We start from the raw sequence: 144,179 nt of genomic DNA, 5'->3' as shown, positions 1-144,179 counted from the left end.
TCCTTTCTTCTTCCAACTTCTCCACTTCATCTTCCTCCTCCTTCTTCTCCTTCTTGTAGTTAGCTTTTTGTCTTCCTTCTTTTCCTCCTCTTAATTGCTCAATGAGGGAACTTGGCGTTTGATGCGCAATATTACTTTTATGTAAGATTTTTCTATCGTTACTAAAAAAAAAAAATGGCAACAAGTGTGTACATAAGGGGGAAGGAGGGAGAAGAGGAAGGAGGGAGGGAGAGAGGGAGAAAAAGAAGGGATGAAGGGTGGATGGCAGGAAAAAGGGAAGGGGGAAAGAAAGGAAGGAGGGAGAAGGGAAGGAGAAGGATGGTGGAGACTTTAGGATGTGCTCTAGACTACGAAACAAAGAGGAAGCAAAGATGAGAAAGAGGAAGAACAAGAAGAATAAAAACATTAACAAAAAACAAAAATGAAAAAAATGGAGGAAGGAAGGAGGGAGAGGAGAAGGAGAGGGAGAAGGAGGAGGAGGAGGAACAGTTGAAGAAATTAAAGAGGGTATTATCAGGGGGAGGAGTCATGAGAGAAAGGGAAGGAGTAAAAGTATGGACGGAGTGACGTGTGAGGGAGGGAGAGGGAAGAGGAGGAGAGAGGAGCATGGGGCGGAGCATGTGCGTGAGTTGAGAGAGAGAGAGAGAGAGAGAGAGAGAGAGAGAGAGAGAGAGAGAGAGAGAGAGAGAGAAACGGGGCGATGAAGGACATAAGAAAAGAAGAAAATAAGAATCACAACATTAACAAAAGACAAAAAAAAAAGGATGAAATTGAGATCATATGGATGGGAATACCAATACTAAATACTTAAGTCCCCATTAGTAAGCGTCAAATATATGAATTACGAAAAAAATATAAAATCGAAAGTCAGTGAATAAAAATAATTGTTTAAAAAATGGTGTAATACTTATATTTTCTGCCTTTACTGTTTTCACTCTTTTCATTATCATTTTTCCTCCCCATTCTCTTTTTTTTCGATTATAATACTTTCTCATTTTCCCAATCCAATATTCCTACATCACTTCACTTGTCTCTACCATTTTCCTCTCTACAACGTGATCTCTTCAATCTTCAGCTATTCCTATCTTTAGTTTTTCACGGCAATCCTCTGTATCCGCTCATTCATGTCATTTATATTCACACTCATTACTTCCTTAATCTTATTCCCTTTCTCTAAGTCTTCATCCTTCTCTAACCTGTTTTCTTTCCTCCTCCCAACTCTCGCTCCATCCTTCTTCAACCCTCTTTACTTTTTCACGCCTATCTGTATCCGCTCATTCATGTCATTTATATTCAAACTCATTACTTTCTTAATCTTAACTCCCCTTCTGTAACTCTTCATCTTTCTCTAACTCATTCTCTTTCCTCCTCCCACTCTCGCTCCCTCCTTCCTCAACCCTCTTTTTAAACACTTCATCCTTCTCTTCTCTTTTTCGTCTTTCTAACTGTCATTCCTTGCTTCCTTCTTAAATCCTTACTCTCTTCAACGCTCCACTCTTCTCTAACTCGTTCTTTTTCCTCCTCCTAACTCTCGTTCCCTCCTTCCTCAACCCTCTTTTTAAACACTTCATCCTTCTCTCTCTCTATTTCCTCTTTCTAACTCCCATTCCTGTCTCCTTCTTAAATTCTTACTCTCTTCAACGTTCCACCTTTCTCTAACTCAATCTTTTACCTTCTAACTCTCGCTCCCTCCTTCCTCAACCCTCTTTTTAAACACTTCATCCTTCTCTAACTCTCTTTTTCCTCTTTCTAACTCTCATTCCTTGCTTCTGTTTTAAATCCTTACTCTCTTCAACGCTCCACTCTTCTTTAACTCGTTCTTTTTCCTCCTCCTATCTCTCGCTCTCTCCTTCCTCAATCCTCCCGCCCTTACCTGCCCGCCGTGGGACCCTCGCAGCACACCTGTACGCACATACCTGGCGCCTCATCACAGCTCCTCATATTTATCACGGGACTTCCGGGACTCGCTGCGCTCCCTCCTACTCGTCATTTACCGCATCACAATATTTATACAAACGTGCTGATGCTCAAACGTTTTTTCCCGGCGTCCCTATCACTCAAACGTTTTCTTTCTTCATTCCCCTTCACGTAGACACAATCACCCCTTCACGTTCCCTCCCTCTCGTCACTTCAGGCATCACAATATTTATCCAGAGGTACTGATGCTGCAAACGTTTTTTCCCCACGTTCCTATCACGCAGAAACGTTCACGCCCTTAGTTAACACGCCCAGCCCTCGCGTCCTCCCCCGAATTTTCCTGTCCAAGGGTTGATAAGGAGGCGAGTAAGGGCTTGGCATCCTGTGAACCCTAGTCGCAGGAAAAGATCAGGGTTCGAATCCACCTACACCGAGGGACTCCACCCACGACTCTCACCATAGCGAGGAAAAATGAGAGGTGAGAAAAAGCAGGGTTCGTTCAGATTTGGATTATGGAGTTTCGTTATGTTTCGAGGGTTGTGTGTGTGTGTATGGAGTGAAAGGAAAGGTGAGGAAAGGTGAGGAGAGGTGACAAAAAGTAACATTACCGACCTTAAAGCTACATATACATAGGAATACATAGAAAGAACACACACCAGAAGATAGGAGAGCAAATATAGAAAAAGAGAAATGAGGTTAGTTGGAGAGGGAACGAATTGAGAAAGTAGTTTGTGTATAAGTAAAAAGTGTAAAAATGGAGACCGATCGAAAGCTGAAACCAAAGTATTATGAAGAAACTCTAATTATTGGTTCCATGCACGTATATAGACGGCACAGGTAAGGAGAGGTAATGAATGAGCGTGTCCAGGTATCTTACGTTAAAGGTATGCAAAGGAGAAAGCTCGAGATAAAATGAGTGGGGAAATATTCAACACAGAGAGCAAAAAATTGGTTAATGTTTTCCCGAATTTTCTTAATCACTAAACTTAGCAAGGAAGAAAATTAAGGTGTGTATATTTACTCTTAGGGTGAAGGAAAATGTAAAGAAAAAAGAAAAAAGTAAGAAACAGCCGAAGGAAAAGTAAGAGAAAGCCAAATAATAGTATGAAACAAAATGACATAATTAAAGATGAAGACAAAATCATGAGAAACAAATAAGGAAGAAAGAGAGAAAAATAGAGATAAATAATAAAAAGAGAAATTAAGGAGAAAAAGGGGTCTTGGGCATTTAGGAGAAAGACGAAGAAAAACGAAAAAAAATAACTTAAAGGTGAAGACAAAATCATGAGAAATAAATAAAGAATAGAAAAAAATAGAGATAAATAATAATAAAAAGAAATCAAGAAGAGAAAGGCATCATGGGCGTTTAATGCTTTCCCGACGGTCGTAAAAAGAGCGCCGGCGAGGGAGGCAGCGCGTTCCCAGGTAACACAGGAAGAGGTGCGTTTAGTGGGCCCGGCCAGGTGCTCCTCCCTCCCGCCCACCTGTATTAGGAAGGGAGGACGTGAAAAGTGCAAGCGGAGGAGGGGGAGAAGGAGGAAGAAGAAGAAGAGGAGGAGGAGGAAGAAGAAGAAGAGGAGCATGCAGGAGGAGGTGGGAGAGGAGAAGGAGGAGGAAGAAGAAGAAGAAGAGGAGGAGGAGGAGGAGGAGGAGGAGGAGGTGTAATTACAAATCGTATGAGTCGGGTCAGAGATGAAGTTCACACACACAGACACACACACTCACACACACACACACACACACACACACACACACACGAGAGATAGATAGATCGATAGACAGATAGGAAGAGATAAACAGACAGACAGACAAAGTACGACAGATATTATGACAAGGAAAGAATATAAAGGAAAGGAGGAAAAGATGCAGTTTTTTTCCCGGAAGGTGATGTTGCTCTTTTTCCTTCTCTGTCTCTTATTTTCGTCCCTTCTTATCTATCTGTCTATCTATGTACTTATCTGTGTGTATCTCTTTTCTAGTTAATATGTTTTCCACTATATCCTTTTAGTCGGTTTTGTTTAAATATACTATAACACAAGAAGCCATTGGGACTACACACGGTATATGCAAACACACACACACACACACACACACACAAACACACACACAAAAAAAGCCACCCTTCTCATATACACACAATATTTCCCTTCCCCTACACAGCATCCATCACACATACAATCCTCATACCTCTCTTCTCTACCTCTCCATACCCTTCATCTCCCATCTCTATCTTCCCAGCATCCCCTTAATTCTAACCTCATACCTTTCTTCTCTATCTCTTCATCCCCTTCTCACCTCACCCCTTTCTTCTCTAAATTCGCATCCCCTTCTTCCCCACTCTTCCCATCATCCCCTTCTAACTTCACCCAACCTTCTCTATCATCCCCTTCCCCTTCTCCACCTCCCATCGAACACACAACACCACGAACCCATCAACACATTACGTCATCCACACTCCTGTTAATCATGGCCAACAAAGTGACGACCTGGGAGACACGTGGCAGAAGCGGCTCTGAGGGGAAGGTGAAAGAAGGTAAAAAGGCCAGCGGTGAGCAGCACGTGGGGAGGGTAATGCAAGAGGGGCGTGAGGCGTGTGATAGGCCACGTGTCGGGGATAAGAGTGCTGATGTTATCGGAGGAGTGTGACTGAGCCTGGAACCTGACTCTCTCCTCTCCCCTCCCTGTCCCCTCGAACACGTGTGCTGGGGGTCACTATTTTTCTCTTCTCTTCTCTTCTCTTCTCTTTTCCTTTCTTTCTTTCCTTTCCTTTCCTTTCCCTTTTTTCTTTACTTTCTTCATCTCTCTCTCTCTCTCTCTCTCTCTCTCTCAGGAAACATTTAACAGATTACCTTTAACTTCCTCACTCACCTGTGCCCTCTTCGCCCTGTTCTCACACCTGTCCAAACTAATCTCACCTGATGCACGAAGGTGAGTTACACGCCGGTTTTTTTTTCTACTCTGTTTAATTTACAATCTTCGTTATTTATGGTCGGTTTTCAATTAGCGGGGATGGAATTATATTGTACATCGGTCTGCGTGCGGTGGATAATATTGTTTTCCCGACTGATTGCTGTTTATTACTTGTGGTCTTTGCTACTTGGCCTTCAATTTTTGTTGCACTTGATGTCTGGGGATGTTCACTTTCGTTTGGTTTGATGGATTAATGATGACGGTAAATAATAATGCTAATAGTAATAATGATGATAGTAATAGTAGTGGTAGTAGTAGTAGTAGTAGTAGTTGTAGAAGTAGTAAGAGGAGCGGTAGAAGTCGTAGGAGAAATAGAAGAAATAATAAGAATAAGAAGACCAAAAATAATAATGCTAATAGTAATAATGATAATAATAATCGTGATAGAGGTAGTAGTAATAGTAGTAGTAGTAGTAGTAATAGTAGTAGTAGTAGTAGTAGTAATAGTAGTAGTAGTAGTAAGACGTGCGGAAGAAGTAGTAGAAGTAACATAAATAGTAAAAATAAGAAAGATATAAGTAGTAGTAGTAGTAGTAAACGTAATAGTAGAAGTAGTAGTAGTAAGACGAGCGGTAGAAGTGTAGGAGTAACATAAAAAATAGTAAGAATAAGCAACCAAAAATAATATAAATAAGAGTGATAAGAATATACCAACAAACTCCCCCTCTTAATTACTAGACCAAAACCTACACACTAATTACTCAACACAAATTAAAAACACAAAAAATATTCCTCGTGGACACAAAAAAACAACAACCGGGTAAAAAAAGAAAAAGACACAGGGCCAGACAGCACAATACATCCCGCCGTGTTGCCCCAAATTGAATCCACTTCCCCGGCAAGAGTTATTATACGCACAGAATAGGTCCAGTTAAGTCATTCCTCTACGGTAACCTTAATGGCCGCGCACGGGCTTGTAATTACAGCTTATATCGCGGCATAAAGTACACGGCTGACTACTCTATGTGCGCCGGAATGTAGTTTTTTAATGTCTTGTAATTAGAAAAGGAGAATTACGCGGAGTTTCTCATTTACCTGAAGATAATTACGCTTGGGATTACCTGTTCTTGGAGGCGGAGGAGAAGGAAGAGAGGAGGAGTGAGAGGAGGAGGAGGAGGAGGAGGAGGAGGAAAGGGATGAGATTTGTATGAGTAAGTTATTTGTGTGTGTGTGTGTGTGTGTGTGTGTGTGTGTGTGTGTGTGTGTGTGTGTAATTCACCACGGCCTGATCACGAGCTGGACTCATTATTGCCACTCCCAATTAGAGAAAGCTCATTATAGTCAATCCCACATCTCATCCACATAGCTCAGACACACACACACACACGGACGCCCATGTGCTTTATCCGTCCCCCCTCTCTTTCTTCCCTCCCTCATGCCATCCTTCATACCTCTCCTTCCAATAGATCTCTCCTCCCTGACCACTGACCACGCTCCTTTGGTTTCCCCCAGCCTTCAATGCCCCTACCTCCTCTCTCCATCCCTCCACCTCCTCTCCCTCTTTCCTCCATCGCTCCTTCCAAATCACCAATACACTTCTTGTCTTCTATTCACTAAACCATAAAGCCAGAAGAATTAGCATAGAAGAGGGACAGCGGCAGCGACGGAGGGAAAGAAGAGGGAGGGAAGAACATAAGAACATAAGAACATAAAGAGTGAGGAGGGGAAAGAGGGGAGGGAAAGAAGGGAAAGCAAAAAAAGATGAGGGCTGAAGGAAGGAAGGAAGGAAAGGGGGGTGGACGGAGGAAGGGAAAGGCGACAGGAGAGAGGATAATGGCATGGAGGTTGAGAGGAAGAGAGGGGTGGCAGGAGTGAGGGAAAGAAGGGAAAGAAAAAAAAGATGAGGGCTGAAGGAAGGAAGGAAGGAAAGGGGGGTAGAAGGAGTGAGAGAAAAAAATATGAGGGCTGAAGGAAGGAAGGAAGGAAAGGGGGGTAGACGGAAGAAGGGATAGGCGACAGGAGAGAGGATAATGGCATGGAGGTTGGGAGGAAGAGAGGGGTGGCAGGAGTGAGGGGCAGGGGAGGAGAGTTGGACATGGGTAAAGGAGAGATAATGAAATAGAAAAAGGGGAATGGTAGATACTTTTTGCTTTGTTTTATCCATTAACTAGGCAATGTTAACACCCATGGAACTCACGGAAAATGGCACAGGAGAGTCTACGTGCGGAGGAGGGAAGGAAGGAGAGGGAGGGAAGAACAGTCGGGAACCAAGAGATGTTATCGGAGAAAACTACAGAGTTCTCGCTTGTAATTACCTCCAGAACCCCTTTAGGACGCCCTTGACCTCGTTAGTGTGGACACCTGGGTGGACACTGGTTCCTCCCCCCTCCCTCCCCCTTCCTTCTCTTCTTCCCCCTCTTCTTCTCTCTACCTGTCCCTCCATCTCCACCTCAACCACTACCTTTGTTTTTAGGGACCCCTTCTTCTTCTTTCCTTCTGTCCCTTCTTCCTTCCTTCTTTTCTTGTTTTCTTCCATTTACATGCTACGTATTATATTTTTTGTCTTTCTTTCCTTTTTCTTCTTTTTCTTCTTCCTCAACCACTACCTTCGTTTTTAGGGACCCCTTCTTCTTCTTTCCTTCTGTTCCTTCTTCCTCCCTTCTTTTCTTGTTTTCTTCCATTCACATGCCACGTATTATTTTTTTTGTCTTCCTTTCCTTTTTCTTCTTTGTCTTCTGCTGCCTCTTCTTCTTCGTATTTTGTTTCCCTCTTTTCTATCTTCTTTTTAGTTTTCTTTCTTCCACCTTCTACGAAAAACAACTTATTCCTCTCTTTGTTTTCTTATTACAGATTTTATCCATTATTCTTAACATTTATCTCCATTTTCAATCAGTTATCTATATCTTGTTATCCGCCCCATTCCACTGACATACCCCTCCCCTTTTCTTTCTCGCCACCGTTGTCCTTTGGTTTCTCTTCTTTTTCTTCGCATTCAAAGTTCTTGCTATCTCTTTTTTTTAGGTACTTGTTCATCTTTCTTCCCCCTTGTCCCTTCTTCAGGATGACATGTAATAAAATCCTATCACGTGTGGGAGCAGAGGATCTCGGAAAAAAAGAAAATCTGTACCCACGTCAGTTCAGATATCCATTAATCATGTTGAGTGAATTTACGATAAGCAGGATCGACTCAGGTGACCCAAGATGGAATACGATTGAGGTTTCCGGTCTCCATTTTAATCATTCTTTCCCATTTTCTGCTTTTTAATATTTTTTTTTGTTAATAATTTCTTGTTTCCTCCAGTTTCATTTTATTATTTTTTTTACTTCGTATATGAAAGAAGAACTACGATGGGAGTTTCGTATTTTCCCTTCATATATATTTAAGAACGAATATAATTAGAGTTTCCTGTCTTTATATTTACCATTTTTTATCAAATATTCTGCTTCTCTCTGCTTCTTTTCTTCACCTTGTTCTTTTTTTTTTCTTTTCACTTGCCAACTGTACATTTTTCATTGTTTTCTTTACATATTATTTTTTTTCTCTGTCAGCTTTTGATTTCTTTTCTTTTTTATACATTTGAAATTTCGTTTTTTTTTTATCTATCTACAATGGCATTTTTTTGTTCTCACAGTTATACCAATTTTCTATTATTTTCTGCACCTTCTTTTGCTTCTTCACATATAATTTTAGTCTCATTTTTCAGAATCTCGTTATCGTTCACTATCTACATACCTACTGCAATTTCTTCTTTTTAGTTTTTTTTAATATCGTTTCAAGTTCATTCTCTCGTGGCCTCCACTTACTCTTAACTCTGAATTCTCTGTTTCCTCTATTTTGTCTAAGCATTCGTTCTCTGCTAATATTTTTTTCCTGGACACTGCTCTTCATTTTTTCTTATCTTTTCCTTTTTCTTCGCATTCTGCTTTGTGTTCTGGTCCTCAATCTGTTTTATTTTCTTAGTATTCCGACTTCTTGCCATCTCTTTTTTTTCCAGCTCCTGAGTCCCTTGTTTTCTTCTTTCTTAATATTCCCCTTTGTTATTCTTCCCTGTTATCTACCTTTTTCTTTGTACTCCGAATTCTTGCCATACACTTTATCCCAACTACTTATCCTGGCCTCGTCTTCCTGGTCAGTAGTCTTCCTCATTTATTCTTTCCTTTTTATCTTCCTTTCCTTGCATTCCGAATTCCTGTCATCTCCTTTTCCAGCTCCTTATCCCGGCCAGTATTTCCCTTTGATATACTTTCCTATATCTGGTCACTGTTTCCCTTTGTTATCCTTTGCTACTATTTATCTTTTTCTTCGGATTCAGAATTCTTGCAATCGCTTTTTCACAGCTCCTCGTTCTCCTCTTTTTCTCTTCCTTGCCACCGCTGTCCTCTGTTTCTCTCCTTTTTCTCCGCATTCCAAGTTCTCGCTATCTCTTTTTCTTTCCAGTTCCTTGTTCACCTCTCTTCTCCCTTGTCTGCGTTCTTTGTTATTCTCTCCTTTTTCCGCATTCCAAATTCTTGCTATCTCTTTATTTCCAGCTCTTTGTTCACCTTTCTTCCTTGTCAGTGTTATTTGTTACTCTTCCCTTTTTCTTCGCATTTCAAAATCTTGTTCTCTCTTTATTTCCAGCTCCTTGTTCACTTTTCTTCTCCCTTGTCAGTGTTCTCTATTGTTTTCTTCGCATTCCAAAATCTTGTTCTCCCTTTATTTCCAGCTCCATGTTCACTTTTTTTCTCCCTTGTCAGTGTTCTCTATTGTTTTCTTCGCATTCCAAAATCTTGTTCTCCCTTTATTTCCAGCTCCTTGTTCACTTTTCTTCTCCCTTGTCAGTGTTCTCTATTGTTTTCTTCGCATTCCAAAATCTTGTTCTCTCTTTATTTCCAGCTCCTTGTTCACTTTTCTTCTCCCTTGTCAGTGTTCTCTATTGTTTTCTTCGCATTCCAAAATCTTGTTCTCTCTTTCTTCCGCTCCCCTATTCTCCTCTTTTTCTCGTCGTGGCGTAGAGTAATGGCTCAGAGTGGCGGTCTATACGTCTTGGTGGCACTCCCAATTAATCATATTGAGCGGGTGGCGGTGCTTGTTAGGGGCAGGTAATTGAAGGTAAAGACCGCACGCGAGGCACACGGACAGGTAGGCAATCGGGCAGGTAAGAAGGCCAGCAGGCAACGACACGCACGGAGGGGCAGATGGATTGATATAAATGTACAAAAACTGACTGGCAGACCTTGGGAGACAGACTCGAGACGTGGAAATATGTCGACATAAAGCACATATTTGGGTGTAAGAGTGTGCAAAAGAGAGAAATAGGTATGAAACAAGTATGATGAGGTTTGAGCCAAAATTACGCTTCCTTATATGTGAAGAGGAAGAGAGAGAGAGGGAAAGATTTACATAGATTTACATAGAAAATCAGACCACACAGACCCCATGAGACTTACATTAGTCAAGCTAGAGATTTGGAAATATGCCGACATAAAGCACATATTTGAGTGGAAAAGAGTGTAAAGGAGAGAAAGTACAAGTATGAAGGTTAAAATAATGACAGATTGACACAGAGGTGCAAAAACGCTATTGGAAAACCTTGGAAGACAGATTAGAGATGAGGAAATACGCTGACATAGAGCACATATATGGGTTGAAAAATGTGGAAAAAAAGGTATGAAGGTAAGGTCATGAATGATTGATAGAAAGGTACAAAAAGCTAAAAAAAAAGATAGACCAAAGATGTGGGAATACGCGGACGTAAAGCACATTGATGAGCATAAAAAGCCTTAAAAATAGATACGAGAGCAGCGGGTACAGAGATTGATTGAGAAAAGTGCAAAAACTGGTTGACAGCCGATGGACTACTGATAAAAGGTGCAGAAAGGTACTGACACAGGGAAGATGAATTGGGATGTAGGGAATTATCAAACTGGATATGATAGGAAGTATAAACACGAATAGATAGTTAAATAAAAACACATTGATGAGAGGATCCGTCTGTGAACTACTAACATGAATCACGACTTATCTAGAAATATATATAAAGAGAAAAATAGGGATGACATACAAGGAACCAGACTAAGTGAGGGAAGCTTACTGATGAAAATAAATGAGCAGTTACCACAAAAAAGTACTTAGGATATATAAACATACACATATACATAAATTAATAAAAACACATTGATGAGAGGATCCGTCTGTGAACTACTAACATGAAGAGCAACTTACCTAGAAACATATATAAAAGGAAAAATAGGAATGACATACAAGGAACCAGACTAAGAGAGGGAAGCTTACTGACGAAGATGAATGACAAGATACCCCCAAAAATTACTTAGGAAATATAAACATGAAAACAAATGAAGCCTGACATGCAACTGAGACGAAAAATAAGGCAGAACATGATAGGAAGCAAACAAAATCGGGCACAGTGAGAGGGAGGGAAACGAACAAAGGGAAGCAATGCGCGGAAACCTTAAGCGGGAGGTGAACAAGCTGGGAGTGTAAGTCAAACAGAGGCAACTATGAATAACGTTAAATATATGCAAGACGACACACTAATTTTTCATCCCGTGCATGTAGACGAATAACAAATGATGCGAGCGTGCCAGAACTACAACGAGACTAAAACAAATTGACCTCGACATATATATAAAAAGCAAAAGGAGAGCGGACCGAATTGCATTGACAGGGAAGGAATCTGCGAGGAATGAGGGGCGGGGGAAGGCATGAGAGGTGCTCCGTATGAGGGGGAAAAAAAAAAAGTTAGTACGTGAAGGAATATGAAGAAAAAACTGGAGTACAAAAAAAAAAAAAACCCCACCACCGGAATGAAAAAAAAAGATAGAAAAAAATGGTTGTAAAATATATATCGAGAATCAGATGCAAAGATGAAGAATAGAGAAATACGAATAAGTGAATGTAGAATGTCCAAGATCATACGAAGGAAAGATGAAGTAAACTAGAAATATAGCTGTAGGAAAGAAGGACAAGATAAAGATGAAATACGAATAAGTGAATGTAGTGTCCAAGATCGTTTGAAGGAAGGAAGGACTATATAAAGAAGGGAAGATGTAGAGGGCAGAAAGGAGTACTGAAGAGGGGGATAGCGGCCCAGACTCAAAGCATAAAGTGAATAGTGAAAGGAACAGGTGTGAAGAGAAGTAAAAGCAGGTGCGAAGATGAAAGGTGGTAGGAAGGTGTGAAGGAGAGGTGGACGAAGAGTGCAAATGGAAAGGGTACAGGAACATAGAGATTGGAAAAGGTGAAAAGGAGAATAAAAGACATGAAACCTTAAAAACACAACTAAAGGGAAGGAATGGAATGATTAGAAGAGGAAAACGAAGGCAAATTAGAGGGAAAAAGGAAAATAGGAAGTTGAAAATATACAAATAAAAGAATGGGAGATATGAAAGAGGGAAACACATCGAGGAGAAGAAGGAAAGAATGAGAGAAAAGGAGACACGAGAGGGAGAGAGGGCGGTGTGAGGAGAAGCAAAAGAGGCGTGAAGAGGGAGGAGGAAGGAAGGAGGTGTAAAGTGGAGGAAAGGAGGCACGAAGGAGGCAGGAAGGAGGGAGGTGTGGAGTGGGGAAGCAAGGACGTGTGGAAGAGGAGAAGGGAGGGTGTGGTGTGAAGTGGAAGCATGGTAAAGAGAAGGAGGAAGATATGGGAGGTGTGAAGTGGGGGAGAGGAGATGAGGACGAAGAGGAGGAGGAGGAGGAGGAGGAGGATGTGGGAGTGTAAAATTAAGGTAAGGGCGAGGGGTAAGGGGGTGGAGGAGCAGGAGAATGGGTGGTGCAGGGAGGTAGGTAAGTTCATCTCCCACATTGAAAAGGTAATGGGGCGGAATTACCTTAATAGGCCACCAAACGATTAATCACCGCAATTGTGTTATTCACGCGTCTCTTTATGAAGACCTCACGTAATTGGCCTCCTCGGTGCCTCCTCTGGGGCTATGCGAGGAGGAGGAGGACGGGGAGGAGGAGGAGAAAGAGGATAGGAAGGATGATGCAGAATAGGATGAAGAAGCTGAAGAAAGGAGAGCGAGCGGAAAATTAGGAGGAACTAGAAGGAAGAGGAAAAGAAGAGGGATGATGAAGAATAGGAAGAAGCAGATGAAGGGAAAGCAAGCAGGAAATAAAGGGGAACAAGGAGGAGGAGCAGGAAGAGGAGGAAGAAAAGGGAAGGTGCAGGAGAAATAGGAGTAAAAAAAAAAAGACGGAGAGGACGAAGACGAAGATAGAAAATATGGTGGAGAATAAAAAAAAAAAGAATAAGCAGAAGAAAGATCAGGCGGAAGATGGGGAAGAGCAAAGAGGAGGAGGAGGAGGAGGAGGAGGAGGAAAATAAGAAGTAAATAAAATTAAGGGGAAAACAACAAAAAAAAGTAACAATAATGAACAAAATCTGAAGTAAAACGAAACAAATAAAAAAACAAACAAATCAACCAGACTTAAAAAAAAGCAGATTAAAGTAAAAGAACATAGAGGAAGAAATAAAAAAAAAAGGAGCCTGCAGGAGGAACACGGTCAAAGCAATACAAAAAAAGAAGGAAAAAGGAAGGGGGTGAAGCATTTCCCTGAGGCAGCATTAACACACTTGGCGGGGGGCGCGGACCCCTCAATACCATCACGGCGGAGAGCAGCAAGATGGAGGTGGGAGGTGGGCTAGAAGGGGACGGGAGGAAAGGAGGGGGAAGGGAGAGAAGAAAGGGGAGGGGAGAGAAAGAAGGGGAGGGGAGGAAAGGAGGGAGAGGGTAGAGAAGAAAGGGGAGGGGAGAGAAAGAAGGGGAGGGTAGAGAAGGAAGGAAGGGGAGAAAGAAGAGGAGGGGAGGAAAGGAGGAACAGGGTAGAGAAGGACGGGAGGGGAGAAAGAAAGAAGTGGAGGGTAGAGAAAGAAGGGGAGGGGAGGAAAGGAGGGAGAGGATAGAGAAGGAAAGGGAGGGGAGAGAAAGAAGGGGAGGGTAGAGAAGGAAAGGGAGGGGAGAGAAAGAATGAGAAGGTAGAGAAAGAAGGGGAGGGGAGGAAAGGAGAGGAGAAGACAAAGAGGAAGAGGGAGAAGGAAGGGGAGGGGAAAGAAAGAAGGGAAAAGTTGTTAGCTAAAACCATATGGATAAGGAAAGGAAAACAGGAGAAAAGGAGAGAGGGAAAATAAGGATGGTCGATAATATGGAACGAAGGAGGGGCAAGGAAGGAGTAAGGAGGAGTGAAGAATGGAGGAGGAGGAGAAGAGGAGGAGCCTTGAGGAGAGGAGGAAGAGGAAATGGAAGGGTTGAAGGGTGGGAAGGGTGAGGAAGGAGGATGAGGAATGAGACAAACAGGGTGTGTGTGTGTGTGTGTGTGTGTGTGTGTGTGTGTGTGTGTGTGTGTGTGTGTGTGTGTGTGTAATGGCGTGGAATGCTACCAAAACAATGCTCTTGAATATTTATCGGAGAGAGAGAGAGAGAGAGAGAGAGAGAGAGAGAGAGAGAGAGAGAGAGAGAGAGAGAGAGAGAGAGAGAGAGAGAGAGAGGAAAATAATTAAGCAGGAAAATGGGAGAAAAAGGAAAATAAAAACAACAAAAAATAACGAAGAAGACACAAGAATACAAAAACAAAGCGGGAAAACAAGTTGAAGAAAGGAGAAGAACAGAAGGAATAAATTATAAAGAGGGAAGAAGGGGAAGGGGAGGTGTAGGTGTGAGGAGGAGGAGGAGGAGGAAGAGGAGGAGGAGGAGGGAAATAGCCTGAAGGACCCACGTGTTTATAATTCATGGATACCTCACCTTCCCGTGATTGGCAGGTGACCCAGGTGAGGCCCAGGTGAGGCGAGGCCCTTCAAAACAAGTGACCATTACACCAACCATTACAGGGAGGAGGAGGAGGAGGGGGAGGAGGAGGGGGAGGGGGAAAAGAATCAGAACGGAGGAAGATGCGGAGATGAGCAAAATGAAGGATGTGAGGTGAGGGAGGTGAAGGTAAAGGAGGGAGAAGGAGGAAAACAAGAATGTAAGATGAAGGAGTAATGCAGAAGAATGATGATAAAGGAGAAGGAAGGAAGATTATGATGAATGAGAAGAAGGAACGACGACATATATTTTTTTCCTTCCATCTTTGTTTTGATACTACTACTACTACTACTACTACTACTACTACTACTACTACTACTACTACTACTACTACTACTACTACTACCTCTACCTCTGCTCCTACTTCGCTTCCTTTGTCATATTCTTTACTTTTTCCATCTCCTCCTCTTCCTCCTTCGTTCCCTTTCCCATATCCTACTCTACTCCTTCCTCTCCTCTTCTTTTCATTTCCCATATCCTCATTTATTCCCTCCATTTCCTGTTCTTCCTTCCTTTCCTCTCCCATACCCTCCTCTGTTTCCTCTATCTCCTATTCCTTCTTCGTTTCCTTTACCATATCCTCCTCTGCTCATTCCCTCTTCCTTTACTTTCCCATATCATCGTCTACTCCTTCCATCTCTCCTGTTACTCCTTCCTTCCCATACCCATATCCTTCCTTATTCCTTCTATCTCCTCTTCTTCCTCCTTCTTCTCCTATTCTCTCGAGTAAAATATATTCTCTTGGCATAAAATTGGGAAGCCTCGAGGACAGATTCCGGCTTTTTGCATAATACAGAAGAAACTTAACTTAGAGCGACCTCGTGCCGTAAAAATCCTTCTCGTGTTATCTCAGTAAACGGCGAAGATAAAACGCAGGTAAGGTAAGCACAGGTAATATTTGATATACATATTGAAAGGTTAGAATGAGCAAACCGCGCCGCTAACCCAGAGGCAGTGAGGGCGCGCTGGCTCTCTCTCTCTCTCACTCTCACTCTCTCTCTCTCTCTCTCTCTCTCTCTCTCTCTCTCTCTCTCACGCTTTCTGTTATCTTCCTCATTGTGGTTTCTTCAATTTCGTTTTTGCTCTCTTGCGTTATGTCTGGTATCCTTTAATTTATCATCCTTCTCTCTCTCTCTCTCTCTCTCTCTCTCTTGCGTTATGTCTGGTATCCTTTAATTTATCATCCTTCTCTCTCTCTCTCTCTCACGCACGTTTTTTTATTATCATCCTTTTTTGTGGTTTCTTTCGTTCACTTTTTGCCTCTCTGCGTTACGTCTGGTTTCGCTAAATTTATCCTCCTTTTTGTTATTAGTTAAGCTGCGCTCCTGTAATCTCGGCCACTTCTGTTCCCGCCATTTCCTCGCTGCTCCTTCTATTGACTCCATCTCATTTTCCCGAGTATGCAGAATTTAATATTTCACCGCAAAAGAAAACGAAAAGATATACCTGGTTTTGTTCATACTTCCCGGCACTGTTTTTTGTCTTTCTTGTAACTTAGTTGATTTAGCAGAATTAGAATAAGTAGTAACATGGGATTATTCGTTTATACATATACATCCACTACCCTTTTCATCTAGCGCGTAAGACAGCCATGGGAAGAGGAGGAGGAGGAGGAGGAGGAGACTGAAAGGGCTAACCGTACACACACGGACTAACCGGTAATTGTCCTGGAAGATAAAAACACTGACAGTCAACTTGATATAAAAATGTCTGCTTCCCCTCTCGCCTCCTCAATCCCGCCCTCTCCGCCACCCTCGCATCCCTTCACGCCCCCCCTCGCTCAGTGCCCCGGGAGCCCTGTGCGTTTTGCTAATGTTCATGTTGATGGTTGCTTGCCGGCCCCCGAGGCTCCGCGCAGCACGGCTCAGTACCAAGGGGGAAGGCGAGTTGGAAGGGTATTCACTCTCGCGGGGTTTGGGGGTTTGGGGCACATCCTGTAATTTTCAGCGTTGTGTCTTGTCTCCAGAATCCGGTTCACTGATTCCACGGTGAATTACTCCCCTTGAAAGACTCCCCTGGTGTTCCCTTGGGCGCTGAGGCGGACATAGCGTTACCTAGAGTCACCTGAAGCTGCACCGAGGCCAGGAGGAGAATAGGAGGTAAGCTGTGCGAGGATGAGGAAGGAGTTATCGAAATCGAGTGTCTGGAAACCGCGAGGGACCAAAGAAGACCCCCGACGGTACTCCGCGTCACGCCACACCGGCCAAAGGGAGGAGGAACCGAGGTGATAAGCGGGACTTCCACCTTAACAGTCAACCGAGCGCCCCCCCCTCCCCCTTAGCCGGCAGGTGAAACAGGTGCGTCGTAAGGGCGGTGCGGGGGAACTTAGGGGTCGTCAAGGCACCTGCAGGAGTGTTTTTGGGCTCGTTTTTGTTTGGTGGCGTAACGCGTAAACAAGGAGTGAGGGATGAGTCTCTCTTTCTCTGCCTCCTCCTCCTTCTCCTTTTCTTCTTCTTTTCCTTCTTTTTCTTTTTTGCTTTTTCTCCTTTCCTTCGCTCCTTTCCCTTTCCTTTTCTCTTACTTTCATTTGTTCAATCCAATTTACTCTCACTATGACTCAATATTCTTTTTCACTCACCCCCAGACAGATTCGGACTGACTCACGCACACACACACACACGCACACATACCTCTCTCACTATACGCACACACACTGGATATGTAAATCACCATCCACAAGAACTGACACATGAAGACACACGTTATTTCCTGAAGTAATAAAGAAGCCAATAATTACATCATCTGAAGAGAGGTGTTTCATCCCACCCAATGACAAAGCATGTTTCATAATTGCTTACTATTTATCACTCTTCATGTACGTTTCTTTACAATAAGCCCTGAATAACTCCCCTTGCCAAATACTATCTCCTTAAAACTTCTTCGTAACAATTCCTTTTCCTAACCAAGCCATCTAACACTTAAACGTTCTAATTGCCTTTATTCCCACAAGCATAATTCACACAGAGGCAACCCTTCACATCGTATTCTGAAAAAAATCCAACTCTATCCATTTCTAAAACAACAAACTCCATAACATTTTTTTTCTAAACCAAGCCATCTAAGACATGAAAGTCCTAAATACCTTTATTCCCACAAGTAATTTCCACGCAGAGGCAACTAACTTTTCACGTCGTACCCTTCAGAAGTTCAAATCTTTTAATTTCTACGACAAATAACTTCCTAACAATTCTTTTTCCTAACCAAGCCATCTAACACTTGAAACTTCCACATGCCTTTATTCCCACAGCAATTTCCACGTACAATCAACTAACCCTTCACGTCGTACCCTCCAGAAATCCCAGTCTTTCCATTTCTACGACAAGCAACAACTTCCTAACAATTCTTTTTCCTAACCAAGCCATCTAACACTTAAAACTTCCACATGCCTTTATTCCCACAGCAATTTCCACGTACAATCAACTAACCTTTCACGTCGTACCCTCCAGAAGCCCCACTCTTTCCCTTTCTATGACAAGCAACATTTTTCCTCTCAACAAGCCCCATCATTTCTCCTGACAAACATTTCTCAGCGGGAGCGTCCCACTAATCCCCTCCCCTTCCAAGCACTTTAGGAGTAAAAACATATAATCTCTTCCCTGTGCATGGGGCGGAGACTAATGGTGGACGGATGTGCGGCAGGTAATCAGGAGCCGTGGTGATGGTGATGACAGGTAAAGACTCACCTGGCCTACGATAAATGATTCACTAATTGGCGGAAGTTTGTTCTTAATAAGGTGTTATCACTCAGGTGTTTATGTTTCATCCGTCTTCATGTGCACGGTAATGAGAAGTATAATTTGTAACAAGTGGGTCCTTAGTGGGAATGGATGGCTCTCTTCCGTATAGTTAGAACCCCTACTTAGATTTATACTCCTAATGCACTTTCAATTACTACTACTACTACTACTACTACTGTTACTACTACTGCCGCCACTACCACAGAAATGATGTTAATAAAAAATGATAAAAATAACACAAATAACAAAACACATACCCTAAATAAAAGCACTACAACGTATTCACCTCCAAACAAAACGTAATAACACGGAGAAGAATAACACTATCACCCCCCACTTCCCCCCCCACACACACACACGCACGCACGCACCCTCCGGTCTCACACAAACCCACCGGCCAGGAGGAGAGGGACAAAAACTACCATCCCGTCCCTCTGAGGAGTCGCCGGAGCTCCCTTGATTAATCTTCCAGCGCACACAGCACCACCTCCTCGGCGACCCCCAGCAAGGATTAATTTAGATGTGGCCCACTGACTGCCCGTGCGTGTGGGAGGGGGGGTGAGGAGTGGTGGAAGAATGCTGGGAGAAGAGGTGGAGAGAGAGAGGAACAGAGAGAAGGACCGTGGAAGAGGGGGAAGTGGGAGAGAGAGGGAAGGAAGGAGGGATGCTGGGAGAGGAAGATGTGGAGGGAGGGAAAGACGGATTGGAGAGAGTGAGGAGAGAAAAGAGGCTGGAAGAAGAGAGGGAAGATGAAAGTGGGGATAGGAAAAAGAAAAAGAAGGGGAGGAAGAAAAGGGGGTGAGGTAGATACAGGCAATGAAGGAGGAAAAGAAGAAAACGAAGAGAAGAAGAAAATAAGCAAAGAAGGGGCACAGAGAGGCAGGAAGAGGAAGAAACAGACAGAGAAGGAAGAAAGGGGGAGGGGATGAACGTGGGAAACAGGTGACTCAAGAAAAAATATAAGAAAGAATAAAACATAGGAAAAGAGAATAAATGACACTGGAAAAACGCAGAAATATTTGGTAGGACGGAAGGAGAGATAAGGAGATGGAGGAGGAGAAGGAGGAGAAAGAGGAGGAAAAAGAGGAATGAAGGGAGAACAGAGGGGGTGAATGCAGGTAATAAGAGAAAGAAGATGATGATGAAGAAGGAGGAGGAGAAGGAGGGAGAGGCGAGGAGTGTGAACAGTGTAAGCGAGGAGGGAGAGATACAAGGTGCGAAAACAATATAGAATGAGGTAAACAAATGTAAAGAGCATGATATTAGGCAGACAGGAAGGAGAGAAAAGGAACAAAAGGAGAGGCGGGGAGGGTGTGAAAGAGAAGGGAGGGAGAGAGAGAGAGAGAGAGAGGGAGGGTAAGGTAGATGGAAAGAACAAACGAATGCATGGAAGGCTGATAAAGACGAACCAGAGTAAGAGAAAAGTGGTAAGGAAGGACAGAAAAATGGATGAAGGTAGGAAAAGAAGAAGAGGAAGAGAAGGAGGAGGAGGAGGGAGGAAATAGGGTAAATAGGAATGAGGGAGATAAAAAGAGGAGTTGAAGGAGGAGGAAGAAAAGTGGTAGGAGGGACATAAGAGAGAGGGTGAGAGTTTTGGAAGGTAGCGGCGAGAAAAAGAAAACAAAAGAAGGAAGATAAGAAAGAAGAATGAGAAGGAGAAGGAAGATGAAAAGGGAGGAGGGAAGGGGATAGAAAGGAGGAGGAAAGAAACAGAGGGAGATGTGAGACAGACGTAAGGAAAATAACGAAAAAGGGAAGAGAAGGCAAATCAAGAAATATGAGAAAAAGGAAGACGAGAGTGGTTAGGGGTGAGAAGGAGAGAGAGAAGGAAGAAGGAAAAGAAAGAAGAATAAAAAAAGATGAGAAAGGTGTTAAAAAAAATGAAGAAAAGAAGAATTAAGGAGGCTGAGAAGAAGGAAGATGAGAGTGGTAACGAGTGAGAGGGAGAGAGAGGGAGAAGGAAAAGAAAGAAAAATAAGATGAGGAAGGTGTTGAAAAAATAAAAAAAGGGAGAAAAGAAGAATTAAAGAGACTGAAAAGAAGGAAGATGAGAGTGGTTAGGAGTGAGACAGATAAAGAAGGGAAGAGTGAGAGACAGTGTGAGAGAGAGAGGCAGAGAAAGAGAGTGAGGGAGGTCTGTTTTTTACGTAAGCCCACCTCCTCGTTGTTACAATCAGTGTGAAGGAACAATGAGGCCCCGGGGAGTGTTGTGTTATTAGCGGGATGAGCTGTAGCAATTATACCGAGCAGTGGGGGTATTGGGAGACGAGAGAGAGAGAGAGAGAGAGAGAGAGAGAGAGAGAGAGAGAGATTTTTTATACACACATTTAAAATCCATATTAACCAACAGCCTCTAAATAATAATAAAACAGAGAAAAAGTATAAAAAAAAAAGAACCAGAAAAAACAAAGTAATATAAAAAACAAAAACAATAAAAAGCCTAAACAAAAACAACATTAAAGAAAAAAACGAAATTTACAACACATTTCCATTTATCACAATTATCAACAAACACTAAAATAAATAAATAAATAAATAAAAAAAATAAGGACAAGACAAACCAAGACAAGCACTGCATATCTTCCTCCTCCTCCTCCTCCTCCTCCTCCTCCTGCTCCTCCATGCCTCCCGATACGTTCATCCGGCGGCCCAGGGCAAGAGGCGTCCCCAGCACCGCCTTCCCTGCATTACTCACTCCTCGGCCTCTAATACGCGGCCCTCACACTCTATTTGCCTCCCTACAACGCGATAATGCCAGTGCAGATAACGCCGCTGCAGGGATCGGGCGCTACAAGACACCGAACCTGCTATAAGCTCCTGAACCTCCGTCATGGCCGATCCCCTTACTGATAGTGGTGTGGGATTGAAGTCCTTATAAGGGGGGGATAATTTTAAGTGTTATTTTTTGTTGTTGTTGCGTTAGTTGTGTTTGGAATGAGTGGATGTTTGCTTACGTCACTGGTTATGAAATGGGCTGAAAATGCTCTGAATATACTTGCTTTTCTGTTACGCAAGAAATATCCACAGAAGAATTTATATTAATGTTGTAAAAAGTAATGACTGCAACAATAACAATCACAACAACCTCCCCCACCACGATCTTGGCCACTCACCATCACATCCATCCCTGTCAACACCACACTCATCACCACCACCACCACCATCACCATTAACCACAGCATAATCACCATAAACATCAATACCATTACCACAATCACCACCATCACCACCACCACCACCCACAGCATAATCACCATAAACATCAATACCATTACCACAATCGCCACCATCACCACGAACAACAAAACCGTCAACAACATCAACACACACACACACACACACACACACACACACACACACACACACACACACACACGTCCCTTCTCCACTTCCTCCTCCTCGTCCTGAACCCCTAACGGTCAGTCCCCCAGCCAGTGCCTCGCTATGGGCCCGTGTTGCCCAAATTGAACCACAGACAGGACACGACACCCGGACTCTCCTGCATATGGCCTCCTACCAATAACGGCCTGACCTCGCCTTTCCCTCTTCTTATTTTTTTCTTGTTCATTTTGTTCTTTTTATTTTATCTTACTTCACTGTTCCTTTCAATAAATCACTCAGTGTCTTCTTCTTTTCCTTTTTCCTCTTTTTACAGCTCTTTTATTTTTCAACTTGTGTCCCATTTCTTCTTTAACTTCTTTCGATTTCTCCTTTGCATTTCTTATATTTTATCCTTCAGTTATTTTCCTGTTCTTTTCATCATTATCTATTATTCGTCTTCATATCCTTCTGCTTCTTTTAGCCTCAGTTTAACTCGCCTGACATTTTTTCGCCCACTTTTTTTTATTGTATCGTTTTAATTTTTCTTCCTTATATCTTCTACTTCATTTTTTTTAATCGAGTTTCCTTTAGTATTATCACAAGCCTCGCACTCTCCCCTACGTATTACTGGGCTATTACTTGTCCCAAACACTCCCACTGCTGGTTACTTCTTATCCTCTCAGCTCGGGAAAACACCCGGCACTGATTCGAGATCTCGCCGGCTTGCTTCACTGAACCTAGAATTGACGCAACCTCGGGGTATTGCGAGGTGACGTGCATACCTCGCCGCGCCACCCCAAGCAGTCGTCTCCCAGGTATCTGAGGTGCCTCTTCCCTCCCGAGGAATAAGGATTTATAGCAGTGGTGTCCATCTTCCTTCGTCTGTAAGCATTCTGTGCGACACTCTTGTGACCAGTGATACTCTGACTCTCATTTCTGGTGGTGAATCTCGTGTGTTTGTTATTGTGCTATGTATTTCGTGTTTTGTGCTATCTTCTTGTGTACATGTGGTTTTGTGTTAGAATTAATTTATTAGTTTACTATTGTCTTGTCTTAGAGTATTACCATTAAATATTGCATTAAGCATTATCCGTACGACAAGATCACTTCTTTTCACTTGCCACAGGTGGTGGATTTCATGATATACTTCTGTTTTGTTAATTATATTAAATTAAATTAAGGTAAAGCTAATTCACTTTCAATCACCTTTTTAAATGTTCGAGTGTTCGGTCACTTAACAAAATTCCCCTAGACAACCTACTGAGTGCTCGTAACACTTTTATCTTCTTTCTTTTCTATACCTTTCTTCATTTCCCCATCCTCTCCAGCAGGTATACTCTCACCTGCTCGCGCTGCCTACCTGCCCTTAATAATAAAACAAAGGTAAATATTCCACCTCATCTCGCTCTAGCCATTAGAATGAAGTTTCATCTTTCGTATATAGACCAACCGAGGAAACGTTTACTTTATATTTTTTCTTTGTTATCATCCTGTATTATACTTCCTTCATTACATGTCATCATTAATATTATCATCGTTACAATCTATTTTTTTTTTACGATATTTTTTTCTTGCATCGCCTTTCATCTTTCATTTTAATCTTTCTCTTCTTTTTCTTGTTCTTTATTTTTCCATTTTTCCTTTTTTCTAGTTTTCTTGTTTTCTTTATTCTTTTCTTTGTTATCGTTCATGTTCTTCTAGTTCTTGCTTTTGTTCTTGCTCATTTTCATCTTGTTCTTGTACTTCATGTTCCTCCTCTTCTCCTTTTCAACCTCCTGCTCCTAATATCGTCATACCGTGGATACACTTGTCACACTATATAATTCTAACAGTGACCTACAGTGACTCTTCTGAACGACCCCCAGGACTAATTACACCCTCACTAATCCCTTCCCAGTATACACAATGGACCACGTTTTCCAGTACGAACTAAGATGACGACACCCAATTCACGATACCCAGGACACACTAAGAACACCTTTTACAATTCCCAGTATAAGCTAAAGCAATAACATACCTTTCCCAGGACAACGTGGAGGCTATGCAATGCTCCGAACTAGATAAGACACTCAACGAAGGAGGAGGAGGAGGAGGAAGAGGAGGAGAGCATTTTATTCTTTTCACAGTGGAGAGGAGGGAAAACACGGTCCACATTTTTATTTATCTTCAAAGGTAAACACGCGATAAAAAGCGGAGGCCTATTACTTAACTGTGCTAACGCTGCTCATGTTATGTCGGCAAATACGTGTTCATTGTAAAGATCTTTTTCCTTTTTATTCCTCTTTTTGTCTCTCTCTCTCTCTCTCTCTCTCTCTCTCTCTCTCACCTGCTTACTTATTCACTTCAGTTTCTTTCCTCTTCCTCCTCCTCCTTAATTATCATGATTTTTACCTCCTATTTAGTCAGTCGTATTCCTCCATGTCTCCTTCGTTACAGTATGTCATCTCCTCCTCCTCTTCTTCCTCCTCCTCCTCTGCCTCCTCCTCCTTAGTATTCCGCTCCTCAAGCCTCTTCTTTGTCTTCGCGTTTTCTTCTTTAATTACCAAGTTTTTTTATCTAATTTCTTTTTTTTCTTTTTGTTATGTGCTTGTTTTTCTTTGTCACGTTCTTCATTCACCGTTTTTTTATTTTTTTTTATTTTCTCGGTCATACAATCTTCGTCTTTGTTAATGGTGCGCCCTTCGTCTATTTCTTATCTTATTCTGTATTCTTCTTTCCTCCTCTTCTTTTCCCTATTTTCTTTTCTTTATTATTCTTTGTTTTACATTCATAATTCTTTTCTTCGATTCGCCTTTAGTTGTCTTTTCTTTAGTTTTTTCTTCCTTTTTATTCCATTTTGACTTTTTGTCCTTTTTTTGTCATTTTCTATCTCTCAGCTGATTCCCAGAACGGACTTTTGTCATATCCTGGCAATGTTTTTTTCTCTCCACTTTTCTGAATCATTTCGCATTTTTACACTTCTGTTTTAATTTCCTTTCTGTGTGAGGCGCTTTTTATCATTTTATTTCGCCCTACTTTCACTTTTTTTTTTTTACAGGCGTCATCACTAGTTTCTCCTTTTTTTCCTGTTTTTTTTTCTTTTTTCACATTTTTTCATTACTCATTTTTTCATACACCTGATTTTCCTTTCTTTACTCTCCTTGTTTTCTTTTACTTCTACATTTTCCTTTTTTTATTGTCCCGTTCTTCTTAGCTGCGGGGATCATGTTTCTTAAAGGCCCCTCTAAGCGAATTAATGAGAAAAAAATAATCACTCACGCAAACCATTTCATAATATATATCAACGCATTTTGGGGGTCTTTATCATGGCAAAAATTTGGCCCGTCGCTGGTACACGGTAAAGCCACAAATTTGGCCCGTCGCTGGTACACGGTAAAGTCACAAATTTGGCCCGTCGCTGCTACCGGGTTTGATATAGCTTTCACCTCTTTTCTTTGTATTTCTCTAGTTACTTCTCTAGTTACACGTATGTCCATTCCCCTTCCTCATAATGTTCTAACTCTCCTTTTTCGTCTTTCTTTCTCTTTCATTAATTATCATAGTTTTTCCCAATTCCCTTCTTTCCTTCCCTCTCTCCCTTCCCTCCCATCCATCACCCTGTATCTTCTCTTGCTCAGCCATTTCTTTTCCTCTCCTTATTTATCCTAGCTTCTAGCTTTTATCTATCTCCTTCTTTCCTGTCATTTTTTTCTTCCTACTCTTTCTTCTCTCTGTTGTGTTCTTCCTCCCTTTCATCCATCATGCTGTAGCTTTCCTTTAGTTTTTTCTTTCTCCTTCCTCCGATTATCTGACTTTCCCTCTCTTCCTCATTATTCATCTCTTATCTTCTTTCTTCTTTCTTATTCGTCCATTTCTCTCAGGCATCAACATATCTTTTCACTTTTTCTCAGTTACTTCTTTTCGTTTCTTCCATTTTCATATCTTCCCCTTTTTCCTCATTATTCATCTTTCTTATCTATCTTCTCTTGTAGTTGTTCGTCTTCCCTCTCACGCATCACAATATCCTTCCCTCTTTCTTTCAGTTTCCTCCATTATCCTTCATTCCTCCACTTCCATCTTATTCCCTTCTTTTCTTCCTCTTCCGTCTTCGCCGCTCACCTTCACTGTGGGCCAAGATACCTGGGAATCCTGGGAAGAAGTTCGTCGTGTCACTGTCTTCCAAATATATTCTGCGGCTTCTAACTCGATTACTTTATTTCATTAGTATGCATAGGCTGTGTGCAGTAAGTTGTAGCCGCCCGCCTCCCTTCCCCTGGCCGCTGACTAGGACGGCAGGCGCCACATCCCTCTGCGCTCTCCGCCTCTACTCCCTCTCTGCTTCCTTATTCCCTCACGCCAATGCAACAAGGGAGTACGGGATTAGTATTCAATGACACTGTTCGCGTTCTTTCTTGTGTGGGTTCGAACTGCAGGACGCGGGACACCACCAGCCAGGGTCAAAGTAAACAAAAGCAGACACGGTTATGGGTCCAGTACGGTTTGTTTGCATGGTAATGTTTCTTTTAAGGGGAATGGAAGAAGTTTTATGAAGCATACTGAGGATACGACTTTGCATTCTCCGGGCGGCGACGCGTACTTAGACCTAATGACTCGGTCCTTGTAATATATTCCTAACCCACTGCCTGGCGAGGAAGCGTTCCAGCGCGGCGGCGGAGAAGCACTGCCGAGGAAGCCGAGGTCGTGGCCGCGGCGGGGGGTTCGTAGCCGCCAATTCTGCCTGGCAGGAGACATTTGATTACACCCTAAAGTGAGCGATCGACCTCGCGCTCACCTGAACACCGTCTAATTACACTTCTCAGGAATAATTTCCATGTGAAGACGCAACGAAGAAAAAAAAAAGGAAAAATTATAGAGACACGCGCTATGGAACTCAAGTGAAACATTAAGATCTCGGACAGAATGCAAAAAGTAGGATGAGTATTTATTCACATCCCATATACAACTTTGATGCTAAGACACGAACAGAAAAAGATGACGCGCAAAAGTGATATAAATGCAAAGTTTCCCTAAAATTTGCAGTTCTGGTATGCGGCAAAAAATGGAAAGCAGTTATTACAGGCCCGGCATACGCCCTTCGTGCAGCGGGGAGGAAAATAAAACATAACACTACGAATAAGCATCGCAAGGGCAATTTAAATACCTGAGATAATGCTGAGTCAGGTGTAAGCAAGGGGAAGAAGGGCACTCACCAGGCAGCCTTCTTCCTCACCTTACCTGTCCGAGCTCACCTGCCTGCCACCTTCACCTGCCCTCCTCGCACTCAGGTAAGTTATAAGCGCTTTACAGGTGAGTTATATTACATTTTACGATTGTCTATTGCATGTAACCTTGAACATTCGCAAGCATTCGCCACCTTCACGTATCTCACATTTTTTCGCCGCCTCGCTCTCACCTGCCTTCCTTGCACTCTCAGGTAAGTTATAAGCATGTTAATAGGGAGGTGCATTAGGGAAGAAAAATACTACCTTGAAAACTCATAAAGATTACTTGTTATATCTTCCTCACTTAACATATCTCGCATTCCTTTCCTGCCTGCTTCCCTTCCTCAAGCTCTCAGGTAAGTTATATAAAAACATTACAGGTGAGTTTAAGTAGTTATTATGATTATATATTGCCACAAACACTCCTAAGTATTATCAAAGTTCCTCCTCTTACCAATCCCACATTTGCTTCTTCCCGTTTTTCTTTTGCTTTCTTCTTTGTATGACTCTCGTCTATTTTTAATCTGCCTTCATTCTTTCTTCCTTCATTCGTCAGCAGTTTCCTAGAACGAGCTTTTGTAACTTCCTGGCTATGCTCTTTCCTCCTTTTGAATCATCTTAGTCAATCTTTTTCCATCGCCTCCCATCCTCATCTTCCTTTCTCACAGTCTATCATAAATTATCAGCATTTTAAAGATAGCTGATACATGTTTTCCTTTCTCAGTCTATCATAAATTATCAGTATTTTAAAGATAACTGATACATGTTCTTACTATTTCTTGATTCTTTCCCTCTTCTGAATCCTCTTAGTCTACCTTTTCTCCTCACTTCCTCACCCTAACCTTCCCTTCTCACACAAGTTACATCCATTCTTACACTGCATATCATCTTGCTCGCATCGCTTACCAACCTTCCTCACTTCACTTATCTCCTACTCCTCACTGTACCTGGCTCCCTCACACCCACAGGTAAGTTACAGGGAGTTACAGGTAAATTACATTCGCTGGTACAGGTGTTCATTATTGCGCGTGACGAGTGTGACGGGAAGGTCTATTGGCCACACCTGTACCGGCTCCTGGTCTTACCACCGGTAGCGACAGGTAGTGCCAAGAATTACCTGCCGTTCTAATGGTAGTGATTTTCTTTTAATGGCCGGAGATATGCAGATTTCGGTTGCCTGCTGGCCATATGTTTTTTTCCTGCTATCCTTTTTTATGTTTTTCCTCGTCGCCCTTCTCCTCCTACTCTTCCTTCCTTGATCTCTTTTCCTTCCTTGATTTCATTTTATGCGCATTCATTTTTTTTTTCTCTTGCTTCCCAGATTTTCTTCTCTGTGATACTGACAATGAATAATTTCTTAACAACTTGAGCCTTTCTTGCATGTCCCACTTCACTCATGTACGAATCAACACACACACACACACAAACACACACACACACGTACACGAACACTTTCTGATACTAAAGTTTAATATGGCATTCGTAAATTTCCGTCTCATGATTCATATGCAGGGTATTATACGATTCTGGCGGCGTGTGAGAATTTTCATTGAGGTGGCGGTGTTGAGAGGGAGTGGAGGTGTGACTTTGGTTCCGCTGAAGGTGAAAAGTGGACTAGTGAGATTTTATATGTCGTGTTTCCCACTTCCCTTTGATAGTACGGAAAGAATATATGATTTTGTGCTAACCGACAGATCTACCACTACTACTACTACTACTACTTACTATTACCACTACTATTACTACTACGTTTTGCTCATTGAACTTGGATGGTTTGAAGTGTTAAATTCAATATATCATTTTACCTTTAACTATTGATTACCTACCCGTATGTATCAGCACTGAGATGATAAACAGCCTTCTTTTAATGAGAAGAGGGAGAGAGAGGAGAGAGAGGAGAGAGAGAGAGAGAGAGAGAGGGACACACACACACACACACACATATCCACTGGCCTTTTCCTCCCTCTCCTGGCCTCGGAAATACCAGCTCGACCGCCGTGACACAGACAGGAAGGAAAATTATAGAGACATTTCATCCTCTCCCTCGCAGCGGAAACGACGGCAAAACGGGAGAGCTTAAAAATGTAGACCCCGAAGAGCTGTCAGGGAGCGTACGAATGCCATGGCTACAGAAGCTTTAAAAATGAAAGGTCCAAAAGAATTCCCTCAAAATATTGTTGAATTGCAAAGTTATGGAGGGGAGCACGGGATGAGGGTATGAATAAATATGTAAAATGGTGGCTCGTGGAATACCCGGCCAATAAGCTACCTGTCAGAGGGGACGCGGTTATTGGACAGCCCAGGTAAGAAGGATTTGCTTTTAAAGACAATATTTTGCGTCCAATGAATTCATGAAGTTTGGCAAGTCCATATTTTTGTGTCCCGTTAGCCGCTCAGCTTTCTCTGTTTTCTGTTTACGCGGCAATCATGTTAGTGCCCCGCTAGGCTGTGTTGCTGTTGGCCGCTCTGTCTGTCTGTCTGTGTGTCTGTCCGAGGCGTTTAGGATACTCAGAGGTATGATTTAGCTATATGAAGTCTGTCTCTCTCTCTCTCTCTCTCTCTCTCTCTCTCTCTCTCTCTCTCTCTCTCTCTCTCTCTCTCTCTCTCTCTCTCTCTCTCTCTCTCTCTCTCTCTCTCTCTCTCTCTCTCTCTCTCTCTCTCTCTCTCTCTCTCTCTCTCTCTCTCTCTCTCTCTCTCTCTCTCTCTCTCTCTCTCTTCTTTCCTCATTTTTTTCACTCCGCCATCTTCCAAACCTCTCACCCTTTCTCTTAATATTGACACGTAAATTGGTCCTGCGCTGGTCGGTTGGTTCCCTTCGCCTTCATCATCCTGGGACACTTTATTGTTTAAGGGTCATGATTAGGGCTATTCGTCATGATTGTGGCCCTAATAGCACATCCTGCCACCAGGGAGGGAGAGAGAAGTAGATGTATCACTCTTGTAGATTCCTTTATCCTTCCCCCCCTTCTCTTTATTTTCCTTCTATTAACTACTTTTCTTTCTCCTTTCGTCTCTTTCAATTCTGCTATCTTTCTTTTTATTTGTACGTTTCTTTTCTCTTCGTGTTCATATCCTTATTTTCTACTTTATTTTCTCCCTTATCGTCCTCCTCCTACTCCTTTTCTTCTTACGACCATCTGAGTTTTCTTCACTTTCTTTATTCACAATCTCTTCACTTTCCCCATTTTCATTCTCCTCTTCTCCTCTCCTCATTGTTTTCTTTAAGCTCTTCCACCTATTCAATCTTTCCCTTCTGCAGCTTTTCTTGGTTCTCATTACTATCCTCTTTTCTCCTCTTTCTTTCCCTCTTCGCCTTCTTCAGTCTCTATACCTCCCGTTTTATTTAACTCCTCCTCCTTGTCCTCTTCTTTTTCCTCTTCCTCCTCCTCCTCTTGGGTCTTTTCCTTGTTCCTCTCGTAACGCTTCGGCTTGTTTTCCTCAATCCCCCCTTTTCTTATTTTTCTTCTTTGTCTTGCTTCTTATTCTATTTTCTTACTGGCGTTTTCCTCCGCCCTTTCTTTACTGTTGCTTTTATTATTTTTATCTTTCTATTTATCTTCTCTTCCTCATTTTTTTCTTTGCTTTTCCATTTATTTTTATAGAAGGGTTCCTCCTCCTCCTCCTCCTCCTCCTCCTCCTCCTCCTCCTCCTCCTCCTCACTCTCTCCCTCCTCTACCTTAAGCCGCAAAGAATATCAACAGTATATCATCAGGGTGCAAAAAATACATGAATATCAATGAAGTTTTAGTGTTAGAATTTCTATATTGATGTGTGGAAGCATCTCATCAGCGGGACGGAGAGTAAAATATATGACAGGCGTAAGATGACTCTCCTCTCTTGGCTGTCTGGCGTCCTACTTTGAATACGAGGAGGAAACGGGAGCTTGATCGAGCCTCATCCCTCACTATAAAAAATAAATTACTCCACTTTTTTCATTGTCTCATGTCGTTTGGGAGACTAATATTGCATGATTTTTCAACACTGGAAGCTTGGAACTTAGGCATTGTGCATTTTTTTCCCTATCGTACATGAATTTGGCAACTACTGGACCAGGGAATCATGTATCGTATTGTACAAGTTCAAAAGTTACTATACAAAAATATGAATATTGTATTACAGACCTTTTTTTGCATAATTCTCAACACAGTAAAAAAAAAAAAGAAAAAAAGAAAAGAAAAAACGCTAGCCAGATATAACTTAAACTTGTACTAAGGAAATATGTATCGCACTGTAGCGTTCAAAATATACTATACAAAAACTCAGAATATTGTACTATGGCCTTTTTCTAACATAATTCTCAACACGGTATCAAACAGCGCAAGCCAGATAAATTTTAAAGCACCATAAAATTCGTCTCGATGTTGAATTTCTTATATAAAAAAAAAGTTTCGTACAAGGCGGGTTGAACTCTACTCTAAAGGGAATATTCTGCACTGTATCCCATAATCCGTCAGTGTTACCTCTCTTATACACGCGGTTAAGTATCGTCTAATTCGCCTCAGTGTTGAATTTCGTATCTTTAGGGAGTAAGTGTCGTACAAGGCGGGCCAAGTGTCGCACAAGGCGGGTTGAACTCTACTACTAAAGGGAATATTCTGCACCGTATCCCACAATCCGTCAGTGTTACCTCTCTTATACACGATGTTAAGTATCGTATAATTCGCCTCAGTGCTGAATCTCGTATCTTTAGGGAGTAAGTGTCGTACAAGGCGGGCCAAGTGTCGTACAAGGAGGGTCGAAGTGGCTGCGGTGTGGCCGGCAGAGACACGCTATAACTCTGGCCGTAACGAGATGCTAATGTGACCGCAACGCCTCGCCTCGGCAGGGTCATGCAGGACACCGGTGCTCGGGGCAGGTGTTGGGGAGGCCTGCAAGGTGGTTACTGCTCCCCGCGGCGTTTCAACCTACATACAAAGACCGGGCCATAAATACACTAGAAAAAGAGATAAAATACTGGTTTAGGAGGAATCTACAAGCGTGCTCTGGTGGTGGTTAGTGGATCTTGCAGCGATACACTCGACAGAATAACCCTGAGCCTTAGAGTGAATGGAAATGGATGATAATTAAGAAAAACAAAGATGATACAAGTATTATCCTGATATTGTTAATGGTCTCGTAACTTCAACGTGGATCATAGGTTACTAGTTCTTGAAGCAATACTACATACCAACCATGACCCTTAAAGTTATTAGAGAATGCTGATACTAAATGGTTACAAGGAGCATAGAAGTACATTCCCGTGGTGGTCAATGGTCTCGTAGCCTCAATGTGAATCAGAGGTTAATAGTTATAGCAGCAACATACTCTATATATCAGCCCCGAACCTTAATATCTACTGGAAAACACTGATACTAAATGGTAACAAGAAGCATACACGTACATTTCCGTGGTGGTCAATGGTCTCGAAGCGTCAATGTGAATCAGAGGTTAATAGTTATAGCAGCAACATACTCTATATATCAGCCCTGAACATTAAAATCAACTAGAAAACACGGATACTAAATGGTAACAAGAAGCATACACGTATATTTCCGTGGTGGTCAACATTCTTGCAGCGTCAATGTGAATCAAAGGTTAACGTAAGCCAGGTCGGGCAGCGGCTGACCCGGGCCCAGCAGTGACAAGTGAGCATATGTTATTACCCCATTTTCCTCGAGGTTATTATCCCATTTTCTGTCATTACGGCGGACGGGGTTGCCGCTTGTGAACCTTGTCGCCGAAGCACGCGCATTCCGGGCGATCTACAAGACAATTAGCGCTGACAAAGAGGCTACGAGGGAGGGCGAAGCGGCGCTCACTCCTTCCCCTTGTACGGAGGAGGGGAGGGGCGCGAGGGGGAGGGACGGAAGGGACGGGTTAAGGGGGACTGATGGAGTGTAAGGATGGGGTATGGGTAGAGGAGGAAGGTAGGGAAAAAGGAAGGGTAGGAAAAGGGAGGAATGAAAAATGACGAATGTAGAAGGGAATGTGAATGTCAATGTAGATGAACCGATATGCGTGTTACAAGTCCTTAGGTTTGTGGAAGAATGAAAAAAAAATAATGTAGGAAGAGGACTCGTGCAAGGCAAAGATTGTGAGCCTAATGCGGACGCTAAGGATGAAGAAGAGGGCGGTGGACGGCATTCTCTTCCCCTTCCTCCCCTTCCAGACTGTCCCTTCCACGCGGGGCCTCGGGGGAAGGGGCAAGGCATAGGGATAAACAGGGAAGCAGAGGCCCGGCTGAAAATGGTCCTCTAGCGCTTCCTCCTCGCCCTAACGCAGCGCTTCCTTGCTCTCCATTATATTCCTCCGCGACGCTCAGCTCCCTCAAAATGATTATGTTTTATTAGTGAAGATATCCACTCCTCCCTGTGATTAATTGATGGACTGGGGTTGGCTGAGTACTGAGTTTATATGCTATGATTATATGAATTTTGTGAAGAATTATGTGGAGCTTGTTTCCGCTATCACTCGCTGTGCTGTACTGTTCCTTCTTTTTTTTTTGTTCCCTATTAGTTTTTTTTTTTTTGCCTAAGACAATTGGTATCACTTCGCGTGCTCATCGCCTTCTGGATATTGTTTTCTTTCTTCCTTTTTCATCTCGTCGTCTTATTACAGCTTAGTAGTGACCGCGCCTCACCCGCCGGCCACCAGAGGGCAACGGCAGCACCGGCAGCGGGCGGGCACAGCTTCTAATCGGAGGGCGAGCCGCCGCGCCGCACCGAAGAGCCTCGCCGAGCACTAAGTGAAGGGTGTCGCCTGGACATTACTCCGATCCGATTACATGTAAGGCGGAAAAGTTTAGTATGGGATTGGATTCAGGTTTTCGTTTTAGATAATCTCGCCCCTCTTTATTAGCGTTAGTAAATTTGCAAGCCTGAACAGCGGTGCGGCGGTGGCTGTTCCGTGGGAGGCTGTGTTTTCTGCGTCTTCCTCCATGTGCAGATGATCATTACTTTTTTATTGTTTTAGATATATTTCCGCTGCAGTTTTATGTAATTCTTCCAGCGAACCTGTCTTCCATCTTTTATTACTTCAGCCTTACTTGGTTTTACTTTCAGCGGGCAACCATTTCATTTTCGGTGGCTAGTTTCCTGCTGGCTAACTCCCCTGTTTTACCTTCGCTTTTTACTCCTACAAAAACCAGCCCTCCTCCTCCTCCTCCTCTATCCCTTCTTTACAGGCGAGAAATCCACAACAGTTGAAAATGAAAACAAAGAGAAATCATGCGGGAAAATACTGAAGGAAACTAAAATAGATGAAAGCGAAACTGACAGCGGAGGAAAACAACATGAGAGGGAAGAACGCATTACGAGACTCGCATCCGCCATTAATCTTCCCTTTACACTCACGTACGAAGAGAACGACTTATCCACACCTCCAAATAAAGCTTTATGGCGCATTTCCCGCGTCCAGAAAGGAAGGTCGTAAAAATAATAATCACAAAGAAGAGGAAAAAACGAAACAAAGAAAAAAAATAAAGAAAAACATGTTCAGTACCTCTTCCTGAAATCAACTTGGAGGAGGTGGTGGTGGTGGTGGTGGTGGTGGTGGTGGTGGTGGTGGTGGTGGTGGTGGTGGTGGTGATGGTGGTGGTGGTGGTGGTGATGGTGGTGATGGTGGTGGTGGTGGTGGTGATGGTGGTGATGGTGGTGGTGGTGGTGGTGGTGGTGGTGATGGTGGTGATGGTGGTGGTGGTGGTGGTGGTGGTGATGGTGGTGATGGTGGTGATGGTGGTGATGGTGGTGGTGATGGTGGTGGTGATGGTGGTGGTGGTGGTGGTGATGGTGGTGATGGTGGTGGTGATGGTGGTGATGGTGGTGGTGGTGGTGGTGGTGGTGATGGTGATGGTATGGGCGGTGGTGGTGATGGTGGTGCTGGTTAATGATACTGGAGACGGTGGTGGTGGTGGTGACGGTAGTGGTGTTGGCGGTGGTGGGGGCGGTAGTGGTGGTAGTGGTGGTGCTGGCTAATGGTACTGGAGGCGGTGGTGGTGGTGGTGGTGGAGGTACAAGAAGGCGGGAGCATTGAAGCAGAGGCGTCGGGGAGGGGGAGGGGGAGGAGGCGAGGGAAGCGTGAAACAAAGGCTTCCTAATTTGCATACAGGGAACAGAAGCTCAATAAAGCTAATAATTACGTCATAAAGTGTTGGATTATCTTTATTACCACTCGCCGGGGGATGTTTCCTTATCGGGCACCGCGTCCTACCCTTGTCGCCGCCGCTGACCCCTACGCCCGGGCTCGATTCAGGCTGGTTGGACTTTGGCGTTCCTCTAAGCATTCTTTTACCAAACCGCCCGTTCTTGCTAGGGCGGGGAACGTTGCTTCAGGCTTGTCGAGCTTTGGCGTTCCCCTTGGCATTCTTTTACCACCACGCCCGGGCTTGCTAGGGCGGGGACGTTGCTTCAGGCTTGGCGGTCTTTGGCGTTTGTCTATGCAGTCCCTTATTCTTATGCCCAGGCTTCTTAGCGAGAGGAACGTTGCTGAAGGGTGGGTGGGCTTTGGCGTTCCTCTAGGCATTCTTTTACCACCACGCCCGGGCTTGCTAGGGCGGGGACGTTGCTTCAGGCTTGTCGGGCTTTGGCGTTTCTCTATTCAGTCCCTTATTCTTATGCCCGGGCTTCTTAGCGGGAGGAACGTTGCTGAAGGAGGGGCGGGCTATTGCGTTCCTCTAAGCATTCCTTTACTCTAACGCCCGGGCTTGTGGGTCAGGAACAATGCTTCAGGCTGGCCGGGCTTTGATGTTCCTCTAGGTATTCTTTTACTATCGCGTTTGGGCTTGTGGTGTGGGAACGTTGATTCAGGCTGGCCGGGCGTTCCTCTTTCCGCTAGGCATCCCTTTACCCTAACTCTCGGGCTTGCTAGAACGGGAATGTTCCTTTAGTTTAGACTGACCGTCAGTGGGTCTGTTGTTGTTCTTTAAAACGTTCCTTCAGGCTATTCAGGCGTTCTTCTGCGAGGTCTTTAACATTTAGTAATGGCGGAAAAGTTTCATGAGCTAGTCGAGTGTTTCTTTGGGCTTCCTGGGTAGTCCTTTACGGTTTAGGCGTTAATTAAGGAGCTTCGTTTTAAGGGCACTTACTTTATACTGGTAGTTACTTCTGTGTTTACCTCCTTTCCAGGAAACTGATAAAGCAAAGTTTTTCACGTAGTTAACTTTTTTTTCTCATAATACTTTAGTGAAACTCGTTTTGACTCGTCTATTCAGTGCTCGTATTGCAATATTTTTTTAGAATCAATATTTCTACCTTCCATTTCAATCCCATTACGGAAAAGTACAAGTAAAGTTAACACAAATATGTACGTTAATTGGACTTGATTGGAAGGTATTCACAATCATCATTCAGGCGGCGCTGCTGATTGGCTAAACGAAGATCACACAGAGAGACAGATGTTGCTGATTGGCTACTGTCTTGTTGGCGCTACCCTTATGTAAACCAATGGAAAAATGACCCTTAATACATCTCATCTAGGTAGGCGGCATTTTCAGATGTTAATTAGCTATCACTGCGAGGTCAACCCCTAGAAACACAACCTTTAATTACATAACACCCTAGTCAAGATCATAACACAGGTGAGGTGGCATCAAATCACAGGTATAACTAATTTCAATTCAAGTGTTAATGTATTTTCGGTGTCCTGAGTTCAGTGCCTCCAGAGGGTGACATGCAGCATCCTCCCCGCACGGCGCCGCATCGTCCACTGGTGAATACAGCGTTGAGAGGCGACTATAAAAGCACAACGGGGGGCGGACGGCGGGGAGTGTAGGGAGAGGCGCGGCGGAGATGAGGTAACGGTGTGCGGGTGTGTATGGGAGGTGGAGGTGGAGGTGAGGGGGTGAGGGCGTCTATGGAGGGGCCAGTGTGCAGGTTAAGCAGATGAGGTAACGGTGTAGGAATGGTGAGATGATTTATAAAGATGCAATCGTGAAGGAGATGACAGGGTGATGAGAGCGGGAGGGAGTACAATGCGAGATGGGCTGTGCGGGCGGGCAGGTGGGTGGGTGGTTGAGGGTGGGAGGTTGAGGAGAGCAGGGCGGGAGGGTAGAGCGAGCAGGGCGGTGAGAGGACTAAGGAATAGGTTGTGGGCACGTGAGGGTGAGATAGGGATGCTGTGAGAATGATGAAGAAATTACATAAGGAAGAAAAACCGCGGAAAGGAAAATAAAGTGAAAATATATATGAGATAGGGATGCTGTGACAATGATGAAGAATTACATAAAGGAAAAAAAACAGCGGAAAGGAAAAATAAAGTGAAAATATATATGAGATAGGGATGCTGTGACAATGATGAAGAAATTACATAAGGAAAAAACAACCCCATCAGCGGAAAGTAAAAATAAAGTGAAAAAATACCCACGAAAATACATACAAACTCCACCTATTTTTTTCTGATTTATTTCGAATGGATGAGAAAATAAGCTAAATGTGATAAACTATTGATTCAGAAGCTCTCAGTAGCCACAATGTTCACAAGGTTCATATTTCATCGCATCGCCTTTTTTTTTTTTACATATTGCAAGATCATTGGTTAATATGCAAAAATATCGATTTAATCCTTGCGAGATCATATCGATGTAGGCCTCCAGAGACGATATTAAATTTTCATCTTTTCTCTTCTTCATCTTCCTCTTCCTCCTATCCTCCTCCTCCTCCTCCAACCTCTCCTATTCTTCCTCATCCTTCACTTATCCTACGTGTTCTCCTTTTTTTTTTATAATTTTTTGCATAATATTTTTCCGATAGATTTTTAAGAGAATCCTATTGTCTTTCGGAGTGGTTTGGGATATGATCTATACATAAATGGAATCGTCGTTTTAAGTAATTTTCACGTTAGAAGACAAGTGCGACTGAGATCAATTACAGCAGGTGGCAAAGGAGAATGGGGATCAGGAGGAGGAGGAGAAGGAGAAGGAGGAAGAGGAGGAGGAGTAAAAATGAAGAATAAAATAAGAGAAGAAAAATAAGAAAAGAAGAGGAAGAAAAAAAATCATGAATAAGAATTAGGAGAACAAAAGAAAATATTAAAAAAAAGGTAGGTGCTGGAGGAAGAGGAATGGAGGAGGAGGAGGAGGAGGAGGAGGAGGAGGACCAGCCTAGCCGCCATCCAGGAGCACGTGACACTTCTGTTTACATTAACCTTCCGTCGCTGGCTTCCTCATCTCCCTCATCAATGCTCCTCACCTTTTTTCCTCTCTTCCTCCCCTCGCAGCAGTTTTCCGTTACCGAGATAAGATTACCGTCGCGATAAGGCGCCCGACACTAAAGGGACAGAAAGCGATGCGTCACGACTCCCTTTTAAGCGTAACCTGCCCCCAAATAAGATGCTTCCCCGCCCTGTCCCAATGGCTGACTTCTTGTTGCGATAGACTGTGATTTTCGACTCAATGGCAGGTTCTTGTTGTGCCCGTTGGATGACCGGCGAAGGTTTTTGTCCCGCGCGAGCTTCACCGGACTGTTTTTATTTAAGAATTTTGATTGGCTATTTGCCGTCGTGAATGCCCCGCCGCGTGGAGAAGTATATGATCCGAGAACACTTTCATCCCTCGCCTGCGATGCACCTGAGACCCGCCCGCTCCGCCGCCACCCGAGGGAGCGCCGCCCCTGACCACCTGTTTGCGACACTTTCACCTGGACTATTGCTAAGAGACAACGGACTGTCACCTAACAAGACAATAACATAAAAGTTGAAAAATTTGAGATACTAGAAAAAAAAGTAGATGAAATTACCACAATATGATCAGCTGCCGATACCTAGAATTTACATAAAAAGACATATTGGAATTTTGATATACAGTTTCTTACGTGTCTGTCTGTGTGTGTGTGTGTGTGTGTGTGTGTGTGTGTGTGTGTGTGTGTGTGTGTGTGTGTGTGTGTGTGTGTGTGTGTGTGTGTGTGTGAACCGCATTTGTGAGCTAGTAACTTTTCATCCCACCTTTCTTTTTATCCTCTCCTTTCCTTCCTTTCTTTTTCTCTCCAACCCTCCGCGTCCTCCCTCGTCCCTCCTTACCCCTTCCTTCCCTCTCTCGCCCCCTCACCTTACCTTTCCTCGCCACAAAAACAGGTGAGTTATTGTCTCTGATGGACGCCTTCCGCTCGGCCGTCATTATCTTCCCTTTCTCCAACAGTAACAACAACTGCAACTACTACTACTACTACTACTCTTATTAATGGTACAACTATTCCTCCTTCTCATCCTACCCCTACTACTACGACTACTCTTCATGAAATATGTACAAATAACGCGCCCTTAAAGGTACAACTAAATAAACGTAATATCCATTGTTTTACCTCTTTATTACATTATCAGTATAAATTTTCAAGGTAATCAAAACCTTCGTATAATGCATGTAATTACCACGTGGTGAGATGAGTTGTACGGGTTTAAATTCCTCTTTCCGAGTGGGCTTCTGAGTGGCAAGGTAGGTGGCCTTCCTGCCTCATCATAGTGCATGTTAGTGGGTCCATTTCTGCCTTCCTTTGGTGTAATTTCTGCATTTTTTTTTTATACGACAAAGGACACAGCTCAAGGGCACACACAAAAAAAGGAAACAATAATAAAAAAACAAGCCCGCTACTCACTGCTCCTAAAAATAATCCAAAGAGGTGGCCGAAAGTGGGGTCAATTTCGGGAGGAGAGGTGCGAAGTTATGCATTGGACTATAGTTTTCTTTCATTTAATTCTGATGGATCCTTCAAGTGAGGCAAACGTTTCATATACTCTCATTTCCCAAGCGAAGTGATATTGTTTTCTATCCTAACGTTGCCGGTACACTCAAGACAAACTGCAATGAACCGCTGACCTTCTTGGAATGTACATGAAAGGAAATGCGGCAGGTGACACAGCGCAGAGTGGAAATGAGACTCAATGCTTAGACATGTACGCTGAGAAGCACAACAAAAGAATCAAAATGTACCGAAGACGATATATCATCACCACCACCACCACCATCCTTCCCCCTCAAAGTGACACGGCGAGGATACGAGGACGGCGGGAACGTGCCAGTCACCGGGTTCAGAGTCCGCCCAGACAACCTTTCCAGCCTCTTCGTCAGCAGTCGTGAAGGTCTTAGTGTTCCCGCGCCGCATGGGAGCCCGACAGGTACAAAGACCCCCGGGTGAGGTGAGGAAAGACCCAAACAGACTCCGAGACACCAGACACCGCAGCCCGCCACTCCATCTCGCGGCCGCAACGCGTGACACAAAAGGTTCCTGTCAGGGGCGAGGGAGTCCAGGGGCGAGGGCTTTCTGGCGTGGAAGGAGTCCAACGGTGCAGCTGATGACCCGGAGGAAGAACCTGATTACGGAGGAGGGTAAGGCTTTCCCCATAGATCCACAGGTGACTCAGGTGTTATGCCTCACCTGGGGTACACTAAGGACACAACGATAACTTAGCATTTTGGAAACACTTAGATTCACCTATACTTGTGTTTTCTCAGTCCTTGGTTGATTTCCCTGGCGGATTTATATAATTTTGATGTCCTAGTCTATCTATGCGTCTATGAGGGTGTACAAATCTACCTCTCTTGTATATCCAGTGAAGACGTAACTCTGAAACCATCCCTAGCAACAATGAGAGCATCATCATCACCATCATCATCACCAAAACCAGCAACGCATTCATACCATACACCGCCCTCACAACTCCATCCCAACCAACAACAATCACATCCCTCACTCCCTCACCACCACCTCCACCACCACAACAACAAACAAACAAGCAGGCAACAACAACATCTGCTACTGGGGATCTGCATATGCAACACGCAGCGATAACTTTGCAGGCTCGGTTCCCATAATTCACACACCATTGTTCTCTCTACATGAATATTCAAACGGCAACCTGATGCGTGCACTGCCAGCTTCGGTTTGCATTCGGGGTTAAAGAAGGAGCGAAGGGGAGAGAAAAAATAAAACATGCAAAGAAAGTAATATATGTGCCCACCAAAACCGGAAAGAGGAGAAATATATGTGTGTTGAGCCTTAAGTGTTGCGTAATGTGTGTTGTTGATGGCTCTGTGTGTGTATGTGTGTGTGTGTGTGTGTGTGTGTGTGTGTGTGTGTGTGAGTGTGTGTGTGTAGGGGGGGGGGGGGACTTTTTTCTCCTTCCTTTCCTTTCCCCTATTACTATTACTACTACTACTATTACTACTACTACTATTACTACTACTACTACTACTACTACTACCGCTATTACAACCACCACCACCATCACCACCACCACCACCATCAGGAGTACCGTGTTTATCTTCTCGTAATAATTAATAAAACAAATTCCTGCAAATCATAAAACATAACTCCACCCACATTTCAGTCCTATTCCTCCCTTTTCCAGGTGTACTGAGCCACAGGTAACCCTCCCCTTAGCCACACAGGAGCCCTTCAGCCTCCACATCACAAGCCATTCACCACCTGGACTCTTTAATCTTAATGGGCCGCCTTCTTACCATGAATACAAACAGTCATTCGGTGTATAAATCAAGCAGTTCGAGGCGCCACTGAATAATGAATGGGAGGAGAAAACCGTCACAATATCCGAGCTATTCTTCTGTATCGCCGCTTAAATTCCTAATGAGCTGGTTGGCTGAGGGCTTTCGGCAAGGCTTCACGTCCGACCAATCACGAGACGCCACGAGGAAGCTTCCCTGCCCATCATCCAATCACTTATTCGGATTCGAGTCACGTATTCCATCCCCCAGCCAATCACAGGAGTAGCCATTCTCCCGGTTCTTGTAAGGCACCTAATCATACGTTGGTGTCACTCGTCAAATTCATCAGAAAAGTTGTTAGTTTTACGAGCATTTCAGACAGCCAGTAATATGCCTTTCCTCTTTTATTTTCTTCCCGGCCTATCACAGTCTCATTCAGCACCCCAGTCCAGTTATTCAATTAGACCTAGGCGCTAATCTGCAACCTACGCACTAATCACATGTATATCTATGCCTAAGGACAGACCTCACACCATTCACCGCTACCTACGCACGAAGATTCACTATTGTTTCCCTCTATTCAACCCGCGGCACTAATTTCACGTAACAATGCGAACGTACTAAAGCCAATCTTTCAATTATCATTCCAGTTATATATATCTAAGCCTGAAGGTGTAGAGGTACTTTTAATAGTCATCGTTATCTCTTCAGGACATTTACACCTTCATTCATCTTTACAATCAGCAGCATCGCACTAAACCCAATCATCTAATCACTAATCATTTAATTCTCATATACTTCAATGCCCAAGATTAATAAGACCCAAAATTCACCGTTAGCTAATCCAATCTCTTTTCTCTTTACAATCAGCAGGATCGCACTAAACCCAATCATCTAATCACTAATCATTTAATTCTAATATACTTCAATGCCCAAGATTAATAAGACCCAAAATTCACCGTTAGCTAATCCCATCTCTTTTCTCTTTACAATCGGTAGCATCGCATTATATTTCCTCATCCAATCACTAATCATTCAATCAGCTATACTTCTACGCCTTTGATTAACAAGATTCAAGATTGGATGTCACCTAATCAATTGTCCTGCTTCTTCTTTTCTTCATCTTACTCTCCTATTTATTTTCCTTTTCATTTCCTTCATCCTGGAACAAGATTTAAAATGGGCCGCCACCCTCCCCTCTCGTCCTCTCCTTCCTTCCTTTTCACAACCTCTTCATCTTTCTGTTCTTCCCTTTCCATTGTCCTTAATCCTGGTTTTGTTCTTCATTATTTTCCTCCTACTTCTACACCAGCCACTACGATATCCACTTCCTTAACAGTTAAATTCATCGATTTCACGTAGTCATCAGAATATATTACATCCAATCCTCCAATCTCTCCAATCGCGAGTCAGACAATCTCGCCATCAGTTCGCTAATCACCTGATGGATCACTTAGGCAATAATTAAATCAATCAGCGGCGGAGTGGAGTTTCTGAAGGCCCGTCCGGAAAGCCAATCCCTCGACTAATCACAAGATATATTTCTCCAATCAGTCAGTTAATCAGTCTTCATGCGGCGAGCTTAACGATTGGGTCCTTCTTGTCAACTTCTCTCTCTTCCTCATTCATCCAATTCTCCTTCTGCGTCTTCATTCTCCTTCCTCGCCATTCGTCCGCTCTTGATTGCTTCCCTTATTCTCCTTTTTCTTCACATTAGTTATCCTGCCCCTCCTCTACCACCTCCTCTTCTTGTTCTCTTTTCTCTTGCTTCATTTTCCTCTTCTATCGCGTCCTCAATCATCCAATCTCACCATTTTCTGAAGTTTCTCCTTCCTGCCTCTCCTCTTATTTTCTCCTTCGTGTTCCCTCTCGCCTTCGCCCTTAAAGAGTCTCTATTTTTCTATTTTTTTTATCTTATTTTCTATTCTTTCCTTTCCGGTATTGTTTTTATTCATTCCATCCTCCTCCTCTTTCTAAAGTTACTGCGGTATGCTACAATATCCACTTTCTTCATCTCGTCTTCTTTCTACTCCACCTTTTTTTTGCTCCTCTTCTTTCTAATACTTATTCTTTTCCTCCTCTTCGTTCCATTTCAGCAACATTCACTGCATCATCCTTCTTCCCACCATTTTCCTCTTCCTCCCTCTCCTCCTCCTCCTCCCTTTCCCTCAGCATACTCATCTCCCTTCCCTCCCTTGCGTGATTCATATTCGGTAACCCAAGAATAGACTAAAATTACTCGTGTTTCTGATTAAGTCAAGAAACTGTTTATAATCGGACATCCATCTCAATTTTGGCCGAGTGCATCTTATCCTGGTAAGTACCCGGCTATCCATCACGGGAAGGAGCGTCTATGCAAATGACCCGCTACTGCAATACATCAACACAGAGATAAACCCAGTACTAGCCCGTCTGAAGGATATATATACGTACGTTGGCGGCGGTTCAGCCTCTTGTGGCCGTGGGTATCGGGGGAGCGAGGAAGCAGGAAGCCACGACGAGGGATGAATGCAAGGTTCCCTGATGCCGAGATCTGCGGGAGACGGAGAAAAAGGAAGTTACGTGCTGATGAAAGATAAGAATTGCATGTGGATGATACAGGGAATGACAAAGTGATAAAATGATGATTGATAAGTAAGGGACAGAAGTGAAGGTGAGGATGATGAACGAATGTGAGTTAAGAAAATATGTTACTGGACCACCGTTGTCAGATTATCGTACTCAGAGCACAGTATCTACCGGTTTCTGACGCCTAACTATTGCTAAGAAACATCAGGATCTAACTCTTTTAACGATAACTACAAATGAGTTTCGTTATTGGAGCCCAGAAGAGTTTTGGGGTAGGAAGTCGGGAAATATAAGCGTCTGAGTACGACAATCTGGCACCGTTGTACTGGACGATAAGGATACGATATTTTGGGGAAAAGACCTTGATTAATATAAAGAAAATATACGATTGTGGGCATAAGAGATTAGAGCAAACTGCAAGTAGAGATTAAGAAATGACAAATGGCGTACGATAAAAAGATTGTTATGATAAATTATAGAAAAAAATAATAGGAATGTCGAGTATGAAGATAAAGATACTGATAAGCTAGACGTATATGCGAGTTTACCTCTTAAAAGAAGTGGACAATAAGATTCTTACGTAAAATAAGAAGACACATTAAAAACAAAAACAAATTCACGCCTTTAACAGAACATGAATAAAACAATCACGAACTTCAGGTGAGAAAAAGCAATCAGTAACCAGGTAACACAACACAGGTACCCCCAACACCCCTCCGGCGTCTACCATTCCCCAGGTGTGCGGGAGCCAAGCCGAGATAATGCGAGAGAATGCAGGTAAGGAGAGTGCCTGGACCGCCCAATACAGCAGCTCCGCCCTTATACAAGACTGCCGTTTACACCTGCTCTTATAAATCACCGACGAGGAGGAGCCTGAAAGTCAAATCACAAGACTCAAGCCCACGAGAGCATCCATCACCCGCCCGGGCCATCCATCCACGATAACCTGAATCAGCCCAGTCCTACAGTCTAGCCCAGCCCGACACCACCGCCCTAAGTGAGATGGATAGAGGGCGAGGCTTTACCTGAAGGAGTGTAGGGAGGGGCGTGTAGGGATGAGGAGAAGTCTGATAATGGGGGATTGTGAAGGAATGTGGCGTAGACAGGGAAGACTTGGGAGGAATTGTGTGTTAGGTGGTTTTGAGGGATAATAATGAGAAAATAAAAGAGCAGGGGAAGGGGGGAGGCAGGGTGATTTTATTTTTTGTGCGTATAACCTTTCTACTTTTCCATAATCTTTCCTTGATTTCTTGTACATCAACTTATCATTATTTTCTACTTCTCATGTATCTTTATTACCATCCCTCCTTCTCTCCACGTGTACATCAAGCCTTCCCTCTCTCTCCCTCCAGTGACTAATAGGAAAGAAGTTCTGTAAATCCCGGGGAGGAGAGGAAAGCTGTTGTTGTTATTGTGGTCAGGTGTGAGGGAGGGAAGGGAGGGAGAGAGGGAGGGAATGGGTGGGGGAGGAAGGGGAGGGAGAAGGCAGGAAAAATAATTTGGAGGGATGAGATGGTAAGGTCAGGTTAGGTGGTTCAAGTTTCTCTCTCTCTCTCTCTCTCTCTCTCTCTCTCTCTCTCTCTCTCTCTGCATCTACCTATCTACCTATTTATCTGTCTCTCATTATCAATCCTCCATAATGCATTTTACAGGCAAAAGAAATGAAGGAAGGAAAACAATCATGAAACTCCAACTCGTAATGTTGTTGTTGTTTTTTTTATCGCTAACTTCCACTTATATTTCTGTCAGTGCATTGCTATTTTTATCTTCATTATTTATAACACCAAAGACAAAGATATGAAGGTGAAAAACATACAAGAAAATGCTTTGGGGAGAGAAATATATGGTAAGTCATTTATGTAGACAGTACTTCAGATATTCATTTATATGTAAACAAGAATAAATAAAAACCGAAGCAAACGAAATTCAAATGGCACAAAAAAAGGCTAACACACACACACACACACACACACACACATACACACAGTAGTAGTAGTAGTAGTAGTAGTAGTAGTAAGGGATGGGAATGGAAGGAGAAAAAAAAGTCCACACACACACACACACACACACACTCACACACACACACACACACACACACACACACACACACACACACACACACACACACACACACACACACCTCTGCCTCGTCATCCTATTAAGTGAGTCCGTTTGAAGAGGACAAAATTAAAAGACCATTATACGATATGCCTCGCCGCCCCTCAAAGGCCGCGGGTTGACTCCTTTTGTGCTCGATTCCATTTTTCTTAAGTTGGCCGTCGCGTCGTCCTTGTGGTTAGGGGAGGAGGAGGAGGAGGAGGAGGAGGAGGAGGAGGAGGAGGGAGAGATAGGATGGTGTCTTCGTTTTCTTTTCTTATTTTGTAGAGTTTTTTTTTTTGTCTCCAGTGTGAGTTATCCTGCTGATCCTCCTTGTCCTCTTCCTTCTCTTCCTCTTCCTCTTACTCTTCCTCCTCCTCCTCTTCCTCTTCCTCTTCATTGTCTTCCTCCTCCTCCACCTCCTCCTCCTCCTAGTGCTCCTGCTTCTGCTCCTCCTCCTCTCTCCTTTCCTCCCCCTCCTCCTGTTTTTCCTCTTCCTCTTGTCCTCCTCACGCCTTACATCGCTTCTTCCATTTATATTTGTCTTCGTTACGGCGTCCATTATGTTTTTCCTCTCCTGGTTTCTTTGTGCGCGGCCGAAGGGTTCACTTTACTTTATTATCGCCTTTGTAATATTTTCGTCTTGAGTGATCCTGATTTTTTTTTTTTTTTACAGTAAGGGAATCAGCTCAAGGGCAAAAAATAAAGATAAAAGAAAACAATAATGAAAATAAAGCCTCAAATCACTGCTCACTGAATACATTTTACTTATTTGAACATCTTTTGCCCTATGTTTTTTTTATGAATTAGTGGATATTACAGAAACGAGATAAATTTCGCGACTTTCTTATTTTTAAAACATCACAGAAATCATAAAATTCCTTTTTAAACACAAGAGTATTCAACAAATTTCTTTTCACACATCATTTCTCTTTCAGTATTTTTTTTTTTATATGGACGTGTATAAGTTTCCTCTTCTTCCCTTACTCTCTGTTTCTTTATTCTCTTCCTGAAATCATCAACTTCCTTTTTAAACATAAGAGTATTCAGCAAATTTCTTCTCACACAACATTACATTGGACTCTTTAAGTATTTCTTTTATATGGACGTGTATAAGTTTCCTGATCTTCCCTTATATTCTGTTCCTTAATTCTTTTCCTAAGTTAAGAAGGAGGTTATAAGTATTCATTAACGGCAACAGATGATGGATGACTTTTACGTAACTTCGGATATGCAGGATGTCATTAATTCATCAGTGTCCCTTTTCTCGCACATTAAATCTGTTTTGGTCTCATTGGTGGGAAGTGAATGTTCTTAAGCCGCTGTGAGAAAGAGTGAGAAGGTGAGAGTGGGAAGGTGGGAAAGGCAGGTGAGTCGGAACATGAGAGTGAATGCGGCAATAACACACCTATAATGACGATGACAATGATGGTGACGATGATAGTGATGAGGATAACGAGGTATTAGCACGCGTTCCCTCACCTGTACTATCATCAGTCTTCCTAAATGAGCAACACTTTTTTTTATTCGGTGTTTATTGTTAAGGCTGAGTTTGTTATATTCCTTTGCTTTAACGTTGTATTGACCTTGAGAGAGAGAGAGAGAGAGAGAGAGAGAGAGAGAGAGAGAGAGAGAGAGAGAGAGAGAGAGAGAGAGAGAGAGAGAGAGAGAGAGAGAGAGAGAGAGAGAGAGAGAGAGAGAGAGAGAGAGAGAGAGAGAGAGAGAGAATATGCCTTACCCCTCCCACCCCAACCACACCACCACCACAACCTACCACTACCACCACACCACCACCACCACCACCTCTCATCCCTTATCAGCAAATTAACAAGGTGAGCTCTAATTAAACGCATGACAGGAGCTGGAGCGGCAGGAGGGAGGGAGAGAGCGAGGGAGAGGGAAGGAAAAGAGTCTGTGGGAGTTACTGTGGTCTTGAGAGAGAGTTCAGAGCCCCTCCCAACCTCCCCCTTTCACGCCTCCTCAAGATCCTATCACACCCGCAGCCTCGGTTCCTATAAGCCTTCCTTAATGAGTCGCCGAAGAGTTAGAAGAATCATTACGCTGGACGCTATTAAAGAAAAGGAGGTTGTGATGCTGGGAATAACTAATGATCGAGTTGGCTTTAGGATTTGTGATGTTTTGAAGGAATAAATAGGAATATACAAAAAGAAATATATGATTACTAAAGAAAGAGAGGTTATGATGCTAGGAATGAATGATGATCGAGTAGGCTTTAGGATTTCTGTATTTTTTTTTGTCTAAAGGTTATTTAGACACAAAGAAAAGGTCGAGAAGAAAGAGTCAAACTTCCCTTTTATTTTTCTTTACTTATAAGACGTTTTGATATATATTTATACACCAGAAATTTGTAGCAGAGTAATGAGGAAATAAAAGCAAGAGTGGACTTCATTCTTTTTCGTATTTAAAGAGTTAAAAAATATATATTACGTAACCCTTTTGCTTTCGTTGCTGTAAAATAAATGAACAAACGCGAATATTAAAAACAAAAACAGAAAAACAAATACAAACTTTATATAAAACACGAGAATAAAAACCGTAAACAATTAGCGAGAGAGAGAGAGAAAAAAAGACAGGGATGACACGTACACTAATAAAAACAATAAAACAAAAACAAAATAAACAGCAAAACAAAGATCGCAGCCCAAATCAAAACAACAGAAAACGAAAACAGTCACAAAGCCGAAAGAAAACGGGGTGAGGGCCAAGAGGAGGAACAATGAATTAAGTACCGAAGTAACAAAAGGAGAACAAAGAGAGAAGGAAAGAGGACAAAGACGGAATGAAAGAGGAAAAGAAAATGGAAGGAGAGAGAAAGAGAAAGGATATAGGCTAGGAGGACTTGAGGGTGGGGAGGAGAAGGGGAAGGCTAATCTAAGGGGGTGATCAGGCTGCCTCCCCACCTCGGCCCAGCGGGGGAAGCTCTCGTCAAGTGCTGCTGTGCGTGGGGAAGGCATTCAGCCCGCGTCAAAAACTACTCCACCAGTCCTCGCCCGCGGGAATGGGTTCTGATCCCCCCGTCCGAGGCGTGTGTGTTTGTGGGACTGAATGAAGGGATTAGCGGCCGTCGGGGGTTCAAGGGGATTAGCGTGGAGTGTACTTAAGGAGATGCACTTGATATATATACACACGCGATGGGTCGGATCTCTCTTAAAATGTTTACCACCGCCGAGGTTTTAAGTGGATTAGCATAAAGTGGTCTGAGAGGGAAACACGATTTATCTTTTTAGCTTACTGGATTCGTGCAGGAAACTTTGACGGAGCTTAAGTGGACGGACGTGAGGCGTGCTTAGTGTATTCTTAAGTGACAGGCGCTTAAGAGGAAAAAATCTACCGAAGTAAATGCGAACTGTGAAATAAGAAAAAATGACATGAGGGAAATTAAAGGTTTGTGGAAAAAAAATGCAACGAAGACAAAACATCACAATTAACGACACTACACTACTATAAAGAAAAGATAAAACACACATATTTATCTCGATACACATACTACTTGACTGCTAACGAGAAACACTGAACAAAATTTTCGATAACAGACAAACTTGAAACGTCCCGAAACAAAACACTGGTCCAGAAGTCTTCACCATCAGGAAATACTTGCCGCACGCACGCACACACACACACACACACACGCACACACATACAGGTGAGACGCACTTTGTTACCTGCACCTCCACTTAATGACGGTCACGCAGCGCAGACAGCTTAATGAAGGCACTAATTGGGAACAACTCCTAATTACCCCCGTGCTGACACACCTCTCGGCGATAAATTAGGGGAAATGTAAATTAACTCATTATGAAATGTATAATAATGCAACAATTTGCCTCTAAAATCAACCCACAAAAACTTGACATGCTGTTCTTATGTATTCCAATTCCTTCCTTTTTTTTCGTTGTTTTTTATATATTCCAATTCCATCATTTTTTCCTTGTTCTTATATATTCCAATTCCTTCCTTTTTTTTTTTTTACATATTCCAATGCCTTCCTTTTTTTCCTTGTTTTTATATATTCCAATTCCTTCTTTTTTTCCTTGTTTTTATATATTCCAATTCCTTCCTTTTTTTCCTTGTTTTAATATAGTCCAATTCCTTCCTTTTTTCCCTTGTTTTTATATATTCCAATTCCTTCTTTTTTTCCTTGTTTTTATATAGTCCAATTCCTTGTTAATAATCCCCTTGAGGAAAGTTTCGATTTGTTATTTATTTTCAACTAATCATTAAGACATTCATTATAAACTCACATCAACGATTTGCACAGGTTTACTTCCATACAACTTCCTATATATTACATCAAAATACTTACAAGATTATTCAACTCCCAACTTTTGAACCTATTATTGATTTACCAATGAAAAAAAAAAAAAAACATCTACTTAAGGTAATTTGCATACACTTTTCCTTTCTTTTCCTCTCCCTTTTTGTCCTGCATCCTCCATATTCCTCTATCTCCTTCCCTCCTTCCTCCCTTTCCTATTCCTTACTTCTTCTTTCTCCTCCTTACACTTTCCTCCTCATCCTCCTCATTCCTTCCCCCTCCCTCACTGTCTCCACTTCATTACCCTCTTCCTTCCTTTATCATTAAAATATTATCTCCCTCTTCTCTATCTCTTCCTCACATGCCTCTTTCTTCCCTTCCCTTCTCTCCCTCCTTGCCTCCCTCACCCTCCCTCCTTTCCCTTCCCCCCACCCCACCCCCGCGAGGAAACAAACAACGTAAGAAAGGAGTTGGGGGCAGGGGAGGGGGAAGGTCACCTGGCTGTTTGTGGTGACCTGTTCCTCCTGTTTACCTGGCGAAGGGAGGGTGATGCTATCTGTCTGTCTGTCTGTCTGTGTGTGTCTCTCTCTCTCCTTCTCCCTCTCTTTCTCTCTCTCACATGAACACAACTCATAAATAAAAACACAAAGATCACACAACACACACATCAGTTAATCCTCTTACGTATCGCATTAATATTTTTTTAATGACGCAAAGACCAACACAACGGGAGCATAATGGCGTCCGACTTTTTCCTCTCACACTTAAATAATTATCTTTTCTTTTTCGTCTCCCTGTTCTCTTCCACCTGCTTATTTTTCTTCTTAATAGCCAGTGACATCATTCTCTTCAACGTCTTCCTCTTCTAATAATTATTCTGCATTCCTGACTCGTCCAAATTCTTTATCAATAACATCTTAAATCAGACCTCCATCAGCCCTTTCCCTTTCTCTCTCCTGTCACCTGTCCACTTCTCTCCCCTGTCTAGTCTGCCCCGTCTCCTCCCTCATCACCTGCGACGTTAGCGAGTCACCTGTCGCGTCTCAATCAGGTGACAGCTAATTCGTCCCATACCTGTGACTAATAAATTGACGTTCGTGCCACTCACTCCAAGAATATCAAATTAATTGCCTCCTAAAGAGATTTATGGTTTTAATGGAGCCTAAGGCGTTTTGTGTTCTTAAGGGTGGAAACGATGGTGAATTATCAAAGGTTTACGTCTAAATGTTGAAGAGTTTGAGTGTATATTGCACTGAGAGGTATTGTATTGATTATATTGTAGCATTGGGCAGAGAAGGATGATTTGGTACTGTGTCAGATGTTTTTAGAGGCAAAGTTATATTGAGAGAAAAATTTTTATGTTTGTATCTATGACGGGGGAAGGCGTAGTAAGAAAAAAACTGAGAAGAAAGTGGAATAGAAAGATACAAAAGCAAAATAGCAACACAAAGACACACCTCCTCCCGAAATTGACCTCTGTTTTGGCCGCTCATTACTTTTGTCTTGGTGGGAACAGCGATTAGCGGGCTTCTTTTTTTTTTTTTACACCTTTTTTTGTTGCCCTTGAGCTGTTTCTTTAGCTATAAAAAAATACATATAACATTGCACCTCTCAATTTAAGCCGCCCCCCCCCCCCAACACACACACACACACACACACACACACACACACACACACACACACACTCACACACACACACACAAAAAAAAAGAATCAACACCTGTATTAATGACATGAAAAAAACAACAACAAAAAAAGAAACTCAAAACACTCACAACACAACCTTAGAGCCTTCATAAGAATACAGCAACACTAAACCTGCCACTCAGCACAACACAACACACCAGACGGAGGGGAACCGGCAGTGTGGGAAAACAGCATCACCACCACATAAGTACACACGTAATTGAACTTCCTCCCCCTCCTCCTCCTCCTCCTCCTCCTCCTAATCCTCTTCGACTTATCTATTCTATTTAATTTCTCTCTCATCTTCAGCCTCACTACTTACTGTTTTTCTTTCTTTATATATTTATTTCTTGTACTTCATTACTTCGTCTTACATCACTGCAATCTCCTCCTTCTCCTTCTCCTCTTCGATTTATCTGTTCTATTTAATTTATCTCTCATCTCCAACCTTACTACTTACTGTTTTTCTTTACATATTCTTTTTTTTTCAGTACTTCATCTTACATCGCTGCAATAATTTCCTCCTCCTCCTCCTCCTCCTTCTCTTTATTCTATTCTTTTAACTTTTTCATTTCCAGTTTACTTATTTTTGTCTAATTTTTCCATCTTCATTACCTTCTCTCCTTCAACTTCTACCTCCTTTCTTTTCCCTGCAGTTCTTTCTCTAACCTTACTCAGCTTGAACTACTTTTTGCTTTTCTTTTTTTTACTCAGTGTCATCTACTACCACAACCATTTCCTCCTCCTGATCCCCCTCCTCCTCCTCCGCATCGTAATCATTTTCATCCACATTACCCTTCCTCTGCACTTTCTCACACGCAAGGCGGCCACCGGGAAATGCCTCGCCCACTATTGGTTCTCGTATTGCATGTTGCCGTGAACACAGGTAATGGAGGTGTGCGGCATTATCGGCAGGTAGACTCATTAACCTGCCCCCACACCCTGAAGGCCGCCCACGCCCCTTATATAAGCGTAAAGTGAAGTAATTCTTAAAGGGGAAAAAAGTGTATGTGTTGAAAGGTCACTGTAGGCTGTAGGCGTCCTTGTGAGTTAGTGATATCGTCAGTAATGTTTTGTTTTCCAATTCTCATTTTTCTTTCTTGTCTTTTTTCTATTTTATGTTACTTTCATTTAACAACTTTTTCCTTTCCAATGTATCATACCCAACCTCTAAGATTTCTTTACCTCTCCCTTATACTACTTTCCTTTTGTCTTATTTTCTTCTTCCTTTTCTTCCTTGACTTCTTTCTATTTTATGTTACTTTCATTTAACAACCTTTTTCTTTCTTTCCAGTGTATCATATCCAACCTCCATGATTTCTTTACCTTTCCCCTAAACTATTTTTCTTATGTCTTATTTTCTTCTTCCTCTTCTTTCATACTTTCATTCTCTTTTCAATCAATTATACTCCATTTTCCACACACACACACACACACACACACACACACACACACACACACACTCAGTAGTTAGACAGCCAACCCCCCCATCCCTCCCTCCCCCCGGGCCGACCTCTCATTCATCGGAGGCTGGAGAGAGACTTGGGAGACAGGAAGGACGGAGGGAGGGAGGGAGGGAAGGAGAGGTATTCAGGGGAGGGAGGAGTTGCAATGGTGAGGAGTCAGATAAAGCGAGCGAAAGACAAGAAGAGGTAAAGAAAAAAATAAAGAAAAGAAGAGGAAGAAAGGGAGGAAAATGGATAGAGGAAAATGGAGTAGTGGATGATGGGAGGGAGAAAGAGAAGATAGGAAGAGGGTGAAGATGTGTTGTGGTGGGGATAAGGAAGGGAGGGAGCGAGGGAGGAAGATTGAGAAGAAGATAAGAGACGGTGAGAGTGAGGAGAGGAAGGAGGAGAGGAAGGGAAATATGGAAACGAAGAGAGGAGAGGAAGAGAAGAGTTGTGGAGAAAAAAAATCTCTCTCTCTCTCCCCTCCCCCTCTCTCTCTCTCCTCTCCTCCCCTCACACACACGCACGCACCTCATGACTCCTAAATTGCCCGCTGACGTCCACTCTCCTCTCCGCCATTTCACTTCCAGGACTTTACTGTGTTATTTCCTCCTGTCGTGCTGCATGGAGGAGAAGGAGGAGGAGGAGGAGGAGGAGGAGGGGGAAGAGGAGGTCATCGGGTTAGTAGAGAAGGAGGAATGAAAAATATGTTACACAGTTGGAAGAGACGGTTAGAGGCGAAGACAGGAAATAAAAGAAAATAAATGAACGGAAAAATAAAAGGAAAGATGGAGAATGAAGGATTAGACAAGAATGAGGGAAAATGAAAATGAGAAAAGCAAGACGGATGAAATATGGAAAAGAGAAAAGGAGAAAGGAGGGAGGGATAGAGAATTATATCGAAGAGGAAGAGGAGGATGATGTGGAAGAAATAAATGAGGAGGAAGAAGAGGGAGAAGAGGAAATGGGAGAAGCAGAATGAAGGAAAAGGAGAGGAAGAAGTGGAAGTAGACGAGGAGGAAGAAAAAGAAAAAGAGAAAGAAGTAAAGGAAGAGGAGGAGAATCAGGAACGAAGATGAAGTGGAACAAATATTCACAGAGAAGCAGAAAAAGGAGGAAGGAAAAGGGGAGGAAGAAGCAGTAGAGGAAGAGGAGGAAAAAAAGGAGAATGACGAGGCAAGGGAGGAACAAATGTAAAAATATGAGAAAGAGGAGAAAGAAAAAGAGGAGAACACGTATATAAAGAGGAGGAGGAAGAGGAGGAAAAGGGAGTAGAGGAAGAGGAGGAGAAAGAAGAGAATGACGAGGCAGGGGAGGAACAAATGTAAGAATATGAGAAAGAGGAGAAAGAAAAAGAGGAGAACACGTATATAAAGAGGAGGAGGAAGAGGAGGAAGAGGAGGAGGAGGGGAAGGAAATACCAAGACAGTGTGGCGTGCCGGTGGAGGGGGTCGGGCCGCAAGACAGGGGGTAACATCACTCTGGGTCGCCTTATTCCCCGCCCTAGAATCACCTAATTATCCCTGAATTACCGTCCATTTCCCTGGTTTACCGCTGCAGGTTGGAGGAGCCGCTGGGGCCTGCCGCGGGTGGGTGGGTAAGGGCATTGTGGGCAGGGTGTGAGGGCGGGTAAGTTATGGGACAGTGGTGGTGGTGGTGGTGGTGTCTATATGGTGGTGTGTGGGTTTGTGTGTGCAGGTTTAGTTAGGTTTTATGTCTAAGGATGTTTTGTTTTGTTACAGTAAGACGAACTAAAAATGTCACCTAAATAATGCTGCTCCTACAAAATATCAATTCATAGATAAAAAAGTAAGTATAGCAGGAGGGTTCAACAAGAGACGATATAGAACTTGAGGGAAAGGTAAAGATGTGGCTAGGCTGAATTATGTGCAAAGGTGATGTGGTATGGGAGACTAAGGGAAGTTAAGAGTGGTTGATGTGGGTAAGTCAAGATGGAGGGATGTGGTCAGGAATGATGTTCGTGCGTTGGGGATGTGGCAAGGAAGAATAAGGTAGTTATTGGTGTGGAAAAGTGAGGAAGGAAGGCTATGGTCCGGTGGAGGTGTATTGGTGGTGTGGAGTGGAATACTAAGGCAATTCAAGGCTGATTAGTGTGGGTAGGACAAGATGAAGGGATGTGGTCAGGTGGAGTTGTGTGTAGATGTGGAGGAAGAAATAAAAGGGGGGTAAGGATTGGGGTCAAAGGTGAAATGAAAAGAAGGATGGAGATAAAGAATGAGGAAGGTTGCAAATTGGGACTAGGATAAGTTTTGGATTAAAGATAAAGATGGTGTGGTTAAGAGGAAGACTGCGTACTGTGGCTAAGGCCGGTGTGGTAGTGACATAGCTCAGCGGAGGATGTGGTTAGGTCTCAGCGAAGGGTGTGGCATTGTGGAGGCTCAAATGACTAGGTGTGGGAAGGATGTGGATAAACAATGGGTGGATGTGAAAAGGTCAGGCTCACGGAGGGTCTGTCATCACGTGGAACAAGAGAGGAAAAACTGTGGCTTAGAGAGGATGTGATTAAGATATAAAGAGAAAGAGGAGAAGGGGAGGAGGAAGTATAAGAAGACTAAGAGGAAAGAGAACAAGAAAAGGAGGAAGACCTAAACGACGAGGAGAGGAAAGAGGAGAGAACAGAAGGGGAGGAGGAAGCAGAAAAGGAGAAGGAGAGGTTAGAGGAAGCAGAAACGTAAGAACAAGTATACGTATAGGAGAAAAAACAGAAGGAAGATAATAAGCATGTAGAATAAAAGTATGGCAAAAGAGAATGTAGTTAAAATGTGAAATGACACAAGAAAGAAGAGTTTGAGTACGTGTTTTGAGGCTGAAAATATATGTTGGAAAAATGATCTCCGAAAAGAAGTATTAAAGAAAGACGTAATTTAAAGAGAAGTGAATGTAAAATAAGAATGTGGAATGAAAATATGACAAAAGAGAATGCATGTAAAATGTGAAATGAGAGAAGAAAGAAGAGTTTGAGTACGCGTTTTGAGGATGAAAATATGTGTTGGAAAAATGATGTCTTAATTATGGCAAAAAGAGAATGTAGTTAAAATGTGAAATTAGAGAAGAGAGAAGAGTTTTGAGTACATGTTTTAAGGCTGAAAATATACGTTAGACAAATGATCTTCAGAAGGAAGTATTAAAGAAAGACGTAATTTAAAGAGAAGTGAATGTAAAATAAGAATGCGGAATAATAAAAAGTAAAGAGAATGTAATTAAAATGTAAAATGAGAGAAGAAGAGTTTGAGTACGTGTTTTGAGGCTGAAAATATGTGTTGAAAAAATGATGTCTTAATTAAAGGAAGTATTAGAGAAAGAAGTAATTAAGAGAGAAGTGAATAAAGTACTAAAGAAAACCATGAAATAAATTACCTCAATACTCAAAAAGAAAAAAATGAAAACACAAAAAGAAAAAAAATGCTTACAAGTTCCTAGTTACGAACCTTTCCCGTTTTCTTTATTTCGAAAATCATAATTATTTTTTTTGTGATGGGATGACTAAGAAAAAAATGAACGCATACTCAATATTCACGCTTAATAGAAAAACGCATCAGCTTACACAAACAAAAATAAATAATAAATAAATAAAAATAAATAAAAAGATGTGAAAAATGAAAGCTGGATACAAATTCACCTTCCCCGTCACTATTAAAACAATATAATCTCTCACTATCCACCACCACCACCACCACCATCACCATCACCACCCCACCTCTCCCCACACCCCCACCATCCCCCAATCAGTCAAACCATACCCCCTACACTACCCCCCACTATCAAAACCTTACCACCACCACAATCCCCCACCCCACCTCCATTCCCATCGCCACTCCCACCACCGCCGCCGCCGCCGCTGACCAGTCCCAATCAAAAGGGTACAACAGGATATAATTGGCTGTATGTGCAAGTTGTTGGCCGCATTTTTTTACTGTCGGTCGTCGAGGCAAATTTGCGTGCTCTGTAAATCATCGGAGGCCTCGGCTGGTCCGGCGCAAAACCCGATACACAAGAACCGAGCACTAGGCAATTTCGTTAGCTCCGGCCTGCACACACACACACACACACACACACACACACACACACACACACACAGGGGAAAAAGACAAACATAGATAGATAAGTAGATAGATAGAGTAAGATAAGGAGGTGAAGGATATTGATAAGTGGAAAATGATGAGAAAGGAGTAAGAAGATGGACGTAGAGAAAATATTGACCGTAAATAAGCAAATAAATGAAACTATAAGAGGGGGAAGTGTTGAATGAGAGACAAGAAGAGATGAGAAGAAAATATTTGAAGAAGGAATGAGAGAGAGAGAGAGAGAGAGAGAGAGAGAGAGAGAGAGAGAGAGAGAGAGAGAGAGAGAGAGAGAGAGAGAGAGAGAGAGAGAGAGAGAGAGAGAGAGAGAGAGAGAGAGAGAGAGAGAGAGAGAGAGAGAGAGAGAATCTAAACATTCCAAGCTAAACACACTTACCAAAAAAAAAAGAACACGTAGCACCTTCAATAACCAAAAAAAATCCCTAGAAAATAAACTAACGAGGGATAATTTACCCGAAATATCCCTAAATGGCCCTTAACAAGCCTTTACATCTCCCTAAAAATGAAGCAAAAGGCCTTTAAATTACCCTGAAGGAGGCTTAAACAGATCCTGGGTGGCGCGTTATATACTCTCTCTCTCTCTCTCTCTCTCTCTCTCTAGTGGGCAGGATCGAGGGAGCGTGAAAGGCAACACATATTCGACGTGTGTCATTAATGTCTCGTTGACTCGACTCTTTATCTCGAAGCTGACTCGACCCTGAGCTCAGTGAACCCTCGGCACCGCTCCACTTCGCGCCACTCCCGTTTAGAGAGGGATGAAAGGGATGCTTGGGAGTGAGTGGGGTGAGAGAGGGAAGTGAGATGCTGTAGATGATGATAAGCATGGTAATTAAGGACATAATGAGGGTTGAGATATAAAAAAAATAGATTGAAAAGGAAGCTAGAATGAGTATGTTCGCGGAGTGACGAGTTGATAAGTTGTAATGACCGGAAACTAATGAAAAAAGGACGTTAGATAATTAGTACTAATCAAACACTACATTTTTTACTGCGACAGGAGCTAAGCGACGGATGAAACCTGTCTTCAGTATCCATTTAGCAACAGGCAGGAGTGCAAATTCATGAAAAATATTAACATGAACGCGTGTGAGATAATGGGTCTTTACATTACACGCTTCTTAACTAAACAGTGTGAAAAAAAGTGTTACATTACTAAATGGTGGGAAATGACTTGGAATTACTATGAAGATAATATTCATGTATGCAAACTTATACACATCGAGACAAGATCGCACACATCTCTCCATCCATATATGCATGTAGATACGAACTTGATACATGCATACATAGATTTACACATGCACACATATATACAGTAAAATCCCTGCAATTCTTATGTATCGTGATTAATGAGATCGCCACACCTGCACACGAATACATACTTGCCCACATACATACCACAAACATACATACTTACAAGCATACATACTCAGAATTTCCGAGAATTCTGCAATATTTTAAGCAGTCAGTGAGGAATAAGACTTGCATATATACATACATACATACATACATTCATACATAAAAATCCGAGGTACCTGTATGCTCTTTATATAATTAGTGATGAACGAGACTTTTACATACATACACGAATTCATACATACATACAAAAATCCGAAGAACCTTAACGCACTTTATATAATTAGTGATGAACGAGACTTTTACATGCATACACAAATACATACATACATACATATATACATACATACACACGCCAAAAATCCGAGGAACCTGAACGCACTTTATATAATTAGTGATGAACGAGACTTTTCCATGCATACACAAATACATACATACATACATACACATACACACATACATACATACATACATATATACATACACACACACGCCAAAAATCCGAGGAACCTGCACGCTCTTTATGTAGTTAGTGGTGCGTGAGACCCAGTGTTTCCGGCGGGGCGTGGGACACCTGTAATTTCCTTCTCACGTTACCTGAGCACACCTGAACAGCGCCCCCCCCCAACTCTGCCCTCCCTTCGTCCCCCCAGAGCCTCCTACCTTCCCCCTTCCCTTCCTTCTCTAGCTTCTTTCATCCTCCTCCTACTCTTCATCCTGCTATTATGCTTACTTTTACTTTTCTTTATTTTCTTCCTTATCTTTTTTTTCCCTTTTTTCCTCCTCCTCCTCCTCCTCCTCCTCCTCCTCCTTCTTCTTTTCACCCTATTATTATGTTTGCATCTCTTAGTTTTTTTATTTTCTTTATCTTTTTTACCATTTTTCCTCCTCCTCCTCCTCCCAGCACACCTGTACGCATCAATACACCTGCTCACCATTAATTTGCTGCATTATCGGAAATAACCATCAATACACACGAAGCATATTGAAAGGCGAGGCGATGAATGGCAAAGGACGTCCGTGTATTACATAATCTCAGTCACGGAAAGTATTACAATTTGACGACTTAAAAAATATGGAATAAAAAAGTAAAGGGAAAAAAACGAAGATACCCCCCCCCCCCCCCTGCGACTTTTTTCGTGAGGAGATGAAGAAAAATTAGTCCTCTTTTTTAGTGTGTGCGCGCAAGGGTAACGTGACGTGGTTTGTGTCTACTAATTTGACACGTCCTGCGCCGCTGATGCAACACTGCGGTTACTCACATTTTTGCGGCCAGCGTGTGTGAGCGTGACAGTTTTGCGGTTTTCCTCTCTCTCTCTCTCTCTCTCTCTCTCTCTCTCTCTCTCTCTCTCTCTCTCTCTCTCTCTCTCTCTCTCTCGTTTACGCATTTTCACGCATTCAGGTTCCGTTTAAATCTTTTACGCTGTTTCGAATTCATAAATAAGTATAAAAATGATGTATGTTTGTGTATCAGAAAAAATAATGCAAAAAAAAAGATAAAGTATAAAGTTTTGAATGTTAAAAGTATGGTCTCTCTCTCTCTCTCTCTCTCTCTCTCTCTCTCTCCGCCACGCCCCTCCGAAACAAGGTCATGATGGCGGTAATTGGACCTTATAAACTGACGGAATCCACGGGTGAAATACCACTCGAAGGGCGCCTCTTGACCCTCCCTTATCTCCCGAGCCTCTCCCGGGGATAATTGGCGTGCGGGAGGGACGTGGAGGGAAGAAGGGAGGGAAGGAAAGAGTCAAGAGGAGGAGGAGGCCGGGAAGGGACGGGCGAAAGGGAAGGCGAGGGGGAGGGAACTCGAGTCACGCCAACCTGCCAGTCTATAAGGTGCGTCTGAAGGGGTGTGTTTAGGGTAGTGATTCTGTTTATGGTAAGTGGGTTGTTGCCGTGAGTGAGGAGGACCGCTGACGGGTAAAAGAGAGCCCGGAAAGTTCGCCGAGTTAGCCTGAACGATGGTGCGTGTTTATGTATGTATGTAGGGCGTAGCTTAAAACCGAGGATGCAGTACAAGAGGAAAATGTGGAAGACGTGGTGTTGTTGGTAGTGGTGGTGAGAGTAGTAGTGGTAGTGAGGGCAGTAGCAGTAGTAGAGGTTGGAATAGTGGTGGTTGTAGTAATGAGGATAGGTGATAGTGTCAGTGGTATATATATTTTTTTTTACAGCAAAGGAGTTCAAGGGCGTAAAAAAAAGAAAACAATATTAAAGAAAAAAAATCCCGCTGGTGTAGAACGTAGATAATAGTAGCAGGGATGGTTAGTGATAGTGTCATTAGTAAGGGTGATGGTGATTGTGGCAGTGGTTTAAGTGGATTTGATAGTGAAGAGGGAGGATAGTGAAAAGGGAAATGTTCTAATGGTGAATGTGATGATGATAGTGGTAGTGGTGAGGTGATGGTAGAGGTGTTTGTGGTGATGTGGTAAATGGAAGCAAGGGTGGTGACGATGGAAGAAGTGGAAATGGTGATGACACTGATGGAAATTATAAAAGAAGTTGTCTCATCAGTAGTAGTCGAGATAAAATGGCAATTGTAACATTAGAGGTGGTAGCAGTAATGTTAGAAAGGATGGTAGCCCTAGAAACGATAGTGGTGGTGAAGGTAGGCACGGTCCAGCTGGTGATTACGGAAAGCACATGGTGGTAGAGGTGGTGATGAAGGTGGTGGTGATGGTGTCGGTGATAGCAGTGGCGTGGCCGAGATGGTGGCTGGGATAGCTCGGCGGAGGTGATGGATCAACGCAACGGCATGCATTAAAAACTCACGATCCATTACACAGCCTCTGACGACGTGGCTATGGGCAGAAATGACGGGTCAGTGGGCAATGGTACGGGGGGAGGAGGAAGAGAGAGAGAGAGGGAAGAGAAGGAAGAGAAAGAGAGAGGGGGGGAGGAGGGATACGGAGGGGGATGGTGAAAGGCATACAGGAAGGAGCTGACGAGGTTGCAATAGAGGAGAGAGTAGGAAGAGAAACTTGAGGAGGAGAGAAGAGGAAAATAAGGGAGATAGAAGAAGGCTGATGAGAGGGTTGAAAGGAAATATACAGGAAGGAGAGGGTGAAGTTGTAGTAGTATAAAGGGGAGGAGGTGAAGATGGAGTAGAGGGAATTGAACGGGGTATGTATAGGAAGGAGGTGGCAAGGTTGTTGTAACAGGAAGGGCAAAAGGAGGAGTAGGAGGAGGCGGAGGGGGAAAGGGGAGAGCGAGGCAAGATAGTTTGGGGGTTTAGGTAGCAATTATGTATGTAAATAAGGATGTAGCGGAGTCTGATCCCTCAATCATGGAGTATTTCGGAGTGATGAGTCGCCACAACCCGCCAATCAGAGTGAGGGGGACCACTAGGCTTACTGGCGGCCGGGCGGGGAGGGAGGGCAGAGGGGGTCACGCCGGGCACACAGACCTGCAGTGCTACCCTGGGTTGGGCTCACCGAGACACGCACGAGGAAAACACCAACAGGAAAAGGAAAGGGAAGTGTAGCAAAGCGTAACGACACGAGATTCAGGAGGAAAACTAAAGGAAAAGAAGGCTGAATTTTTATACTAGTAAGACTGACAGGTAGAAACATTGGCGCCGATGAACAAAGATGGCAAGAACACTGAAATTTGTGCTTATCACGGCAACGGGAACAACGAAGAAAAGTTAATAAGCTTGGGAAAGTTAGTTTAAAGTAAGTCTGTACAGTATACTACAAACAGGATGCTCGCAAACCAAGTCACTGCTCGTAAACCAAAGCAAGGAAAAGATTCTGTGGCATATTCCTCACTGTGGCACACACACACACACACACACACACACACACACACACACACACACACACACACACACACACACGCTCGCGGGCTTCACACCTCTGCCAGTCTTCTCACCTCTAACTCTTCAACATCCCGTCGCCCATCACAGCCTCCCAGCCTCACCTCCCCCCGCCCAGGCCCTCGCACCCCCCACAAAGAGTTTACACACCCCTCCGCACCCCATACCCCGCCCCGGTACCCTGACCCTCCACATATCAGATCCCGGGGGTGATAGCGTGGACCAGTACCAAAACCTTACCACTCATTACTACCTCACGCATCTCAGAAACAACCTCAATGCAGAGTTTCGCATAATCACATGACAAGAAATCTACTACAAACACACTTAAGACACTGCCAACGTCTTAGAACTATTATAAAACAAATATATCACATCTTCACGCGTTGATATTAAGAAGGAGTGAGAAGGGTGAGCATACGAGTTTGTGATGCATATAAGCGGACTATTGCTCACGTCAATGCGCGGCGGGTTGGGATGCGGCGTCCAGGTAGCTCTGACTGAGGCACGCACGGGGGAAGCTATAATTTACTCAATTTAGTATCTCAACCCAATAATCCCGACGATATCGACAGCCAAAATCAAGCCGACTGAGATTATACCGTAAGGGCCACTTGGGTCCAGCCAGTGTCTTCTCTACTCCTACTCTCTCTCTCTCGCGTGTGATGGCGTAGTGTCGTGTCGGCGGCTGAGTGTGAACGGATTATATTTTCTCCTTTTTTAGTTTTTTTTCGTCCACTTCGCGTGACGAGGCCGAATAAGCGGTCGGTCGAGGATGTGTGTTCCAAAATTGTGTTTCCAGGATGAGAGAGAGAGAGAGAGAGAGAGAGAGAGAGAGAGAGAGAGAGAGAGAGAGAGAGAGAGAGAGAGAGAGAGAGAGAGAGAGAGAGAGAGAGAGAGAGAGAGAGAGAGAGAGAGAGAGAATAGTGGAGGTGGCGATGAAGGCCTAATATGGCTTCATTCATTCTCTATTAATTAGATTTTGAAGTTTCTTTTTCCTTCATGTTCATTTTCAGACCTGATGTGGCTTTTTCAGTACGTTAAAGTTGTGTGTGTGTGTGTGTGTGTGTGTGTGTGTGTGTGTGTGTGTCTAAGAATAGTATATAGCTCTGCCTAAGATTAGTGGGTCAGAATGTGAAAAAAGAACCGCGTACAGACATACATACATTCATTCATACACACATAATTCCATACACACACACACACACACACACACACACACACACACACACACACACACACACACACACACACACACCAACAATCCCACAAACCTACAAACAGCCACTTTTCACCTTCACACACATCAGCACAAACCACAAGCCAAATTAGCCCACCTGTGATCTACTTCAGAGACCATTCATTACGCCTCCCTCGCACCTTTTAAGACGACTACTCATTACATTACCTTTACTTCTCTATAAAACACCCTCCCTTCCTTTCCCACGCGCGGCCCTTCCTCACAGCCGGGCGGGGATCAAGGCAGGCCAGCGCACTATTACCCTTCACAGGACGATAGAAATCTGAAATATACGGCCCATACACCGGCAATTACCATAGGCATTTTCGATGTAAATACCTGCTTATCCGACGCAATCGTTTTCGAGGGACAAAACGTGCAATTAAAAGTGGTAGACGGCGGCGGGTGAGGTTGCGGCCCGACCCGACATGCCAGGGGCCGCGGACGAGCTGACGTGGCGGTGTGCATAGGAAAAGAGGACGAGTAAAGACTAGGTATCCGATTAATTCTTATATTACGTTAGTCTTATGATGCCAATTGAAAAGCTGCCGTAAACACTCGTACTTAAGAGCAATGATGTTAAAAAGAGACGAGATTAATAATGCATGATTTGTTTTTAGTGATTTCGATTATATTACCGGTTAGTGTAAGCGAGAAAGCATCCAGCCTTCAAAACATATGATTACTTTAAAACAATAACAAAACCTGAAGAATAAAAAGAAGCAATGATAAATCTTCTAAATACGTAAGCTTGATGCCTCAGCGATAAATTAAACCAAAAAAGACTGGAAAAAATTACTACATCCAGCATTAACAAGCGGACAACACAAACACATGGAAATACAAACGGTAACCTGTGACAAGCCTTCAGCAGCCGCCATGAATCAAAGAGCAAGACAAAACGAGAATTAACGCGGCAGTTATAACAATAAAAACATCAACGCACTAATTCCTGCAGCAGCGAACTCGAAATTGAAAGCGCGCCATTTGTACGTTCAGCAATACACAAACACAAGATCGGCTATCGAGGACGTTCGTGCCAAGACTCAATTAGGAGAAGACAGGCGCCATTAATCCCGCACGGACTCAGCCTCCAAAACAAAGGTTGACAAATGTACAGAACAATAAAAGATGATGATGCAGGATAGGAAACAGTCCATCGCAACAGAAGGAACAAACATGCTGCTACAGACGACTTTTACGACGCACACACAAAACAACAACAACAACAACAACAACAACAACGAAGATACACAAACAAACCTAGAGAGATAGATAAGGATAGAGTAGATAGATAGATAGATAGAAATTGGTAGAGATAGAGCAGCATCCAGCATCATCATAAAAAAACAACAACGAAGAAACACAAACATAGATAGATAGATAAATTGAGACAGATAGATAGATAGATAGAGATACAGGGAGAGAGGGAGAGAGAGAAAGAGAGGCAGCATCCAGCATCATCATAGAGGGGGCATCACTCAGGGTGTTCCAGGTGATGCCATTTACAGGTAAGGAGATGAGGAGCCACTAAAACGCTCCCTCGTATAAGGTAATCCAACGCATTGTCTTGCAAATTTAGGAGGCGGAAGAGGAGGAGGAGAAAGAAAAGGAGGAAGAGGGAGGAGGAAGAAGAGAACAGGCCTATAGTGGTGGAGGAGAAATCCGAGAGGAGAGAGGATGGAAGTATGCTGAAGAAATGTGATAATAGGAGTGATATAGTTAATGAGGAAAAAAAGCAAAGACGTAAATATTAATGTAAAGAACAGTAACATGAATAAAAGTGAGGAAATATGAATAAAAAAAGGACATTAACAGCTCTATTACTACGTTGATCTTTCTAAATTCGTTGCCCACTAAAAACACCATTTGCATATGAAAGTTTTATGACACACACACACACACACACACACACACACACACACACACACACACACACACACACACAGTAACCTAACAACATACATTCCACATATAAATCACAACGACAAATGTATTTCACGGCCTGAAGCCAAAAATCCCATTACATGAAAGCATTAAAATCCACCTCACCACATAGTCGAAAATCCCCCATAAATCCTTACCGAAACCCCCTTAAAGGAATCGAAACTCCTGCAGAGTCTTGATCCTGCGAGTCACTTTATAAGCTCAAGGACAACGAGAGACGGTCAGCGTTGGAGATATTGCCAGATTAATCTCCCGGGTGTCGGCCTACCTATACTTAGCAGGTGAATTATCTCCTGGTGTATCGAGGGAGGAGAGAGAGAGGGAGGGAGGGAAGGGTTGGGGGGTGAGGCTGAGGGTGAGAAGAGGAATGGGTGGCGTGTGGGATGATGAAGGGAGGGGCGAAGGAGAGGATTAAGGCGCATCTTGGGTATTTTTAACTGACTCCGAGGACGTGTGTAGCGGCGGCCAGGGCGGGGAGGAGAAGGCGAAAGTGGAGAGGGACTTATGTGGAGGAATTACGTGGCACTAAAAAGCGGATTTCAGTGATAAAAAAGAATAACAGACTGTGAGGATAATCAAAACGAGTACAAGTCGATGAAAAAAAACAAATTATGAAATGTTAAAATATAGAAAACGAATTAAAACACACGAACACTTAAAAAAATAAATTGTAAAAGCTAAAAAAATCATAAGGCACCAAGATTTTGTGAGAGGAAAATCAATAATGGAGAGTAATAATGAAAATACGGAACAAAAACAAGTGAAGATGTACACGTGGAATGCTTAGGAATGTAGACACGTGGAAGAGGTCACAGAGTAGGCAGTAAAAGAGAGGTGAAGGGGATCTGGGGTGGGTGAGGATGCTGGGGAAGGGGCTGAGAGGAGGGGAGGAAGAGGAGGAGGCAAGGGGAAGGGAGAGGAAGAAGGAGGGAGGGAGAGTGGGCAATATGGAGGGAAAAGAGGCAAGAGGGAGGGAAAGGAGGCAAGAGGGAGGGAAAGGAGGCAAGAGGGAGGGAAAGGAGGCAAGAGGGAGGGAAAGGAGGCAAGAGGGAGGGAAAGGAGGCAAGAGGGAGGGAAAGGAGGCAAGAGGGAGGGAAAGGATAAAAGAGGGAGGGAAAGGTGGCAAGAGGGAGGTAAAGGAGGCAAGAGGAAGGGAAAGGAGGCAGGAGGGAGGGAAATGAGGCAAGGGGGAGGGACAGGAGGCACGAGGGAGGGAAAGGAGGCAAGAGGGAGGGAAAGGAGGCAAGAGGGAGGGAAAGGAGGCAAGAGGGAGGGAAAGGAGGCAAGAGGGAGGGAAAGGAGGCAAGAGGGAGGGAAAGGAGGCAAGAGGGAGGGAAAGGAGGCAAGAGGGAGGGAAAGGAGGCAAGAGGGAGGGAAAGGAGGCAAGAGGGAGGGAAAGGAGGCAAGAGGGAGGGAAAGGAGGCAAGAGGGAGGGAAAGGAGACAAGAGGGAGGGAAAGGAGGCAAGAGGGAGGGAAAGGAGACAAGAGGGAGGGAAAGGAGGCAAGAGGGAGGGAAAGGAGGCAAGAGGAAGGGAAAGGAGGCAGGAGGGAAGGAAATGAGGCAAAAGGGAGAGAAAGGAGGCAATATGGAGGGAAAGGAGGCAAGAGGGAGGGAAAGGAGGCAAGAGGAAGGGAAAGGAGGCAAGAGGGAGGGAAAGGAGACAAGAGAGAGGGAGAGGAAGCAAGGAGGAAAGATAGAAGGCAAGGAGAGGGGGAGGGAGGTAAGTGAGAGGCTTCATTGAGTGGCTCAGAGAATGCGAGGGAGCGAAACATGGAAAGGAAGACTAAACAAAAGGAGAGAATAAGAGACAATAATAAAGAAACAATGTATGAGGAAGGGAGAAAGTGAAACAGAGGTAAAGAAACGAAAGGGAAATTTGAGGACATTCGATTGACATGGAGAGGAAATATCAAAGGGGGTGTGAAGGAAGGCAGAGCTAAATAACAGAAGGCAAAGTCATAAAACAAAGGAGTGGAAGATGATGAAGAGAGGATTAGGAGATGCATTCAAACAACAGCATCTGGAAGGTGAAGAAAAGGTAGTGGGGTGAAGGAGGAAAGCAAGGAAGGGAGTGGGAGCAAGGAAGGGAGGAAAAACAAGGAAGGGAGTGGGAGCAAGGAAGGGAGGAAAAACAAGGAAGGGAGTGGTCTACGTAGAAGGGAGGGATGAGGAGATAGGTTCGTGGAAATCAGAAACAGGTCAAAGAAAAGGAATCGGGGAGTGGGTGAGAAGAGAGTGCAGGGCGTGGCGAAAGGGCTGAGGAGAGACAACGAAATAGACGCATGACGAAGAGGTACTAATACGAAGGAGAAGAGGAAGAAGTGGACGGGATGAGGAAGAGAGATACCGAGCGAAGGAGAAGCTATGAGAAAATGCAATAGAACAAGGGAGATAAGAAGTGGAAGATGATGAAGAAGTGCAACTCAGAGCAAAGTAGAAAAAATAAGAAAAAAATGGAACAATTATGGAGATGAAAAGAGAATGGAAGACAATGAAGAAAAGATATTGAGAGCGCAGTAGAAACAATTAGAAAAAGGCAACAGAACAAGAGAGAAATGAAGAAAAGTGGAAGACGAAAAAGAAAATAAATCCAGAGCTATTTAGAAACAATGAGAAAAAAAAGGCAAAAGAAGAAGAAAAAAGGTTAGTTTAGAAAAGACATTCACAGCAACGTAAAAACAATGAGAAAAGGGCAACAAAAAAGGGATACAAGAAAACAGAAAGGAGAGGACATTGAAGAAGAGAGATCCACAGTGAAGCAGAAGCAAGGGAGACAGGGCAGCAGCGTAGCGAGGGGGAGAAGAAAGGGCAGGGGCATGGCAGGGAAAAGGGGCATACCGTGCGGTCAGGAGTAATGGTCGGTAATGGCCAGGCCGAGTCCCGAGGCCACTCCGGCGCGGAAATGGAGAATTATTTCTTTTCTTTGATTTATTGTTAGAAAATGGGTCTTTGTGCGGCCCGCGGCGGCCCCACACACCTGGCCCACGGGACAAACAGCAACACAGGTAACGCGGCCAACTAGTGCACGAACAGCGGCGGTAATGACACGCTGCGGCCTAGCTGTTGCTCCTAATGTTGTCGTTGCTGTTGTTGTTAACCCGTCCGCTGCGATTGGTACGGATTTCACCTTCATTGGTAGCCTAGTTACATGTGCTCCCAGGTCTTTATCTGCCTCTGTGGTGGATAGTGGAGTGTTTCCCATGTGGTATTGGTGTGCTGGATATCCCCTCCCAAGATGCATGACCTCACATTTTTCTTCACTAAATTGGAGCAGCCACTTTTTGTTCCACTCCTGTAGCTTGGTGATGTCTTCTTGTAGGAAATCCGCATCCATTGGGTTAATGATGGCTATGTCAGTGATGGTGGGGGTGGTAGTGAGAGACAGCTAATACACGGAACAGCGGAGACAATGATAATCTGCGGTCTAGGTTCTTGTTATTTGTGATGTTATTGTTTTTGTTAATGATTGTGGTAGTAATGGTGGTGGCGGCGGAAGACTAAAATAATGCCTAGAACAGGAGATAATGAAGTTGTAAGGCCTCTGTTGTTGTGATAGTGTTGTTGTTGTTGTTGTTAGTGGTGGTGATGCTGGAGATGGTGGTGGAGGTGTTGGTAGTGATGCTTGTGATGTTGTTCCTGCTCTTGTAACGGTTGTTTTTACTATTGTTGCTCTTAATAAGTCACTCAGGTCACAAGAACTACCACAAGGACTGCCATTATTACCGCCTTCACCATTGCTACTACTACTAATACTACTACAACTACTACCAAAACAATAATAATAATAATAATAATAATAATAACCCTAAGCTCCCTGAGTAACGTCAAGGTTAAATGAGTATAAAAAACTCCTCTCTGGTAAAGAACGGGCGGCGTATTGGTAATTATTCAAGATTTCCACCTTAAATATCGGGGCCCAGGAATCTATAATTAAGGAGGAAGGAAGAGGAGGAGGAGGAGGAGGAGGAGGAGAGACACGCACCTTGAGGTATGTGAGGAGCCACCACACGCAGGACGATGCTCACGTGTTTCCTTCCCTTTTTCTTTACTTTTTAACAAACATTCGTGTAAGTTTACATTTTTTTCACAGATTTATCAACAAGATGCGTTAGCCTTAATATTTCTTTCTTTATCACAGGGAAGGGGGCAGCGAGTGTAGGGGAATGGGGAGCAAGCGAAAGAATGGAATGGGTGGTGGAGTGGGTGGGTGGTGGTGGGGTGGGAGGGGGGCGACACTGGTGGGCTGTAGCAGTAGAGGGAAGGGGGAGCAGGTGGGCCTTATTGGGGGCAGGGGAGGAGGTGCGGGTCAGGGGTAAAGGGGGGTAGTCACAGGTGGGTGGAGGGAGGGTTGGGGAGCTAAACAGAGGGAGTGTGGGGTAGGGAGGAGGGCGGAGATAAACTGGGGAAGCTAAAGAGAGGGTGAGAGGTAGGGAGGAGGAAGTGGTTAAGAGGAGGAGGCAGGGAAAGTGTTATGGATGACAGAACGAAGGAATGAATGATGTGGAGGAAAGAAGTAAGGAAGGACGAGAGAAGGAAAGGTGAAGATGAATGATAAGGAAAATAGACGAGATGGAGTGACGGAGTAGAGACAAGGAGGTGAGGGGGGTGAGGGAGGAAAGATATGAGGAGGTGGAGGGTTAACAAGTGTCCACCTTTCCACAATTGCGAGAGCTCCACATAAGATTGAAAGAGCAACTAGTGAACCATCATTTAGCTTGTTTAAGTAGGTTAGGTGAGGGGGGAGGGATATGAGGAGGTGGAGGGATAACCAGTGTCCACCTCTCCACGATTGTAACGAGAGCTCCACATAAGATTGAAAGAGCAACTAGTGAACAATCATTTAGCTTGGTTACGTAGGTTAGGTTTAGCATGACAAGGGAAATACGTTAGCTTAGACAAGTCGTTAGGTTTTACTCGCCACAAAGGGAGACTCAAAAAATGCCCTGTAAAGAGCAATGAAGTAATATGCTTGTTTGCTTGTTTAGGTATTTAGGATTTGCTTGTTTAGTTGTTAGGTGCAATCCGTTAACTTCGGCAGGCTTGGTTAAGTTATATTAGTGATAATGAGGCTTTCAGCTTCTCACAAACATTAACCTAATGCGATTTTTCGGTCAAAACATCATTACCGTAACATTTGAATGGGAGAGCACAGAGTAACAACATTTAACCTTCGTAAGCAACCATGTATCATAATGAAAGAAATGAATTTGAATAAAAGTAGTTTCGAACGACACCCAGACACACATCTCAAAGCCCCATGACACCTGACTCCTCTTTCCGTCCAGCAGCCCGAGGCACGACGACTGTCTTTTCATTACCCCCTCCCACTCACCCTTCAGGCCCCTGCACACACTACTTCCCCGGCAGTGTGTTAGTGATGCCACACACACACACACACACACACACACACACACTGCTTCGTCCCTTACACAATCGGGAGGACCGGGGACTCGAAGAACACTGGATCACCGCCCGCGGCACACCACCGGCCAGTCAACGATGACGCAACGGTCTACAGAATTACCAATCACTCCGCACTGGAACCTCCTGCCCCACATTACTCACAACTGTTCCTCACCGTTAATTTACTCCCGAGGTGGCTCAGGACACGAATAACATCTGCTGCATTAAAGGATCTGAGGTCAAAGGGAACGAGGGAGGGCACGAGTCGACGGAACACACACACACACACACACACACACACACACACACACACACACACACCTGCCTCCCTTATGATACATGTCTCGTTCTTTCCTGCGTAACCAAGACTCCCTGCATGGCACTCACCTTCACCCTCTCGATCACTGCATCACGCACAAGCAACACTCACCGCCGCCGGGCACACACGCACGAGGACACAGACACATCCTACCGCTTGGACGACGCGGGTCACTCTGATTTAAAAGAGAACTAAGTCACGTGACCGATTACAAGCCGTTACCCACATTGTCTAACTAGCACTTTGTCGACATAGGGTAAACTTGAAATGCCATGCTCGTTTGTGGAGCCTTTCGACAAAACTGTTTTTAGTTCTAACTCGAGTAAACAATATTTCTTCTTTATCTTGACAGCCTTTGCCTATACTTATATGGATGGGGAAGCTATTTTGGGGTGAGGCAGCGGATCACTCCATTACGTCATCCTCCCTTGTTGGCCTGAGTGGTGCCGCCCATTCTGCCACATCACAGGCTAATCCTCGCCGTACAAACACATTCTAGGCATTATTCTTTTATTCTCACTTGGGTAACCTCAGTACCAACCTCTGCGATACCTCAGGGAAGACGTTCAGTTCTACAGCACTCATTATCTTACTAAATTGCCGTCAGGTTTTCACATCTGACACCCGCGCGGTGACTTTTGTGGAGGCTCCAAGGGGACGGGCGGCGGGAGCACTCGTCAGCAGCAGGGCGATACAAGAACATATCACAAAGCATTCCAAATTTGCTTTTCAAAATATTCGACATACAGGTGAGAGACTACTTGTGATTTATCTTAACGACTTCACTCGACTCCCAATTTACGTAAAGGTTCTGGTATAACTATAATAAACGGTTAATAACGAAATATTCGAAGTTAAAATAATAATCTGTTAGTCAAGCTGATGAGTTCTGTCGAAAGCCTTTAGTGCTGCATTATTTCACTTCATTGTGGGAGAAAGCTAACTAGAAGTGTTGCCATGATTAGAGAGGAGAGGAAGGGGGAGAGGAGGAAGGAGGAATAGGGGGAGGGGGAGGAGTAGGAGGAGGAGAAGGGAGAAAGGAAGCGAAAGGTGAAAGGATTGCCGAAGGATGGAGATGATGGGAGAGTAGGAGGGATGAGGGCAGGACGGAAGGGGGAAAGGAGAAGGAGGAAGAAAGGGGAAGAAGGAGGGAAGGATGGTGGAAGAAAATAAGTAATTATACATTCTTGAATATAAAATAAGAAGTCTATTTTGAGTCTCAGCTGGCAAAAGAAAACAAAAAGGGACGATGATATACAGAGGAACCAGAGTTAGGATACATAAAATAAACATAACATAGCGAAGATGGAGAAAAAGAAGGAAGGAGAGAGATATGGTTGAAGAGACGAAATAGAGAGAAAAAAACGAGGAGATAGGAGGAAGGGAAGGAAAGAGAGGGTGAAGAGTTGAGAGGGAATAAAAATAAGGAGACAAATGAATCAAAAGATGGGAAGGGACGGGAAGGGATGCAAAGAGCGAGAATGGTCGAGACGGGAAGCTGAGAGTAGCGGCAGAGGGGCGTGAGGTGGACGGGGGAGGCAGACAAACGCGGCATCATTAGCGCGCTTAGAAAGTCTCGGCAACATGAATTAAGTGTCGGAGCCTTGCCCGAGGAGCGCCCTGCAGGAGGCGTCCCCGCGCGGCCTTGAAAGCAGGGCCGCGGAGGTCCATTCAGCGGCCGCTTGGGAGACACTGGGGGCCACACGTGCTCTGAGGAGAGGGTCGAGAGGCACCACCCGGCCCAGGCGAGGGCATAAAAACAGCGCCCCGTCCCCCGTAGCGAGGATAAAAAAGACATTAGCTCCTCTGTGCCAGCGTCAATTAACACCGCCCGGCGTAAATGAGTGGGGCATAATGCAGATTTTTACTTGTCTTTTTTCTTGTCGCGTCCTTAAATTAAACGGCGGACTTTAACTTTTCTCCTCCTCCTCCGCCTCTTCTGTATTGGTGATAATGATCTTGTGAAAAATTACAAAAACTCAATTAAGGCAGACGGGTGAGTGGAAGGTACTGTGCGCTTCTTTTTGTTATAGTTATTTTACGTTTGAAATATGAAGTTCTTGAAAGAAAAATACATAAACACTAAAGATGCGTACGAATTGGTGAATATACGCGAGTAAGACCCACATCGTACTAACACAATGCTCCCCACTCGACAATCACATCATCCTACCCCGCCCAGCCTTGCCCGCACACCGTCCCATCCTGTACCTGCACTCTGTACCGCGTCACCCCGTCAGGTACTCTCCATGCCAGTCTGCTCCCCCGCCCCACCCACCCACCCCCAGCGCTGCAAGTACAAGAAGCTACACTCACGCACCCCCGGAGGCGAGAATTTCCGGAGAGTGAAAGTAATAACAAAACGAGAAACTATCAGTGATACAGTGAAGAAAAAATACACGTGTGAGCTTACGGAGGACATAGAATTTACAGCAACATAAAAAACACAATAAAGAAAAACTGATAAAAAAGTACAATAAGCTTTTCAATCAACGGAAAGGTGAAAAAAATAAAGAAAAAGAATAGAAAGTTCAGGGAATAAAAACAAATAGAAGAGACTAAATAAAACTAAGCATGAAAGGAAAAACAAACAGGTGTAACTTTTCGAAATTATATTATTTTCTAAAGGGACAGGTGCACGCGTTGAAAAGAAGCCCATAAAAATATCTTATGTATGAAAAATAAAAGGGAGGAGGAGGAGGAGGAGGAGGAGGCAGAGACGAGAGACGCCCCAAGAGTCACCTTCCTCCCTCCGGCTGTTCCTCGACCCGCCCCTCAACCGTCATAGCCCCATGGCACGCAACACACGCTATGAAAGGCCATATTTAAGGTCCCCTCCTCCTCCTCCTCCTCCTCCTCCTCCTTCTCCTGCTCCTCTTCCTCCTCCTCCTTCTTGAGTGATAGACAACAGGGAGCATACAGTGTAGAATCAAGTGTGTGTGTGTGTGTGTGTGTGTGTGTGTGTGTGTGTGTGTGTGTGTGTGTGTGTGTGTGTGTGTGTTACTAATTCTATATATCTATTTACATTGTCTATTTTTAAGATTATTTGCAATCATTGTTTTTTTTTAATTTGTACCATTATTTTTTCTCTATATTATCTTCACACTTTAATTATACTTTGTTAGTTTTCTATTAATTTGTTTTGAAGAACAGAAAACTAACCAAGAATTTATTGAAAAAAAATCTGTATCATACGCTACTCATGGATATAAAAAAAGAAAATAATATAACAACTCGCATTTCAAATTTGTTACCGACGCCAAATTTTTGTTTCTATCCTCGATGTTCCTCCCGCTCCTGTGTTCTCACCTGCTCCTCCCGCCGGCCAGGTACAGTCCTCCCGCCAGTACCTTCACGCCTGCCCGCCTCGTACACCTGTCCTCGGCACCAGCGGGAGGCCACAGTTCCTCATCTTTACTTCATTAGGAAAGCAATTACCTGGCGTCAGTACATCCGTGACAGCCCCGCTCACCTGCCCTACTCCTCTTGGCTATCCTCCTCCTCTTCTTCCTCACCTACTCGTCCTCTGCTTTTCTTTTATTCTTTTTTCCATAACTTTTCTTTCTTTCTTCTTTTGGATTTCTTCTTTTACTATTATGCTTCCTTTTCCTTTTATCTTTTTGTTCTTGTTCTTGTTCTTCCGTCTCCTTCGTCTCCTCTTTTTATTCTCTTTCAAATCTTTCTTGCCTCTTTGTCCTCTCCCGCTTCTCCTTTTATTTGGTCGTTTTTCTTTCTTTCATTCTTCTATTTCTTCCTTTACTTCCATTGTTTCATCTTTTCCTTTCTCTTCTTTTTGTTCCTGTTTTTTTTCTCGATATTCTTGCTCCTACTCTTCCTCCTCCTCCTTCTCTTCCTTTTCCTTTTATAGCTTTTCCTTCTTCTCTTCCTCCTTCTCTCCGTCTCCCTCTCGCATCTTCCTCGTTCTTATATCCTCACTCTTTTGTTCCATCTGCTCAGACATGCAGCAGTCTGGGTTACTACTCATCCTCTTCCTCCCTTCCTGCTCCCCCTCCCATCCATCCCTCTCTCTCTCTTCCTTCCCTGACCCACTCTCATTGAAGATCCATGAATACATTACGACTTAATATGCCAAGCGCTCTCTCTCTCTCTCTCTCTCTCTCTCTCTCTCTCTCTCTCTCTCTCTCTCTCTCTCTCTCTCTCTCTCTCTCTCTCTCTCTCTCTCTCATTTTCTCTCTCTTACTGTCTCTCTCTTACTGTCTGTCCCAATCTGTCTCTGTCCTTTTCTGTTCTCTCTCTCTCTCTCTCTCTCTCTCTCTCTCTCTCTCTCTCTCTCTCTCTCTCTCTCTCTCTCTCTCATTCTTGCACATTCTATCGACGCAAAATCCTTCAACAAGTTTATCGGAGTTGTAAATCTTGCTCGACGCGTTTCGTGGCTTGAAGTTTTCATGAATCGAATTTGAGTTTATCACGGAGCTCATCTGCAATATTATTACCATTTGTGTTCGTAACTATGAGGCTTGCTAGTGTAAACATCAGCCAGCGAACTCGACGAAAGTGAGCGAGAATATAGAAAGTGTGGTCAGGGTTATAGACAAAATCGTGTTGGGGTGAATAAAAAAACCCAGTAAACGAGAACTAATGGTAAACAATGCATTAATCACAGCGAAAGTAAACCAAAAAACTCATAAATAGCCGCCTGTATAAATAAAACGCAATCTTTCTACGAAGTCTGATTTTTTTTTATATACTGTTCTCGGTAAATAAAAGACTGCAAACAAGATGAAATAAAATAAATAAGATAAAACAAACAGTTAAGAAAAAGAAGATATTTAAATTAAGGACAACCATCTCTTTATAAACAGTAGAGGGTAATTAAAAAAAAAGAAGAGAAAGATACACATAAAAGAGATCCATCCATTTTTCTTTACGGGGTTCGGGGTGAAAAAAAAAAAAAAAAAACAGTAAAGAAGAGATTGAAATTAAAGACAACCATTATCTTACAAACTGTAGAAGGTAATTAAAAAAAAAAGAGAAAGGTACTCATAAAAAAAAAACATCAATTTTTCTTTACATATCGTTCAGGGTAAACAAAAAAGAAATTAACAAGAGAACACAAAACATTAAAAGACCACCATAATTTCCTTCCGAAGACAAAAACACAGAAAAAACACGCCATTTTTCTCTGGGGCTGCGAGGGCCGTCAGGTAGGAAGAACTCACCTGTCCACACCTCCATTACCTGGCGCTAGGTGTTGCCAGCCTCCCACGGCCCAAGGAACCCAGGTGAACTTTAATTGCTCCCAGTACTTCTCCCCTCCCCCCCCTCACACTGGATGCTAATGGGGGAGATGTTACTAAAGGTTGTGTGTCCTTGCTTGGAAAGAAGAGGAATGATTGTGGTAGAAAAGTAGTAGTAGTAGTAGTAGTAGTAGTAGTAGTTCTAGTAGTAGTGGTAGTGGTAGTAGTAGTAGTAGTAGTAGTAGTAGTAGTTCTAGTAGTAGTGGTAGTGGTAGTAGTAGTAGTAGTAGTAGTAGTAGTAGTTCTAGTAGTAGTGGTAGTGGTAGTAGTAATAGTAGTAGTAGCATCACCTCCCTCTCTGTCTGTCTGTCTATCTATATATCTATCTATCTATCTATCTATTTATTTCCTTTCTCACGCTTTTTCTGTCATTTCTATTAACAGTTCAGTACCTTCGCCTTGCACCTGTCCGTCATTACAGGTGCGTTAATTACGTCTTCTGTTTTTTCCTTACGTTTAACAATTCTCAAGAGCATTCCAAACCACTTTTTGCCATTGTTAATCGCGGTCCCTCACTCCGCTAATAACAACACTCTCAAACGTCGACTTTTTAATCACCTTCGAATCCGTCCATTTTCGCCTCTCCTCCGGAATTAATCAGCTTCCCTAATCACCCAGACAGTACTAATTAACCAACATTTATCTCTTTTCCAGCGGTGTAATTAGCCGCTGAACGATGCTAATTATGAGTGCCAGCCGGGCGGTGCCATGTATATATATATTTTCATTGTAATTATTCTGCGTGTAATTGGAGTCGGCGAGGTGATCAGAACACGATTGCAACGATGTGGTGGAGTTGCTGCCTTGTCTGTCTGTGTGTGTGTGTGTGTGTGTGTGTGTGTGTGTGTGTGTGTGTTCCTCAGTGCGTCTGGATGATGTTCGGTCTGTCTGTCTGTCTCTCCGGTTCTAGTGTGTCTCAGTTTGTTATGTTAGTCTGTCTGTATGTCTGTTTGCCGTTCCATCTATTTCCTCTCCCTCTCCCTCTCCCTCTCTCTCTCTCTCTCTCTCTCTCTCTCTCGGTGCCCTAATAATACTTCTCAACTACTGCCAATCTTCAGAAGCAAATACAAATCAGAGCAAAAGAAATGCCGCTGGAAACTCAGCTGATCCCTTCCCGCATGTGTCGATAAAAAATGGATTATCCAGACCTATGATTTTAGACAGTAAGTCCCCGATGGTGAGATTTTCCCCAGGGCAAGAGGGGGAAGAGAAGGAGGAGGAGGAGGAGGAGGAGGAGAGGAAGAGGTGGGGGTGCTAGACAAGAAAGAGGTTGAGTAAGGTCAGTGAAGAAAAATAAAACAAAAAATATGATCAGACAAAGATACAGGAGGAGGAAGGAAAGTAGGAGGGGAAGTAAATAAAACAGAAAGAGAGAGAGAGAGAGAGAGAGAGAGAGAGAGAGAGAGAGAGAGAGAGAGAGAGAGAGAGAGAGAGAGAGAGAGAGAGAGAGAGAGAGAGAGAGAGAGAGAGAGAGAGAGAGAGAGAGAGAGAGAGAGAGAGAGAGAGAGAGAGAGAGAGAGAGAGAGAGAGAGAGAGAGAGAGAGAGAGAGAGAGCGCACCCACCACCCCCACCACTTCACAAGCCATCAACTCAAGACTAAATGAAGAGTCGCCGGCGTGGCATTTTGATTGGGTTTTTGCTCCCAATTTCCTGGCGAAGAGTCACGCCAGATCACTTTTGGATTAGTCAGCATCATTTCCGGCGAGCCAAGATGGGCAGCGGCGGGCGGCGGGGATCGGGAACTGTCCAATTACAAAAAAGATGATCACTCTGGACTCGGGAACTCACTACATCCTCCCATCACCTGAGATTCAAGCAGCATGCAACATTCCAGCGTCTCACCCTTGACCCCTCGCTTCCCTTACCCCGGACCTGACCACCTGCGAGACTCCTAATTACTGTCTACCTGTTGCTACCTGGCCGGCGATGCGTACCTGTAAAGTGGAGGTTCCCGCGTCTCCAATTTCCTGTAAAATGTTGTGGAGTGCGCGCAAAACTGTCAAGTCAAAAATATCAAACTGTTATTCCGCCGGAGAGCGAGATTTTTTGCTGATTGATTGAATTTCATTAGCAGCGCCTCCTCGGGGAACGTGACCTGAGTAAAGATGAAAGTTGATTACTCACTCACTCACTCATTCCGCTGCAGACCAAATAACGTACACGGAGTTACAGTTTCATTACAGTGGTGGTGGCAGTTGTAGTAGAGGTAGTAATGGTAGTAGTAGTAGTAGTAGAAGTAGTAGTAGTAGTAGAAGTAGTAGTAGTAGTAGTAGTAGTAGTACCAATAAAATGAACAGCCCGGCCACTCTGGCGTCGAACAATTCATCCCACTATCGCCTCACCATAGCCACCACCAGCAGCACTACTTTTTATGGGCGCTTATCGTCCCCTTTACCCCACAAAACACAACACATCCTGTCAACCTTGATTCACACGGTTCCACTTGGCGGCGCACACGGAGCCAGAGACACCCGGTGAGTCTGCATGTTTTATAGCAAAGGAAAACTACATTAAAATTCCGATATGTTTCGATACCCTTAAAACTCACTCTGCCTTCTCTCCCTTCCTCTATCTCTTCTCCTTTCTTACTTACCTTTCTTTCATTTCCTTCTCTCATCCCGTCACACTCTAAGAACTTAACTCTATTTGTCTTGGTTCTTCCTTCTACTCACTCCAAATTCCTTTCCTTCTTCTTCCCATCATTGAATATTCTTACTGCCTTTCCATTCTCACCTCTTCACACCTTCTTATCTTCCCTTCCTCTCTTCTCTTGTTATCGTAAAACCTCCTCCATCCGTTCCCGTCACTAGCTTCCTATTTCTATCTAAATTTTCTTTCCTTTTTTCTCTCTATTTAAAATCTCTTCATAAACTTTCTTCCTTTCCTCATCTACGATTCCTCCATTAATTTATCTTTCATTGGTTTCTAGTCCTTCTCTTTTCCTCTCTCTCTCTCTCTCTCTCTCTCTCTCTCTCTCTCTCTGCTCTTCCTTTCATTTCTCTTTCTCATCACTTCCTTTTCTCTTTCTTCCCTGTCTTTCCCAACCATCTCCCTCTCTCCCTCCCTATATCCTCCGTTCCTCTCTCTCTGTTTATGCCCCAATTTCGTTTTAATCATTACTACTTACACCCTTCATTCCCTGCCATATCTTCCCTCTTCCCCCGTCTGTCTGTCTGTCTCTCTGTCTGTCTGTCTGTCTGTATCGGTTTCTCCGCCCCTCTCCATCACGACCACCCGATTTCGCCACTAGGTCTCGCGCGGGATTAGTTCAGATATGCATTCGCTGCGCCTCGCCACACCCGCCTGGAGCTGCCCGCGTGGCGTATGAGCTCGTCGACGTAGGTGGCGCTGGGGTGGGTATCTTTTATTAATTTTCTAACCTCGAAAACGCCGATCACTCCTTCCATTATACTGATGCGTTCCTGGTATTTCGTTTTGCTCGAGTTCTTTTACTTGTTCCGCTGTGTTATTTTTGTACTATGATTAGAGTGTTCGATTGGTTAAGTCTGACGTGAAAAATGAAAACTGGGGGTAAATTAATGTACTTCACTAACTGGACTTTCAAACACCGTCCTGCTGGTAAGAAATTGGGTGTCAGGAAAAAGATGTCGAAATGTATACAGATAAAAGTGACGCACATTAAAACATAGAAAAGAAAAAAAAAGAAAAACAAAACAGAAAACAAAAGCAACAATAAAACACACACGCACACAAACAAGCCCCCCCCCCCTACAAACACACACAAACACACGCACATACAAAAACAAAATAACAAAAAACAGCAACAACAACTCTACACACAGACGCTTCAACGGAGGTCATGGATAGGTACAAAAAATACAGGTGGGCGCCAATCACGGGGCGCCACACCTTCATTAGCAAAAATAAAGCTAAGGTAGGTTTCTCGAGGGCCGGAAGTCGGTAATTACGCCCAGGTGGTGATGACAGACCAGCAACGCGCCGCTCCTTAAATGGATATACGAAGGAAAAAATGGTTGGTATAAAAAAGCCTCGTCGGAATAATGTGGGTTGTGGCGGAGCATCTGTTGCACCGAAGCAGGAAGTTGAACCAGTATCAAAATATATAAAAAGAATGGTGTTTATGCCCTGAAACTTAATGACCAGATACACGGCAAGCAAAATAATGTCAATCCTGTTTATAAGAAGTTGCAAAATAATCACCAGGTATTATCAACGCAAAAGGAGACGAGTTACAAGTTACATGACGGAAAAAGGCTCGTGTGCCCTGGAGAGATTAAGAGAACCATAAAGAGGAGGAAAAGTTTGTGTAATTCTTGATGATAAAGTTGTGATGTTCGTTTTTGTACCAGTGGAGGCCAGAAAGGAGGCAGGAAAAGAGGGAAGAAAACAGAGATCGAATCATTGTGGCTTTTGACGGGGATGAGAGATGAGACAAAGAAAAACAAGACAAATGATTCGGAATAGATGCAATAGATAAAACAACCTCTAGCATAAAGTACTGATGTTAAGACCTACAACATATTTTTTTACAGTAAAGGAAGCAGCTCGCGGGCAAAACAAATAATATTGAGAAAAATAAGCCCGCTAATCACTGCCACTATAGAAAAGAGTTTAGAAGAGTGGCGTAAAGAGAGGTCAGTTTCGGGAGGAAAGGTGTCACGATACTCTCCTCTTGCACAAAAATATAGAACCTAATCATGTATTCATTAACCCCCTGACTGTGAATTTCCTATTAGAAGACATCACCAAGCTACAGGAATGGAACAAAAAGTGGCTTCTACAATTCAATGAAGAAAAATGTAAAGTCATGCACCTTGGGAGGGAATATCCAGCATACCAATACAACATGGGAAACACTCCAATATCCACCACAGAGGCAGAGAAAGACCTGGGAGTATATATTACCAGGCTACCAGTGAAGGCCAAATCCGTGCCAATCGCAGCGGACGGGTTAACGAAGGTGAATGTATGTGTTTATATGCCCTGTAAGACGACCACATTAAGAACATTGTTACACTGTGTAGCAAAAAAGGAGCAAAGGGCGTCGGGGAGGAAGATAATAAGAAGTTAAAAAAGCCGTCCTCTAGGGCAGGATATTCGATGGAATGCATCACCACACAATTAGACACGCCGGGCCCTGAGACAGTCCCCTTAACGCCCTTAATTAACTTGGTCCTTAGAGCTGAATGAACGAACAGGACGCGCCCCAAAAGGGAATCACAAAGGCCTCTCGAGGTATTTACCGCCGATAAAGACCTGGATCCCTGGCCATTAATTGCTCGGGCTGTGAATTCTCCCCGGTTATTTTCCTTTTTTTTCCTCCTCCATGTTTTAGTGCCATTTTAGATAAATTCCTCGTTTTCCTCCTCAACACTTTTCTTGTTTTTCTCTTCGTTCTATTCTTTGTCTCCTTCAATCCCCTCTAGCACCAGCACCACCATCTCCTCTTCCATCTCCGTGTCCTACTCTTTAATCTCCTAACCTTCTCCTTTTATATTATTATTATTATTATCATTATTATTATTATTATTATTACTATTATTATTATTATTATCATTACTACTTATGTATACATTTTATCGGGCGTGCCAAGCTGGAATCACATTACGTGACTGTTATTCTTTGTGTTTAAAGGATTAAACGCAGACGTAATACTGAAGTAAGCGGTGTCTCGTTTTTGTCGTGCTCAAGGGCACTCTTGGTGTGATACAAGAGTCCAGAGGCTGGGGAAAAAATTAAAGAACATGTGACTCACCAGCACTGGGAATAGTTTGACCATTGCAGCCCAGATCGGCACAAGACAAAGTGGGAAACATTTTGGGATTGCCATTATAATTACTGTAATAATAATAATAACAATAATAATAATAATAATGATAAAAATATTAGGCAGAAGTTTTACCATGCAGACCAATCCACGCACAGTGACGGCACAAAACGGAACAAAGCAAGCTCCAACCGCAGACCAGAAACAATAACAATAACAACACCGGAGACAAAATTACGCAAACGGCAAGCAATTACTCCAAGAACGACACCAACACGAACCAGTGACGCAACCCTCCTTGTCTCAGTGTCCGGCGAGGGGCGGGAGGCGGCGGTCACGTTCGCTGCGTCGCCTTCCGTCCCGTGACTAACGTGTGTCTGAGGTTACCTGAGGAACTTTTTTACTAATTAATGACAACCAGGCGTTACATTACCCACCTGACCCAGATTTGTTATGTGTGTGTTCGGGGGGAGGAAGGTTGGGGAGGGGGGATGCGTGTGCGTGTGCGTGTGTGTGTGTATGTGTGGGGTGGGGGGTGGGGGGTGCGTGTGCGTGTGCGTGCGGGCTAGAACGAAACATTATGAAGAAAAATAGCGGCTTTGTATGTCAATATTTCACGCTGATGTAAGGGCGGAGACCCAAATTATCGCGCATAGCACTGTCCGTAATTCTCCGGGCTCCATAACCTTCCCCATAATGCGCCAGGAACCCCAGACGCGCGGCAGGCGGCTCTTATCCCCGACGGGTCAGCGCGCATCGGGAAATTAACCTTAGATGAAATTACCGCGATTCCTATCTTTTCCCGCGCCACAATAGACGATGAGAAAAAGTCCAATATACGATAATCGACTTTAAAACGAGATGATAATGCAGAGTGGGGAAAAACATGAACCTCAAACACGGAATAGGAAAAAGTGACTGTCAATGAAATGATGCAAAAAGCGGCCGAAGCAAGTTTTCATTACGATATGTATCATTACGACGCGGGTTCATTACTCTCGTTAAGTATGATTAGACGGCCATTGTTACGACTACTACTACTGCTACTACTACTACTACTACTACTACTACTACTACTACTGTTACTGCTACTACAATAACATAAACAGTAACATACGAAAGGACAAATCCGAACACGCTGGCCATGGCTTCGGCGAGGTACAACTCAGGTATTCGTGTTATTCTTTTTTTCACTCCATTTTTTTCTCCTCCTCTCTTGGCGTCGACTCCTCCCCGCGCACCTCCGAGGACTGCAATTTGTAATCTGTATCACCATCTGCGCAATTAGTCGCTGCTTTATCATCCGCGGATAATTATTGACAGAGGGAGAGGGAGGGAAAGGGTGGAGCGGAGGGGAGCGTGCGGGAGGTATAATTCCTTCTCACCTGGCCGGGATGAGGGTCTTCCTTCACCTGTCCCCCGCGCCAGGTAAAAACGCGTGTCAAAGGCCGCGCCGCCATCGTTAACGCCTCCACCTGGGCCGTGATTGTCTGATTCGGTTCTCGCTCTGACGCCATACGTAACTTTGTATAAATTATTTCGGACTTATTTGGCCAAACTTTTCAACTTTTCTTTTAATGTCTTAGAATGTTAGTTATCTGTTTTTGTGCTTAGTTATTCACCTGTATTCACTGTGACTGATTAAATTCTCAGGTGACCTTAAAAAAAATAACTTAAAACTTCCTTTATTAGATTTTCGTATTAGAGTTTCTTGGACATTTCTAACCAATCTTATAACTTAATGGTTTATTCTTCCTTGAGTATAAGAGGAAAAACTCGTTCTGAGATGAAGGATACCGAATAAAAGAAATATCTGCAATATCTAAATACTTGGAGTTAATTTCAGTGACGCTTCGAGAGATCAAGTCATGTTAAGTTTCCCTGAGTCTTCCTCGGGTCCCGGAGTGCCGTGTTCAATAAATGTTAAAGGAAGATTCAACAGGATAACTTGGACATAATTTCTGCAGACGGTCTTCGGTGCCGTGTCCGATACAAGATTTCAGTGAGCATTCAGGAAGGTAACTCTGTGTGCTTCCTTCAAGAGCTCTAAGTGTCGTGTCCGATCAGTAATTCGACAAGATAACTATGAATAATTTCTTCCAAAGTTCAGAAATGTCTCGTTGGGCAGGACGGCTTTAGGAGGTTCAGGAGGCGTTCAAACAGATAACTTCGGCTGATTCTTCAACGATTTCGTAACTGTCGTGTTCAATCGGTAATTTGACAAGATAACGTCCTCTGATTTCGTCCGGAGCTCAGATATGTCTTGTAGGATAGAAGGGTTCCGGGAGCGGTCGAGGGGCGAGGCGTCCACTCAGAAAACGTTAGCAGATTCCTCAACAATTCTTCGGTGAGGAGGTCAATTAATGTCGCTGGATGGATCTAACATATTTTTTTTTATATATTGCTCCCTTTGAACGCTCCGATGTGCCATGTTAGGTAAGAGCTAGCAGGGATCGGTCACACACAAATTTCTACTTGGTTCTTTCACTATTTCTTAGGCGGCGAGTCCAATAGGAATGTCGAAAGAAAGATACAACAAACAAACCTTCTTTTTAATTCGTCTTCCTAAAGTTCCAAAACACAATGTTAAAAATATCCTTGATTCTTTTACTATATACTTAACGTCATGGGAAAAAGAAAACACAAAAGAGAATATGCGTCCAAAAGCTCATTAGCAATTCAAATATATATTTTTTCCTGCTTAAATTTGTAAATATTCATAAATAAGCATTCTATTCCTGCTTAAATTTGTAAATATTCATAAATAAGCATTCTAGGGGAGTTTACACACAGAAAAACTCAGTTAATTCCTTTCTTATGTCTTAAATGTTGCGTTAGGTGTATGAAATAAAGTTAAAAATGAATATAAAAAAAGAAAGACCAGACATAGAGGCGACAAATACAGCGAAGCCTCCGCGGCGACACGAAGACAGGCGCGATAAGGATCTAAACGACACCCATTATCGCGACATTAAATTGGGGGAGCGGGAGGCGGGGAGTCCAATTACCTTGTCGAATAGGCGGCAGATTTACAGCAGGTGAGCAGGAGGCGCTAATAGTGTTACCTGGTGATGATATGCCCCTCGTTACCGGCCGCCATTACCTCAACACCAGATGAATGGTTACTATTAAGGGAGGCAGGGGTCAGGGCGTGGTGGTGGTGGGGGGGGTGGGGGTGGGGGGTTATGGCGGTGGCGATTCTTAGGTTGCGAAATTTATGACCTTCAATGACCGATGTAAATATTGCCAATAAATAATTCTGCCTAATGTGGTTTTATATTATACGCAAAAGCACATGGTGTATGCCCTTCCTTCGTCCTCACACTCACTCACACACACACACACACACACACACACACACACACACGTGCACCAAATAGAACATCTTCCTGAGGGCAAATGGAAAAGGGAAAGGAATAGGGAGGAAGATGAAGATAGAGAGCGAGAGAGAGAGAGAGAGAGAGAGAGAGAGAGAGAGAGAGAGAGAGAGAGAGAGAGAGAGAGAGAGAGAGAGAGAGAGAGAGAGAGAGAGAGAGAGAGAGAGAGAGAGAGAGAGAGAGAGAGAGAGAGAGAGAGAGAGAAAGGCGGAGAAACACAAAATGGGAGTGAGGAGAGGAGGAAGGGAGGGATGGAGGGATGGAGGAAGAATCTTATCTCCGTAGAAGGGCATGTACGGGAGGGGGAGGAGCTGGGAGATAGGTTGGAGGGACGTGAGTGATGTTCCCCTTCCCTCCTCCCCCTCCACACCTCCACAACCTTCCCTCCATCCTCCCTTACCCCTTACACACCTTCCACACCTCCATCCACCTGTTCCTCTTCTCTCCATTTCTTTTTCTCCGTCTTACTTTTCATCAACACCCTTTGCTAACTCCACCCACTGCTTTTTCTCCACTTTTCTTCATCCACATTTATAACTATCCACCTATTTTTCTTCCACTTTTAATCTTCCGTCATACCTCTTACACCTTCCCTTCTTTTCTTCGGTCCATCCACTCCTTACTTCCTACTCCACCTTCATCTTCTTCACCCTCATACTACCAAACAGCTTGTCGTATCATCCACCTTCTTCCCCTTCATCATTTCCTCTCACTACACCCATTCCGGACCTTCAAATGCCCTATTCCCTTTTACTCTACCCTTTCACCTCTTCGACTCTCCTCTTCCTCTCTACCTTCCCTTTCTACTACTCTCCTCACTCCATCTTCTAGTTTCACACCTTCTACATCTCTCTCTTTAGTCACAACCTTAACCAGTCTTTCTATCCTCTCCTATCTCTCTCCCTCATCCTTCAGTGCTTCCTCGTTCATTTCTCTTCCTTTACTGCTTCCCAACCGTCGCCGCCCGAGTCATAAAGCATCATCCCAACATTTCATCACGAGTTTGTTTTCTCACCGCCAGAGCCCCGACAGCAAGATAATTTGAACTTCCACTCCTTTACTTCATTCTTCTTCATCATAAAGCTCTTCTTCTTCGCCTTCCTTTTTCTTTTGCTTCTTCCTCGTCATCGTCTCTCCTCCTCCTCCTCCACCCATCACCATCAATTTTATCACCGGTCACCACCCTCAGAGAATTACCATCATCTCCACTTGGCTTCCACCACCACCACTATCAACACTATCATCACCACCACCGCCACCACTTGCTCCCTCTCAAGATGATACTGAAAGAAAACAAGTACTACAGAATGTTACACTTAAAGGTCGTAAGGGAAAAACGAACTGAAAAAGAGGCGGATGAAATAGGAAATCACTCGCCATCGATCCAGCAAGAAACGAGACAAAGAAGGAAGACGAAGAGAAGGAAAAAACGCAAGCCATAAAGAAATAAAAAGGATCAAAAGGAGAAAGAAAAACCTCAAGCCATGAAGAACTGAAAAGGATGAAAAGGAGAAAGAGAGCACGAAGGGATAAAAATATAATAACAGAGAAAGAATATAAGGAAAAAACGTATTGAAGTGAAGGTTAAAAGATAAAAAAAATACATGAAAACAAGAGAAATAAAGTACATCATCGTAAAACCGTGATAGAGAGAACACCCTGCCGAGCCACCCAGCGCCCCACCTCACCTTTCCTAACCTCTAATTACCTAAGCTCACCTGCCAACCAAGAGTCACTCACCTGGACGCTTCTCAGGGCAACTAATTTAACGCTTCATCCCGGTGTATCCTCAGGTGAATATATAATTACTATGATGCACTTATTACCGCCCGTCTCCAAAGATGCTGGTTATGCCTCCGTCTGTCTGTCTGTTTCTCTCGTCCACATAAATCATAGAAACAGACATAACCCCCCCCCCCCTCCCACACACACACACGCACTCCCACAGGATACGAAGAATAACGAGAGAACGTAAACTACATTGTATTGTAAAGAAAGAACGTGGGAAAAATAAAGCGTTGATGACAAGGAGAATGAGGGAAAATGGAGGAGGACGTGATGGAGGAGGAGAAGGAGGAGGAAGAGGAGGGGGAGGAGGAGGAGGAGGAGGTAACAGCAGCCTCGGCAATACAAAGGGAGTTTATGATCAGGAACGACGAAAAAAATGAGGAGAAAAATAAGATGAAACAGATGTGAAAATGAAGGAGAAAAGAAAGGAGGGAATAAAAAAAGAAGGAGAGGAAGAAGACAGGAAGAAGAAGAAAGAGTGAAGGGAGGTGTGAGAAAAGAAGGAAGAAATGTTTTGTCTGGATGAAGAAAATGAGGATGGAGAGGGGAAGAGGTACACACACACACACACACACACACACACACACACACACACACACACACACACACAAACGCACGTGCGGCTCACCACGCGTTCACCACACTGACCACGCGTACACATTTTAAGTTGTTATTGATGTTGCTGTTGTTCTTGTTTGAGTCGTTATTTTCCTCACCTAATAAGAACTTTTTATTTATTTTTTGCTGTTAAGAAGGCCACGCGCACCCTTGTCCCTATTTTATTTGGCTGTAATTGGGTTGTTTAGTCCACTGGCTCCTCTTATCATCTTATTAGAAGACTATATAACCTGCACTGTAGCTGAGCGAAATATTTAGTATCAGAATTTCCACTTAAGTATCAACATTTTTTACACGAGAAAATGTCAGAGTAATTGCAAAGTCAACATATAATTACCAATGTTGCGGGTAATCAATGAGCGTGTACACGGAACTTTGCTCCTTAAAGACGTGTATATTAATATGATAAAAACATACATCATGAACTGTAATACTAATCCGCAAAAAAAGGGAGCAGGTGGCGGGCGAGCCTCTGTAAATAAAGTTATATATCAACCTAATCTATCAAACGAGCTAACTTAACAATTAACTTTTTTTGGTTTCGCTCCCTCTCTTCCCTCATTTGACTTTGTGGATTGTGTGGATAATGCTTGAAATAAAACCAGAGCACTCTTAGTCTATTTTATTTTACAGCACAGAGAGCAACTAAGAGGCAAGAAAAAGAAAATGTAGAAAAAAAGACCGCTAACTGTTCCTCCCTTATAGCGACAAGTATAGAGTAGCGAAAAGAGAGGTCAACTTCGGGTGGAGAGGTCAAGTCATAGGCAGGAGAAAATACAGACGAAGGAAGGCTCCCGAGTTTACCAGTGAAGGGGATGAAAGAATGGAGTTGCTGGTTAACTCTTGCATAAGGGGTTTGGACAGTATAGGATATTGAGTCTAGTTCTTTTTCCACCACTCAATTTTCCCGTTTTGTTTGTGGTGCTCTCTTCCCTCTTTTGAACTGAACTTAAAATATAGCGTCATCATTACCGGTTTTATTATAAGACATCATATCTAAAAAATCCTATTCAAACCATCATAGTCACTTTTAAACCTGTATTTCGTTGTTGACGTGCCTGCTGCAGTGCATATTAAATGTTCTTTGTCTATACTCTATATGATAACTTAAATTTCTTAGTAGGGGGCTGAGGGAGACTGTGACTGCTCAGAAACTATACATTTCACTGCAAAAAATCTGGAGTTCACTGAAATACTCACTCAACAGAAGAAATAAAAGGATGATGAAGATACTGATTGATTAGTGGTAGTAGTGGAGGAGGAGGAGGAGGAGGAGGAGGAGAACGAGGAGGAGGAAGCGGAGGAAGAGGAGGCAGGGAACGAGAAAGAGGAAAAGGAAGTAAAATAAATAGAAAAAAAACAAAAAAATGACAAAATATAAACGACGAATGTGAAGATGATGACAATGATAATGATGATGACGATGATGATGATGACGACGACAAAGCTCAAAATAACACGGACAAAGGGCGCCGGCAACACCTTTGACAAGGAGCAACCAATAATCGCCTCCCTTCCCTTCGCCTACTAAATTTTGAAAGCAATCTGAACCTGTTTCCATGAAGCGACGCACGAGTTCCATTTAGCGAAGTGCTGTTTTAACCTAAGGTGCTGAAGGCGACTAATTGTGTGTGTGTGTGTGTGTGTGTGTGTATGTGTGTGTGTGTGTGTGTGTGTGTTGCGATCATAGTTCCCCAGGTAGGTTGTGCTTGGGAAAAAAAACTATTTGCTTGAGAGAGAGAGAGAGAGAGAGAGAGAGAGAGAGAGAGAGAGAGAGAGAGAGAGAGAGAGAGAGAGAGAGAGAGAGAGAGAGAGAGAGAGAGAGAGAGAGAGAGAGAGAGAGAGAGAGAGAGAGATGTGCAGTCAGACATCATAAGAAATTGCAATATCCATTAATAACATGCAGATATGAAACAGAGGCAGAATATTATGCAACATCCATATTCTAAGATTGCTCCTGTTCCAATCTTGAGATGCGGGACGCGGCGAGTGCAAGAAATTACATAGGAGGAAATGGCCGAAGCTTTTTACTCTGTTATCTTGGCGGAGAATCTTGAAATTAGCTTCCTGGTTTTCAACACCTTGGCCTATTCTTGATTTTTTTTTTCATTATAATCTGAATACCTCTTTTTTATTCTTCACTCTGCTCCCCTTCCTCCTCCTCCTACTCTGTCTCCTCCTTCTCCTGCCTCTCCTCTTCTTCCTCCTCTCCTTAGCGGCCGGGTCGTGATAAACAGACAAGTGAACAAATATACCGAGTCTCTATTCTTGATTTTTTGTCATTATAATCTGAATACCTCTCTTTTCTTCTTCGTTTTGCTCCCCTTTCTCCTCCTACTCTGTCTCCTCCTTCTCCTGCTTCTCCTCTTCTTCCTCCTCTTCTTAGGGGCCGGGTCGGGATAAACAGTCCAGTGAACAAATATACCGAGTCTCTAATTTCGCCTCGTTCATCACGTTTTATTGTTTTCCTTGCATTTCCTCGGCCGGCCGCTGCTTGGCCGGCGCTAGATTGTATACAATTAAATAATCTTACAGTCACCTCGGCCGACTTTATGCACAAGTTGCCCTCATGATGTTTTAATAAGGTCCCGGTGACTCTCCCCCGCCCTCTTTGCCTCAGCTTAAGGAAGACAGATTTCGATTTGCTTTGATTTTCTTGTAGTTGTTGAATCCTCGCTGGAGCCGAAAGCGATTCTTATGCTGACCACAGAAGAAACCGACATGCGAATGTTAGCAAAATGAAAATTTGATTAGGTTCAGGCACTTTTTTTCACTTATGCCAAAACTTTTTATTAAGGAAAATTATTGTGAGCCTTTCATTCCCTCTGACATGGATTAAAAAACGTTTTGTAGATTTTTTTTATATATAATAATAATGATGCACCTATTAATGCTGGTAAACAAGTTATAGGTCGTTAACAGTGTGAAATAATATTATGATTAGTTTGTTATCTGAATATAGTGTTAGAAAAATGCTTGTTTATGTTTACTATTAATGAAAAAGTAATCCTGAGCACGATGATGAAACTGACAGTGAAAACTATGCCCGTGTTGTTTCATAATTTAATGAAGTTGAAAGGTTTATAAAAATTCCTCCACTTAAAACACTTGCCTGCACAATTCCAGAGCGACATGCGGCTCCGTTAAACACCTGAAATTGTCTGGCGAATGACTGAAACAAGACAACAACACTGATTTTCTCTTATGCGGCAAACATTTTCCTTCCCTGTGATGTATATGGACGGCATTGTTATTGCTTTCTACGAGTACTTACTAAGGCGTCTAATTGTTCAGGGCTCGAAGGGGATTAGGCAAAACCATTGTGCATGTGGAGAACAAAACGGGGTAAGAGAACAACGACTTAAATGGACGCTGCTATTGCTTTCTGCTTACAACGGCGTCTGATTCTTTAAAGCTTACCGGCAATTAGGGCAGAGCGAGTGTCCAGGTGACGAAGAAAACGCAGCCAGGCGGTGACGGTGTGACACGGCGGGCGGCAGGTGAGGCGGGAGTACGTCACCTGGTGCTGGCTTAGTTGGGCCCGGTGACGCAGGTGACCATTAGCACGTCACGCTCCCACAGGTAACGTTCGTAATGCAGACTGCAAGAAACGCAAACATCCTACACTAATTGAGCGCCGTAACTTAAGGGAACCGACAATTACGTGCACATAAAGTCGCCACGTCACCACTAATACACATGCCCGCAGACCTTAAGCCTCCAGGGAGGACAGCAGGGCAGGAGGACCAGGAGTAAGGCCAAAAACTAGACCAAGATAAGCAGACCGAATCCAAGATAGAGATCCAAGGTACAGTGGATACCAGAACGCAGTACAAGCCTCAGAGATTCCATCCAGCTTCCACTTAACCTTTTCGTATCCACTCAAGTCATGTATGTACCTTCGTTCTCCAAGAGAGGAGAAAGAAGTAAAGGAGAAACAGTCAACAGATGAAAGAAGGAAATACACGAAATTTTCTTTGCAGACCCCAAACACCATTTTGGAAATATATATGATTTTGCATTGTAAAAATTATCTATATCTATCTTTTTATCTATCTATCTGTCTGTCAATAAATACATATAAGAAAAATCATCTTGCTGAAGTGAATTTCTCAAGCAGAAAAGACGACTAAAGTTAAAGCTTTGGTATATAAAATATTTAAAGAAATATTTTTACAGTACTGCGAATAAATAAACATGAAAAGAGCACAAAAAACTGTTACGTCAAACTTAAGTCAGCTTTGAATTTTATGTGTAAATCTAGGGTTGCTATAAGTGTTATTGTTTCAATAATTTCAGTTACTTACTCGTAATTATATAAACCTGATATAAAAAAGTTAATTGCGTACATACATCTGAGGAACGTGGCGACACCCTGCTGGAAAAGAGGCAGAAGATAAAGGTGTGGTAAACATCCCCGTGCATAATGGTAATTGCCGGACCTATCAGTAAATTAGACAGAAAGAACAGAGTCAGAGATTGCAATATTCAAACACATGGAAGTAATTTTTTACCATTTAATTCAAAGGTGTTCTAATGACATTTGTTTTGTTGTTTTCATTTAGAGCGATGGAGGTCTACATGTTCGGGAAAAAAATATATCAACCATGCATCATCGGAAAATAAATATTGTCTCTTCGGTAAGAGTTATTAATTAGAAGCCATAAATTGCGTACAGACAAAGTAGTGGAGTAAGCACCTGAGAACACCTGTCGACTGCTAATTGGTCTCGCTACCTTGAAGAATTACCTTTATCTAAAGTTAAACTCCTTTAAATCACGAGAGAGAGAGAGAGAGAGAGAGAGAGAGTTTAAATTAAGTGTGTGTGTGTGTGTGTGTGTGTGTGTGTGTGTTTAGTAAGTCGTGTGCATTAAAAAAAAAGTCTGTCGATACATAATACAATGCAAGTCACGTCGATAGCATCTTGACCCCATTCATACGACAGATGCCACACACACAAAAAAAAAGACGAACAAACAAAAATAAAGTATAAAAAAATCTACTACAAATAAAAAGAAACTGTGAAAAGCAAAACGGAGTACGAAAAAGAAATCAGAACAAAACAACATATCATCTTAAACAAAAAGAAGAGAAAACTCCACGCCCTTTTTCAAGCGTCAGGAGCCCGCTCATAAGACTATTAGGTAAAGTTAGTTACTGCCGCAAACTAAGGGGTTCCAAGACGCTAAATGGGGAGTTTTAAGGCCGCGCTGTGCAATAAATAGTGAGCTTAAGGTCTCGCCGCTGTAATTATTGTGTTAATGAGTTTTAATTAGTCATACTTCCTGGCAGGTTGGGCCGTGATACCTGTGTGTGTGAAACGGGGGGGAGGGGGGGGGGGAGAGAGAGAGAGAGAGAGAGAGAGAGAGAGAGAGAGAGAGAGAGAGAGAGAGAGAGAGAGAGAGAGAGAGAGAGAGAGAGAGAGAGAGAGAGAGAGAGAGAGAGAGAGAGTGTGTGTGTGTGTGTGTGTGTGTGTGTGTGTGTGTGTGTGTGTGTGTGTGTGTGTGTGTGTGTGTGTGATTTAATGGTCCACAACTCAGGACATATCTCCTTCCTTGTAATAAATCCTAACATACTTAAGACTAATTTCTATTAATAAAACACAACAATATTTAACAAGCTTCTTAAGTTTAGTATATTAATGTTGAGGACTAATAAACTAACCCGCGATAAACATTTTGAAGTCAGAAAGAAACTACATGTACATTGGGAGGGATAACAATCAACCATAACAAGTGGAAAAATATAAAGGAAGTATTAATTAAACAAAGTACTTTCCTAGAGAGCCTGTCCTCGCTTCATTAACTTTTGGTTCATTACTTTGCTTCTGAATACTAAAAAATAATCATTCTTCTAGCTACACAAACATCGAACATCAACGTCAACATGAACTATAATCCTAACCAATAGAAAATACTAACTAGACAATGATTTTCAACGTTGAGTTTATTCTGCATCGAACATAAACACTGGTCTTTAAATGGCTACTGTTTTAGTGCAGTAGACAGAAAGTGTAAATTGAAGAACACCAAATTTGCCGACCGCGCCCTTAAAAAAAGAACAATTACAAGAGTTCCCCTGACTAGATAGGCATAAAAGTAAAGAAAAAAAAGGATATCAACAACAAACACACACGCGAACCATAACTAGTAAAAACACTGGAGGAGTTTATTGCCGCAGATAAGTGTTTTAAAGAATATCCCAACACGACTCTCACTAAAAGAATATATGCTAACAACACCCTGGGAACCGCACCTACGTAGACCAGATCCAAAACAAGCGAGAGATTTGTTGCCGCATCATATCAGACAAACGCTTACGAGTTGGTTAAGAGTAAATGATCCTCGGCAACAACTGCTCAGCGATTCCCTGTGTTACTATTCTGAAGGCTAAAATGGAGGATGAGGAGAAGGGTAAGGAGGAGGAAGATGAGGATAAGGATTAGAAGGATGATGAGGATGATGATGAAAAGAGAGGAATAGGGGAAAACGGAAGATGAGAGAAGTACCAGAAGTCAAAGAAGAATTAGAGGAAAATGAAGAATATAGAAGAAGAAGAAGAAGAAAAACAGGAAAGAAAGAAGAAAAGGAAAAGAAAAAGAAAAAAAGAAGAAAAAAGAAGAAAAAAAGGGAGACACAAAGAATATAAAGTACAACAAAAAGAACAAAAACAAGACCTACATAGAGAGGATTAGGAGTAAGAGGTGGAGGAGGAGGAGCAGGAGGAGACAGGGCAGGGCGGATCAATGGAGTGGGGAGGAACACCTGACAGGGAACACCTCTTCGCCGCTCACCTGATGACGCACCTTGATAATTGCCCGACACGACAGCCTCGCTACAAAAACAAAGGGCTAAACAAACCTTATGAGTCCGGAGACAAATGGCGGGACGGACGAGACGCAGCGTTTATGTCGTCTCTCGCTTCCATTGGCGAGTTTACGAGCCTTGATCCGCGGCTCCTGAATGCTTCGTGGCCCGCAAGAGAAGGACGAAGAAGAGGAGGAGGGTTGGATCTCTTGCCTCTGCCGCTGCTCCTCCTGTGATCGTGTGTCGCTACTGTTGCTGTGATTGTCTTTTTGCGGCGTGTCGTAGGTGTAAGGTGGTTTGAGTTACTTTATATGTTCTTGAGGAGTGTTTTTGAGTTGTCTTTTTATGCATACATCGCCTATTCAACTCTATCTCAACACGCCCTTCTATCTGCTGCTTTTTATATCCCTGTTTATTATACTTACTCGCCTATTTGTCTTTACGCTGAGGCACTAAGTCATATATTTTTTAACCCTGCCATTATCTTTTAGCATAATTCGTGTCCTTTCTCCTTTATGCGATCTAACAACTCTGACTCACCATCGATCTTGCTTCTGTAATATCAACGCTGATAGATCTATACACGTGAGTCTATCAATTAGCTTATTCTCTTTATATGTGACAAGGATTCTGTTCTCTGAGTGTCGTCCTCCATAACTATCTCGACATCTCTTCAGTATTTAGTTAAGAAGCTTACACGTGCTTTTGCGATGCTGCCGGCGAGACTCACGGCCGAGTGTTAGTAAGCATTCCAGGTAAACTCTTGCTATCAATACCCAATCGAGGCAACAGCGGTCACAGTGTTTGAAGGCGAACACTGGAGAAGCGGAGTAATACAGCTTAACAGGTGTGGGTAGTCACTGGAACATGTTATAGCCACGCCAGGAATGACATGGTGGTCTTACACAACAGATATAGGTCATAAAGGAAGGGCGAGGATGTGTGTGTAATAGATGTGGGATAGATAGTGAGAGAGAGAGAGAGAGAGAGAGAGAGAGAGAGAGAGAGAGAGAGAGAGAGAGAGAGAGAGAGAGAGAGAGAGAGAGAGAGAGAGAGAGAGAGAGAGAGAGAGAGAGAGAGAGAGAGAGAGAGAGAGAGAGAGAGAGAGAGAGAGAGAGAGAGAGAGAGAGAGAAATAAAAACGAAACAAAGTATGAACCAGAGGAAGGAGTAAGAGGAGGTAAAGGAGGAGCAAAAAGAGGAGGAGGAGGAAGAAGAGGAGGGAGGGACAGGTGGGAGGGGCCATTACAGGTGAGTCTGCCAGGTAATCACGAGGTATTCAGGTTGTGTCAATTATCTAATCATCAAGGCGAGTTATGCAGACGGCAGCTGATGATGTTTTAATTAAGGTGTGATGAAGCACGATTACCTGCCCGCTCATTTATCTATTTATGTTTCCAGGTAAATAATTAGCATGTCCGACTCATTAAAATAAACTTTAAATATTATCCTCTCTCTCTCTCTCTCTCTCTCTCTCTCTCTCTAATGAAAGATGCCAGTTCAGGTTTGTTAGTGTTTTCAATATATCACAACAGCCCTTTTGCGTAGACATAAGATAATATAAGACACATAATTTTTCTTCTTCTCTCTTACACAATCTAATTATGCCACTGATAAACCACAAAGTTCTCAAAGTCATTTAGGCACCCTTAGGGGTAGATAACTGCTCCATTGTACTATAAATGAAGGTTTAATTTAGTTTGTCCTTTTATTTAACATTACTTAACTATTAATCCTTAATGTTTCAGCTTCAAGTGTTGTCGTTATGAAGTGGAATTTAACGTAGTAACATTTTCTGAGGTTCAAGGAAAGTTTTGGAAAAGTAGGAGGAAAACGAGCTGAAGGAAGAAGAGAAGGGAAGATGATAGGTGGAAGAGAAGAGAAGAGAAGAGAAGAAGAGAGAGAGAGAGAGAGAGAGAGAGAGAGAGAGAGAGAGAGAGAGAGAGAGAGAGAGAGAGAGAGAGAGAGAGAGAGAGAGAGAGAGAGAGAGAGAGAGAGAGAGAGAGAGAGAGAGAGAGAGAGAGAGAGAGAGAGAGAGAGAGAGAGAGAGAGAGAGAGAGAGAGAGAGAGAGAGAGAGAGAGAGAGAGAGAGAGAGAGAGAGAGAGAGAGAGAGATGGGGGGATTAGGTTTGAAAATATTAAGCTGAAAATACTACCTTAGCAAAAATACGTTTGTTTAGAACTGATACTCATGTCAAATTTTCATTACTTAAACAGCTTCAGGATGATTACTTCATAATAAGATAAGTGAATGGACCAGGAAGTCTTAAATCAAGCTACTTATCATAGGATTAACGATATTCCTTGTTAATCTAAATTATATTATGAGGAATATATTTTATCCCAGGTTTTTATTTAAATATTCTATACAAAACAGTTTCTTGAATGTCCTTAAATGTGTTCTTAATTTCATGGCATATTTATATTATGTTCTTGCCCACAAAACAATACTTGGAGGAACTATACAGCACAGCCTGGCCGACGACTGTCAATTTCCGTGACGCCCCGCCCCTTCCCTGCAACTTGATTCTCTGAAATTTCTCTTCATTAACGAACACGCCGCCGTCTGCGCCCAACACCCGTGCACAGACACACGACAGACGCTCCTCTGGGATGTTATATTGCCATTTGTCGGTATTAAGTATAAACATATAGTACGGGAAAGTAATTGCAAATATGAACAGTTTTGTAGTTCCCATTTTGTATGAAGATTTTCAAATCAATATTTTTTCTTAGAATTGGTTAAGTTTACGTTCATTTCATAAACTGCTTTTCTTATTTATATATAAATATTACACAAAGTAACTTTAACAGGTCGACATATAATCAGCAAATATTTTACAGGAAAAGAAAAGGAAGAAAATAGATAGAGAGGTTAATGAATGAGCCAGACGCGAATACACGACAAAAAAGGAGGAAAACTCGGAGGAAATTGTGCAGAGGAATGGCGGGAAAACTGTTCTTGGAAAGAAACAAGGAAAATTAGAAAGAAAATAACTGTTGGATCTTAAACAGAGCACTTAGGTGAGAAAACACAAAAAAAGAAATAGGAAGAACCAAGAAGCAAGGAAAATACTAAAGAAATAATCTTCAGTAGGAAAAACGCGAGGAAAACTGAAGTAAATTGTATCAGCAAGGGAGGGAAGAGATAACAGGAAGATTAGGAGGAGGGCAGAGCGGAAGAGGCGTTAAGATAGACGAGCGGGGGGAGAGGATGAACGTAATACACACAGCCAAGGAGTACGAGGGGCGGGGGGTGGCGGTCACGATACCTGTACAGCGGCGAGATAAACGACCCAACATAACCATCACACGTTTATGAATCTTGCCCACCTGTTCATTACGCAGAATCAATACACGACCTGAACTCTATTTTCGTCCCCCTGTCTCACCTGTCCCGTAGTGGTGGGCCATGATGAGTTACCTGGAGGAAAATTAATTGATAACACGACCTTTGCCTCTTACAGAATTTGGGAGAAGTGAAGGAAACGGGTGTAAAATAAAGGAAAGTTAAGGTCCACGGTGTGACGTCTAAGGAGATGAACGATGCTACTATGTAAGAATTAAATGAAGGTCGAGATAACGAAGTGATTTGGGCAGAACGGAGAGTAGTCGGGAAGATTGCTGAAAAATACACCGAGGAGAGATTTAATCTGTCAAAATATAGGGTAAGGCTTTTCCGAAGAGAGAGAGAGAGAGAGAGAGAGAGAGAGAGAGAGAGAGAGAGAGAGAGAGAGAGAGAGAGAGAGAGAGAGAGAGAGAGAGAGAGAGAGAGAGAGAGAGAGAGAGAGAGAGAGAGAGAGAGAGAGAGAGAGAGAGAGAGAGAAACAATGAGGTAAGAACACAGACAGACAGACAGACAAAAAGGAAAAGAAGGAGAGGAACGAGAAGAAAAAGGGAAAAAAAGCACAAAAAAGGAAAAAGAAAGAAAACACCTATCTCGGAAAAGCTTCAGTTTAAGTAGTATTTACACACCGGAGCCGCCAAAGCCTGAGCCAAGCATCATCATCAGACGGGTATATTAACGCTTCACCGCTCACCTGACACACCTCACCCGCTCCCCTTCTCTCCTCCCCTACCCTCCACCAGCACCCAGACGCTGTGAAGGGCGCACGGACTCGTCTTTTCCCCGACGTGAGTGATGAATGGCGTCTCCGTGGCGAGGTGAGGAGAGTCGCGCCTCTCTGTAAAGGCTTTGGCTCTGTTTATAGTATTTGTTTCCTTTAAAGAAGCCGGTGATTAAAAGGTGAAGACATAAAGAAACACTTAATGCATACGAAAACATGAGGCGAATTTACAGACTTGTTCACGTTGTCACAAATTTGAAATAACAATTGTAAGAAAATTCAGACTAGAATGATTGATGAGAAGTAACCAAGGATTCGGTAATATATTTTACGCCCTTCACACACGAAAAAACAAAAAGTAAAAATAAATAAATAAATAAATAAGTATTATATATATATACACACATGAAGGATTGAGGGAGGTATAGCAAGCAGTTACCATAGCCGAGGGCCACGGGAAGCGTTTTGTGTCCGGGGCGGTGCGGGCGGGCAAGGGGCGGGGTGGGCGGGCGGGCAAGGGGCGAGGCGGAGAGGAGGAGGGCGGCGGAGGGAAGGTCATCGTAAGGGTGGGTGAGAGGTCGTGTCGGCGGAGTCATCTCATCAGGGAAGGGAGGTGATGCCCGGCGTGATACGAGGCATGATATGGCTGGGATGGTTCTTTGCAGCAGGGGAGAAGACGAGGGCTAAAAAAACACTAAGTATATATATTCGTAACACATTCTCCGAGGAATGCGCCCGGTCCTCTTTTTACCCGAACGGTCCGGTTGCGAGTCGTTTTCTTCAATATTATGAACCTACTGCAGAGTTCAAACAGCCATGAGCGGTCCTGAACTGGCTCCCCATGCCCGCGGCGAGGGCTGGGGCGGCGCGGCGGGTCACTCAGACAGGTGGAAGTGCTAATTAGGGACTACTCGATCCAGGTGTTGGACTGGCCAGCCTTTCCAGCTTTAGTGACTTGGCTGCTATAAGTTATGTTAGGTTCTGCAGACTTTGGATATAATCAATGCGGGTGAATAATACGACAAAAAAAGATAAGTTCGTGTTCAAGTTTTTGTTTCTCTGTGTCTTTAACCTTCATTTTCGGGATCGTTTTCTGAGCCTCGCGTTCTTCGCCTCTATTCTTTTCTTCACTATCTATTTTACTGCACGCTCTCCTATTCATATATATTTTGTTGTTTAAAGTTATCGCGCTCTTCTTCTCTATCCCACATTTTACACATTTTTATTCGTATCCATTGTTTTATCTGGGCCGGCCTCACCACGCGTTTTGTTGGGCCTCTATCTCACCTGTCCCGGCCCCTCACCTGCTCCCCCTCGCCTGTTCTGTAATCATCATCCACTTTGCACTTAGCTTCATCAAGTACATAATCACATCGTTAATTGCCATGTACATTTTCCGCCTCGGAGTTAATTTTCGGCGTCCTTAATGCTCCTGTGTTCTTACCTGTTACCTGCCTGCTTATGAACGTACTTTTTCACGTGCGCTTCGGCCCCGACGTGCACTGCCCACCTTGTACTTAGTCCCTTTTGTACCTGACCGCTCTATATCTCAGCTGTCGGGGTAATCTCTTAGAACTAATTATACAAGGCATTTCTCTCTGTAACTATCATCTCTGGTAGGCTAAAATTAAAAGACGGCTTCTGCCATTAGTGTCGTGTAAGTGAGTGTACTTTTTAATGGGTGTGCTTGGAGTCATTAAAAGCCAGGAAGGGGGGATGGGATTCATATTTTTCATGGGCTGGAGTCCGCCATATTATTCTTCTCTCATATATCACCCCGCTGATTATCAAGGAAAATGGCAGAGGCGATTTGTTTTCGTGCTCAAAACAAAAGAATGTAATAACTTCATCCGCTTAGCCCTCGGCCCGAAGTTGAATATTTTACTGACGGGAATTTTAACTCGAGGAACGGTGAAAGAGGAAGAGGAGGAGGAGGAGGAAGTGGAGGAGGAGGAGGAGGAGGAGGAGGAGGAGGAGGAGGAGGAGGAGGAGGAGGAGGAGGAGGAGGAGGAGGAGGAGGAGGAGGAGGGTGAAGAAGAGACAAATGGCCCGACAGACAGGTGTGCGGCGGAGAGGACAGGTAGGGTGCGTGGGGGTCTCCTTTCCTCCAGTACACAGGTAGACAGTTTGGCACCTTCGCCTTTTATCTTCAAGGATCGAGCTCCGGGACGTCGAAGTGACAGCCATTAACGCCGCCGCTCCTCCCATTACCATTACTCTGCCGCCCTGACACCGCCGCCCTGCCACCGCCGCCCTGCCACCGCCGCCCTGACACCGCCGACACCTCCTAACGACGCTCCATCACAAACCATCGACAGTGGGCCAGTTTCACAGTTCCCCATGACGGGTTAGTAAGCTCCCAAACCAATACCAAAGCCTTCGAGATTTCCTTGTATAGTGTCTGGTGTTTATATTTAAGTTCACAAATTTGATGAAACTATACGGGAAAAGTCTTGTGTATTTAGTGTGGCATCGAAGACCTCACCATTTTGGATTGTATGGGATTCTAGAGTTTGGTTCGGGCTGTTACGAAGACGCTGTGTTGGACTGTGGAATCGGCTCAGTGTTACCATAACCTTACGAGATCACTACAATGCAAGGGAAACAAAACCACAACCACAACACCGCCACCAATACTTCCTAACGACGCTCCATAACATTAACCATCGCCACCGTCACGATAACCTTACGAGGTCCCTTGAATTATAAAAAAATACCCACACTCAGCACTCGTAACAAAGCCATATTACAGATACAAAAACTCCGTAACGACGTCTCTGTAACACGCCACCACCATCGTTACCTTGAAGCATAACGCAAAGAGAAGTAACTACAGCCACAATACTATCGTTATCTACACGTTATGGTATCTTGCGCGTTCGTCATCACCACAGAGACCCATTACCACCAGCACCACCGCCACCAGACCACCATCACCACAATACTGCTAACCCAATAACGTCACAGCGAAAGAAGAACCGCTACAGTAAGTACACGGAGTCGCTAAAACAGGTACAGAAGGGCGCATACAAGCAGTGGATATACGAACTACAACTAGTACGTGAAACAACTGAGCATCGTGAATAGGAAACCCACAATTATAGTGTAAGTACTTTTTAGCGGTATTCTACTTTCTTTCAATCACCATAAAAACATTCCCAAAGTTAACACCATAGTTCTGTAACAAAAAAAATAACAGAGCCTAACCGCTATATCCAGTACCCACAACACCAGCACTAGTGTCAATAACCCCAAGGCATTAACACGTAAAACGGCACTTGACCCACACACAAGAACATCGGGGAAAAGGAAGGAAGGAGGGAGAGCAAGAAGGGAAAGGAGGGGAGGGACGGAATGACCCTATCCATCATTCCAGCGGATCTCCCTCAGTAACGCCCCTCTCCTTGCTCCCCCCATTTTGAGAGTGTAAAGCAGTGCATACAGAGCAGCGTATGACCGTCGGCACAACACAGGACTTTCACGTATTAATCATGGAGCCGGGCAGCCGCAGCGTTCCGCCCAGACGCACGCCGCTGTGTTCTAAGTTGAGTCATTTCTGCGTGTTTCGGTCATTGATTTTTTCCTCCCGGCCCTCGCGTGGGGGTACTGGCGTCCTGAGGCGGGAAGACTCTGCTGCTTCGCGGGAGGCGGAGGGCCACGCGGGAGCCTCCTTGCTGCCTCCTTGCAACCCCACGCACGAAGTTCATTTGCGGGCGTTCAATGGCCCGTACGCTAACAAGCTCCTCTAGATCAATACCGGGGAAGTAGCAATTAACTATGAACGTCTGGAGCGGGTGATGGACGAGGCGGCGGCGGACTGGCGGGCCGCGGCGCTGCCCCGCGCCCGCCGCTGCCGCTGAGGTGCCGCCGAGGGGGCGCATCAGCTGGGAGGCACCGTTAACGAGAGGGGTGTTGTGCGCGTCCAGGTGTCATATATCAAACACATAAGGACCGAGCACACCTTTATGCATACGCCGCATAATAAACTGATTAGAGAAACCTATTAAAGTAAATCATTGATGATTTGTGATGCAAATGGATGAAGGGCGGAGATTTACAGGTGTTCAAGGACCAAGAGTCGTGTCTGTATTGTCAGGACAAGCCCCCTCCCCCCCCTTCGCTGGCCCAGTGCCTGCCGCAAGACCGGGACACGTGCACGGTTCGCTCGGCCCCGCGCTCCGGGAAACGCCCGCCAAACCCGACTCTGGAAGCTGGTCTGGATGTAGTCTAATTCCAGGTTGCGCTGATGGGCCTGCCGGGGCGCTCTTCTGCAGGGTCAGCGAACGCCAACTCCTCCCAGGGTGACGTAAGGCCTCCTCTTCCTCCTCTCACTCCTCCTTTTCCTCCTCCTTCCTCACCAGCACTGTAAGAAGGGGTGAAGAGGAAGGAAGGGAGGAGGAGGAGGAGAGCAGGTGATGGGAGGGAGTGTATCCATCACTTCTCGTAAAGGTCACATTAATGGATATGTAGAAGGCCGAGTCCTGCAGCACGTCTTGCCTCCCTCGCCTTATCAGATAAACAGTGAAGGGGAAGATACACTGCCCACTCAGCATCCCCATAGAGCAGTGATGAGTAGGGGGAGGAGGGGGAGGGGGTGTGGGGGAGGATTCTGGCTCACTCCCAGCGTGTGGAGGGGAGGGAGGGGGTGAAGGGGAGGGGTGAAGGGGAGGGGGAGCGGTGCCATTGCCCCCACGCACTGAACATTCCTACGTGTGCACGAATATAATGAATGTGAACGCATTTCTCTCTCTCTCTCTCTCTCTCTAAACACACACACACACACACACACACACACACACACACACACACACACACACACACACACACACACACATACAAACACACACAGATCTTATCAATCGAGAAATAATTGATATAACACTTCAGGCTTAGAATCAGACGACAGAGACATACATAAAGGAATTAATCAACACACACACACACACACACACACACACACACACACACACACACACACACACACGTATACACACACACACACACACACACACACACACACACACACACACACACACACACACACAGCATCCCTTTAAATGAATGCAAGAAAAAAAAACGAAAATAAAATACCTGAGCGTTGAAACTTAATAAAATAAATAAAACTATCACACACGCTCGAGCCACAAACACGTAATTAGACGCATAAATAAACAAGGATGGATTTACAAACACACAAACAAACTAAATATACAAGCAAGCCCGAAGTGAAGAAAGGAAGAAACTGATATTGAACTCGTAAACAAGACAAATTTGGAGAAAAATAACAACGCCAATTTGATTCACCTGAGAACACCTGAGAGGGGGGGGAGGGAAGGTAAGCAAACGGGTCACCTTCAGGAGGAGGAGGAGGAGGAGGAGGAGGAGGAGGAAGAAGAAGAGGAGGATCACTAGTACTCCTGCACCTGCTACCCACGTCCCACCCACACCTCTCTCTCTCTCTCTCTCTCTCTCTCTCTCTCTCTCTCTCTCCCTCTCTCTCTCCCCCTCTCTCTCTCCCCCTCTCTCTCTCCCCCCCACGAAAAAAAAAAGATGAAAACAAAATATTCTACGATTAATATACGAAAAAAAGAACACCAAATAATAAAACAGCAACAATGGGGAAAAAAGTAACAGCCCAATCCAGTCCAGTGTAGGAAAATCAGCCCAGAACCAACGTCGATCTAAACAGCATCGAGAAAAAAACATGAACACCGGCAGCTACTGACTCCACTCACAGAAGAGGAGATGATGTCATTGCGGACGGGAAAGGAAGCAAGAAGAGGGCCTGGAAACTTGGGAAAAAACAAGACTGAAGAGAACGTGGAAAATAAAACTGAACAAAAGAAGTGGAAAACGAGAAAGAACGAAGACATTACCAGGTGAAAGGAAAAGAAGAGGAAATTAAAACATAGATAAATAGGAAGAAAAGCAATACAGAGAAAGTGAGAGATCAATGAAGATGTAGAGAATATGAAAGATTAGTAAGGAGGAGCAGAATCATCAGTTGAAAGTTAAACAAAATGGAAATATAGACGAAGACATTACCAGGTGAAAGGAAAAGAAGAGGAAATGAAAACATAGATAAATAGAAAGAAAAGCAATACGGAGAAAGTGAGAGACCAATGAAGACGGAGAGAATATGAAAGATTAGTAAGGAGGAGCAGAATCATAAGTCGAAAGGAAGACAAAAGGGAAAGATAGAAAGGAAAGGATAGACAGGAGAAAAAAAAGTGAAGGATAGAGAGCGCTACGAGATGAAGTCAATGCATGAGGAGGCGCAAAAGGCAGGTTCAGAGGAGGAAGAAAACGACTCGGAGACAGGAAAATGAGGCAGGATAGGAAGGAGGAAGAGTCGTTTGGGCTTACGAAGAAGGTATTACTCTCCTCCTCCTCCTCCTCCTCCTCCTCCTCTTCTTCTTCTTCCAGTGTGGCATTAGCGTTGGAGGTAAAAACTGAAAGCAATCGCAGGCCATCCTTGGACAACGAGTAATTTTCCTGCAAAGTTCTGGGAGGTCGTGTTAAGAGGAGGAGGAGGAGGAGGAGGAGGAGGAGGAGGAGGAGGAGGAGGAGGAGGAGGAGGAGGAGGAGGAAAGTAGAAAGGAAAATGATAGGGAGAAAAAATTTAAGTAGAGTAGACGAAAAATAAAAAAATATAAACAGATATAAAGACGAAAATTTGAAGTAGGAAACAAGACAATAAAAGGAAAATAAGAAGGAAAAGGTTGACAAGAAGGAGGAAGAAAACAACAAGGAAACAAGGAAGGGGAACAAAATAGAAAATAAGGAAGAAAACATGACGAAGAGGGCGATGAGGAAGAGAGAACGAGGAAGAGGAGCAAAGTAGGAAAGGAGGACGAAAAGACGAGGAAGAGGAAGAGGAGTAGGAGCAAAGAGATAAATAGAAAAAGGAGGAAGTAAAGAGGAGCAAGAGAACAGCGTGATAATGACTGGCAAGGGAAGGAGAGTGACCAGAGGCGGGAAAGAAAACGGAGGTGAAAATAGTAACCAGCGGAGGACTCTATCACCCGATGTCTGGAGGCCACGATCGCAACACACGCTGGAATGAGGAGCAACACAGCGCAACACAAGGAAAATAAAGCACATCATAAAAAAACACAACAACGCGACACAGGAAAATAGTAAGCAGCGGACGACTCAATCACACGCTGTCTTGAGGCCACGATCGTAACACCCGCTGGAATGAGAAACAACACAACGCAACACAAGGAAAATAAAGCACAACATAAAAAAAACGACAACACAACAACGCAAGAAAAATAGTAAGCAGCGGACGACTCTATCACAAGATGTCTTCAGCCCACGATCGCAATACCCGCTGGAATGAGGAGCAACACAACGCAACACAAGGAAAATGACGCACACCATAAAAAACGACAACACAACAACGCAACACAGAATAAAAATGTAAGCAGCGGACGACTCTATCACACCATGTCTGGAGGCCACGATCCCAACACACGCTGGAATGAGGTGCAGCACAGCGCAACACAGGAAAATATATCACAACAAAAAATAGAACACATTGCAATACAACACAATGCAACATAACGCAACACAGGACACTAAATCAACACACACAAAAAAACATAAGAAAACACAAAGGAATATTAATCAACACAAAAATCAAAACGCAACACAAGAATATGAACCACAACACTACAACAAATACAGCAACACACGTAACACACTAGACTCAGGGATAACAAGCCTCAAAATAACAACACAACACAACATAACACACGAGCGGCAGCTGAAAAATATGTATTACAACGCTATCAAGGAGCAACGTATCACTATTATTATTATTATTATTATTATTATTATTATTATTATTATTATTATTATTATTATTATTTCTTTGGGCATTAAAAATCTTTGAAGGCTTTATAATAATCAGTGTATTTTTTCTACTATTGTACTTTGTGTCATACGATTGATGTTAAATAAATGTACTTTCTGTCTGTCTGTCTGTCTGTATGTATCTCTCTCTCTCTCTCTCTCTCTTACGCATACTTTTCTAACTCTCCTCGTCCCCTCACACCTCACTTCAACTCACCACCTCACCTCCGCCTTCACCTCACCTCACCTCACCTCAACACCAGGGGCCAACTTTTGCGCGAGACCAAATGGCTAGTTTAAACTGAGGCCTTCGGCGGCGGTGTTGTTGTATGCTAATTTATCTGTATCAAGTAGACCTCTCGCTTATTCACAGGTGGTCGTCGCATGCATAATCCATCTCAAACACGCCGTCTCCATGCAGCCGCCTTGCCTCACACCTTCCACGCTCCTTCTACAGCCCGGCGCAGCAAGAGCACCTGCCTCTGTGTACCTGTGTCTCTGCCCTACCTGTCCGGCCAATGTACTTCCCTTTTGGTCTGTTGCTTTTATTCCTACGTAATCTATTTCTTTTCTTCTACTGGCTCTCTTCCTGTTCTTTTCCCTACCTGTCCAATTTATATGCTTCTCTTTTGGCCTGTTATTTTTATCCGTACGTAATAATTTTCTTCTACTCTGTCACCTGTCTTTAGTGATTATCCTTTTTAACTTGCGTCCCTTTTCTCCAATTGTATTATTTCACGGTTATCTGATATCTTTTTCCTTCAATTCATCCTCTCTTTATTTTTTGTTGCCTTTTCCTCCCCTTTCCTCTTTCCTTCTCTCATGTAAGTGCCTCTTTTTCTCTCCATTCACTGTTTTTTTCCTACTTTTCTTCCCATTCCTTTCTCTGTCATCCCCTTGCTTTCTCTATCCATTCTTTGCCCTCTGTATGTCATTCCCTTTGCCTTTTCTCAACATTGCCATTAATTCTTTTCTACTTTTGCATGTTATTTTCTACCTATATGTTGATCCCTCTCCCCTGCTCTTCATAACCCCTTAAACAGTTCTTCTAGTACTTCTCCAACTTATTTCTTTTTTCCTATTACCTCGCATCTCCCTCGCTGTTGTTTCGTTCTTCCTACCAGCACTCGCCTTCGCCTTTCCGCTCCTCTGTTATTCCTCCCTCGCTGCTTTTCCTTCTCTTCTCTCTGTACCTGCTCCCTCCTGCCTGTTGTTTCTGGCTCGGCAAAAAGGTGGGTAGTGAAACGCCTCCTGCCCCCACGACAAGGTCAGGGAAGGTGAGGAAGGAGAGGGAGAAGGTGAAGGAGCAGAGCATGAGGGTGAAGGTGAGAGGAGGAAGTTGAGTGGAGGAAGATGAACTGAAGGGAGGGAGGAATAGGAGGGGGTAAGGTGAGGAGATGAGAGGAGAGGAGAGAGAATGTGAGGAGATGAGGTGACGGGGAAATCTGAAGGCGGTGAGAGGAAGGGAGAGAGATAGGTAAAGAGAAAAGGAAGCTGAAGGGGGTAGGCGAAGGGTAAGGAAGGAAGGAAAATGATGGGAAAAAACGCAAGAGACGAGAATGAGGGAGAAAGGAAAATGGGGGAAAAAAAGCAGAGGTGAAGTTATGAAAGTGAATGAGGAAAATGGGAGGATATGCGGGGTAGGAAGGTGAGGAGGGGAGAGTCGTGAGAGGGGAAGTAAAAGAGAGTGAGGGAGTAAGGAGAGGGAGGAAAAGGTGAAGGGGGGGGGAAGATGAGGGGTTTACAGGATACACCCTCCCCTTGATGTGGGAAATATAGGTTAAAAAGATTACGTCAGGGGAAAAAAAGGCTTAAATAGATACACAGGAAATTTCAGGTTGAGCCGTGAAATAAAAAGAGTATTAGACTGGTGGCGTGTGTGGGTGGGGGCGCGGGGGTGAAGGTTACGCCCCCGCCCGAAGCTCGTAAATGTAGGTTAAAAAAAGATCAGGGACAGCGTTGCCAAATTTCGTAGTTCTGGACCGATAATTATGGCAAAAAGAAAACAAAAGAGCATCAATAAATAACAGCTTTAACGCTAACTTTAATTTTCTATTGTTATTTGCGCAGGTACGAGAGTTTGAGGCTTAAAAAGGATAACTACAATGTGGTGAGTACGATAATCTAGCAACGGTGACCAGGGAGGAAAAATGTGGGTTAAGAATGATAAGAATGAACAAAAAAGAAGACTGCACAGGAAATATCAGAGTGAGGCAAGGAATAGAGATGTGTATTGTTGCTTCGAATGAGACGCTGATTTTTTGTTATCCGGATGAAAAATAATTTATTGAAGATATATATGAAGTTCCCCGCGTCATGATTCAAAGATTCTTCACATAAAACAATAACTAAAAGATTCATAAGCTAAAAATGAGTTGTATATTGTTTACCGTTTAGCTTCTGATAAGACTCATTGGTGTCCAGGTGAGATGCAGGTAAATAATCGTACAGGTAATTTATGGAATGTTCAATGTTGTGCTTTAACTATAACAGACGTGAGGGAGTATATGGGAAGAGAATGCAAGGGATGGATGCTAAAAACGAAGACGCTGGAAGGAGAGGAAATATGACGGTAGCGGTCGAGAGGGAAGCTGAGGAAAAAGAAGATGAGGGAAAGGGTAACGAATCGGAGGAGGTGGAAAAAAATGAGGGAAAAAAATTGAAGGTATGAGGTTTTAGAGAAGGGTTAAAACGTTAAGTAAAAAATAATGATCTTGAAAGGCGTGGTAATTAAGGCACAAGAGAAGTGGTACAGGTAAGGAGTGAAGGGAACAAGGAAAACAGGGCTGTAAATCATTAAAAAAAATCCTCTTCAGCAAAATCATGTCTGCACTTTTATTTTATACTTTATTACGCTTTAGTTTGCTTCCTTCATTCTGGTTTTATTTAGCTTTGGTCCGCCTCCTTTATTTGCTTTAGTCTTCATCTGCCTCCTCAATTTCCCTCTTTATTTAACTATCATATGCCTTTTATATTTTACTAATTTACCCTTCATCTGCCTCCTTTATTTTGCTCTTTATTTAGGTTTCTTTTACCTACTTTATTTTACTCATTTTCTAGCCTTAGTCTGTCTCCTTTACTTTGGTCTTTATTCACCCTTCATCTGCCCTCTTCAGTATAAGAAAACCAGGCTCCTCACCTCCACCCCCAGCCTCACCCGCCCACCTGCATTCCTCCCTCACCTGGCCGTCCACTAAATGATGCTGGCGGCCCAACGTCTCCCGTGCAGTGTGCTCTTTTAGGCGCACACGAGGCTCATCATCACCCTCATCAGCAGCGGCCATTATCGCCATAACCATCATTACTGCGTCATTAGCATAATCTCCCATCGCTATCTCCTGCGAGGTGAGCTTCCCGTCCCTTCAAACCGGCCGTGATTATTGATTCTACAGCGTTAGTTACAGCCTTCAGCCTCTTCTTCGTGTTCTCCTGCGTGGCTTCTGGAGTGTTTTTATCTCCGTACTGCTTGGAAATGTTGCCTCTTAAGATTATTTTGCTTCGTTCTTCCTGCTTGAACAACTTCGGGGAACTGTACGTCCTTTTTTTCTGCCCGTAAAGATTGTGAGTCCATTGTGCCTTCGTCTCGGTTACTTGTCATTCATTTTCATCACTTGTGTTGCTCCAAATTGGCACATGAAGGGATCACTCCATTGTTTCCTAACGGTCTCATTTGCGTTGTCTTGAAAAAATTCCGAGCTCTTATTAAACTTATGAATCAATTACCAATCAATTTAGTTCTCAATTATTCTTGTATCCTTGAGCCTAACAGTTTGACGAATACATTGATTTCAAATTGAAGTATCGATTCTCAGTACATATCTTCAATACTTTACTGATGGATAAATACACTTATTCCCTTATATATCATCAAGAAATTCTGTTTTATTATTCTGTTATGATATTCGGTAAATCATAAGTACGAATGATGAAGTTGTTGACTGAGCTTCAAACATGAGCCTGGAGGAAGCATCATCAGTAACCCGATGCGCATGAGCGGCGACTTTGCTGCCGAGAAAAACCGGACATCCGCGTTGAGAGGTCCAGGGGCGGCCGGAACACTATTTCGGATCCGGTTACACCTGATCTGGATCCGAACTGCGCGCCGCTCCGGTTTAAAGGGCGGGGCGGGGCAGGGGCGGGGCGGGGGCAGCGGGGCATTATCTGGAGGGCGCGGCTTAAGTGGCTCCGCTTATAATGGCGACGACCCCGTGAAAACCGACCTCATTAAAGACTTTAATTGCAGGTGTAATAAGAGGAATTTAAATCTTGCAGGAAGCGGGACCGGACAGGTAGACAGCCACACGCGGACAGGTAAAGGGACAGACAGATCGACGGGCTGATAGACGGAGGGACTTATGTGTATTCTGTAATGTTTTTGTTTTTGTGATTATTGATTTTGTTATTTTATTTTTTACTTCCACTTTCTGTTCTTTTTCAATAATGTCGAAATGCTTGTAGTTACTTTTTTTCTTTGCTTTATTTTTTCAGTCATTTTTCTTTCCTACACACACACAAAAGTCCACATCTCATTCATTTTCCTCTCGTCACTCTTCCTTCCACTCACACCATCACCTTCCCTTCCAATCACATCTCTTCCACCTCTCACACCTCTCCCATCACCTCCCGCACCTCTCCCTTCCGCGGTATCGCCCCACCATCCCTTACATTCATATCCATTGCATCGCTTTCCCCCTCCATATCCCAGGTGTATCCCTACCTGGGGAAGAGGGGAGGTAGAAGTAAAGGTAGAGGGAGGGCGAGAGGGGAGAGGGGAAGCAAAGGGACATGGGGGGAGAGGGACAAGGGAGCAGGGTTGTTGATATGATCTCTGCAGGGGACTCAGAATGCCTACCTGTTGGTGTCCACGTCGCAAGGGATTAGCGATGCTCCGGCTCTATTACAGGTGTTCAGGTGTGAGACAAGAACACGAGTCGCCCTAAGGAGGAGCTACAAAGAGACGCACCTCCTTCCTGTCACCTCCGCCGCACCTGTCCATGCCTCGCCAGGTAACACCCAACACCTTGACACCAACAACTGTCTGTGTTCACGTAGTTCCATTCCACTCTTACTTTTTATCACTTTCATCCTCCCGCTCTTATAATCCGATTATTTTTCGGATTACGCCCGGATCCCAGCTTACCTGATGGGTTAGCCAGGTGAGCCTCGGCCAGATTTGTGAAGGGTCGTTTTTAAAGCCTCGCACCTGACGCATTAGGCAAAAGACCAGACCAGGTGTTCAATGAGGGCCGGCGCGAGGCACACATCGACAAGAGCGTGCAGCGGTTAACGAAACAAAGATTTATCATCACTCTTATGATTGCCGTAATTTTGCGCTGGAAATTCCACAATTTTTGTTCACACGCGTTTATGTTCTGACGGCCGATGTTGTGCTGTGCCCGGACGCTGCAGCCGTATTATAAAACAGCTGTAAATCACCATCTCATTGTCATTTAGATTACGGTGATAGGAGGAAAGATTAAAACGCATAAGTGAAGGGGAGCGCGGGGTTTACTGAGGGCCAAAGCGACGTGCGCGAGACAACGGCGCTCGATAAACACGAAAACAGGACGAGATATTAGGCACAAAACGCACATCTCACACCTTAATCACCATCCGGGCAACGTTAAGACGCCGTCCATCATATTTTTATCGCCTCCATTAAGGTGGAATTAAAGCGGATTCTGGCTGGCTCTCAACATTCACTCACCCTCAGCATAACACATAAACTTGGCGAGATGATCGTCTTCGCGAGGGGGAAATAGTGTTGCTAGTTCTAACCTCCGTCATTAAGAAGAATTCACTAATGATCCATCTCACTGCGAGGAACCTAATCATCCCCCTTTGGCTCCTAATCGTTTCAGGGGCAATGAAGATCGTATCGCGAGGGAATTAGCATTTAATCATCTAATCTTAAGTCTGTGCGTGGCGATTGGTCCGCCCGGAGAAGCTTCAACCTCGTCCACATCCACTACCATCACGCCTTCCTCCTCCTCCTCCTCCTCCTCCTATTCGTCCTTCCTCGTCCTACACATCGTCTTTGCTTCCCCCTAAGACGATTTATCATCTTTCCTCCTTTGCCTTCTTTTATTACCATTTATTACCTCTCTTTTCCTCCGTGATCTCTCTCTCCCTTTGTCTATCTCCATTTCCTCCTCCTCCTCCTCCTCTTCCTCCTCCTGCTCCTTATCTTTTCCCGCCTCCTCTAACTGTTTTTATTTGCTTCTTCATCGAATTTCTTTTACCTTTCCACTGACTTTACTAACTTCACTTTTTGCGCCATTTATTTCTCCCGCTATTCGTCTCCCATTTTCTCTGTCTACGTCTTTTTCATGTGCTTCCTCTTTCCTTTACAGATGCTTAAGAATCATCATACACCTACTCGTCCCATTTCCTTAATAAATCCTACCTATCTATCTATTTATCCATCTATATATCTATCTGTCTGTCTATCTACTTACCAACCTCTATCTTTCTTTTCCGAGCTGCATATAGTTTTCTTTTCTTTCATCTACATTATGCACCGAACTATCAACCGACCTTTACGACATTGCTAAAAACAGGATGAGGGAATACAAATCGCCTAGAAGGGAACACACCACTTAGATCACCACACCCAACACCAGCAACACAGTCATCTCCCCGCTCCTCCCTCCATGGACACCACCAGCACCACAACCTTCAGTGCTACCCCGACCGCCACGCCCACCACCGCCAATACAGTCCACCTCCCTCTCTACCCCACAACGGCTACCACTCCAATTTTTACCACCAGCAACATCCCCAAAGTCGTGTATTACTCACCATCACGCAACACAGACGAGGCCATGCAGGCAACACAAGAACCAAGATCCTGCAGAAGAGAAAACATTTGCCATTAACATTAGGCTCCACTACTTCAGGGGTTCTATAACAAACAGTGAATATAGTGAAGCTTACTGAACTGTCCTCAAACCCGTCAAAAAAACAAACACCATTACGATAAATTTAATAGAGGCGACAAAGATATCCCAGACCACACACGGACTTACAAGAACAATATAAAAACTAGAAAATGGAAATAACACAAATTCTACTAGATCATTTTCCTCATACAAAGCACCTAAATTAAAATAAAACTTCAATGTTACTGCCGACACAAGGGCGATCTCTAACGGAACGAAAAATATAAAAGAAAAAAAAAACAGATAAACTCACATTCCCCTTTTAAGCTTCTCTTTTTAAAACACGTCCAGGCTGACAATATACTCCATAGACCACACACACGAAGCCTCTAAAGACAACGAAACCAACACAGCGGAAAGCAGCGGTGACCTTAAGTAGCCATAACCCAAGACTGGGGCGGCCCCTTAGGATCGGTAAAGGGAATACTCTCTCGCTCTCTTATTCCCTCTCCCTCTCCCTCTCTCTCTCTCTCTCTCTCTCTCTCTCTCTCTCTCTCTCTCTTAAGGTGTCACCCCGCCTTGTTTTCCTCGTCCCTGTCACCGCCGCCCCTCTCACCGCCGGAACGTGAGAAGGGGTTGTCATTTACGTCTGTTTTTCCAGTTCAACGGTCGATAGCGGCACTGATTAAGGCCGAGGGACGTGTCCTTAGTTATCCTACGCCGCCCTACACCTCGCCACCACCTGATGATAAGGCGATAAGCGTCCTACAGCGCGCTATTAAGAGACCCTTCCCGGCGCAAAAGGTGACCCCGGCATACCATCTTGATAGTAGTTTCGTTTCCACCTCGGTGACTTTTTGCGCCGCCTGATGGACAAAGGGTCACGAAAACGCTGCTGATTGGTTCGCTGTCTCGCCCTGTGGTTGGTTTGGCCCGCGTGACGTCATGGGCTCACTCAAGCAAGTCGTTTCCCGGTCATGCTCTGCTTGAATAAAATAAGCTGAGGAGTTGATCGAAACCCCCAACGAAGAGAATCCATTTAGAGCGGAGAGCAGACCATTCAAGTACCGCAATGAAAGCACGATAACACGAACAGAATCATGACAAATAAGCCCGCCGATCCTTGATTACAGGAAACCACGATCACCAGGACAATAAAACATAAGAGGATCGAATCTTTGACAGGGAACTCGACTCTAATATAGAAGAATCCAATCCGAATAAACAGAATCAGATCCTTTGCTTATCGGCCCAGCGTGCATGCAGCTGCCGCGCCCCTTGACTTGACCCTCGCGGTAGGAACACGAAGCTGCTTTATCTGTCTCTTTTATCGCCTGCACATCACCGCCTCCTCCCGCCTGCCCGTCATCGCAAGCTCCAAACGGTGATAGGACATTTGTTGGGCTCCGGGTGGCTGCGCAAGGCCGTCTTATCGCCCGTGTTATCTCGCTGACGTTAATTTAATCTCATATCGATTGTGGCCTAACTGGTTTCTCCTTTCTTTTTTATCTGCTTGGTATTTATTTCCTATTGAAGCGAGCCTTGTTAGTGAGTTGGCCAGCGGTGGTTGATGAGGCCTTGTTAACCCCCGGCGCTGTTATCCTGTAGGCTGAGCGGTGATGGTGACGAGGACTCATTAACTGGTGCAGCGGGTGATGGTGATGAGGATGCTGGTAATGGTGATGGTGAGGATGATGAGGATGAGGATGGATACGGTAGTGGTGATGATGATGAGGCGGAAAATGAGGAGGAGGAGGACAACGATGAAGAGGAAGAAGTTGATGGGGGGATGAGGGATGAAGTGATGGTGATGGTAATTGTGATGATGATGGTGAGGATGAGGAGGAGGAGGATCAGAGGAACGAAGATGAGATTGATATTAGTGATCGTGATGGTAATACTTATGATGAGAAGAAAGTAATACAGAAAATACTACTCTTAATGCGGAAATTCTTTACTTTTAATATTAGTCTCGGAGGCAGCAAGACACGTGTTATTTTAAGTAAAAACAAGAAAAACAACGATAAATCTCTCTCTCTCTCTCTCTCTCTCTCTCTCTCTCTCTCTCTCTCTCTCTCTCTCTCTCTCTCTCTCTCTCTCTCTCTCTCTCTCCACACCCACACGCCGTCCGGTCATTGTCATTCATAAGGGAACAAGTTTTTACGGTCTTCAGGTGTTGCCGGAAAACACTCCTCGGGGTAATTGTGACAGACTGCGACTCCCCGAATGACACAAGGGGCAAACACCTTCAAAGAGGGAGATTAATGTGGTACTCTTCTCCCCTTTCTCTCTCTCCCTCTCCCTCTCTCTCTCTCTCTCTCTCTCTCTCTCTCTCTCTCTCTCTCTCTCTCTCTCTCTACAGTAAGGACAATAACTATAGTAATAATAACAGTTACAATGATAATAAGAATAATGGCTCAAAACAGCTGTCCACGAATAAACACTCTTTTGTACTAGAGCAACGTTCCTTTATTTGACTTTATAATCACGACAGGTGGGGCGGAAGCAAGTGGGGCGAGGCAGGTGGGGCGAGGCGTGCACCGCAGACTGGCCAGGACGGACAGCCGGCCGCGCTTCGCTTTTCTTCCCGTCAAAGCGATTTCCTTCCTGTGGTATTCCTCGCAAACAAGCCTTGGATGGACCTGTGTTACACGCTGGCACGCTGGCGGCCACTGACGGGCGTGCAAATACTGCCTCTGAGAATATATTAAAAGGACGAAGGAGGTCCAGAATATATTTACGGCCTAATGTTATTATAAATGTTTGCTGAAGAATGTTTTTTTTATCGCTGCTGAGTCGCTAATATGATCATGCACGGGGCTTCGGGGTTGTCAGGGCACAGAAAGTCTTCGCACTCTTATAAAGGCCGAGGTGTGTGCATGAATGTTAAGGTGTGTCTGGGCTTTGTTGGTTACCTGAGTTCGGTTTGTTACCATGACCTTGAATGACCCGACACTGCTGTTCGGTTAAACTAGCTCTGTACCTATTCCCTCACCTAACGTGGCCCTGATGGTGACCTATACTACCTAGCTGCCTACCTATCATTTCTTACAGTCCTGCTGGTGACGCTCCCCTGCCACTGGTTTGACCCTCCTGGTGACCCATGAAAGCTGGTTACATTTATGATGGTAGTTTGTTTTATATATGACCTGATCCTTTTGGTGACCTCCAGGTGATTGGTCTTGTAAGTGACCTTTCCATCCTGGTGACTTGGTCCTGTTAGTCACCTATTCACCTTGGTTTTTAGACCCTAGAGATGACCTGACCCTGCTTGTGATCTATCCCGCTTCTTGACTCCGCGGCAGCACGTCTCCCCGCCGCCTGCAGCCCCTACAGGTGGCTGCCTTTGTTACGCCGCCAGCACGGTCAGCAGCACCCGTCACTCTGCACCCGTCACCCTCCTGCCTCGCCTCCGCGGGTGCATCTCGGTGTGGAGAGGAGCGCGCCGGAGGGGACCCCACGCGGCTAATTTATCTGACAGTGCCTCCCAATCACTCCTCGGGCCGCGGGAGGCAATAACCAGAAATAATGAGGATGCGGGGCACATTTTTCCCTCCCTCCAGTGTGTATAAACGTCCCAGTGCGTCTCAGTCTCTCGCACGCCGCATGAGATTGGAATTATACGTTATATGCTTTACGCTGTGACTTAGAATAATGCGGCTATACCGTTCCCGAGTGGCGCCAATCAGTGTACAGTTATCCTGCATTCTTTGGGTCCTTCTCATCCTTTCCCTCTTGCTCCTGTTCTTCTTTTTCAATACTTTTTTTCTCTCACTTCATTTCCATCGCTGATATTTCCGTCACATGTCCGCCACAGCGTTGTATTTTCGTAGTTTCTGACCAATAACTATAGCAAAAAATCACATAGAAACATCAATAAATAGGAGTTTTAACGCTAACTTCAATTTTCTGTCGTCATTTGTGTAGGTACGAGAGTTTGAGGCTTAAAAAGGATGAATACAATGTGGTGAATACGATAATCTGGCAACCCTGGTCCGCCACCTCAGACCGAATGAGCCTCACTGTCCACATCTACGACTGTCATGGTGCATTACCCAACGTCACTACAGTATCCAGACCTGAGAGTGATAAAACAGAAGAAGCCATCTGTCGCAAAAACTTCGACAAGCAAGTTCCAAAAAGCAAAACTGAAACAATGCACTGAATCCCAAAGAGTTGCTCAGAATTTTTAAAAGGATTCGAATTTCAGAACTTAGACATGCATGCAGAAATAGTAAGATGCATAGTACAGTGTAAGAGCATGCCATGATAAAGTAATATAGAGAAAGGTTAGATTTAGAAGATGGAGAGGAAGAATGTAAGCCTTTGCCCCCCCCCAAAAAAAAAATAATAATGTTAAATCTATAAAAAAAAAAGACCAACCAATAACACAACAAACTAAGCCATCCAATTCATCACACACACACAAAAAAAAAACTCCACAAACCACAGCTTCAGGAGTTCCAACCCAAACGAAACATAAAAAAAAATAAAAAATAAAAATAGAACGAGTCTGTGGCGAGTTCTCTGTTCCCGGTTCCCCCTCTTCTCTCCTCACCTGAAGACGGAGGACCAGGAAGCCGCAACCGACGGCCTATTACAGGTAACGAAGGCGCAATATACAGGTGTTGTTACTCGTTAAGCGATCAACGAAGGAATACATCGCGAGGGTTGAGGCCGAGACGCAATAAGAATACCGACTAGTTTTGAAAAGCCGGCCGGAGTTTCTTGTATATGTTAAGATTATTGTGTGTGTTAAAATGAGATGTGTGTGTGTGTGTGTGTGTGTGTGTGTGTGTGTGTGTGTGTGTGTGTGTGTGTGTGTGTGTGTGTGTGTGTGTGTGTGTGTGACCTTACCTTCACACTCACACACACACACACACACACACAGTAATTTGAAGGGTAACTAAATCATGTTCTATAATTGATCAATTTTGCCTTCACAGCGACTTAACCACCACCGCCGTCGTCGCCGCCACCGCCGCCGCCGCCGCCGCCTCCACCAGTAGCGTTCGCCAACCAGTCACAAATCAACGCGGGGCAGCATACCGATATTTTCGCTCATTTGACTGAACATTTCCTGTATTCTTTAACGATATTCCAAAACCTTACATACAAAATACCCTTAACAATATCACTTTCAAATGCATAACGCGAGTCATCAGATTCTTGCTACCTGTATGAGAAATTGTGATGTAAATAATGACATGAGTTTATTATGAGAATCTCGAGATCATTTTGAGATGGTAGCAGATTCTTGTGGGAAATTAGCATCGCCCTGAACCTTGGTATCGCTGCAAGAGGCTTAGAATCTGACGGGGAGACTCAGAGATCACCTTGAGTGTGTTAAATTAATCTCGTAAAGAAATAATGGGAAGAAAATATTTAATGTGGTGAGTGAGAAAGAAGAAAAGGAAGAAAAAACGATGCATAGGAAGGAAACAGTGATGATGTGAGGGACGAGGAAGAAAAAAAAAGAAGGAAAATGAGAAAGAGAAGTAAGACTATCTGGCGGTGCCGTCCTAGTATTGGTGGTAGTGAAAGAAACAACCAGGAGAAGGGCGTGGTAGTGATTACGATGTTAGGGCAAATGGCTGCAGTTGCTCTGGTGGTGTTGTTGTTGCTATAGCAGTCTGGTGGAGGCAAAGTAGTAAGTTAGTAGTAAGTAGTAAGTAAAGCAAAAAGTATATCAGAATAACACAAATGGTAGTAGGAAGCATCCGAAATTGACCTCTCTTTTGGTCACTCTATACTTGTCGCTGTATGGGAACAACAGTTAGCGGGTTTTTTTGTTCTATATTTTCTTTTTGTTGCCCTTGAGTTGCTCTCGGTGCTGTAAAAAAATAAGTAGTGATGTTGGTGCATGATGTGGTAGAGTAGTGGAAGCCGAAGTAGCAGAAGCAGGAGGCGGTAGATGGAGGCAACAATAATGATGTCAATAACTGAGGTAGTACTGTGGAGGAAGCAGGATTACCAGCAGCAGGAGGAAGTTATAAGCGTGCAGAGGCAAAGAGCGGCAGTCAAGGTGATGTTCTTGCATTCCACGGTACTGTAGTAAACGCAGAAGTAGCAGCAGGAGGGGCTGGGGGTGGGTCTATACAGTAAGGCAAAGGGCGACGTCGGGGCAAAGGATCCCAGCGCCGCCAATGCAGGATGCCGTTGCGTGCCAGGCAGTCGTCGCTCACCGCTGCGGCTCTTCCTTCTGTGGGACCCCCGGCACGTGCGTCGTCCATCACTGCGCTATTCATTAAGTACTTCGCGTGGAGGAGGACGCGGCCATCCCTGGGTAATACGAATGGAGGCGACCAAAGGGGAAAAATAATATACCAGGAGAAAATATGACTGATGATTTACTGACCAAGTCTTTTAACCTTCAGAGCACATGCGGCAGTGTTGAAGGAGGGACAGACGCAAAGTGGAGGTGAGAGAAGGAAGAGGAGGGAGACTGGGAAGAGTTAAAGAAGACGGAGGAAATTAAAAGAGGAGGAGCCAGAGAAAGTAGAGGTTGTCAGTGAGGGGGAGGAAGGAGTTTGGAGGGTGTGGTGGTCTCTTCATGCCTGACTAATGTAGTAAAAAAAAAATATTCAGACGATGAACTCAATGGCAAAATCAATTATCACCAACGTGGGGCTTCACTCACCAAGGGGCTGCCGTGCGCTGCCCATACGAAGGGAGGGGGACAGGGGGTGAGGGAGGGACGGCACAGGTATGGTCTGGCCAGGTGCCTCTCCGCCCCCCCTCACCTGGATTATCATGCTGAGCTCCGCCGCGCCGCCCTGTTCATTAGTCGTAATATATTGCTGCTTGTGTTACCGTTCCATGGATCAGCATAAGATGAGGAAGGCACCGTTGACTTTATGATAAGTTACGAGGAGGAGCGAAGCGGCCACTGTTATATTTTTTTGTTTCTCTCTTTTGACCTGAAGTTATTTTGTGTTGAACGAGGCTCTGAGGACTTGTTGATGTTTTCCCGCTAGCCGAGGAGAGTGGGGGAAGGCGCACCCTCCCCTCTGTCCCGGTGTGTGTGTGTGTGCGTGTGTGTGTGTGTGTGTGTGTGTGTGTGTGTGTGTGTGTGTGTGTGTGTGAGAGAGAGAGAGAGAGAGAGAGAGAGAGAGAGAGCACCCGGCTAACTTCATCACGGGCATAGCTCACCCTCCTTCACCTCGCCTCATCGCCGCTAATGAAGTTTGCCTAGTAATGAATACAGAGAAGGGTTGGTAATACCTTCATGGATAATGCTAATAACGTCGGATCGCCGAACCAGTTTACAGAGATGCAGCTTAAGGACTTCTGTTGTCGGGGAGGCGCTCGCAGGGAATTCAATTAGGTGGATTGATCCTCGCAGGTGAGGCAAGGTAGGATACGAATCCAATTACGGAGATTGAAATTACACATGTGCTAGATGCAATTGCTTCACTGACAAGTAAATTGACGTTATCTACACACAGGTAGCAGAGGGAGGCAATCCCTCTAACAAATAAAGTGTTTGTTAACGATACTCAAACCGCGCAGGGGACTGACGCTTCCTCGGCCTGTGTGTCGGGGTGAGGAGAAGGGTGAGCAGCGTTCCTGGAGCCCCGCGTCGTGGCGGCCGGACGTCCTTAAAATAACTCTTGTTGTCCTGACTTGACCCGAGGACAGGAGACGACACCCTCAAGGTCACGGAACAAGTCGGTAATGAGTCAAAGTCCGCGCGGCTGAGTAATAGCAATGAGGCGAAGACACCCGAAAAAATATTCCATCCTAAGCACCTCCTCCAGAGTCCTTCAGAGTACATCAGTTCACCTCCGCCCCGCCCTCACCGTCACCCCGTCTCTTTCTTCTCTAAATAAAATAACAAAATAAGAGTATAATGAGTAAGGTGATTCGTACTATCACTATCATCATCATTACTCCGGGAAGGAAGACAGTGCAGGAAGCAATACAAGGCCCAAGGAAAAGCTGGTCAGCACGAGGCGGGGGCAAGCCTGTCCCCGGGAGCCGCAGGTCACTGTGAACAAACACGGAGGCCCCCGCCCACCCACCCACTCATCTGCCCGTGCCCCCGGTCCTGGCCGCCCCTCCCCTCCCTATCTCCCCATCACCCCCTCTTTCTTCTCCTTGCAGCATCCTTCTTCTCCACGTCTCCAGCTCCCAACATTTCCATCTGCCTCCTCCTCCTCCCTCCCCTCCCTCCCACCTACGCACTCACCGCCCTCCACCGCCGCGCAGAGAAACCTGAGCTTGCAATTAGCTCCACGACCTTACCTGGAAGGGCGCTCCTCGTCTCTCTTTCTCTCCCTCCGCAGCCTCAACCTTCACCTTATGACAGGTGGAACTCGCCGCAGGTGGACGGGAGTGTGAGCCACAACTCGTTTAACAGTTAGCGCACTCATGACCACGGGGCAGGGAGGGAGGTGTGGGTGGTTGGATGGGGGCAGGGGGTGCGTGGGTGGTTGGGCGAGGGAAGGGCGGGGAAAAATTTTGCAAGAGGGTTGGAGAAAGGCGATCTTTTTTCTTCCGACTCGACCGCTCGCCTGACGTCCGCGGCGCCGCTCAGGGCCGAGCCAGTTCCTGGAGTCGAGGTGTCACTGACTGTTCGACAATTAATAGCTGGCCGAGGCCCCGACGCGGCGCCAGGCACGGGTCCGCCTCGCCGCGTCCTGCCGGCAGGTCACGTGGACGGGGATCAAGAGGATACACCGCGTTATTACCGCCACCGTGTGATTTAGGAGGCGCGGGTGATCAATAACCAAGTCCGCGGCGAGTGTATCTCCCCGGCCGGCGGAGGGACGGCGGGGAACATGGCGGAGATGGATGGCGAGCAGGCCGCCACCTCCCTCCTTTTCAATGTTCCGCCGGGCCGGGCAGGGTCGTCCGGCGGCCGCAGCGTGGGCCGCGTGAACGTCCTCCTCACACGCGGCGAGCGGCGGGGCCTGTGATTCCGTATTCATCAAGGGTGTGGCTATTCATTTAATACTTTCGCCGAGGCTGATGGCTCAGAGCTGGCCCATAATTACCACGTTGGGGCTGCCCACCACCCCGCCACCTGCTGCCCCCGACTCCCGCCCGGCTGCTGCTGCTGCAAGTCCGCAAATAATTACCAGCAAAACATAATTACCAGAGCAGCTCCTCCGAAACCCGGTTGTTTATAGCCGATAATGCCGCCACCGGCTTCCCGTAAACACCACCCGATATCTCGGACGCGTTCTTAATGCATAATAACTTTTCGTCTTCGGGGAGTTTATCTCCGCCTGACCCTCAGTGTTGGTAGGGAGGCCCCGCCCGCCGCCGCCGCGCTGGGTCGGGACCCATAAAGCAGCCAATCACGCGGCGCCATTAGCTTCTCGCGGCTTACTTTTCCATTAAATATTTATCTTTATTTTCCAGCGCCACCTAATCACAATGTTCTTTAGGGCGTTGCTTTGTTCCCTCCAATACCTCGGTGCTGTACTCGCCCTCCGGTCGTTATCAACCACCACCTTACGCCACGGCCGTCACTTTTATCACGTCTATAATTGATAAATTCTTCAGCCACCTTTTAACTATAAATTCTTGGACCCTCAGCACGCCTATTAACACTTGTGCTTCATCGTTAATCAGGCGGAGGTTTGCAGGACCGGAATAACTCACTGCACACTTTAATGAGGCCGTGTGTGGGGCCCCTGAAGTCCACCACACCTGTGCACACCTGCCGTGACGCCGCTGCCTGGCCCGTGCCTTAAGCCCATTTATCAAGGCAAAGTCTATTCACGTGAAACAATAAACGAGAGAATTTGCATTTCAACTTCGTCTTCATCAGCTTCCCGGCGCTGCTTCCCCAGCCTTCCCCGCCTTCCTTCACCCTGATGCCCTCCCCGGCCTCTCTTCCCTCCCTCCTTCCCTTCATCCCATCTTCCTTCTTGCGCCCTATCCTTCCTCCACCCTTCATTAATCCCTCCAGGTCCTCCTCGCCTCTCACTCCGCCTCGTTAGCGAATCAGTTCAGGGCAGGCAAGTTTCCTAATCCCAAAATAACCTGAAATCTGGTTAACAAAACATTCCGGAAAATGCTTATGGTAATCGTGGCGTTAGTGGCGTCTGATGAGGCGGCCGGAGTAATTAACCGTTGCAATTGGGCTGTCCGGCTCCTTTAGCGACGAAGAAAAATGGGAAAACGGCGCTGAGGGATGAGAAGTTGAGGAATCCATTGACTTGGTACAGCTGCATATTCTTACGCAACCCAAGAAATGAAAAATAAAATATGGGAGGTTAATTATTTTCCGTTTTCTTTTTAGGGTCGGAGGGGAGGGAGGGGGTACATCGCTCTCCACCCGACCTCTTCTCTGTACTTTTTGTTCCCCGGAATTCGGACAAAACGGGGTTCGAACGAGTCATTATTTCCGAGCCGAGTAACACAGCGAACCCTTGACAAGTGAACATGGTCGAGGCCTCGCTCCTCCTTGTCTTACGGTTCGAGGCTTTCCTACGTGAGAAATTAAGTGCCAAGAGAAGCTGGTGTTGATGGATGAGGCCGGTGCAGAATCTTTATCCTCTCTCTCTCTCTCTCTCTCATCAAGCGGAGTCTGTTACCTTTGTCTTCGTCACCTTTCCTCCGTCTTTCGCTCCATTACAAGAGAAACGAGGCAAGAATCAGAGCTTACGACTTTTGAGACGAGGAAGACCTGTTTTTGATGGCCTAAGAAAGTAGGAAAATCTCTCTCTCTCTCTCTCTCTCTCTCTCTCTCTCTCTCTCTCTCTCTCTCTCTCTCTCTCTCTCTCTCTCTCTCTCTCTCTCTCTCTCTCTCTCTCTCTCTCTCTCTCTCTCTCTTTCTCTCTCTCTCTCTCTCAGCACTAGAGCCACAAAGGGCCGTGCAAGCTTGAAAGAGGAACAAGAGCAAGGCAAGGAGCATCTTTTGACTGTGGGCACGCAAACTCACGCCCCAAGCTGTATACATGGGTTTCTAATCTCTCTCTCTCTCTCTCTCTCTCTCTCTCTCTCTCTCTCTCTCTCTCTCTCTCTCTCTCTCTCTCTCTCTCTCTCTCTCTCTCTCTCTCTCTCTCTCAAATACACAAAACACACATATACAAACAAACACATATGTAGCTCCGTGCTCTAAACGAGGGTACGGACTGACCATCTCGGGTCCGGCACATGACCAGACCTTGGGTGAAGAAAACACATATAATCGCACGAATGATAAAAGATGACTATGCAACCTTCACACACACACACACACACACACACACACACACACACACAAAACGCCCCTTATTCAAATACACACACGACAAAAAAAAGAACAAATAGAAAAAAGAAAAAGAAAACATAACAAATTAAAAGCATACACGCCATGAATCCAGCAGCAATATCAGCGCGGAACAGCTTAATTGTTCTGGCCCCACGTGGCCCCACAATTGAACAAAACAATTATCAGTCTACCCCGGGGGGCAGCGGTGGGGTGGCGGGGCCTGTCAAGGGTATACCACACGCTCCGGGGCGGCGGGCGACGGGGCGGCATGACCCACCTCTATACCCTCAGCCCCTGCACCTCTGCATACCTGTCCGTGTACCTGCCGAAGAGGTCCTGGGCAGGTATTGTGACTTTTGTTTTCTAAGTGACTTTTTGCACTAGTTTTGGAGAGTGACATTGAACCACAGCGACATGAACAGCCATGCATTCAATTCCCTGCACCTCTGTTTGCGACCTGTGTTCCTGGCGAAGGGTTCCTGTCTAGCTGTTGTGACATATGCGTATACGAGTGTGTATTATTGAGCATTTCTACGTTAAAAGAGTGACATTGAGTTTTGTGCGCCACCTAAATAAGTTAAGTACGTGGGAATGATGATAAGATTCTTCAGCTGTCCGCGTGATTTATTGTTTCGGGTGAGGCGCACCGTGGATTCGTGGGGTAAGTTTTTCTTTTTTTTATATTCCTTTGAAAGTTAGCTTGTCAAGAAAGTCCAAACACCTTGCTTCTTATCTTTTCCATCGGTAAAAAGCCTGTTCAAATATATTCTCTCTCTCTCTCTCTCTCTCTCTCTCTCTCTCTCTCTCTCTCTCTCTCTCTCTCTCTCTCTCTCTCTCTCTCTCTCTCTCTCTCTCTCTCTCTCTCTCTCTCTCTTCACCACCAACCTCAAAGACTTCCATCCCTCAAGAGAACGTATATTTACAGTTATGAACACGACAAATGATTGAAAAAATAAAATGTCTTAAGTTTCCCAAGAAAAAAAAACATACAAGAAAACATTTCCACAAGAAGCATAAATCTTTCCGTATCGCAATCGCAGCCTCACTCAGTCTCCCATGACCTCACCCCTGCAGTTAGGTCAGTCACAATGTCCCACAAAGACGCCCATCGCACCCTGACTAACAATATACATTCAAAGCATCACCCTTCACAATACCAACCCAAACCACCCATCCATTTATGCTGGTTTCGTGAACACCACACAGCCGACACTCGAAATACGTGTCCTATTTTCCTGCCTTCCCTACTGACCCCTTAAAATCACTGTCTTATTTTCTTTAATAAGTCATAAAACACGCCTCTTTTCCCCAACTTCATTACTATATTTAAGAAACCGCCGCCAGTATCCACTACTATACCCTAAAAACGCCCCCACCATTCCACCCTCCAATCCACTTACAGCTCGCACGTACCCTTTCCAATAACGGCTTAATTACGCTGCAGGAGAGCCCGTTAGGGTATTGGCAGCAACGTCAGTGGTTGGGATGTAGCACACTTCTTTCGCAAGGTCCTTAATGGTGTTGTTGGCCTCAGGTCGGGTGAACACCTTTTCCATTTGTTTTTTCACCTAAGTCGGTGCCCTCAGCCTAGGCAAGCCCCCGATCCTCCGGCTCTGTAGTCATTTTCTCCCGTTTTCTGCACTGCCGCAATCAACCGCAACACCTAACCACAGTCCTCCACCCAAAGGCAGCGGCGGATCTTCAGCGGCAGGCGGGCGGGAGGGCGGGGACGAGTCCTGCCTGAGGAAGGGGCGCCACCCGCCGAGAAGAGCATCGCACCTGCATGGCTCAGGACAACCGGGTCTGCCTCGGGATCGACGGGCAGTTAGGGGCGCCACGTGCACGGCATTCAACACACGCCGTATTTACATCCTTTAGAACGCTTTCGAAACTGCCTCAAGAACAGTAGCATCGAGTACTTAGCAGCCTTGAGGGACGCAAGGCAGGAATTTTAAGAGGCGATATGTGTGGACCAAACTTGTCTAATGTTCTTGCTTTAGTCTCCCCGAGGGTCGGGAGTGCTTGGCATGCTTCAGCGGCCTCGAGGGCAAAACAGGAGTCTTTAGAAGAAGGATTTTGGACCTCAATTGTCTGAGGTTCTTGCTTTAGTCCCCCTAAGGTACCGAGTGCCTGGGACGCATCACTTCCCTCGGGGGCCTGACGGAGGAGGTGGCAAAGTCGAGTCTCTGCAAGGACGAGCTGTGGTCTTTCGGCTCGGGGCGACGTAAGTGTTGCGACATTCGCCACGGTCGTTAACCTTGCCCCTCGAGGTCATTTGCCTTACTGACCCGTTCCTTGTGGCCCTTGCGGCTCCCGCTACTCCATCAGGATAATATTTCCTGGTGTCCTTCATACGCTTGGTTGCGGTAGAGGTATCCTGAAGCACTTCGCTCAGACTGGCGGTAATAGGGACGTGTACACACACACACACACACACACACACATGCATCAACGTCAGCCAAGAGCGACCTGCGTCCTTATCATACAAGAATCAGCCTCTACCAGCAGCAGCACAGCGCTTCCATGTACACACCGAGGCACATATGCTTGCCACGCTGCAATTACTTCCTTGTGTCTCTTGAGAACTGGAAGGAAAGAAAGCGAGGAGAGGAGAGAAACACAGAGGGTGCAGGAGGAGAGAGAGGCAAGGGCGCCTGAAGGCGAGTGGATTATCCGCGGTATCAGGGAGCGAGGCCGGTGAACAAGGCTGGTTTATTGTAGCTCTGCTGGATGAATGGGGTCCCGCTGAACTATCTAATAGATATTTATATTTTGTCTTGAATATTCCGCCGGCTCAGCGTCCTATAACGAGGCCTGGATATCAGGATATCGGGCAATCGGCGGATGAGAAACGTTCCCCGTCACACGTGTTCGGAGGCTCAGGCCGCCGAGGTATCGCTGAGAAGGAGTTCGATCCTGTTATCAGCCTAAGGAGGAATGTCAAGTACTCTTCCAAATTTAGAGACACCAACTGGGGATCTCTAATATCACCACTCGGCCGTCAGGACTTTGACATCACGTAAATAAATATCAGAACGAGGTGGAAGGAGTGGACGAGGAACGAAGAGAGATTAGCGGAGCCGTTTTGGACAGGTCCTCGTCTGCCGGAAGACTCGTAGCGGCTACCAGTGGCGATGATCGTGATAAAACTGGTAAGGAGAAAAATTTACGAGGATGAAAAAAACGAGAACATAACTCATAGGTCACACATGGTTAGCTTCTTCAACCCACAAAGAGAGAAAGAAAGCGAGAGAGAGAGAGAGAGAGAGAGAGAGAGAGAGAGAGAGAGAGCACAGTAGCCTTCATCCACCTTATAATATCATCATCAGTGCACGGTAGTTTTTCCCCCTCGCGCGGCAGGCCGGGACGCAGCATCGCCCCGCGGCCCCGCTGCTGTACTAATAATAAAAGTCGCTCCCCGTCACGCGCCGCAGCACACCCAGGGAACTTTATCGGCCTGGCACCGGCGGGGAGAAGTGCCACTAGAGGGAGCTAGGCGTGGGTGAGCGGAGTCAGCGGTAACCTTGTGTACTGTCCGGCATATGCTTCAGGTCATCGCTATGTTACTATGAGAAACCTGGAGATGATTCAGCGTCATAAACCTAATAACATCAACTACGCAATATACCCAAAGTTGCGTTTCTATAATTAATAAAAAACCCTGCCAGAAAAAAAAGGAAAATACACCGGCCTGACAACTAAACAAACTAAATTACAACCATCAACGAAGTACATGAATTTGGTGATATTCTACACGATATAAAGAAGTCATTTCGTGTAACTGAACCACAAACGTCATCAGGCTTTATCCCAGGTAATTGCAGGTAAGGCGGGATGCTTGCTACCTGCTCCCGTACCGCGCCAGGTGAGTTTGTTGGGCCACGAGGCATAATCAGTGGTCAGCATTCATCATATTCATGGATGTGAAAGTTGATCTGCATTTAAAGGATTCTACCCTTTGGACATTTTCCTCTGGGCTGTTTTTTTTTCTCATTGTTTGTTTGATCATAAGACTTGACCTTTACTGAAAATTCATTACTTTTGTTTATACTTTAGCTTTCTCTTCCTCTACTTATTTACTTATTGTTTGGTTATTATTCCAGGAACATCTTATTAAGTGCTGTATAATTTGACTCATGATGTCGTACTCAAGATATCGACATGTCCTCCACTTCCTGCCTTCCTATCCTCATCCTTATTGGTATTCTTTTTTTTGCTTATTACTACGACGAGCGTGCCTTCTGTGTAAGTACGACGCAGCTACTGAGGATAATAAGCCTTGATGAATATTATCGCTCAGAGAAGATAAGATAAACACATGGGTTGCCTTCCTCATTTTTTTCCCCCAAGCCCGGCTGCATTCCGTTCACCCATTAGCTTCTTGGGGTAAAAAGAATGCAGTAATAATTGTTCTGGCGATGTGTTTGTGACGGGCAGACTTTATCCCGGACATGCAGCGCACGGCTCCCTCAGATAGCATGTTACGCGATACATAATTATTCAAATATTCCTTCGACTCAAATTAAAAATGCAGCGATAAAAATAAATGGTGTTCTAGTTTTCTGGCGCCGTTCGTTCGTCCGTCCGACCGCCATCTCCCGTCTGTTCTTCGGCGCCTTTGAGAAATAGTTGACGAGTGTTAGTGTTGTTCGTGTTCATGTGGCTGCTGTTGTTGTTGTTGTTGTTGATTCTACTGATGTTGTTCTTCATGTTGCTGCTGTTATCGTTGTTGTTGTTGTTGTTGTTGTTGTCGTTGTCTTTCTTCTTTCGTCTTTTTCTTCTTCTTCTTCTTCTTCTTCTTCTTCTACTACTACTACTACTACTACTACTACTACTACTACTACTACTACTACTACTACTACTACTACTACTGCTACTTCTACTCCTTCATATTACTAGCAAAAGCAATATCTGTCATAGTATTAGGGGTAGTATATTATTATTAGTAGTAGCAGTAGTAGTAGTTGTAGTAGTAGTAGTTGTAGTAGTAGTAGTCGTAGTAGTAGTAGTAGTAGTAGCGGCAGAGTACCATTGTTGCTACTGTTGTTGTTTATGGTTCCTGCTGCCCCCCGTGTCATAACATTCCATTCTCCTATCATCTTCGCTTCCGCCAGCCTTTAATCCCTAACCATCCTCTTCCTGTTCCCTGTTTTATATTTCCTGCTCACATTCCCGTTCGTTGTTTATATCCCATTCCGTCCCTAGCTCATACTTTTATCACCCATTCTCAGTTCATTGCTCCTTCACCCTTTCTCCTCTACAACCCCTTTCTCCTCTTCCCTTATTCATCCTTACTCATGCGTCATTACTACATTCTTTTCTCTACAAGTCCTTTCAGCTCATCACACTTCCCTCAACATCCTTACTTTATCAAAATCTGTTCATAACTCTACCTTAGTCACCCGTACTCTGTTTCTTTCCATCATCCTTCCTCTGTCATTCTCTCTTCGCCATCCCCAGCCCTTCTACCTTTCGACCCATCATCCTCACCCTTATCATCCACTCATCCTTTCCCTATCCCCCTCTCCTTCTCATCATCTTACTTTCTTTGTTTCAATCCAAATAAAACTAATAATAAAAGACTTTCACTCACTTCCCTACTCATTCGCTTCCTTTTCCTCATTTCCCTTTTCCCATAGTAACTTATTCCTATTTTTCCAACTCTCGCTCTCTCTCTAATAATATATAACATCACAAAACAAATCATTTAAAGTGCATACATATTCTCAAAGTCCACAATTCTTCAGGTACAAATTTTACAATGCATATTCCTTCCCTCAACACGCATTATCCCAACATCTCGAACGCCGACGCTGAATTCTTCTTGTGTCACCGAGCTTATTATTTGCATTCAGGAGTAAAAAGAGAAAACGAAGGACAAAAATAAAAAATTACATTCCAAATAATAATAATAAAAACAGACTAAGCAGGGTACACCGCATCCCACACCGAGCTTGCTATACCGAAGACGAACCTTATAAGAATGCGAGCCAACAAAAAACGGGAGTGGTGGTGACAATATATTAAGGAGGGACTGCTCTGGGAATGATTGACGAACTTGCTATCAGATTAAGCCGCCCGTGTCCTCGTCTCAGCGTCCCTCTCACTCAACCCTGCTTTCATTTTATTGATTTCTTCCTCCCGAATGATTCAAGACACTCCCTACTCCCTGCCTCTGACTCCTCCTCCTCCTCCTCCTCCTCGTCCTCCTCCTCGATAGGGTCATAATTAATCTAAATTTGGCCATGGAATCCTTACAGCCCTTGGTGCACGAAGGAATGTGTGTGTGTGTGTGAGTGTGTGTGTGTGTGTGTGTGTGTGTGTGTGTGTGTGTGTGATTCGTTCTTCCTAGCACACATAATCATAATGGAAAAATAGATATAAATCGAGAGAGAGAGAGAGAGAGAGAGAGAGAGAGAGAGAGAGAGAGAGAGAGAGATTGGGCTCAATAGGCAGAAGCAAATAAAGGGGGAAAATAAACTATGTAAGCAAATAAAATAAATAATAAAATAACATGACAGATAAATGAATAAATGAGGACGTAACCGAAAAAAATAAAACAGACGAAGACATACAAATAAAACAAAGAAATGGAGCGATAAGGGAGGGAGGGAGGAAGATGGAAGAAAGAAGGAAGTGAAGGAGAAGGAAGGAGGAGGAGAGGAGGGGGGTAGGGGAGGGCGTACAGGCACCGAGGCAGCCATGTTGACCAGCGCCATAAATTTTCTTATCAGGACGAGGATCAATAATCAAAAGGGAGGCAGCGGACGTACCATTCCCGGCCGACCGTCGCCTACACCACCTCACACCACCTCGAACACCACACCATACACCACAGCCCTTCCTAGTACCATACCACATCACCTCACGCCACCTCGGAGACCACACCATACACCACACCCCTTCCTAGTACCATACCATATCACCTCACACCACCTCGGAGACCACACCATACACCACACCCCTTCCTAGTACTATAACACATCACCCCTTGCCAACATAACACCTCGCACCACACCATACAAGTTTAACTACACCACACCCTTCAAAAAACCACACCTTCATCCCCTTGCTATCACACACCACCTCACACCACACCATACCTCCAAAAACTACACCACACTTGTTTTTCGTACCATATCCTATCATCCCTTTCTGTCACACACCACCTCACATCCCTTCACACCCCATATACCAGTTCACAGCCCCTTATACTAGGTACCACTCACCTCTACACAATGCCAGAAGTTGATCGATTCTTGAGAGGCTTGGAATGGAAAGGGTAGCTGCGTGGAGGCTTACTTTGGGGGGAACATCGAGGGTGGAGAGGTGGAGTGGGTGAAGTGACGTGCCCCCTGACGTATGCTTTATATTACTTAGTAGGTTATCTATAAGTCAACTCAACGTCACTTCATTGCTCAGACCCACACCAGTAACCTGTTCTTTCCGAGTATATAATTTCTAAACATTAGACAGTTATGGTGACGCTGAAAGTTCCTATTTTTCTACTGTAATATATGAAAATCGATCTTTTTGTCATTCATGCCTTCTTCTATTGATGCATAAGTAATATATTTTCAATGGTGCACAAAACTATACCACTGACATTTATTGATTTAGTTTTTCACTGGTGCTAATATAAAATAAAAGTTTAGGTCTTTACAATAGTGAATAAAATGTATAAGACTTCCATGCAAATATAAATAATATCTTGATCATCTACACCAGGACACATACGTCTTAATTTTCAGCCTTCTCGCGCGACACACCGATACTAACTAACACGGCGCGCGGACGATCAACACTCACACATGTCACCGTTCTTCACACACACACACACACACACACACACACACCATCAGATATGTGTACAAGATTAATCACACATATAAAGCATACGCCCACTTCAGCACACGTAGACAAGCAAGCAAAAAAACAACAACAAAATATACACACCAAGAGAGAAATCCATATAAACCTTAAGCCTAATATCCATCGTCTCGTACAGCGGTGTTTCGAAGCTCCGGAGTTGCGTTCCATCAAGGCTTCGCTAAACAGCCTGGAGGAGGATATCGAACTGAATCACTCAAGGCCGAGATATTGCTTCGTTTGTTTATGAAGCAGGTTCGTGGCACTGGTTTGCTCGGAAGGCATTAGACGCCTCGCTTTACTCGGCTTCGAAACGCTGAGTTGGGGGAGCTTGGGATCGTCTTGAATTATTGCTTTGATTCAGGATAAAATTAAGAAGCTATTTATGCCTTCGTTACGGATAAGCACGACTATTATGTGGGATTTTCTTGGTGTTTTTACTCCTTGAATATTGGAAGCGGGTATAATATAAGTAGCAGGAAGAGCAGAGCAAATAGGTAGATATTTTCTCCGTGGATGAAGTTAAGTACACCTATTATCTGCTACTTAGTTTTTTTTTGTTTTCTTACTTTGAATTCGCTGCAGAAAATATTAGCCCGGAACTGATGAAGAGCTAACTTTGTATTTTCTCTTTCGCTACGCTTAACTATGCTACATGTTTTTATTTATTATTTTTTTGCTTAATATCCCTCTGTAAATATTAGCTTGTGATAAAACTGGAGAATACTTGAGTGTTCTCCATCGTACCGAGAACTTCGTACTTCGTACTAGTGAGAACAGTACAAGGAATTATATTTGCAAGACCTGTGTTCAAATTTCACGATAAAAGTTACGAAAAATGTGATACCGGTTTAAAAAAAAGAAATTAAGAGAAACAACGAAAAGACTCTCTTGACAAATACGCAAACTCGAATGCTCTGAATGTGTCAATCTCCGTGATGGAACTCTGAGCTGAAATGAAAAATCCTGAATTGAAGAAAACTAACATTCCCTGAGGCAGTTTTGTAGTAATTAACGTTTGGATGGAAAAGCGTAAAAGTAGTAGTAGTAGTAGTAGTAGTAGTAGTAGTAGTAGTAAAAGTAGTAGTAGTGAAATGATGATAATAACGATGATAAAAATGATGATGATGATGAGGAGGAAAAGGGGAAGAGGAGGAGGGGGAAAGAAGAAGAGAAATCAGACGAATGAGAAGAAGGAAAAAGAAAACAGAGGAAAGTGATGAATCAGAATGATGAAAATTTGAATAGAAAAAGAAATCTAAATTAAAAGAAAAAGGCTCATCATAAAAATTCAAAAACAAAACCTAAAACAAAACATAAAGATCAACATGGGGACACTGCTATAAAAACAAAACACAAAGAGGACTCAAATATCTATAGACGAGAGACAATATGATCTGATTGTGCTTAACCTTGAGACGACCACCAGCAACCTTCTATACACGTGACCTCTAATCTCATCGCAAAAAGTTTCTGGTAGTTTGGCGGGGCGCAACGGAGCGTGAGAGGCCCGTCAGCTGGCGTACTGCAGGGGCGGAGGAAAAGTACACCATATAGCAGTAAATTCCGGCAGTAAATTCCTCGCCTGATTATACCCCCCACACTCCCCACTCCCTTCCTTCTCCCATATAATCATCGCCTCTTTGTGTTCATGGATTATTTTCCTTATAGAGAAGCCAGCCTGCATCCTTTTGATTCTTCGTCCCTGCTACACATTCACTTTCTATTCGAAGCGCCATTAAGTCTTTCCTCCCAGATTCTGTACTTTTTTTTCAGTTTATTTCCCTTTAAGCGACCTCATCCATCCTCTCTCTTACGATAATCTCTCCCTTTTGCTGTTTTTTTTTTAAATTCTTCGTCCATGTTATCCATTCACTTTCTATTCTAAGTATCACCAAACCGCTAAATAAACTTTCCTCTCAGATTCCGTATTCAGATTTTCAGTTCATTCCCTTTTAGTGACCTCAACCATCCTCTCTTACGATAATCTCTCCCTTTTGCTGTTTTCTTTAATTCTTCGTCATTGTTATGCATTCACTTTCTATTCGTACCTCCAACACACCTTTCCTCCCAGATTCCGTATTCAGATTTTAAGTTCATTCCCCTTTTAGTGACCTCAACCATCCTCTCTTACGATAATCTCTCCCTTTTGCTGTTTTCTTTAATTCTTCGTCCTTGTTATGCATTCACTTTCTATTCGTACCTCCATCACACCTTTCCTAACAGATTCCGTATTCAGATTTTAAGTTCATTCCCCTTTTAGCGCCCTCATCCATCCCCTCTCAAGCCACACCCTTGCGAAGCGTTACCCTCCTGAAGATAAGAGTCTCCCTTCTCCATCGTACGCACCCTTGAATAATACCCATCCGTCTTTTCCCTCGCATAGCCAATCGTTCCTGCGACTCAGACTCATCCCTCTCGTGCCCTCTCCCTCGCACTAAGCCACACACAACTTCTGCATCTCCCCGGACCCCAATCACGCCTCTCCCAACAACTCTACATCCCCTCATTAAGCCTCATCCCTCTCTCCAAAAACCACTCTTCCCCCCTCCCGCCGCAACCCCCCCACTCCATCTCCATCCTCGCAGGTGTACCCATTGCCTTCATTAATGGGGAAAGGAAGGGATAATATGGTTAATAATTTTCGCGGGGGAGTCCAACGTCCTCTCTAAAAATTACCTTCAATTTGGCCAGCGGAGCGAGAAGTGCTATTTCAGCCCGGGGGGAGGACAAGCACTGACCCCCGAGCCCTCATCAGCCCCTCCAGCCTCCTCCTTTCCTCCTTTTCTTGCCCCTAGCCCGAACCAGCCCCTCCAGCCCTATTGTTTCCTTCCTTAGACCCCTTCAGCCTCCTCCTTTCCTCTTCTTGTTGCTTCTAGCCCCTCCAGTCTCCTTTTTCCTCCCCTTCCAGCCCCTCCAGCTCTCTTGTTCCTTCCCTATATTGCGCCTAGCCCCTTCCTTACCTCTCCTTTTCTCCTCTTGTTGTCCCCCACCCTTACCAGCCCCCCAGTCCTCTTATTCCTTAACAATATCGCCTCTATCACCCTCTTCCTCCTTTCCTCCCTTTGTTGTCCATAGAGCTCACCATGTTACCTCTTTATGTCGCCCCTAGCCCCCTCCAGTCCCTTTTTCCCTATCTTTGCCCCTAGCCCTCACCAGCCCCTGAAACCCTCATATTCCCTCCATGTGTGTCCGCTAGCCCCTCCTGTGCCCTCCTTTCCTCTCCCTGCCACCCCGGCCCTAGCCCATATCCCCGCCCTCCCGGTCCCCCTTACTTCCCGTCCCTAGCCTGCATTCAATCAGGGGCCCCGGCGCGGCCAGGTTAAAGGTGCCTATAATCCCCCGCCATCACCCGCGTGTGCTCAGGGCGTACCTTGACTTATAATTAAATTTACTTGAAGATTATCGTCGCTTACGTTGTTTTGTTTACGGTACGAGATTTGCACATTTCTGCTTTCACTAATAAGAAATACTGTATTTAAAAGCTTTTTACGTGATTTATTTGTGTTAGTTATTAGAGTAACTTCGCAAGCTTTAGATCAGGTAATAAACATAACGATAATATTTACTGAACGTAATTATATAACAAGGCGTCACAAACATTGGATTTTAAGGTATATTTAAAAAATCTAATCATTAATACCGTTTTCTTTAATATTATGTTGTATAAGTACTTTAAAATTCAACAACTGGGAAAGGACAATAAAGCAGAGAGTAAGATCTTAATCATCTAAGGCCACTCTGATCACTAATACTCAACAGATGCAAGGAAGGCAGGACCAGTTTGCAGACAATAAGCTACACGCCCGCACGTCCTCAAGGCGGCGGCGGCCCGGCGAGCGCTGAAGGCAATGTTTATTGACGGCAGTACGTTACGGGCGGACCAAGGGGGGGGGGGGAGTGGGGAGAAGAGGGGGGTGTCAGGGGTTGGGGAGGAAGTAGAGCAGCTTGGGGAGTGTTGCCAGGAGGGTCCGCCATTCAAGGGGTTATTATGTTCTCGTAGGTGTTAATGTGTCTGGGGAAGGATGTGGCAAAGCTGTGTGGCTAATGGTAATATTTCTGTGTTTGCAAAGCCCTCGTTTACAGCTTAGCCATGTGACTGATAGTAATTATTATCTTTTTGTAGTAGTAGTAGTAGTAGTAGAAGGTAAAGTTCAGAGCATACGCTACAGCTGCGCGTGGCGGCGGTGCTCATCTCCGTCCCGTTGTCCCGTTGAGCCTGTGGTGGAAGGAGCCCGTTAACACGACGCTGGGTCACTAACATCCAGGTTACCACATTTTGCAGTAGTAGCAGCAGTAGGAAAATATGGCGTCGTAGGGACGGCGAGGTCGCGCACCCCTCGGCGAATGCTCTCCTTGATTGAGTGATTGATTCCCGAGCCATGATTGGTATTGCACATGTTCCTTCATTTACGTGAGTGAGTATTTTCAGTTGTTTGTCCTTTTGGCCGGGCACGGCGGGTGATGTGCGGCACGACACCAAGTCACAGGTTCATGGGTTAAAGAGCCAGGACGGGCTGCGTAACGAAGGTGATGACTGAAGTTCTTTAAAAAATTATTAAATAAACAAATCATTCATATTTAAAAATAAGTTACAGTCTTCGCTTTCTTGCTCATATGTTTTAACATCAGTAGTAATCTTGGACGAGTGAGTCCTCCCGGCTATGAAATTGGGAGCAGCAGACATAAATATATGTAAACAATTTGGCCGCGCCGGCACGGAGTGCACTGATGATACGATTGCCAGGCCTAATGCTACACTACGACATTGATGCAAACGATAAATTTGAAAGCATATTCATTAGTGTGGGATTTACAGCTCACTTGGTACTATGTTGCTTTCTTTCATCATTCCTCAGAAATTAGATGTTGTGACGGAGTAATGCAAAACCTCTGCGGATGCGCCGCCTCAAGCAGGCCTTTGTTTCATGCCTGGCCTGGCCTGGCCGGCAGCTGACGCCCGCCATGCTTGGTGCCGCCACCCTCTGCGGTTAGCCGCTGCAAGACATACTATGAAAACAATTGTGGAAGATGACTTAGGCAGTGGATCCTGGAGTAATGGGTGAATGACCTGCCAAAAGGTCAGGGCACATGAGATGAGGATGAACACCAGGGCTACGCGTCTAGTAGTTATTATCGATTATAGATCCATGCGTAATTCAGGTATTAAAAAAAATGTACTGTAGAATATTATTTGAGATCATCCTTTAGTTTTTGTATTACTGAAGCTACGGATTACGGTGATTGGGAGCTCTGAGCATCCCGTGTTGCTGAATCATTAAATAATTATACTTTAACTGCAATTACCAATACTTTGACCCAATCTTTTAGTCATTTGGTTCCCGCGTCAATAATTTATAGACTCAATGGCTGGTGGCAGCGGCAGCAGGACCTACCCGGCAGAAGCAGTGACAGAGGCAAGAGAGGGCGGCGATGACCGAGACTCCGAGGCAAAGCAACGCCACCAGCACAAGCAGCCCTGACCTTGAGGGGGCGCGGCGGGGCCAGGCGTCTCTCCGCAGCTGTCCATCCCCCGCTCGGCTGTAAACAAGACAAGTGCGTCCACGAACCGTCATTAGAGTCGGGACAGTGCGCTTGTTTCATGAAAAACTGTGGCAAGCCTTGAATTACGATGATGAACGAGTGAAGCGTAAGATCGTGGCTAAGCTCTCTGACCCTCAGCCTTGCTTCTTGCTATGTCTTGGGCCTCCTCCTCCTCTTCCTCCTCCTCCTACTACTGGTTCTCCTCCTCCTCCTTCCCCTCCTCCTCCTTATACCACTCCTGCTTCACACACACACACACACACACACACACACACACACACACACACACAGGCCAAAATTAAGGTTGGTCTTCATACCTGGCGACATTCTCTAATTAGAAATGCAGGATACAATACTTCTTGACATCAGTATGCAGCCCTGTGCCTCCCGCCTCACACCGCCCTCCCACCGCCTACTGCAAGATTAGGTCATCACGCTTGCAGGAACGGAGGATAATAAACTTACACCTCAAACAAAAACACACACACACAAAAAAAAAAGTTCATACCCGGACACCCGTAAACAGACAAACAAACAAACACGGATACCTACATATATACATACACGACCTTTCGCAGCGGTATGCCTCCTGCACACTGAGAATATTATAATACTCTCTCTCTCTCTCTCTCTCTCTCTCTCTCTCTCTCTCTCTCTCTCTCTCTCTCTCTCTCTCTCTCTCTCTCTCTCTCTCTCTCTCTCTTATCCCCTCGCACAGGTATCAGGAGCACGTCACATGTCAGGTATACATATATAATCCATTGATAACACGCTGCTATCTCCACAAGAACCCTTCGCGACACGCAGTCCTGCTCGCCACAAAGACATCCTCCCTGCCGACCCGCCAGCCTCCGTCAGACTCCAAGCACAACTGCCATGTCATTAGACCTTACAAGTGCACGCAGATTCTGAATGCACATCACGTCCCTGTGGTTTCCCGTGGTAGAGTAGTAAGGAGGAGGTGGCGGAGGGAAGCGTGGGGAGGAGGTGGAGGGCTGGGTGAAAGGGGACTCCGGGGAATGAAGGAAGAAAGCGGGAGAAGAAAAAGAGAACGCTGGCTTTGGAGAAGAGGAAGAGAGGAGGAGAAGAATGAGTGATATTGTGTATGAAGAGGACGACAAAGAGAGGTCAAGGAAAGAAAAACACAAGAAAACACAAAGGAAGCTGGAAAAAGGGAAACTAAGATAAAAAATAAATATGAGGAGAGCACATAAGGGAATTTAAAGAAAGAAAAGGCACATGAACTGAGTAGGAGGAGGACGGCAAAGAGAGGTTAAGGAAAGAAAAACAATGCAGGAAAAAAAACAGAGACTGGAAAAAAAGGAAACTAAGATAAAAAATAAATATGAGAAGCACAGGCAAGGGAATTTAATGGAAAGAAAAGGCAAACTGTGTATAAGGAGAACGACACAGAGAGGTCAAGGGAAAAAAACACTGTAGAAAAAAAAAAAAACAGTGGAAGCTGGAAAAGGGGAGACTAAGATAAAAAATAAAGATGAGGAGAACACGAAGGGCAGTTTAAAGGAAAGAAAAGGCGAATTAACTGAGTCTGAGAAGGATGACAAAGAGGTTCAGGAAGGAAAACAATAAAGAAAAACACAATGGAAGCTGGAAGAAAAGGGAAACTAAGATAAAAATAAAGATGAGGAGAACACGAAGGGCAGTTTAAAGGAAAGACAAGGCAAACGAAGGAGGATGTTGGTGAAAGGAAAAGCAGATATATGAGGTAGAGAAATGTAGACGGAAATCACCATAACGAGCAACAGGTGGTGGAAAAGAGGGCGGAAGATTACCTCCAAAATCTTTCCACGGGACAAAAACAACAACGTAGCCACAAAAACGAACGACTCGCCATCAACGCAACGAGCTCACTAACTCTTCAAATTGCACGTCCACAAAAACGGAGCCCGGGACAGAAAAAAAAAGGGAATAAAAAGAAGTCTGCCATCTCTCTCTCTCTCTCTCTCTCTCTCTCTCTCTCTCTCTCTCTCTCTCTCTCTCTCTCTCTCTCTCTCTCTCTCTCTCTCTCTCTCTCTCTCTCTCTCTCTCTCACCGCAAGTGCTTGAGTTACGTAACCGTCCGGAAGTTCAGGACATGACTGTATCTATCGTGACTCTTGATGGAAATAACAGGCAGTCAGTTCCAGCAAGGCGGTAGTTAACGCTATGGGTACGCACTACTCTCAGACACCATACTCGCTTCACCATACTCGCTCGTGGGAAATTATGTGCCAGGAGACCCACAAAAAACCCAGACAGGTAAATAGAAAGAACACCTGTCCCCACGCCGCTCCTCTGGAATAACGTTTACGGATGGGTACCTGTGGAGCCACTTTTGTGATACCTGCCTATTTGGTTTCATAAAAGCAAAAAAAGGGAATGACAGTGATGATATGTTACCGTGGGAGAGTGCATGGGTGGAGTACCAAACGAGGATAAACGTTGATATAGTATAATCTATGTTCGTATGACATCTTCAGGAGATTAATTCATACATCCATACATGAATACACAAATAAAAACAAAAAAAAGCCCCGGACAATGGCACCTAATTCTCGCAAAATAAAAGTATAAAGGAATGCATAACTATTTGATTAGCTCGAAATCAATAAAAAGATAGTTTCTAGTTATACAGCCAGTTTAAAAAAAGAGTCGTTCCATCAACTTAATTCACTTCAGCCCCATAAAAGCATCGCCTCCTATAAGTAGTACTGCTTGGGCCTGACCTTCCTCAAGTCCACCTCCAAACACTCAGTGTATAAATGTTTCAAGCCCTAAAGACATATCCTCACTTTTTATAGGTCCTCATGGTCCGTATGTTCACCCTGACAAAGCCAAACCTCTACTTTACTTGGAGCCTCTTAACAAGCCCTTCCCTGAAAAAGGTCAGCACCTACTTCCCTTCAACACTCGTAGAACAGCCCCACTCCCCCTAAAATAACAAGACTCCTAGATCATTTAGGCTCTCTTTGTCCTAGCCTTCCTCTGCATCTTTTCCTTAGTTCACTTCGAAACTCCTAGTCCAAACCTCGTCAAGAAATGTACCTCTATAAGGTGAACTAAATCTTCTCAGGCAAATCCTTACAACAGACAATCTCTTACTTTATTCGATCCTCTTAATCCATGCCAACCCCTGCAGTCCTCCAGTCTCCCAGTCGCCTACAAAACCTCAGGTCACAAAATTCCCGGCCGGCGAGCCTCTGCCTAACCATCAGCCTCCCGCCCCCATAACCACCCGGGGTCGACCTTCCAAAAGAAAATGGTCGTATATTATATTAAAAAATACGGCGCCACTTAATGCTATCCAGTTTTTGCGCTGCGCCGTCTGTCGTGAGGAGGATCTGCGCGGCCGGAAATAGTTAATCGTTGACCGCGCGTTTTGGAGCAACAAATCTGCATATTCTTGTGGGTTTTATTGCGCTCAGCTGACCCCTGGCTTCCTCTCCGCGCCCTGGACCCTTTGTGTGTCTGTCCCCCTCCCCGTGTGTCTGCCAGTCGCTGTTTCGTCGTATCCCTTGACCCTTATTCTCTCTCTCTCTCTCTCTCTCTCTCTCTCTCTCTCTCTCTCTCTCTCTCTTCACATATACCCTTAACCTGATATATCAACACAAAATCTATTATTGACAGGTGTACCAGTGGTGGTTATATTATAGTAGTAGTAGTAGTAGTAGTAGTAGTAGTAGTAGTAGTATAGTAGCATTGGTGGAGGTAGCAGTTGCAAAAGTCGAAGTGATAACAGTAGTAGCAGAAGCCTCAAATTTAAAAACAATGATGAAGCAGAAGGTTGGAGGAGAATAAAAGCAACAGTAGAATTAGAAGAAATAATATTCGTTTTGGTTCCGGCTTCGGCCTTATTACTATCATTACCGACCATAATTATATTCAAATCCTCTCGGGACCAATTTTTTATCAGCCCACAATCATCCGGGACGTCAAACAAAAAAATAATATATAAAACTCACCCCTGAGGGCCGGGGAATCTTTTGGGGCAGCGGGCAGGCATCTTGGGGCCCATCACAGCGCCCTGAATATTTATGGCACAAAGCACCTAATAATTACGGCCTCACCTCTGCTTGTGAACGACTGATTGGGGGCGAGAGAGATGAAGTGTGACGAAGCCGTGTATTAGAAGCCCACCGAAGCCCGTCCTGACCCGCCTAATCTGCCCGCGTTATAAAAAGATCCACCAATCCACGTCCAGCCAGCAAGACATTGACTGATGCTGCTGCCCCGGCGCGTCCCACAAGTCTTCTACGAGCATGCATGATCGGGAGGAGGAGGAGGAGGAGGAGGAAGACGAGAAGGAATAGAAGGAGGAGGCAGAGGAGTAGGAGGAGAAGGAGGAGAACAAAGAGACGGGAACTTCACCAATCAGGAACCTCCCCACCACCTCCTTCTCCCTCCCTTCATCGCCCTTCTGCCGCGCCGGGAATCAGAGAAAAATGCAGAAGCAGGATCGTCAGGCAGAGAAAACCCCGAGACAAGCAATCACGGGGGCGCACAGGGGAGCAGAACACAGGGTAGATACCGCGGCCAAGGAGAGAGAGAAAAAGAGAAAGAAAACGTGGAGTGCGATGCTGCAAGGAGTGAGACAACGTCCCCTCGGGGCCCTCACACCCGCCCCGAACCCGCTGATGACCGGAAGTGAGCGATTATTGCGCACTACGGAGGGGGAGAAGATGAACCCTGCCTCTCTCTCTCTCTCTCTCTCTCTCTCTCTCTCTCTCTCTCTCTCTCTCTCTGTTGATTTTCTATTATTTTTTCTTCTTTTTCTTCTTCTTCGACTCCTTGCCCTGCCATAACCCACCTCCCTCTCTCTTTCTCTCTCTTTATCTTCTTCTCTCCTCTTCGTTCCTACCGTGAAATGTTACTTTTTTTTCCATCTATTATTATCGTGTCACCCTACCACACCTTTACGCTACCCCTGCCAACTCCCTGCCCATCACCCCTGCCTCCCCCTGCCCTCTCTCTCTCATCTTCCCTCCGTCCCTCCCAAGTCTCGCCCTCTCCCTCGTGACCTCCAAATTATTACCTACTTCCTCTCTCTCTCTCTCATGACTGCATTATTTCTCTCAGCCATCACTCCTTTGCGATTTATGAAGATTTATGAACTTTTTCAGCGTTTCAATCTATCACTGTCAAACCCTCCCTTGACTAAGATCACTACCTGAGAACGCATTGAAATTTCCGAGCGGCAAAATACCTTACTGCAAAATAGCCCCCTCACGTTGATACCGAATAAACACACAAACCCTCGCAAGAAAAAGAGGACAGAAGGTAAAATAAACAGTGGCGGGAATGTATGTTAAGGGCAAGACCCGTAAGTGCCCCTCATTGGCGAGCCCTGCATAATCACCGGGTAAGGAGAAGGCTAAGTTGAAACGAAAATATACCAAAAATAACCGGGTCGTGGTGGTTTGCCGCATAATGCAAGCAGAAATTAGCCAAATGAGGGTTTTAAAAGGAGGTCCAGTGTACTGTACAGCCGGCAATTAGGCGACCACGGAACCCGAGGGAGGGGGGGCGAGGCAGGGGGAGAAGGATGCGAGACAGGGTTATGAGGGCGAGTCAAAGGAGCCAGGTAAGACAGGGGAAAGG

At 44.3% G+C, this 144,179-nt stretch overlaps 1 protein-coding gene across 1 annotated transcript; it reads right to left on the bottom strand.

The window, feature by feature from the left end:
• Window positions 1–35,255: 35,255 nt before the first annotated feature.
• Window positions 35,256–99,815, bottom strand: LOC126991678 (uncharacterized). Its single transcript, XM_050850390.1, has 3 exons — window positions 99,659–99,815; window positions 36,610–36,716; window positions 35,256–35,330 (listed from the first exon to the last, which is right to left on the bottom strand). Exons 1-3 carry the CDS (start codon window positions 99,813–99,815, stop codon window positions 35,256–35,258), a joined length of 339 nt encoding a protein of 112 aa, XP_050706347.1.
• Window positions 99,816–144,179: the final 44,364 nt, after the last annotated feature.

Source organism: Eriocheir sinensis, chromosome 7 (genome assembly GCF_024679095.1).
Source record: "Eriocheir sinensis breed Jianghai 21 chromosome 7, ASM2467909v1, whole genome shotgun sequence".
Classification (NCBI taxonomy): domain Eukaryota; kingdom Metazoa; phylum Arthropoda; class Malacostraca; order Decapoda; family Varunidae; genus Eriocheir; species Eriocheir sinensis.
This window is presented reverse-complemented; position numbering and strand designations above follow the sequence as displayed.

Coding starts and splice junctions, on each gene's coding strand:
- LOC126991678 (XM_050850390.1), bottom strand. CDS start 99,815: ATGACTCCGCCGACACGACCTCTCACCCACCCTTACGATGACCTTCCC. Junction 36,717..99,658: donor TCCCGTGGCCCTCGGCTATG/GTAACTGCTTGC, acceptor GCCCCTCCATAG/ACGCCCTCACCCCCTCACCT. Junction 35,331..36,609: donor CCCGCCGTCCGCCCCCCGTT/GTGCTTTTATAG, acceptor CTCGCTAAGAAG/CCTGGGCATAAGAATAAGGG.